The following is a 121,896-nucleotide window of genomic DNA, read 5'->3' on the forward strand; positions in this document are numbered from 1 at the left end:
TCCAGTCCCAGCTGTGCCCCATCCCCACCTTGTCCCCAGCCCAGAGCACCCTGGGATGCTCCAGGGATGGGCACCCCAAACCTCCTGGGCACCTCCTTCCAAAGGCTGAGCACCTTTCCATGCAGGAATTCCTGCTGATGTCCAGCCCTGAGCACCCTTTCCATGCAGGAATTCCTGCTGATGTCCAGCCCTGAGCACCTTTCCATGCAGGAATTCCTGCTGATGTCCAGCCCTGAGCACCTTTCCATGCAGGAATTCCTGCTGATGTCCAGCCCTGAGCACCTTTTCCATGCAGGAATTCCTGCTGATGTCCAGCCCTGAGCACCTTTTCCATGCAGGAATTCCTGCTGATGTCCAGGCTGGATCACATTCTACACAGATTGCACTGTTTTTTCTATTACAGACCATGATAAAGAAACTGATTTTCTTCATTTGCTAAGGAAACCTTTTCAAATCTGAATTTCCAATGCTTCCCTTTGACATAAAACCCCACCATGTTCCACTGGACCTTGACCAATCAATTCTTGTCACATATTTTCCATGTCAACACAGACCTGTACCTATGGATGATGATTTGCACCAATTTTGGAGTCTGGATTTGGTTTCTAGGTGCTGAAGAATTACAGTTTTCTTTCTGCTCATTTAAATAACAGAATATTTAGCTCAGAATGAACAGAACCCTTGTGTTCAACTCCCCGGGTCAGGATTTCCCTCCTGTTATTTATACCTGAGACTTGGGGAATGGCAGTAGGAGTTAAAGTGGAGATTAAATACAAACAAGGAGGATTTTAATTTCATAAGAAAAGCTAAATGTACACAACTCAAAATTCTCAACAGTGCTTAGCTGTGGCAAAGTAAAACATCAGAATAAAGTCTGAAGATACTTTTTTTCAGTAGAATTTGCAATTTGACAGGAAGGCACCAATCCTCTGATAGAAACTCCAGACGCAGCTGGAGCTGTGTGACTTTCATCCCCCATGGCCGCAGCACCCCCCTTCCAAAGGAAGTTATTCCCTTGGGCTCTTACACATATTTAGTAATGGACTTGTGATTTCAGTCAGTTTTGGTGGCTGCTCTGTCAGAACCCGGCAGCACTTTCAAAAATCAGACTGAAAGCACGGAAGTCCCTCGGTGTCACACTGTCCCTGTGTCACCAGGAGCCTCCGGGCACCCCCAGAGGAGGCAGAGCCAGACACAGGGACAGCAGAGAGGCCAAGGAGGAGTCATGGCCACAATTTCAATAGAAGGTTTTGTCCTGGGTGGTCACTTGGACCAGCAGATGCCCCAGGTTCTCCCTGACAGGAACCTGCTCCAGGGCTGGCTTCATTTCCCTGTGCCCAAAGTCCCCTCCCTGTCCCCATCCCCATCCCCATCCCCGTCCCCACCTCCCCTGTGCCCAGCTGCCCTCCCAGCCCACCAGTCCCTGCCTCCCTCTCCTCATCCCTCTGTTCCCTTGTGGAATATCTGAAATTCCCACCCACACCGAGTCTTTGATTGCTCTTCATTCCCTCCACGCTCCCTTCCCTCGAGGGCATTCAGCAGTACCTCCTGTGCTTTGAAGGTAATAAAAATAAAGTTGCATGAAACACTTGACTTGAATCATGTACATTGCCTGAAATTGATACAGTTTGCACCCATTTTTAACTTTTCCTTGTATTTAATTCCAGGCCTTGGTTTACCCTTTGTTTTATCTGCAGCGTTCAACCAGATCCTGAACTCCCAAAGCTTGGTGATTTGCAAAAGAACCCAAGAGAAGCTGCAATTTATCTGAACTTGGTGAACGTTTTCTCCAAACTCAGACCTCATGAACACTTTTGAGATCACTGCTGGCATCAGAAACTTCAGTTGTGTTGCTGACATTCAAATTGGGCAAATAATGTATTTTCCACGTGACCCCAAGTCTTGCCTCTGGTACCAACAAGACTCACATGGCCCAGTGCAAGTCTTCAAGGCCTCGGGGTGACATTAAAACAAAGTCCTGCCAATGTTTTTTTTTAGGAAATGAAAAAGTGTTCAAGCCCAAAGCTTTGCTAACTTCAGACCAAAAGAACTGAACTGGGGGAACAAAACCCAGGAACCTGCTCTGGACCAGGGGATTAGGTTTGGACAGCCCTGCAAGGGGCACACAGTTCATGTCATGAGTTAAACTGGTGTTTTTTATCCCACTGGTCTTTGTCCTGCCACTCCAAGGCAGCCCAGCCATGGTGGAGGGAACTCTGGGATAACAGATTTGGGAAGAGGGGAAAACCCTGCGCTTCACAGTAAAAATCAAATGAGATTTATCTCATGTGTTTTGGAAGGAAAGGCAGAAATGGTGAGAGGAATGGGGAGCACAGGAGAAGGGAAAGGACACAAAGGACACTTTCCACTATTCCAGAGTGCTCCAAACCCCATCCAGCCTGGCCTTGGACCCTTCCAGGGATCCAGGGCCAGCCACAGCTGCTCTGGGCACCCTGTGCCAACCCTGCCCACCCTCACATGGAGGAATTCCTGCCCAGTATCCCATCTAGCACTCTCTGGCAGCTTTCAGTCATTCTCCCTCATCCTGGCACTCCAGGCTCTTTTAATGGGGCCTGACATTCAGAGACACCCAAAAACATCAGCACTGTCCAAGCTCAGTGCACCAAGAGCTAATTTACAGCAGAAAATGACACCTGATCCACTTCCCTCTTCCACTTCTGCAACTCCCTTCGTTGTTTTAATAATCTCATTCAATTATTTTTACCTTCCCTCCAAGAATTTCACAGTGACAGTCTCGGCACTCTCACAGTCTCGGGGGATTTACCAGGGTATTTGATACTGCAAAATTAAAATACTGAGAGTTAAGTTACCTGACTAAAGGATTACAAACACACCATTTGGTTCTGTCATGTGCTCCAGTTACAACCTCAGACCTCTTCTTTTAGGCAAATCACTTTCAAAAGAGGGAAGAAATCCTTTAAAGAATTTCCGTCATCGAGGATGACATTGTGTCTTTTACCTCTGAGTCAGAAATTCACTCCCAGCTTTAATCTGCAGTGGCTGATCTGCCACGGGGAGCTTCATAGAAAGTGGAGTAGTTTCAGGGCACTTTCTGATGGATAAATCCCCATTAGAGACTCAGACCAAGGGTGAGCTCACTGGCAAGGCTACAGCTCACAATTCATCTCAGAATGAACAAGCTCCACAGCAATTCCTTTTAAAAAAATGTACAAGCAGTCATTTTCTCCAGTCTACTTCCTTTTTTGTTGTTGTTGTTTTCTCTGTATTCAGTTCATGTTTTTGGCTGATTCAGAAGCCTCTGGGCAGTTGTGCCCATTCCCAAGGCTCTGCTGGGCATCCACCCAAAGGGCTTCCCGGAGCCAGAGCCCAAACCTCGGCTTTGCCCCTTCTTAGGGGAGCTCAGGGTGGACAGCAGCAGGAATTTCCTCATGGAAAGGGTGCTCAGGGATTGGAACTGCCCAGGGAGCTTTGGATCCCCATCCTTGGAAGTGTCCAAGGAATTCCTGGAGGTGACACTGAGTGCTCTGGGCTTGGGCACAGCCTGGACTCGATGGGCTGGGAGGGCTTTTCCCACCTCAAGGATTCCATGGATTGCTTGAACTCCAAACATGGGAGCAAAACAGGGCCTTAACTCCATTTCTCTGAGAGAAACCAAGGGCACAAACCAAAAGGTTGAGCAAAACCAGCATCTCCTCCTTCTCCCAGAGATTTTCCCCATTAACTGGGGGGCATGAGGGCAGGACCAGACCTTTAATCTCCCTCCAGAGCAGAGGCTTGGGAAGGGGGTGTGGAAAGCAGTTGGGGTCACTGCTTTGGGGGTGCTGAAGGCTCCTCCTGCAGCAGCTCAGCCTCACCCCGGGCAGGTCCAGGATAAAAACCTTCTGGGTTCCATTCCCTGAATCCAAACTGTGTCCAGGGACACAAAATCCACATCTGCTCTGAAAATGCTACATGGGAGAGGTTTCTTGTTGGATCCCAAAAACCTGGGGATTTTTGAGCTTTCTGTGCTGTCAGGCACTGATCCCCTGGAGAAAACTGCTTTTGACTTGAGGCTTTGGAGAAGGCTTCTAAATATGAGTGATGAACTTAAAATCACGAGTGTGTAGTGAAACAGAAGTGTGTGCTTTCACATGGTGATGGGTTTTAAATTTGAAGTTTTTTAGTATGGTAGTAAGTATGGAGACAACATGGAGAATTGTAGGCATTGTCTCTTTCTTTGTTCATTCTTCTTCTTCTTCCTCTTCTTCCCCACAGGTTTCAAGTAGTAGTTTCTGGTTAACCAGTCAGTGTCACACTAAAGGTCGTGAGAATCTAATTATTGGGTCAAAAGTATAAATAATAAAGGTGTTAATTCTCTATTGGACTACTTGACTTAAAAAAACCTTGTAGCAGCTGCATCTTTCACCCTTTTTCCTCACTTCTAGCAGGTAGCTCGAAGTGCTGTCAAGTGTTCTGTACTTTCTAATAAGAAATAATAAACAACCATGCCTGAACATGAGAAAATCCTCTTTTATCATGTTTTGGTTAATCCTAGCTCTAAGTAAAGGCAAATTAAAGTGAGACAAATCACTAATTCATTAGTACAAAACTCCCTTACTGCTCTTACAGGTTCTCCCTTCATCTCTGCCTCCTGTCCATAACTCAGTTATCACTTTGCTTTAAAAAAAATACCCAAAATTAAAGCTGGTCCTGCTTTGCCAATCCCTGTGTCATTGTTGGTTTTCTCATCACCCAGCAGTGCATCCCAAACAAACTCATCCCCAGCTGCCCTCTCCTGTCACCCCGAACCTCATCCTCTCTGTCCCAGGCTCCCTGGAGGTTTCCCTGCTCTGGACAGGAGCTGCATTGTGCACCCCCTTGCTCAGACCCTGTCAGAATTCCTCTCCCCCAGCATTCCCAAAGCACAGTCTCAGTTCTGCAACGCTTGCAGGGGAGGTTTTCAGACTCAGACAGTTTTGACAAAATCAGTGTGGTTTGAGGAAAAAAAAAAAAAAAACCAACGAAACAAACAACCCACACACAACCACAAAGCCATAGAGAGGGCTGAGGAATGGCATCATCTTCCTGGGGTGAACAGAAATTCCAGGTTTGCTTTCAAGTATTTATGAGAAAAAAGCCCTTTTCATTGAAAAAGCTTCTTGTGGAGACTCATTTCAAACAGAGAGAATGAAATAAACTCTCAGCTTCTGAGCCCTCAGAGCTCAGATTTTGTGCCATAAACTTTTCCAGCTTGGAGGTGGCTCTGCCAGGCACAGCATGTCCCGAACCACAGCCTGCACTCTCTGTGGTGCTTTTTTGGTTTTTGGTGCATCCCACAGGCTTCAGACATCCTTTACATCCTCTCTGCCCTAACACCCTTTGATTAGAAGGTATAATAACCAAAAATGGCTTTAAAATACCAAAATAACTTATTTAACAGATTAATTTTTTTAAAAGTTTCATTTTCTTCACATTATTGGCATGACCATCTTGCCATGAAGTGGAGAAGTGAGGCAGGGGAGGACTGATGGGTGAATTTTTTCTTTTAAATCTTCACTTGCTTTTTACTACTTTTAAATCCAGCCAGACTTACCCAGTTTGGAAGAAAAGCCTTGTCCTGGGGTACTTCTCTGGAAGAGAACCAAGGAGAAAGCCCTGTCAGAACGAGGAAATTCTGGATCTTGTCTTATCAGAACAACATTTCTGGGTCTTTGCACACCTGAGAGTCCCATGAACCAAAACTATTCCTCTTCACACTCCCTTTTAACTCCTCCTTTGCCCCCAGGTCTGGGCACCACAGGAATTGTTACCTTCTCCCCCCCCAAAAAGGTGATTTTTAGGAGGGTGGGAACACCTGGGTCCTGTTATCCCTGAGCCCTTGAAAGGGAACAGCAAAGCAGAGTTTTCACACAGAGCAAAGCAAGACAAGCGGGGTAGAACGAGGTTAAAGAGAAATATTTTACTTAAAATGGGGCAAAGCAGGAAAAACTTGAAGTTCCTCCCTTTGGGTGCTGATGCTCGAGGGCTCAGCCACTAGAGGGAAATGTAAGCTAAAGGAAAAGGGAACTGAACCCTCTCCAGCTGGAGCTGTGCCTTCTTTCCGCAGCTTCCGAGATCAGATTTCTGTGATGAAATGTATTCAGTTATTTTGAAAACTGGGTGTTGGGGAGAAGGAAAAAGCTATGGGGAAGGAGCAACAGACAGAGCATTTTATCTTTGAATTCTTCTTTTTAAAGTGGATTTGTATTACATCAACCCTGATGAGACTTCAAATGGTTGCAGAGATGTTCTTACATCTAAAGATGTGAAAGCAAAGCCCTTTGTGTGATAAATTAATTTTCCAGACAGAATTAGGGAATAATCAGCTGAAGAGAACCAGTGAGAGACGGACATTCACTACAGAGGAGAGGGAAAAGTTTTAGTTCTATTTAGGTCTTGCTCACAAGGTAAGAATGAATCAAAAGGGACAAGAAACAAAATTACCTGGGTCTGCTTTAACAAGTACTGAGGATGGCAGGAAAAGTGATCCCTTTGGAATGGCTTTGGAATAAAGATGCCACACGGGATGGGCCTTTCCTGTTCACATGGGAGGGACACCCCCAAATCCCACTCCAAAGGACCTTTCTCCTCACAATATGCAGCTTTTATTACCTTGTTAACATCACTTATTATCACTTAGAGATACACAGGCATTGAAAACGGTATCAAAATGGGCTGTAGCATTAAAGATTGGCTTTTTCTGCATGAAGAAACTGAGTCCTGTCTGCTTATTACTGCAACACAGGGAATTGGATTTCAGGAATGTGCTCAGCAGATCCTGTCCCCCTGTCCCTCCTGTCCCCCTGTGCCCCCTGTCCCCCTGTCCCCTCATCCCCCCTGTCCCCCCGTCCCCCCTGTCCCCCAGGGCACATCTGAGTGCCTCAGTCCAGCCTTTCCTGCCCTTGCTGCACCTGATTTATCCCACAGAATTCCCCTGGAGCAGTGTTTGAGACAGATCCTCCATCCACACAGATTGCAATCAAGTAATTAAAGCTTGCACTGTAATGCAGGAAGATTTCATGTTCAGCAGACAGGAGTACTGCAGGGGTTTGCTTTGACACCTTTATGGATGATCCCAGTGCTTCATTTCCCATCAAATGCACTCAGCCATCAGATGCTGTGGCCCAGGGGTCCTGCAGAGCCCCTCCAGGGCCTCTGTTCCATCCCAGTTCTCATCCCAGCCCTGAGGAGGTTCCTGGGGGATCACTGGTGGCTGCTCCTCCATCTGCTGCCCTTCCACCAGTGACAGCATGGCCCAGTGATTCATCAAATCTGAGTGAGGAGATTGTGAACTTCCTGTTTTAAAAGCCACAAAAATGTTATTTGTACAGGAATTCAGGTTGTTATCTCCTGTATACAACACCTGCCATGGGGAGGATGTTAAATATTCTCCCAGCCGCCCTTACAGAGAAATGGTTTGGTGTAATTGGATTGTAATTTGGAAAACACCAGATTTATGCTGGTCCTGTAGCCCCTGAAAATGCCAGGGCAGGACCTTGCAGGTAATTGTGTTTTCTGTATCCCTGCCACGCTCAAATGCTGGAGCTGGGGACACCCAGGGACATGTGGGGAGCTGCTCCCTGTGACAGCCTCTCCCCAAAGCTGCTTCTCCAGGAGCAAATGCAGTTTAAGTTCTCTCATCCAATTGGTAAAAGTGAAGTTTTGCCGCCTGATTTTGCCCATAAAGTCACATTTTCCTCCAACCAGGTCTCCTCCAGGGCTCCATCAGGAGTGTGTGAGATAAGAACTCATTTCCATATGTGTGCAATCCAGCCTCACAGTGCTGCTGGCAGCAAATCCAGTTTAACAAGCCTAAAAACATCATTTCTTTCCTGAAACAAGTTCAATTGGGAGATGAAATTGGGGCCTGGAACTGAGGGGTGTTTACTTTAAAAGGGCAGTTTGGGGTTTGTGGCATCTCCACAACCCCAGCCTCAAAGCCCTGCCAGGAGTGACATCCCAAAACTGCCCCAAAGCCTCTCTGCCAGCACAGAGCTGGGAGCAGTGTTTGATGTATAATCCTAAAGTTAATTAGGAATTTCTGGACCTCTGGGACAAGCTTCATTACAAGAATTAAAAACTTAAACTTTCAGCAGGAAATTGAAGCTCTGGGAAATGGTCAGTTGGTAAAAATGACTCTATTGGTAAAAAGGAAGCAGGGAATAAATCCTGAGCACATTTCCCCATCTGAGAGCAGAAGAAAAGGAAATATTTGGTGCTAAGCTCGAGGTTCTCCAAGTCTCGAGCCATCACTTTCTCTGCCAGGGCTGCAGCTCCTCTCCTTTGAAGGAAACCTCTAAGGCCCCTTGCTCCACGAGAGCTTCCCCTGTGAAGGAAACTCTTTGGTCAAACTGGGAGTGATCCATGACTGAGGAGGGTGGAATGAATTCCTGGTTTCCTCCTGCTCCCCAGAGAGCCTGGGAGTGAAGCAGCCTCTGCCAAAATGTGCTGGCCATCTGTTCTGTCTGGGGTTTCTGAGCTCCCAGGAGGAGGCTGGGGTGGGACCGTTGGAGACGTGCTCAGTGCTGTCCCTGGGAATGCTGAGGGATCCTCTGCTGCTCCACCTGCCTGGATTTCAGAGGGAATAAATACAACATTCCCGTGGACCCCATAAAAACCTCAGGCTTCATTCACGTAGAACTGGTTATCTCATTTAATGACAGTTCATGGCTTGGCATTGCCCAACAAGTTTTTCAGGAGTGGTTTGTCTCATTTTCCTTTCCATCACTCTCCAGAAAATTAGAAATAAAATTAGAAAATGTTCCTCTGCTGCTGTGCTTCTCCTAAGAAAGAGATGGGAGCAAGGATGTTCCTTCACGTGGCTCCCTGGATAAGACAAAGAGCATTAAAGCTGTTCTAGTAAGGAAAAAGCTGGCCAAGAACAGGTGAAACACAGCCTCAACCCCAGCACAGGAACTCCCTGGGGAGGAAAAACACCCCAGGGAAGCTCTTCTGCGATGAGCAGAAAGTTCTCTTGTGCTGGGGCATCCCCTGGGAGGAATTCCCACCAGCTCAGGCGTCTCACAGAGGGAGTGCAACAAGGGAATCAGAGTTCCAGAGGTTTCCTCATTAGGTGAACACTCCAAGCCAGGAAGGTGATGAGTGAAGGTGCTTTATATCCCTTGTCCTGTGCTGAGTGATCAATTCCTGTGTGATCCCTTGCTCTCAGTGATCAACTCCTGTGTTCTCTTTTGTTCTCAGTGCTCAGAGATCAATTCCTGTGTGTTCTCCCTTGCTCTCAGTGATCAATTCCTGCGTTCTCTCCTTTCCCTGGAAGCACTCCAGCCCTGGAGAAGCAGCTCCCCTGATCCAGGTACTCTCTTCTCCTCTCTGAAAAAGGAACAAGCCCAGAAGTGGCAGCTGCAGGAGAGGAGGGACCTGCAGCAGCAGAGGAGTCGCTCACATGAAGTGAACTCCAGCGAAATTCCCAGCTGGATCAGTCAGATCCAGCAGTTCTATCCCCACAGGGCAGAGCTGCTGAAATGTCTCTCTCCTGCTGGTCCCCTGCCAAACATCAAAAGCACTTTTCCTGCAGAGCAATTCAACAAAACTGACAGTGTGAAGTGAGCAGAGGCCAAAGATGAATGAGAATGGCACAGGATCTAAAACCCACTTGGAGCTGTTGAATTCCCCCCAAGGAAGAAGGGAAAAGCTGATTCTGCTTATTCTGGTTCGTTTCCTTCTGTTCTTCATTTATTTCCTTCAAAATCTGCATTTTACTTTAAGGCAAAGCTGCAGAAATTGGAGGTGGTGATGAGCAATTCCTCTGCTCCCCTTCTCCTTGGGCTCATTTTGTTTATTTTTGTTATCTCCTGAGCTCCTGGCAGCTCAAAAAAGAGCAAAGGCATTCTCAGGTTTTCATTTCCTCACATGGACACTCCTCTTCCAAAACCACAAAAAGCAGCTTGGATTTTAGGGACAGAAATGGCAGAAAGGAGCAGTAGTTATGTTCTGTAATATTCTCCCTCATAATCCCCTCATTCCTCACCAGCTCCTGCAGACTATTTTTCCTCATGCTATTTAATTGGAAAAAATTTCTAAACTATTCCTAGTCACTTGAGAAAATAGCTGTCTGTGTATTTTGGGCATTGATGTAAAAGTGATGGACATTTTCCATCTCTCCATTAACCCTCATCCCAGAGTCACCCAAGGGTTACTGCCTCTGTCCTTTCTTCCTCTGCTCTTTGTAGGACATCCTGAAATTTTTATTTCTGTCAGGAATGCTGGTACCACTCAGAAAGCTCAATTAACACAGGATATTTTTTCCCTTGTGTCCAAGGATTTTTTTTTTCCTTGGAATCTCTGTCCCCTTCAAGCCCTTGTAGTCATGCTTTAGTGACTCTAAACTCTGCACCCAGAAAGTTTTACACACTTTTGCAGAAGGATCATGAAACTGAAACCTGCTGGTTTCAGGAGGGGAGGAGCACAGCACCAAGAAATGGCCCAGACAGAGCCTGGGGGTGATAAGTGGAGTCTTATTTTGTGATTTTAACCTAGAAAGATTCCTTCTTTCTTGAGGGAAGAGAACATTTGAAAAGAACTAATGGAAAGCTGTGGGAAGTGCAGAAAGATCTTTGGAGTCAGGAGGAAATTGTGTTAATACCAATCTTTGAATTCTTCATTAATCCAGGATGAGGTACTGAAAAATCTGAGCATCTCAGTTTGAAAAGACCATGAGCAACCTGCACTTCTCTGTCCCTTTAGACACTGCAGAGCACACTCTGAACTTGGAGCAGGGAATTTGGAGATGCTCAGAGGCTCCTCTTTCCCTCCCTGTCTGGATTTGCACTGCACTGACCCTGTTTGAAGGTCACTTCCCATTCCCTGCTGGCATGGACCAACCAGAGCTATTAAAAATATGCCTGAAATATCATTTCAGAGCATCCTTGTTCCTCCTGCTGTTGTCTCCTGGAATAAAGCTGTAGTTAGTGCTTCCCTCCAGGGACACGAGATGCCAGTGCAGGGAAGGTGATTTAGAGAAAATAGATGAGAAAGGGTGAATAAATGTCTCATTTAGGGCCTGATTGTGCTCTTGTTATTCATGAAGAGTCATTGCTTGCTCTCACCAGGACCTACTCTTGGATTAGCAGCAGAAAAAGCCTTAAAAAGTCATTTTTGGCATGAGAACTCCTCAGCACCAGGGCCCCTCTGCAGTGCAGCAGGGCCAGGATGAGCCTGAGCTGCCACAATTCCCTGAGAGCCCCTGCACAGGCTGGCACCTCCACAAACATCTCCAAAATTCCAGAGGGAAAGGAGAGGAGCTGAGAGTGCTCTTGAGTCATTACTGCAGGTGCTAAAGCATATCTGCCTGCTCCAGAAATGATTGCTCCCATCATCTCTCACCCGAAAATCCCTCACTGCTAGGGATGGGTGTTGGGAATTCAGCTCCTCATTACCCTTAAATGCCTCTGCATTAAGTCTAAAGGGAAACTTTTCTCTTTTTTTCTCTCTGAGCATGAAACCAGGGAAGTTTCTGACGTAGCAAAGGTGGCAGCAGCGCTCACAGAGCCCAGCCAGGCACACACTCCATGGTTTTCCAGGAAAATGCAAAGCTCACCTTGCAGGTTCATGAAGCCCTGGGCTAATTGAGCTCATGGATGTGGAACTCGGAGCCAGGTGGGGATGGGGCTCTGCTCCAGGGAACAGGGACAGGAGGAGAGGGAGCCCAGGCTGGGCCAGGGGAGCTCAGGGTGGACAGCAGCAGGAATTTCTGCATGGAAAGGGTGCCCAGGGATTGGAACTGCCAAGGGAGGATTGGATCTCCATCCCTGGAGGTGTCACCTGGAGGTGGCACCCAGAGCTCTGGACTGGGGACAAGGTGAGGATCGGGCACACCTGGGACTCTTTATCAACCTCAGTGATTCTGGGATTCAGCAAAAACAAAGAGGAGCCTTCAACAAACAAAAATCCCCTGCATGTGGCCAGGAAAATGTGCGTGACCCCTGTGCCATCCCTGGTGCAGGGCACAGAGCCAGCCCTGCCTCACTCTGGGGACACTTGGCTGGGACATGCCAGGTTTGCTGGGAGATCTTTGCTGGGGACAGCCTTTGGTTGCTGCTGTGAAATCCTGGGGAGGAATTTGGAAGAGATTCCCCCAGGACTTTAAACCTCTTTTCTAGAATGGAATCAGCCCTGTGGAGTCTCCCTCACCAGGGATGTTCTGGAGCAGTCTGCTCACAATCCTGTGTGTGTCCTGTGTGTGTCCTGTTCACAATCCTGTGTGTCCTGTTCACAATCCTGTGTGTGTCCTGTTCACAATCCTGTGTGTCCTGTTCACAATCCTGTGTGTGTCCTGTTCACAATCCTGTGTGTCCTGTTCACAATCCTGTGTCTCCTGCTCACAATCCTGTGTGTCCTGTTCACAATCCTGTGTGTCCTGTTCACAATCCTGTGTGTGTCCTGTTCACAATCCTGTGTGTGTCCTGTTCACAATCCTGTGTCTCCTGCTCACAATCCTGTGTGTCCTGATCACAATCCTGTGTGTCCTGTTCACAATCCTGTGTCTCCTGCTCACAATCCTGTGTGTCCTGTTCACAATCCTGTGTGTCCTGATCACAATCCTGTGTGTCCTGTTCACAATCCTGTGTGTTCTGCTCACAATCCTGTGTGTCCTGTTCACAATCCTGTGTCTCCTGCTCACAATCCTGTGTGTCCTGTTCACAATCCTGTGTGTCCTGTTCACAATCCTGTGTGTCCTGTTCACAATCCTGTGTGTTCTGCTCACAATCCTGTGTGTCCTGTTCACAATCCTGTGTGTTCTGCTCACAATCCTGTGTGTCCTGTTCACAATCCTGTGTCTCCTGCTCACAATCCTGTGTGTCCTGTTCACAATCCTGTGTGTCCTGTTCACAATCCTGTGTGTTCTGCTCACAATCCTGTGTGTCCTGTTCACAATCCTGTGTGTGTCCTGTTCACAATCCTGTGTGTGTCCTGTTCACAATCCTGTGTGTTCTGCTCACAATCCTGTGTGTCCTGATCACAATCCTGTGTGTCCTGTTCACAATCCTGTGTGTCCTGATCACAATCCTGTGTCTCCTGCTCACAATCCTGTGTGTCCTGTTCACAATCCTGTGTGTCCTGATCACAATCCTGTGTGTCCTGTTCACAATCCTGTGTGTGTCCTGTTCACAATCCTGTGTGTCCTGTTCACAATCCTGTGTCTCCTGCTCACAATCCTGTGTGTCCTGTTCACAATCCTGTGTGTCCTGATCACAATCCTGTGTGTCCTGTTCACAATCCTGTGTGTGTTCTGCTCACAATCCTGTGTGTCCTGATCACAATCCTGTGTGTCCTGTTCACAATCCTGTGTGTCCTGATCACAATCCTGTGTCTCCTGCTCACAATCCTGTGTGTCCTGTTCACAATCCTGTGTGTCCTGATCACAATCCTGTGTGTCCTGTTCACAATCCTGTGTGTGTCCTGATCACAATCCTGTGTGTCCTGTTCACAATCCTGTGTGTCCTGATCACAATCCTGTGTGTCCTGTTCACAATCCTGTGTGTGTTCTGCTCACAATCCTGTGTGTCCTGATCACAATCCTGTGTGTTCTGCTCACAATCCTGTGTGTCCTGTTCACAATCCTGTGTGTCCTGATCACAATCCTGTGCCCTGAGCTCTGCTGGGACCTGCTGTGCTCCCTCCCATCCTGAGCCATTTTGGGGTTCTGTGAGCAGAGGCAACTACACTAATCTCCAAAATATTTTGGATAGCAGGAAGGGCTCAAGAGAGACTAGGACCAAATTCCTAGTCAGGTGTTGAAAAGCTTTTCAATTTATCTCAGACTTAAAAAAAAATCCAAAACAACAAGGAAGTTTTTATAGTGTGGTTTCTTTGTTTCCTCTGCTGCTGCTCTGCTGTGACTTGAGAAGTTTTTAATTTCATGTGCTCAGTGCTCTCAGAGCCGGGGCTGCTGCCTGGGACAAAACCAGTCCATTCCCATGGAAATTCTCCTGCCTGGAGTGTGGAGTCAGTCCAAGCCTGGCAGGAACAGGGAAGGACTCACAAAGACTCTGAGAGAAACCCTAGGTTATTGGATTTGCTAATTCATTGCACTTTCATTTGCTAATTAACAAGCTCGAGGGAACTAAGAAAAGCCACCAGCAGCTCAGATTCTGACCCCTTGCTGCTCTAAGGGAAAACATTCTTGTTTGCTGATTATTTGATATAATCCCAATTACTCTGTGGTTGCTGAGTTAAATTTTGGAGCTGTGGGTCAAATTCTTTGAGCAGGTCCATTCTGAATTATCCATCCTGCAAAAATCCCTCGTGCCAGGCTGCAAAGCTTCCACAAAAGATGGAATAAAATGTTCCTTTAGTCACACTGCACCAACTGCTGCACATTTCCCTGCCATGAAGCAATTTCTGCTTTCCTGGGAGATGGGATGCTCAAAGAACCTCAGTGGAGGCAGAAGAATACCTGGAATCATTCCTTAGGGAGAAAAAAGGAGCTGATTTGCAGCTCAGAAAGAACACACAGGTCATAATTAAGAATCTTTGTGTATTAATGAGGGAATTTTAGCCCTGTTGGCATTCAGAGCTAACTAGCTCCAAGTGAGCTCTGTTCCTTCTGAGCAGAGCCTTTGCTAAGGTGGGTAAAACAGGCAGGAGGTGCTTGGTTTTTTTTTTTTTTCCCCACCTTTTATCCCCCTTTTATTTTTTTCCTTTTCCCCCCCCACAACAGCTCCGTGCTTTGCTGTGAAACCTGGATTTGTGTTTCCAGACTTCAGAGGAACACTCAGGCAGGATTTGTTTTTCCAAATCCACCAGAGCTCCTCCAAAGGGACAAATGTGCAAGGAGGAAGCTGGACCCTGCTCCCTGGTAAATCCCACCCAAGGACAGGAACTGCTCCTGGAAGGGCAAATCTCCCTCAGTGCTCCCTGCCAACAAAATCAGCTGTGAGTTACTGACTGACTGACTCACTAAGCAGACTGAGGGTTCGAAATTTTTTCCTGTTCTTAGATGGAAAACGCTTTATAAATTCAAAATGTGTTTTACTTAGGTGACAGAATATGTTTTCCTAATACTTGAAATGAAAACTGACAATGGGTTAAAAACAGAAATACAAGATTTTGTTTGAAACTCAGATTGATTTCACTCCTTGAAGTGTTTTGGAAACTGCAAAGCCTGGATTTCCAAAGCCCAGATTCCTTGTAAAATCACCCCAATCCCAAAATTCATGAACAGCTTGCAAGCAGTGCAGCCCATGTTGGAACAGCTGGGATCAGTCCCTGAGCTCCTGAGCATTTTCACTGAAACTGTGTGGGCTTTCAAAAAGGCTCTGAAGGATGGCAATTGTAAATACTTCACAGTCAAATAATAACAGTGCTGAACAAAACTGGCCATTTCTGGAAGGAGCCACCCAGCAATTTTTTGGAGTGGTGAGCATTTCTCTGGCTCTGAAATGGAGCAGTTTGTGACAGGGAAAAGGAGGAGCTTCGAGTCCTGTGTGCAGCCCTGGGTGTGCTAATGCAAAACCAAGAGAGATTTTGGCATGAGTGGATTTATGTGGGAGAAGGTCTGGATCAAATTCTCCAGGAGTTTTCTTGTTTTGTTTTGGTTTGGTTTGGTTTGGGTTTTTTTTGCCTGGGGATGGTTCTGGTTTCACTTCTGGCTGTTACTTGCAAGAAATAAAATCAGGCAAAAAGCAAAATCAGCTGCTCCCAGCATTTTTGTGGGGTTTGGACGCTTTAAAATCCTTCCTGGTAAAATGAGACACATCAAGTGCATCAGCCTTGTGGTCCCAAACTCTTGTGGTGCTGCTGAAATCTTCCTTTCCTTGGCTTCTTCTGGTGCCCTGAGGTTTCCTGGAGATTCCCATGGCATTGGGAAGAGATGCAAACACATCTGGAACAATGCCTTTCCCTGCAGACTCACAGGATTTCCCTGCAGTCTGTAATCATGAGATTTTAGGTCCCTTCCAACCCAAGCCATTCCCTGACTCTGTGATAAGAAACAAGCAACAAGCAAAAAAATGTCTCGTTGAAGGCCACAATGGAAAAAGGATATTTCACTCTTTTCCCCCCAACCCTTCCATTTTAAAATGCTCTTAAAATGTACTTATTTCTTGAGTTCTAAGTCTGTAAAAATGCCTCAACAGATGAAAATTAGACACAGGTTAATGAGATGAGCCAGAGCCAAAGAATTCTAGAGACAATAAAGACAAAAGTGTCTATTTATTCCAGCCAAGAGTCATTTTTCTGTTTCCCTTTGATGGATTGAGAGGTTTTTCCCCTGATCACAATTGAGTATAGAATATGTTAGACTGAAATTAGAATATATTAGCTTGCAGCATCCATCAGTTTATTGTCAGAATGAGATTGTTAACCAATGATTCAGATTGATGGGTTTGCAGCAGGAGAGGCAGAGCGAAAATAAGAAAATATTTTAAAGGGAAATCATTTCCCCTCAGCATCTCAGCAGACAACAGAGAAATTATTTAAACCATTCACTAATTTGGAATTTATATTCCCTTGTAGGGCTATTAAGAAAAAAAATGACAAGAAGGGCTAAATGGATTTAAATCCCTAAAGTTTCCCTTTAGGATGTGCCCTTCCCAAAGCACACGCTCAATATCCATTCATTCATTCAGACAAACACTGCCCTGAGCCTCCTGTGACTGCCAGTCCTGAGATAAACATTGCTCAGAGTCAATTTTGCCAAGTTTTCTTCCAGTGTCCCTCAGCTTTGTGAGTTTGTTTCTCCTCCCAGTAATTTCAACAATTGAAATGTGGCTCTTCCCATTGAAAATGCTGATTTATGTACTTTTAAAATAAAACTTAAACATTTTTGTGAAGTTAGGAAATCTATCCTTGCGTGTCTCGGTGTGGGTTTAAAATCCATTTTCGGATGATTTGGGGTTTAAAAGCCAGGTTAAATCTGTTCCAATGCAAAAGCAGACAGACCTTTGGAACAGAACCAGCTTTGCTTACAGGCAAACGCCACATCAGAGGTTTGTCCATCCAGTTGTTCCCTCTCATCCCACCTCTCCGATCCCAGGAATTCACTCTCTCCTTGTTAATGAACTGCAGGAAGAAGGAAAGATCAGCCTTAGCCAAATAACAAACATCTGGATTGCTCATGGCCTCAGCAATTCTCACTAGAATCAGCCACTAACAGTTCCCAGAAGAATAAGATTTACAATGTTTTTCTCCCTGATGGTTTTTTTCTCTTCCATCTAAAACTTGTGTTAATAGATTAAAGCCTAATAAATTAATTCTCCTGGAGGCGATGATTAATTAGTTATGAGTTACTCAGAGCTCTTGGTTGAGCAACCTTGGCTGAAGGGAAAGGTCCTCAAAATCCTGTGTTTGAGCTGAGCTCTGCTGCAGGACCTGGTACCAGAGAGGCTCCTGTGGCAGAACCCCCTGCAGGTTAAAATTCCAGCTGCAGGAAAGCTGCAGAGTTCAGGGCAGCACAGAATCATGGAATTATCCAGGTGGGAAAAGCCCTCCAGGATCACTGAGCCCAGGCTGTGCCCCAGCCCAGAGCACTGAGTGCCACCTCCAGGAATTCCTCGGGCACCTCCAGGGATGGGGATCCAAACCTCCTGATTTGCTTTACAAGATAAACTCTGAGAATTCCGCTCCTGTTTTCCATTCAGGAGTCAGAGCAGTTCCATATTTTCTGCTTTGAGATGTTTTGCTGTTATACAGCTAAATGTATCCACTGAACACAGGAATTCCTTTGAACAGCAGAAACATTTAATCACTGAAGATGATAAAAATGCAGTTTTCTGTCACTCTCCTCATTGCACAGAGATTAGAGTTGGAAAGAACTTTAAAGCCAAGTAGTTTCTCTCCTTTACAAATGAAGTCTCCTGGCCTTGCAAGACTTTTCCCTGCATTATATTTTCTGCTGTTTTATCCCAAAGGAGATAAAGGTGTCATAAATTACAGAGTCCCAGCACTTAGTCTGGAGGATAATTGGTGAAGTCTCCTGTGTCAGGAAGGTTTTCCCAGCCCTGTCACCAAAATGTCTGTGGGATTACTCATCAATCCTTAATCATTCATCAGCACAGCAAATAGCAGAAATAGAAACACACCAAGCTCTGCTCCTTTTTTCACTCTTTCTGTTGATAATGCAAAGTAATTGACATCAGACTATCAGACAGACACTGATTGTCCCTTGGGGTTGTTATGGATCAGTGTTCCCACTGTTCCCAGATCTAAGGCAAATCCTGGCTCTCTCAGGAAAGACTTCCAGATTATTTGATATAATAATATCAAAACCAGAACATTTTATGGTTCACCTGGGACACCTTTAACTATCCCAGGTTGCTCCAAGCCCCCTCCAACCTAGCCTTGGACACTTCTAGGGATGGAAAATGCTCTTATTCAAATAAACACAAAGCAGTTCTCATTTAGTTTGCAAATCTCAGCCAGGAACAAGCACTCCCCCCACAGCTCCTCCATTTCTATGGATTTGACCTTGGACTTGCCCATTCCATAGGATTTCATCCATCTTTTTCCCCCTTGGGGAGATGGCTGGAAGAATTCTCCAGGAGAAATCCAGCTCTGACTCCAGGCCATCAGTCTGGGGCCGTTCCCAGTTCAGTCCCCAACACTCCCCGTGCTTCCAGTCTGTGCTCCAGGTTTTGGGAATGGGAAAATGTTTCACTTTCACTGTGAATTTTATACATAAATATAAAAAAGGCTCCCACTGTGGGGCTGTGCTCTCCCCCATCATCACAGGAATTTTATCAGTGTCAGGTTTGAGCACTCACAGGTCAAAGCAGTGAAAGGGAGAGACCAGAGCTCCCAGTAAAAGGAGCTGACTGGTCCTATTAGAGGTGCTGAGCTGGGCATTGAAGGTTTGACTGAGCTCCTGGTGCCCACCAGCACTTCCCAGGGAGGGTTATTCCAGCTGGGATGCTGAAAGATTTCCATTGTCAGTTCTCTGGTAATTCTGTGCTCCCAAATTTGCAGAGCACAGGTGAGGCCACCCTCAACAAAGCAGCTGAGAGTTTTATTGGGGCTGGCTGAGCTCTCAGCAGTGACTCCCAAGGAAATGCCAACAAAAGAGCTCAGCTCCAGGATGGAACAGCAATCCAGTGGATCCCGAGAAATTATCTCCTTTAAAGGTTCATATTCCCCCTGTTAATTGAAAAGCAGGCACTGGAAATAAACAGGTAATTGGTTCTGGCTGTAAATGATTTATTGGGCATTGTAACAAGCAGCCCAGCTCTCAGCCCACGGCTTCCCTCACCCAGATGCTCCTGCCAGGATAATTGGCCTTGCTTATAAATCTATTTGCATTGGACAAGATTATCTGTTAATGCTGGGAAATGATATGTCATAAAATGAGAAGTGTTTTTCAGGAACATTTGAAAGTGTTCCAGCTGAAGTGCTGCAGTGGGGCAGCTGTAAACACCAGGGGTTGCCTTGAAGGGAGAGCTTGGAATGTTTTTATTGATGCTAAAACTTCCCCCTGGTTTCAAGTGAAGTGTTATGACTCAGCAAAGGATTTCACCCCAAATCACTTCAGAAAATGGCCAGCCTGTGGTTACCTGGATCAAGGGGAGCCACAGTGCACGCACAAACCTCCAGAAATAGGAATGCTCCCCCAGAACAGCTTCCCATTTTTCAATTGCTGGTTTCAGCTGCACCACTCTGTGCTCTCTGCAGAAATCAGACAGGAGAGATGAAAACGTGTCCTGGCTCCAGAATGCTCTCAGGAACTGTCTTTGCAGCTGAGGAACTGCTGCATTTTCTGCTGCATTTTCTGCTGCATTCAGGGTAGCTCTTCCGAAGAGACACTCGACTTCAGCTCTGGACAAAGGCACACTGATGGAGGAGTGAAATGAAAAAGAAAAGAGTGAAATGTGTTTAGTGGATTATGCAGGGCCTTTTTCACTCCTCTTCCTGTGTGTTTTCATGAGATCCCAGTACAGGACTGGGAACCAGGGCACAGGGTGACAGGAGGGGTCCAGAGGGAGACATCCAAGAGGAGACTGAGAGTCTGCACTGGCCAATATTCCATAAATACCCTCTGCCACAGAAATCCCAGTGCCCAGCCCGACCTGAGGGAGTCTCAGGATGTCTGAACATGTTCTCCCACGTGCTGCCTGCCCACGACTCTCCAGAGCAGCTTTCCAGCTGTGCTGACCCTTTCCTGTTGTGTAACTGCAGCTCAAAGATCAGGAATTGTTGTTAGGAAAAGAGCAGAAAGTCACAGATGCTGTTAGGAATTGGGAATTCTGGGCACAGCACCCACAAGTCCTGACTCTGGTGGAGTTTCTCAGCCCAATAAAGAGTATTTGCAGCTGAATTATTTCATTAATATAAATGGGACACCAGCCAGGGAAGCAGATGGATTTGGTGACAGTCGTACAGCTGGAGAGTCTGTAACCCAACATTTCTGCAGTTGTTTCCAATTATTTATTGAAAACTGCAGGTTTGCACCTGGAAAATCACCAAAGATGAAACACAATTTTATCACCAAACTACTTTCCCCCCTCCTCTCATTTTTAGAATATATTTAAGGATTTGGATCAATCCCAAAGAAACAAAATCCTTCAGTGTCCCCCAAAAGATGGAGCAACAGTTCTCAAGGCACATCTTCACCCCAGGGGAATAAAATGCTTTATTTATCCTGGGGGCTCATGCCCATGGAGCTTCCTTCCTGCCCTGCTGATATTCCCCAAAAAAACAAAAGAACACTAACTGTGGTTATTTTTCATGGGCTGAATCACACAACTCAAATCATCTCTTCTGCCAGCCTGAGAAAAAAACCCTCGAGGCCATCTATCCCTAACCACTGTGATTATAATGCAGTTCCAAATTAGTGCATCAAAAGCCAATAAAAGGACATGAACAAGACAGAACACCAGCCCAGAAAACCATAAATCCATGAAAAATAGCACTGCTCAACAGCTGTCCAGGTTTAATTTTCAAATACACAGGAGAACACGTCACCTCTTGTTCTGCTTAGCATTGATTTAATGCTTGAATATTCATTTAAATTGTTTCATTTCCAGAACTTTTAGGTCCATCAGCTGTTGCCAGAGCTCAGGAAATCCTGGGGCTCAGCTCACCCAGGGGTTGATCTGGGACCACTCTACAACACAGATTAATTGGGGACTATTGATTGATTGATGGATGGATGGATGGATGGATGGATGGATGGATGGATGGATGGATTGGGCTCTGCCTGCTGGTCCTTCTGGACCATTTAAAGCTCATAAGGCTTTCTGCTGACATTCATTGATTTCACAGGGTAATAAAATCCTGACTGGGTGTTCAGCCAAGAGCAGTGATGGAAGGAAGGGGAGATTGAAATCATGGCAGAGTGGGAAGTGAGGAGTTGCAATGCTCTGTTCCTGCTCCCATTGTCCCCAGCTGCCCCTTTCCTTCCCCTGGTAAAATGTGGGAATTGTCTTTAGTTTGTGGCTTTGGCAGCATTTGCATCTTACAAATGACATAAAACATGAAATAACAACCACAAAATAGCAGCCACTCTGTTCTCAGCATCCGACAGGACCTGACACAGTCTGGGTGCTTGGAGAATAAACACCATCCCAACTCAATAACAAACAGGTGAATCTGGAATATCACCCAGCCCCTGGCTGTGGGGAGTTTGGGAAAGCATCCAGCTCTCTCTTCTCTGGAATAATAATAATTTGGAATTATTTTGTCTCAGGGAACCTGAACCAAAGCCTCTCTGGTGCTCAGGCTGGAGCGTCAGGGCTGATTTCAGAGCCTCTTGAGCCTCTGCTCTGCTCCTCAGAGGCTTCCTTGGAAGGTGATTTCTCTCTCCACAACTTCCTGCCCCAAGTCCAGCTTCCCATCCCTCATATTTTTGGAACAACCACTCCAAATTCCACTAAATTACCTCGAAGGAGCTGATAAATGGCCAGGGAGAAAAGCATTTCTGCTCTGAGCTCCAGCCTGGAAAATTTTTTTTTTCCCTGCCATGACTCTGATTTCTACCCCAGCACCTGGCTCCTCATTTTCCTCTCTCTCCATCAGAGTCCAACATTTCCTATTTAGAGGTTGGGTCACGCTGAGGAGTCTCTTCCACAACACTTCTGCTGCTTGGAACTGTTGGAAGTGGAACTTATTACCTGGCACACCCCTGCCTTCCCAAGTGGACAGTCACTGCAACTCCAATCAAACTCTTAATTGATGTCACTGCCCTCAAATTACCAGCTACAAATAAAAAGGGAAAATACAGGAGATTCAGAACTAATAAAAAATAGCAGCAGGTTTTCATTTCTAGCCTGGTGTTTGTATCCTTTCAGGACAACTTTACTACCCTGGCTGAGTGCCCCAAGAATAGATGCCCTGATTTATTTTATTAATGATCCCGTTGTCTTTGTGTGCTCTCAAATTGAGATACTTTCTCAAACAAAGGCTGAACAAGCAAGTATTAACAGGACTCCTGAGTCTGCCTTCGATGCTGCAGCTGGAATTCCTTAAAGCCTGACAAAAAGGAAATGTTTCTCAACCTCTTCCTCTATAAAAACCCTTTTTGAAGGAAAAAAAATGCATCACTTGTCTTGTGCAAGTTAAATTAATTTTCTTTTCTAGTTTATCAGGTTCATTTTTACACATCCTGTTTCTCTACATGCTCAGGGGTGGAGGAAAAACCAAGAACGAGGTGGACAATGGATATGGATCATAAAGGAACGTCCAAGGTGGTGAATACTCCCTTAATTACATATATGTGCTTTTAAATTAAGTTTCTAGAAAATGCTGAAGATAATTCAGCCAATGCACTTCAGCTGGGCCTCGGGGTGTGCACAAATAGCTCAGGATCCTGCTGGGAATGTCCTGGAGAGACTGGAGCAAAGGCAATGCTGTGGTTCCCAGCACAGGGCTGGGGCAAAGCTCTGCTCCCTCCCTTCAGAAGAGGATATTTAATTATAGCTGGGTATTTTAAGTCCAGGAGAGAGGAAGGAGGGGAGAAGCAAAGAGCTTTAAAGATAAAACAATGCCCTTTTGTTTATGTTTTTAAGATGGGAATTCTCCTGCCTTGCTCTGAGTAACTCTAATTTAAGGGGATGTCTGGATGTAAAACAAACAAGCAAAAAGTGAAGCAAACACTGGGAAAATGGAAGAGATGCTGATTAATGAGAGCTTCCCAAGGCACTGTCACAGGCAGGGAGGTTTTCCCAATGGGATATGGGGAAGCTGAGGTGGCACTGCTGATTTATTTAGGGAATTATTTGGAGACCAGTGGGTGAAGAGCAGGAATAGAATTAAACAGGTGCTGGGGGTGAGGGTGATTTGAACAGAGTTTTAAAATTAGAAATTATTTAGAATTAAACATGCATGGGATGGGTGGTCTGGGAAGGACTAAACAAAGGTTTTCCATGGAGGTGTTCCAGGTGTTCCCTGCTCCACAACATCCACCCTGCTCCCAGGGAGGGCACAGAACCCTGCACTGGGGCTGCCATTCCTCTTGGAAGGGACTGGGGCTCAGACTGAACGTTTTAACTTCAAAATCTGTATTAATGGAAATGGTGGATCACAGTATTGGAGTGGGAATTACATAAAAGTTCATGTTGCCTTTCTCTTTTCTAATGAAATTACTGGGGGTAATTGGCTGTACAAGACCTTCCTTAATCATCTCAACCACCCCACAACAGAGGTTACTCTGCTGGAATCCACAAAACCCTCCCTGCCTTTGGATCCTGCTTAAAAAAATTGCAGGAGCTGACAATAAATAAGTTTCAAAGTGGTAAAAATGGACACAAACCTGCAGCACTGGAGAGTCACAGGCTGGGAACACAACACAGACTGTTCCAAAATGGAGTTGATGTTGCAGAATCATAAAATTATTATTAACATTTTATCTGGGAGGCTTTATTCTCCTTTCACCTCTGCTACAAAAGCATCAGAAGCAGATGCAATAAACAGGATGAATATTTATCCCCTTAGTTCCTTTATCAATACTGGGACATCAGCCTTTTCTAATAAAATTACAACACAAATGTGATTGAGTCCCAAGATATGAGATGATGGAGACAGTGATTGCTGTGTGCACAATGCTGGGCCACGTAACAACTTAAGGTTTCAGAACTTTAACCTGAATTTTATCCAGAATTAATTTCCTTTAATCACATTCAAACACATCCTCAGCAACTGCAGCTGGGTTTCTCTGTGGTTGGGAAGCTCTGATAATCAGTTTATAAATCTCTTGTACTGAAAGAGGGAAACGGGCAGCTTCCCATCCTGTCAACAGCAAAGACCTAAAATTATAACCAGGAGCTGATGAATTGCCTTGAAGGGGAGCAGCTCATTTCACAAATGCAACTCCCACTCAGGTGGATGTGCAGACAGGGAGAAGAGAGCACAGCTCAGCTCAGGGCAGTGCACACCTCCCTGGGCTGGGCCATTCCCAGCTGACATTCCACATTTCCCCACGCTCTGGGAGCACAGCCCTCATTTGGGGCTGAAATCATTCACTGCAGGGAGCAGAATTTGTGATCTGGCTCAAGCCAGGCTTTGGCTGGGAGCCCCCAGAGCCCTGGGCCGTTGGGATCAGCTCTCCCCTGCCCTGGAATGTGCAGGTGTCCCTCAGGAGTTCATTGCTCCCACATTATCACATTATTATAATGTGGGTTTATTGTTCCCACCTTATCACATTCCACAGGGATTTTTTTTTCTTTTTCCAGATGAGATGGGACTTCTGGTTGCTCAGAAAGTGTGGTTGGTTTTTCTTACCTTCTACACAAAACCTGAGTTCTTGTTCCTGGCCAGAAGTCACAAGACTTATGGTTACAAGTTCTTTTAAGGATTTATTAACCAATAAAACACTGCCAACAGAGGTATTTATGTTATTAAACCAATACTAAGAAACTTTGTCTAATTTCAGTGTGACCTTTCTCAGCCAATCCTGACACACAGATCTATTCTCAGACTTCTTGTCACCTTTGTAACTACTTTTATTCTTTCTATATCTTAAAACTCTACAGCTAAACTTTTCTCTACTTAACATGTCTCTCCTTTAGACTTTAAATCTACATTCTTGTTCTTTAGCACCTAAGCTTGGAATCTTTTCCCAAGGCCTCAGGTCAGATCCTGTGTTCTTTTCTTGGCTTTCATTTACAGGTCCAATGTTCTGAGAATTCCTTGCATTTGGAATTGCAACACAGGAGGGAAATGAAAGGAGTACCCAGAACCTGCTGGATTTGACAGAGCTCCCAGGTTTAACCTCCTGGGGTTGGCTTTGAGGAAGGGACAGGCAGGGAAGTGAAACCCAAGGAGAGCAAAGTGTCCCTTGGAAAAGCCTCCTGAGAAAGCTCCAACTCCCTGCTCCAGCCCCACTCCTTGTTATTCTATGGAATTTTGCTGCCTAAAATAACCCTAAAAGGGTCAGAGGCCAAGGCAGGGTCCCTCTGAGCACGGCTCACTTGTTCACAAACGTGCTCATCACCCACCAGGCTCTGAAAAGAAAATCCACTTGTCTGACCTCAAAATGAACACGAGATGTTTTGCTGCTTAATTTAACTGCCTCCCTTTTGCATCCTGTAAACACAGATTTAAATTTAGAACAAGGGTGACAGATCAGGCTGGAGAAGAGGGAGGTTCCACATCTCATCTTCAACTTTGCCTCACATAGTTCTGGAATGAGCCAGCTGCTCCTGAGTGTAAATTTGGGATGCAGGGAGCACTAACCCAGAGCAAAGTGAACCTGCAGACACGTGGCCACATCCCTGCACTGAGGAGAGGGATTGAACTGCTCCACAAAGTGCTCACGAAATATTGGATTTCCCTGAGGAGAGCTGGGAAAGCTCAGCTGAAGTCCCAGGGGTGAGTGTGGCACAGCTCTGCCACAGCCTTGGTGTTTGCAACACACTCTTGGCAAAAAAAAAGTAATAAAGGAGGCACAACAAATACTAAAATAATGGATTTTGAAACAATGTGGATGGAAAAGGAGCCTTTTCTCAGGCTGTCTCTTCCAGAAAAGTAATTTTACACCTGCTCAGGGAGGTTGGGCTCGATGCTCTTGGATTTCTCTTCCAGCCTGAAGGATTGTGTGACTGTGCCCGAGAAGCAGCACAGGGACAGGCTCTGGGCACCTTTTATTTCCTCTCACTGCTGGCAAGAGGAAAGGAAGTTTTCCCACAGGGAATTTTTGAGTGGTGACATTTGTTACCTAATCAGGTCTGGAGCAGCACCACCAAAATGAAATCCAAGAATATCAGAGTTCTGAGATGTAAAATTCAGCTCAGGATTTTAGTCAGATTTGAATAGCAAAAAACAGAATGGAAAAAAGTTTTACTTTCTGAAACATTTCTTATATTTATAACACTCATCCCATTGTGATGGGACATTGGCCAAAGCATTTTGCTGTTGCTTCAGAGACAGAAACAGAAAATTGAAGTTAAATCCTCATAATATCCATGGAATTATTTTATTTCTTAGTCCCTTAAAACAATCTTGAACTACTTAACCCTGAAATGTCTCTGAAAATAGCTGGAAAATATGCTTGCATACTTTGACAACGCAATTTGTTTCTATTTTAAATCTGTCATTAATAATTCTCCTAATTGATTAACTGTTAGGTCAAATGAAGGAACTAAATTACTGTTGAGTATTTCAGTTTTGACAACACCAATTAAGAAAAAAATGCACTATTTCTAAGTAGTTCTAAAAATAATTTTGACAACAGTTAATTAATTAGCACAGATTGCTTTCATCAAGTTAAAGCAGGGGTGGGTCAGTCCCAGTGAGTTATTTTAACTTAAATGTCCATCGTGCACAAAATTCCAGCATAAAAGTTATTTCCAGATAACTTTCCCAATATCCAGATTAATACAGAATTTTCCCAGAAACACTTAAAGCATGTAAAGAGAGCAGGACATTGCCTTTATCCAAAATACTTTTTTACTGTTGCTGCAAATACTCAAAGTCACTCTGAGAGTTGGAGGAGGGAATTCTTCCCCTGCTGTAATAAATGGGTGAAAAATGCTCCTGCTCCAGGGCAAAGGAAATGGTTCCCAAATGAAGGGAGCACAAGGCAGGGAGAGCAGGGGGCTTTGGGGTCAGCATTTCCTAGAAAACAGCATCCAGAAATAATTTTGGTGCGTCCAAAGCCACCAAGAGAGCTGGGAAGGGCAGGAAACCCCTGGGGGTTCACAGGCAGAGCTCTGCAAACACAGCCAGGTGGGAATTTGGAGCCAGGGAAGTTTTCCTAAAACGTGGCACAGCTGGCAGTGAATCCAGGACCCTGAAAACCTTGAGGTTTCACAAAACCTTTAGGATACAAAAACCTTTTGGGTACGAGAGCTTTCTACTGAGCACAAATGAGACATTTCAGAGAGTGCCCAGGAGGAATCACGTTGTGTACAGCATCAGCTCAATCCCACGGGAGCCATCCCTGTGCCCAGACACTTCTGGAGGTGCCTCTGCTGGGGAATCCAGCGCTCCTGGGGTTGGGATCAGCTCAGCCCATCCCTCTGAGCAGCCTTGGATTCAGGGCCAGGACAATTCCCAGGGCTCTGCCTGTTCCGGGGGGATTCTCCCTCCTCTCTGGGCAAACGTTTCTGATTTAAAGGCCAGGTTTGGGAGGTTTTGCACATCCCAGGAAAAGGGAAGATCCAGATGTGGAAGAGCAGAGCAGTGCCATGGCTGTAACCATGGACAGGGCCTTACCTGGGACAGAAAGGCTCAGCTTTGTCCAGTCCTTGAACAATCCACGTCCAAGAGTCCTGGAAAAACAAACATCCATCAGCTGAGCAGCAGTTCATGAGTGGGCAGCACCTTTTAATTCATGTAATATTAATTCTCTTAATAGTCTATAATTAATGTCATATCAACAGGAAGAACAGCAACCTGCTTAGCAGAAGGAAATCCAAATAAAGCTTAATGGGCTGGTGCATATAAATGATGTCATAATTTACAGTCTGCCTGGTCCTTGAAAGTTGAAAATTTAAAAGGGGAGAGCTCTGTGCAGTATTCCCAAAGTGAGGGGGGATTCCAGCCCCAGCTATAACAGAACCACTTTTATTTTATGCTCCCCCTGTGCTGAAAATCACCAGGTTCAACCAAAGAACAAAGTTTCACACAGACAAGCCAAATAGACTCTTATCAGAAGAGCAGGTCAAGAAGCAGATTCAATGTCTGGCAAGTTCATTTCAACCCCAGTTATTTATTTTATTTTTTTTTTTCTTCATTAGACAATAGGGAAGCAGAGTAAATGGTGTGTGAATTAAGTACATTTATTTTCAAAAAATTAATTACAAAAATCGCTTTCAAATGGGACTAGAGGTAGGTAGAGGATTATCTGATGGAGACAGAGGAGACAAAAGCACTGCAATAATTAATGAATCCCCTTAGATTTAATTAAATTAAAACTGTGAACAAATATGTCAGGAAGAACGGAGCAATTTTGGCTTTTATCCCGGGAATTTTCCTGGGGGTTTTCCTCTAAGGCCAGATTTGTGCCTCTCCTGTGGTGACTGAACATCTCAAAGTCAAGATTTCTGGTGTCTTTACGTCCCAGCACTTCCTATCAAATAAAGAACAAGCTCATGTGCAGCTGATGAAATTATAAAGATTGGTGATTTTGATTTTTGATTTTGAGTTATGATAAATGATATTTAACAGAAAATAGTGCAGCCATTGGGGGGAGATGAAAGAGGGGGCGATTTTTCTGTGCTCCAGAGTGAAGCCCAGGTTCTGGTGACTCCTTTTCCCTTTATCCCACCCTTCACCTCTCCCAGTGAAACAGCTCCACTGGGGATTGTGCATGAACTCCTTTGGGTACAAATCCCCTCCGAAGTGTTGGAAATAGGGAATATTAATCAGATCAGACCATTAAACACTTCCAGAAGTGTTGGAAATAGGGAATATTACTCAGATCAGAGCACTGGGTTTTATGCCCAGACTGGAGGAATTCAAGGCTAAAGACAAACACCAACTCCTAATTAATGGCCTTTGAGGAAGAAGAAAGCACCAGATCCCTCAGAAGCTGTTTCAGGATCCCATAACTCTCCCTGAGAACATTATTTGCATTTCTTCACTCCTTGATCCTTTATTTATTACACAATTGAGGAGGGAAAAAGCAAAATTTTATATGAGCCAAAGGTCACACGAGTTGTCCTGGACTCCGGGGCAGAGCCTGAGCTCAGATTTCTGCCACACTTGTGCAGAGTGAATCAGTTGGATTTATTTCCCAAAGAAATTTATTTCCACTTTCTGTCTGACAGAGCAACCCAAGGGGTGGGGTGGGAGAGCACTTGGTTCTAAAAATAGGTTTTTAATGAGCCATGAGCTGATAAAACTCTCCTGCTGCAACAGAGAAAGGTGCAAGAAATCTTCACATGAACAACTTTTTTCTTCCCAAGGTAATTTAAACCACAAAGCACAAGGGTCAAATGCTTTTATCAAGCCTGTAGCATTATTTTTTTGTCCGATGATATAATTCTTAATATCAGATGTATTAATATAAATCAAACCTTTGGATGTTGTGGCTGAATGTGCTAAAATTGGGAGGCAGCTCTGGGGCTGTGGGGAATAAAACAACCCATCACATCCCAACCCTTTCCCACGAGAGAACCAGAATAAAGTGTGCCCAATACTCTTCCTTTATCACAAACACTGACACTGGGAGCTTGTTTTTGATGCTGGGTTTAATTCTGAGCCAGATGTGAGCACACAGTGAAGGACAAGAAGGGAAACTCCTGGTGTTCTTTTGATGAGCTCAGCTTTGTGCCTGAGTGGGTGATGCCATCCCAGGGGGAATTAAAGTCCAACATCCTCATCCCAACGTCCCCAGGATGCAGAATTTGCTCCAGAGCAGCTTCTCCTGCTTTTTCTGCCTTGGAAAAGCAGCAGAGCCTCCCCTAGGCTCCCCTAAATGAGAGTCTCTGAGGCTCTGCTGAAACTGAAAAAATTAAAATTTGAAATTTGAATTTAACATTGAATTTCCCTGCAGCTCCTGGGGTTCAGGTTTAACCTGGAAATTTTGGAAGGAGCTACAGCTTCGGATGTGCCAGAAAAGTGTTTGGGGTCTGCACCTTCAGCAGTGACACGTCCATTCCTCCTCAGCAGCCCCCAAAATCCCAGCCAAGGGACCCCAAAAATCTCCTCAGACCTGAGGGAGGCAGGCGGAGCTCCTCTTGGATTGTTTTTTTTTAAATTAGAAACAGCCATAATGAGGTGGCAGAGCTTTCCATGCCACCTTCTGGCACCACTTAGCATCTTTAACAATCAATACAAACCACAACAAATATTTCCAAATGTTCCATTTGCACTGGCATTTCCACGGAAAGGGCTCAGATTTGAGATTTTTGCCCTGCTCTTCTGCAAACAGTTTAAGGTACAATCAGATCAATCAATAAAATTTCTGCAGCTCACTTTGTGCCCACAGAGCAGCTTTTTATTTTAACCTTCAAAATGAGTATTCTTCCCCTCTCATTGATTGTTTTGGGAAAGCAATCTGGAAAATCTGGAATATTCTCAGTGCTGCTTTGCCAATAGGCACAAGTAAAGTTGATTTATTCCTCCACCTTTGATCCACGTGTGCAGATTATTTTTTTATGGGTTTGTTCTGTGCTCCTGATAGGAAAATTCCTGCTTTGGACCTGGAGCACAGGGGGACAGTGACCCCAGGGCAGGACAGAGCATTCCCACTGAGCAAATGTGGATGTTTAAATCTGGTCCATAATGGACCACGGGGGAGGCTGGCAAAGAAAAGAAAAATGGGAAGAATTAGACCAGAATTAATTAGTGCAACACCCCACATTTAAATACAGAATTTTCTCTGATCAGGTTCCTAAATCTGGTGGGGCTGGGGTTTGGAAAATGAGATTGTGATGTGGCAGTTCTTGGTGAATTAAGTTGTAGCTTTATGGAAGTGTTAGGAAGTTGCAGCAATATTTTAATCTGCAATAATTTTCTCTTCCCAGCACCAGGAGCTGCAGCTCAGGCTCAGCTGGCACCTGGGGGTGTTTACCTTGATGGAGTCATTACATTTGGATTGATTTTTTTTTCTCCTTGCAAATTTTCCACCAAAATTGATTTTTAAAAATCTTTTAGAGTACCGTGCATTTTAAACACTTGCATTTTCTGGCCAGCTACATCCCTCAGAGCAGTTATTTCTCAACCAGGCAAATAAAATAAGAACAATTTAATTGCTAATAACTTTATATCTAACACTGCTTCATGTGAAATGTTACTTATATGTCTGTTTCCATATTTATAATCTGCTGGAAAATGGGCATTTTCTTAAATTTTGGAAGTATTTTTCCTGAAAATTGAAAATCCAGAAGATCTCCATTTTTATATCTGTGCTCAGCTTCAAATTCCTGGATTATTACACTTGGTATTTGCCAGGGTTTTCTCAAGTCCTTTGTAGTTCAGGTCCTGGATCAGTCTGAACATTTTGGGAGGTTTCTATTCCTGCTTCCAGGCAGATTCCCAGCACTACAAGGATTTTTTTTCCCCTCATTTATTTCATATCCTGAGAAAAGCCAGGACCTCCAAAGCACAGACAGGAGGAGGCAGGAGGGGAATGGAGGAAACGAATCCCCATTTTGCAAACAATTAATTTGTCAATCATTAACGTGTCTATGCTGTCACTCTGTGCTATTTGAGGGATGAAAATGGAATTCCATATCATAATTAATGGGAGATCATGGGATCATAATTAATGAGGGATCACAGAACTGTGATTAATGGGGGGGGGGTCACAGGTTCATAATTAATGGGGGATCAGGATCATTATTAATGAGGAATCTCAAAATCATGATTAATGAGGATGACAGAATTGGAAATAATGAGGGATCACAGAACTGGGATTAATAAGGGATCACAAAATCAAAATTAATGAGGGATCACAGAACCATCGTTAATGGGGGATCACGTGATTTGGATTATTGAGGGATCACAAAATCACAATTAATGAGGGCTCACAGGACTGGGATTACTGTGAGATCACAGAATCATAATTAATAAGGGATCACAAAATCACAATTAATGAGGGATCACAGAATCATAATTAATAAGGGATCACGAAATCACAATTAATGAGGGATCACAGAATCATAATTAATAAGGGATCACAAAATCACAATTAATGAGGGCTCACAGAACCATCACTAATGGGGATCCCAGAATTTGGATTCATGAGGGCCATTCCTTGCCTGGGAACCCCAACCCAGTCATTCCTCACTAATTCCACAGCTCCTGAAGCCCCCTTGGGTGATCCCACCAGAAACCAGCAGCAGTGGAAAATAAAGTTTCAAGGCCACATTTGTGGTGAAAGGTTTGAAAACACGAGGGGCCTCTCACCCTAAAGCTCAAAGAAATCAAAGGAAAAAAGATCCTTCATTGTTTGGTTGTTTGGGGTTTTTGTTTGTTTTTTTTTTTTTGTTTTGTTGGGGTTTTTTTGTTTGTTTGTTTGTTTGTTTTGTTTAGTGCCTTAATTTAATTTTGTGAATTTTCTGGGTTCTGAACTCATTTTTCAGTGCATTTGGTACTGTTAATGTAAATGCTCAGTAATTAGCACAAAGAGTCCCTGCATTTTGGGACCCAGTTAATCACAGGTTATGAGAAGCATTTCCCCCTGTGAAAATCTTCAGTATTATCACTCTAAATGCTGCATCAGTACTCCCAAATAAGATCAATCTCACAAATTTCCAGTTCAAGGCACGATATTAAAATAATGAAATAAAGCCAGATAATGTTTAAAGATCCATCATGCCAAGAGTTATTTAAATCCCTAGGAACTGCTGCATTGTTGTTGTCCATATTTTGTTGTTATATTGCATTAATAAGGAGAGAAATTGCAGTTCACGTTCCCATGTAATTGGAATTCTGAGATAGGAACTGCTTTTCCTTGCAGACTGAGCTGAAATAATTGAGCTGATTCCACATAGGCTGGGTTTTGCAAGCTGGAAATTCAGGTTTTTTTTACTTTATCTCCTCTGCCTGGTAGGGTGAAAACTGCTGCTCACTGATAGCAAACAAAAGAAACTTCTCCATTTATACCCCACTTTATCTGACATCAACCAGCATTATTCCTTCTGGATCTAATCTGGAAAATGCAAAATAAATCAACGTTTCCAAACTGGCTTTTGTGGGTTTGAGGAAAAAAAGCAAAAAAAAAAAAAAAAAAAAAAACAAAAAACAAACAAACCTCTGTGCATCTTTGGGTCTGGAAGTTTCCATTCGGGGGGCACTGGGAATGCAGAAAATTCCAAATCTGGCTCAGTTTTGTTGGTGTGGATCATTTCAGTTCCTCTGTAGTCGCCGTTCCTGGACAGGGAATTTTGTGTCTGAGCTAGAGCTGATGTTCCTGAGCACTGGCAGGACAGGGAGTCCCTCCAGGGTCTCTGAGCCATTAAAACAGCTGAGTTACATGAAAAAATAATCTTTTAACCTGCTTGAATCCCACATCTCTGCAAGCAGAGAGCACCAAGGAGGTTCAACACAGCTGAGCCCCCAAAAAAGCAACTGATGTGACAACCATGAGGCACTGGATACATTAATTTTATTCATTTTTATTATTGTGAATGAATTTATATTTATAACTAAAAATATCATAAATATTATAAAATATTTTTTAAAATAAAAATATTTTTAAAATTATAAATATTTTTAAATCCATTCACACAGCACCCAGGACAAAAATCCCCCTTCTGAACAGGAACACCCAGATGTTCATCTCCCTGCTAAATTTACAGACATATCCTTGCTGTGTGCTCCTTGAAGAAGCTGTGCCTCTGTCAGCCACCAGTGCCAGGGAATTCCAGGTCAGGAATTGGGATGGAAAAGGAGAAGCTGTCAGGGAGGGTTTTTTTATTTGTTTTGGGTTTGGTTTTTTGTTTTTTTTTTTTTTTTTTTGCACAGTGTGAGGTAACAGCGCTTCCAAAGCAATTTGCATCACTTAAAAAAGCATTTGTGTTGTAAACAGAGCCTTGCAGGAGGTGCCTGGGACTCGGGGGCTCCTGTGAAGTTGCTTCACTGGAAGAACATCTTGTCTCTGCTCCATTCAGAGACACCAAAATATTCCCTCCCTTCTCCCCTGTGTCACCTCCAGCTGTCACCCACTCCCAGTGACACTGCTGCTATTGCAGTTGTCAAGGATTTACAAGAGCAATACCCGAAAAGGGATTTGGGCTGGAAAAAATATGTTGTGTGTTCTTGGAACTGCATATGAGTGGGGACCTCATGACTTTAAATACAGACTCTGAAGGCTCAGGATTTATCTGAAGAAATCAGAGATTTCATACACTTCTGGTGAATCCTTCTCATTTTGAGGGACTTGAGGACATTGCTTGGTTTGTTGTTCTTGTTTTAGGGTTTGTTTCTCTGGAGGAAGCAGCCAAGGGGCAGAGTGGGGCTCTGCCCCAGCCCCAGCTCAGGGCAGCTCTGCCAAGGGGCACCTGCAGCTCCTGACCCCAAACCTCTGCTCCTGATCCCAAACCTCTGCTCCTGATCCCAACCCTGCAGCTCCTGACCCCAAACCTCTGCTCCTGACCCCAAACCTCTGCTCCTGATCCCAAACCTCTGCTCCTGATCCCAACCCTGCAGCTCCTGACCCCAAACCTCTGCTCCTGATCCCAAACCTCTGCTCCTGATCCCAAACCTCTGCTCCTGACCCCAAACCTCTGCTCCTGATCCCAAACCTCTGCTCCTGATCCCAACCCTGCAGCTCCTGACCCCAAACCTCTGCTCCTGATCCCAAACCTCTGCTCCTGATCCCAAACCTCTACTCCTGATCCCAACCCTGCAGCTCCTGACCCCAAACCTCTGCTCCTGACCCCAAACCTCTGCTCCTGATCCCAACCCTGCAGCTCCTGACCCCAAACCTCTGCTCCTGATCCCAAACCTCTGCTCCTGACCCCAAACCTCTGCTCCTGATCCCAAACCTCTGCTCCTGACCCCAAACCTCTGCTCCTGATCCCAAACCTCTGCTCCTGATCCCAACCCTGCAGCTCCTGATCCCAAACCTCTCTCCTGATCCCAAACCTGCAGCACCCCAAACTCATCCCACAGCAGAGGCTTCTGCTCCTGCCAGTGGTCACTGCATGGCTTTACCTGTCAATATTTAACAGCTCCCTGTGGCCCCTGACAGCAATATTCTCTTTTTTTCAGTTTGCATTGTTCAGGAAGTGTAAAATGCTCCTCTAAAATCTCTGGCTGCTCACAGACAATCTGTACACAAACACCTTTCTTTATAATTGCTTGGGCTCTTTGTGTCTTTTGGTCTTGTTGTTTGTTTGTTTGAACTTATAATTTCATTTCCTGCTTCTTGTTGCTTAGGGCTCAGTCCCTGAAGTGTGCTTTGCCTTTTGATGAACATTCCCTCTGGAAAAACCAGTGGGACACCAGGCCAAGAGCCACTGTCCACTAATTCCAGACAGATTCCTGCAGTTGGAAGCAGAGCCACTCTTTGACTGGAATTAACTTTTGTGGCTTAAAAGAATATGCCACTCACTGATCTACAGTGTGCAGCTGGTTATTAAATTCCAAAAAATTCTTCTCACTAAGACATTTTGTTCTGTTTAGTTCTCCTGGGATGGTCACATGGCCATTCAAAAATTGTTGCTTTGCACCATTCTGTCACTAAAAGGAGCAGAGAAAGCTCCTAGTACAGAAACCCAGAGTATTTCTTTTGAAGCAGACATTGTAAAAATAGCTGGGGAGAAAACAGCAGTGTCTTACCAGCCAGAAAAGTCAGATAAACCTAACTGAGAAGCAAAAACAACACATGCCAAAGAAGAATTCAAGCCATCGCCTCAAACAATCCAAAAAACCAATCAAAGAGTGGAAAAAAAATTGCAAAGTGTCATTGGAGACACTTGGGAGGGATGGGGAAGGCAGAAGAGCACAACAACATGAACAGAACAGAGGAATTTCAGTTCAGTGCAGCTCCTCCACTGCAAATCTTTGTTTTGTCTCTGTGCCTCTGAGACTGTCATTTCTTTAACAGAAAAATAAAATCTCCCTAAAGAACCCTCTCAGCCTCCTTCAGCCATGGTAAATTCCTGTGTATACTGGAGATAGAGATTTACAGCACAAAGATACTGAGTTATTATAAATCATCATTCCAGCTGCTGCATTCCCCCTTTCATCTCATTATCAAATCTGGCTTAATGCAATTAAATCCTACAGGATTTTGGAAGCCCTCACCTGCAGCCAAAGGTGTAGAAAATCTTTGTGGAATGCTTGCTTGGAAGGGGGAAAGAGCAGAGAAGCCAACAGAAATATTCTACCCGATGGTAAGAGGGAAAATAAAAGACCTGGTTGCCTTAAAACAAGCAAATAAATTCCCTGCTACCCCAAACCCTGCCTAAACTTCAAAAAATATTCACTTCATCCACGTCAAGAGAGTTATTTATGAAACTGTATCCTTGTCAGCACTGCAGGACATTCCATCCCTTTGCTCAAATACTGTAAATTCATGAATGATGAGAAAAATCTTAATTTGGCCAAAATATCTATATTTATCTGAAAAAGCAAATGATCAGTTTGCTTCAATGCTGAGATGGCCTTTCACTGACTGCAGTGTGCAATTCCAGCACTTCCCCCGTGCCAGGGCTCCAGTTTGGAGCAAACTGTGAGTTCAGTGCAGCATTTCAGTGTGCCTGGAACTGATTTTCTTCCTCAACAGCTTCGAATTTCTCTTCTGGTATTAAATGTCCAGGTTTGTGCTGATGCTTTCTGCTCTGGCTTGTGAACTGTTCATATCCTGCAGGGAGAGCTGGTGCTAAAAGCCCTGTCACCCTGTGAGATGAAGGAAATTTCCTGCCCATAATGGTGGTTTTGCAGTGCACCAGGAGGGTTTGTGCCAAATCTCTGCCTCTCCATGGGTGTGAACAGGCTCCATAAACCCTTCCCTCAAATAAACCATTCCCACAGCTGCTTTCACTGCTCCAGAGCGTGCTCTGTTTCCTCCTCAGAGCTGTAAATCAGGGATTTTATTGTTCAGGGGATGAGCTGAAGCAGGAGGAGTCTCTGTGCTGGGCTGGAGGTCGCATTCCATGATCCAAGTGTGGAGCTGCAGATCTCTGACCACGAGATGTTTACAGAGAGAAAGGGAACAGCATCTCCCGAGGGACAGCTCCAACAGCACCCAGGGAAGGGCTGGAGCTGGGATGGGATGGATTTTGGGAAATCCATCTGGTTTTTTTCTTCTCCCAGAGGGTGCTGGCACTGCCCAGGCTCCCCAGGGAATGCCAGAGCTCCAGGAGAGTTTGGACACCGCTCCAAGGATGCCCAGGCTGGGATTTTGGGGCTGTCCAGGAGCTGCACTGGATGATCCTGGGGGTCCCTTCCCACTCAGGATATTCCAGGATTCTCTGGAACAGCCTGCAGGGATCCCAGCTCTGCAGGGATCAAACAGAAGGGACCACAGGACACCTTGGATGCTGCACCCCAAACTCCTCCTGAGGTGGCAGAACCCAGAGCCCACATCTCCCATTTCAGACACACCACAACTGGGCTCCCGTTTTCTCCATTTTTCCTTTAAACCAGAGCATAAGAACAGCATTTGCTGTCCATAAAATCGGAATTGCAACAAGCTCCAGCATTTCACCCTAAAGGACAGATCCTCCTGGGCCAGACCCATCCCGGGAGAAGCTGAAGGTCCAACATTCCCTGTCCCAGAAAATGGAATCCAAGCAGGAATGGGGAGCTCCTCCCTGAAAACTCTCGTGACCAAGCACTTGAGAATGGAATGGGAAAAGTTGCTATAATTGAGTTTCCATGAATGGAATGTTCACCTCCCTGCTCATCAGGAAGAATGTGGATCATGGCTGTATAAATACATGTCTGTAATTATAATCAGCATGTTTTATAAGAAAGAACAACCATTCTGGCTGGAAATTGGCTGGAAATTTCCATATCAACCTGAAATCCATTTTAAGCAAAGTGCAGAATGTGACTCAACAAGTGTAGAATCAATATTTGCATGCAAGAAATCAGATATAAATTTGGGTAACGTTTTCAAGTAATCATTTACCAGCAATTAATAAAATATTTTAAGTACTAGAGGGGGAAAAAAAGGAACATTTCCCGGGGCTGACCACAATTCCAGCTCATTAAATGCTTCTCTTTTTTTTTTAATGCAATGTTTGTCCTCATTATTTATCTCCACTTCATAACAGAACACTTGTTCTCATGAAAACATAACCTTGTTCTCACACCCTTTCACTGCATGTGCCAAACTCGGTTTCAGACATATTTTGTTGGTATTCCACTAAAACTTGGAAAAACTGGAGACTGCCTGTCTTGAGGGAGCCATAAACTCGAGCACAAGATGCCAGCAAGTTCTCAGTGGGATCTGGTACAGAGTCAGCTGAGCTCCTGAGTGATGGAAAAACAACTGGGGAAACTCTTCAGAGTGAATATTTGCTGTTGTTAGAAAGCCTTCACTGTTAGACAAGGAAAGAAATTCAGATTTAGAAACATTTTCTTGTAGCACAGACCTTACTTTTTTACAAAACCAGGTCTAACTTAGGCCAGGCCTATTTGCAGTCACAATTTGCATCAGCCAGAGAAGCTCTTTGTTCATGGAGCCACCATTAAACACCAAAGTTCTCTGAGAGAGAGGGAATCAAACCTCCCTCATGATTTCCCAAAAGAAAACTGCAGTTCCGCTTATCCCACCCTGCTTCTGGAGGTCAGGATGTAGAGCACCTTTTCCACCATTCCCAAATAAAATCCTAAGGAGGAATCTCAGAGAAGCTCAGTTTTCACTGCCCTTCCCACCGTTGTTCTTTCTTCTTTTTGCAGTTTGACAAATTTAGCCTTTTTTCCCCTTATTTCTGGCTTTTAAGCAACCCAGGCTTCACCCACCCTGGTGCAACACCCAGGAGACAGAACTGAGCCTGGGGACTGAGGTAAGCAAATCTACCCAATGGATCATTCCATTAAAACAGAGCAAATAAAATCCCCCCACACACCAAAACAAACCCCACCAACTTCCAGAGGCTGCCACAGCCTCCCTTTGCCATTTCAGAGCTCTTTGTAAATATATTTTTAGGTAACTTCAAAGCACCAAGAGCCAAGCAGCAAAAGGTACCTCTAGAACTATCCTAAGTGGATTTTTGGACCTGTAAGTACTGAATTCTTTGCTGTGCTGCCCTGATTTTATAACAGAGATGCAGAGCAGTTGTGCAGCTGGAGAAACATCAATTATTGCTTCTATTCACAAATAAACACGGGGGGCCTGAGCCAAGCTCCTCCTGCCAAGTGCTGCTCCAACTTCAGCTCCTCCCTGCCCTGTTCTCTCCCCCTCTTTATCTGAACCCAGAAGATGAATAGGAACTACTCGTTCCCTTCAGTTTAATATGTTTAAAATTCAAGGCTCATTCTTGTGTCTCAGCCCATTTCTAATTAATTTCTGGGTTCCTGTTTTCATGTTTTCCATTTCACTGAGCAAAACAGACTCCTGAGCTGTCCATCTCCTGCTGCAACAGAGATGGAGCTGGAAAACAACATGAACTTCTCATTTCTCCAATCACCTGAAAAATGACGGCTCTGCAACCCAGCTATAAGTTATCACTGAATTTGATTCTGGAACATTTGAATAATAAGAGACATTGAGATTCTTATAACCAGTGAATATTCATTAATGCAAAATCACATAGCAATCCCATGTAATTATATGAAGTGTCCAAAGTACTGACCACTGCTGAAAATTATAATTAAAGTTATTGAAATTAATTAGAAAAGGAGATAGTAATTAAATTCCTGTTGCTGGGACATAAAACTGCTCTGAAATTAGATACAGTGAATGGCTCCTCCAGAAAGGGGGATGTTGGTGGCATTTCTTCCTTTGTGCTAGACAAAATTACAGATAATTTTTATGGTAAGATTTCTTTAGTAAAAGTACTCAAATAAAATTCTTTATGCAGTGACATTCCGCTAAGATTATTTTCTTGCTCAAAACAGAAGGAATTCAGATTTACCCTTCCCCGTGCCCCAAATCCAGCCTGACCACAACCTCAGGTGCCAGACTCTCAGATGGCTCCTCCGGTGGGGTGAATTTGAGGCAAATCTTTCCTAGTCCCACCTGCTGGGCTCTGAGCTGAGCCAGGACGGTTTGCAGCCTTCCAACCTCTCCTTTTCTCTTCCAGGGTTTGCCATCACTTCCTCACCTCCCGCTCTCCTTGTGCTCCATGTGCAAACATTGGCTAAAATCCCCTCCAGGCTGCTCTCCCTTGGTGTGAAGAGCTGCAAGTGCAGGTGGGAATCACAGAGTATGGCTGCCCTGAGCCCTCTCTGATCCCTGGGGAGGTACCTGGAACAGGGTTAAAGGAATAAAGTGGGGATTTATTAAAAGCCTTCAAAGGATTCACCTCGGGCAGTGCTGGAGCCTGCTCGAGGCTACACCCCAGATGGACCCCAAGTCAGGAGTTTTTTATAAGTTTTGGTGCATTTCCACCTTGGGGTTCATTGTCCCATCCCAGCTCCAGGCTCTGCAGTCCCACCCTCCCAGATTCTCTCCTCAATTCTCTGCTCTTTGCACTTTCTGGGGCTGAAGCTGCAGAGGTGTCCTTGGTTGTGGGCTGGAAAAGGATTGTTTTGTGTGACTGAGCTGTGAGCAGAACTTGGAACACTTGGTGTGGAGTTCAGAGTTATATCCTAATGCAGCACAGAGTCTGGGAAATATAAAAGCTAAAACTTGAGGCATCATCTCCTCATGCCCTTGCTCCCTGGAGAGGAGAATCCCACTCCCTGCTGCCCCTCCTGAGCCCTTCTCTGCACTGGAGTGAGCACAGAGCACGAGGAGATTCTCACTCCACACCCATGGCAGGGATGCTGTGGCTGTGAAAATCCTGACATCCACTCAACTGGAGTAAGGAGAAATGTGGGGATTTTTATCACAGCTGCAAACAACTTCACTGGGCTACAGGTTTGCTCCCAGGGCTGACTCCAATTCCTAATTAGTAACCTGGTTTTCCTCAGTTTAACATGCAATATTTGAAAACTGAAAGAGATGAAGGTTTATGCTAAAAGAAAATGTCATTGCTGCCACATAATTATGACAGAGTGAAAACTCCCACAGTGGCTGCTGGAACTGCAGATGAGACACAGATCCATCGCAGGGAAAACTCCTCCCACCTCACCCTCCATCCCTTCTTCCTTGGAACCCCTCCTTTTGTCTGCGTTTATCACCCTGCCAGTATTCTCCTGTTAACTTTAAGTGTCACTTGGAGGAATTTGTGGGGTTTTACTGATAGTAACACAGCCAGACCAGAACTGCTGGGAGGTGGAAATGTGCAAGGGCTTTTCATCCTATTAATGTCAAACCTCGTGTGCAAACTGGGGAGATGGTGGAAAAACCTTTTAAAAATACATCCATCTGCAAGAAAGCTTCTCTAGCCCAGGCTGGAGACACTTGGATGCCAAGCCTGTGCTCAGGAAATAAAATACCCCCTCTCCCCAAACTGCAGTGCTGCATCCCCAATAAACTGAGATGTGGGGCTTTATTTGTGGAATTTTCTGATAGCTTGGGAACTTTTCCACTTGTCTCAGACACTGTCTTGGCACCAGCACAGGATTTCATCGTGCTGAAATTCCACTGATCAACAGCAGAAACCAAATGTTTTTCCTCACAATCATGCACTCATTCTCACTTGCAGAACAAGTATTTAGCACCATATGTGTCCCTCTGGCCTTATGGTGCTGAGAACGAAGATCCTGCTCTAGGAACAGGAAATTTGCCATGAGCCTGAAGCTTTCCTGACCATGGATTTGTAGGCAGTTACTGCTCCACACAGCCACAAAACACTAAGTAAGTTTATTTTAATAAACTATTCATTAAATTGCTATTAGATGTAACCCAGAGCATCCATCCCCCTGTCAAATATGTGCTGTAAGTGTGCTGAGAGCTCCTCTCAGCAAAAACCCATCGTGCCCATTACTCAATCCATAAATGTTGGAATAATAAGTGAGGAGAGCGATGAATCAGAAGCAGAAATCTGCAGGAACAGCAGTGCTCAAGCTGAGAGTTGCAGCCTCAGTCTCCTCATCAAGCATAAATCACAGCAGGGTTAAAGCAGCCAGGACTTGACTGAAGTCATAGGAAGAAACCAGGGGTCACCCAAGCACAGAGTGGGTAAAACAAACACCCAATGAAACAATGTCTGGAGAACTCCAGCCTCAGGGGGGTCATAAAGCTGGACTAAGTTCATTTAGCTGAGTTGGGAGCTTTAGGAAAGGAAGCAAGAGCCAGTTATCAGTGACAAGGACAGAGGGGGAATGGCACCGGCAGTGATGCTGGAGAGGTACCTGGAACAGAGGCTGGACAGAGGTAAAGGAATAAAGCAGGGATTTATTAAAATACTTTCACCTTGGGCAGCACAAGAGCCTGGCCGAGGCTACACCCAAAATGGACCCCAACTCACAAGTTTTCACACTTTTATAAGTTTTGGTGCATTTCCATATTGGGGTAATTGTCCAATGACAAGGGAGGTTTTGGCACCAGCCCATAAATAATCTCAGTTTGTGCTGACTTTCCCTGGCCCCCAGCTCCTGCTCCAGGATCTGGTGAGCCCCTGATGATTTCAGCCCAAGTGCATCTGATTTTGTTGGCTGCCACAGCAGCAGTGAGCTCCAGGCTCCCAGAGAGGCCCAGGACTGGGATCTTTCCCCCGTGGGGTTCAGCCATGGTGTGGGAACGGGCACAGCTCCGAGGTGACACTGCCAGAGGATCACATCCTGATCCATGCAGATGCCAAAGCCTTCTCCATCCCGCTATTCTGTATCAGAACATCTCCCTCTCACAGCTCCGTCAACCAGAAATCCAAAAGCTTTTTTGCAGGGACATCTCCCCAGCAGCACTGGCCAAGCTTGTGAAAATTCTTCTCTTTTTTGGCTGACCTTTCCCTGCAGCTTGAGGGGTCAATCAGCTGCAGCCCCAGCTTAGTAAAACCCTTGGCATGAGGGATGGCTGAACCACCAAACCAGCCCAGAGCAGCCTGTTTTGTATCCTCTGGGTGGACACAGAGGAAAAAGAGCAGCTTGGAGATGTCCAGTTCATAATTTGTTTCTGTCAAGCCAAGTGAGGTCAATGCCATGGCCATAATATTGTTTAAATTCCATAAAATACTTTCTACAATTTCTTCAGTCTAAAAGAAGAAAAAAAAAAAAAAAAGAGAGCCCTCATTTTCATCCCTAAATGTTGAACCATTCCATATCAACTTGTGATTCCAGCATTTATCTGATCCTCCTGCTGGAGGGTGCATCTACAGCTGGGAACCTGCCTGAAAGCATTCACAGGAACAGGCAGGGAAAGGAGAACATGAATGGATGAATCACTTCAAAACCATGGGGAAGGAGTGAAATATGAGGGCATGTGGGTGAGCAGCTGGGTGTTGAGACAGGGGGAAGAGGATCCCAGTGCTGGCCCAGAATTCCAAGGAAGGACTTTGTCACAAGCTGTCTCTGATGGGCATTTACCTTCCTGATTCTAATCACAGCTTCCTTCCTGCCATGGAACAAGAGAAAAGTTGGCAAATTCTCCAGGTTTTCATAAAAAATCACACGTGACAGGAGCTTGTCCCTCCTCCAGCAGCCCTGGAGAAGTCCAGGATCATTTCTCTGGCTGCAGTTACTTATGGTCACAGTCAGGATACAAGGACAGACCTATTACATTAACTCTGATTGTATTCTTGCACCTGGGAACACTTCATGTTCCTGAATATATTCCATATATGAATGTGTTTCATTTTTGGTGATACCACGTCCTGAGGACAGACACAAGGCTGAGATGCAGACCGTGGTAATTCTGAATATTCTCCAGATGTGCAGTTGTTTCTATTCTAGACATCTACTAGAGGCAACCATGAAATGAAACCTTTATTCCAACATATATTCCAAAAAGTCTTTTGGGGCTACACAGAGATAAAACTGAGTAAATCTTTTGCAGATTTACTACCATGATGTGCTCACTTGATTTGTGATGGAAAGAGTCTGTTGGAGTTGTCATTATTCATTACTTCAGCTTCTCCTACACTTCCATTTGTCCTCCTGCAACTCTGTGGAGTTTGCTCAGGCTATAAATAAAGGTCTCCGGGGATGCTGGATATTGCACTCTGAACAAAAATCTCAGTGACTCATTCTCATAGATATTTTCTCCCATTATCTTCATCACAGGAAAATGTTCCTGCTCATTGCAAAGGGTCGGGAGGAGCGGAGCTGGGACTGGATTCTTGGCAGATGTAGGTCAGGAAGCTCTTGCCTCAGATGCCCTTAAAGGTGAGGTCTTTTTTACCCAACTACTGCCCCAGTTTCTGCTTACAACTAAACATCCTCAAGGCCCGGAGCTGGTGGGTGGTTCCTACCCAAAAAGGGCAAATTTCTGATCAAGAAAGTGGTGCCAGGGTGACTGACAAGTGCAATGACTTCATCTGGCACCAGTGCCTTGGGAGCAGTCACTGCCTGCCCGGGCTGCTGCTCCTGATGGGAATGTGTGGTGCTGGAGTCACCAGTGTCACTCTTCATTACAGCAACTACCAACCTAATGGGCTGGGAATGGACAAAATCTGCCTGGTGGGGACACAAATTATCCAAACAACCTCCAGATCTCAGCTCATCCACAGATTATTCCTAAAGGACAATCTCCTGTTTGTTTGAAAACGTGTATTTTATATCATTAAAGAAGGCAGGGAGCAGAAATCATTGGCAATATCTAAAACCAGGAGGGTGCTGCTGAGTGTCCCATCCTTTACAGACAGCAGTGACCCCATCCATTGGTGCACCCAGCTTTTGCAAAGGGAGAAGGACACCATGGATTGTCCCTCAATACTCCCAACAGATCCAGGCACAGCTGCACTCACAGAGCTCTCAGGTATTTGTCTGCCATTTTCCTGGACACAGTTACTCATCATCTAGCTCTCTGCACCCCAGATGAGGAAGATGATGGGATTTCATCCGGGACAGGTATCCTTGGCTGGGCAGGAACAGCTCCTGGACAGATCCTGCAAACGCTCCCTGCAAAGGAAACAATTCCTGACAGATCAGAACTGCTGCCTTTAGCTCACTTTTATTTCTGACTCATGGCCACTTCTGACACTTTCAAGAATATCTCTTGCAGTGTAAAAAAAAAAAAAAAAAAGGTAAATTCCAATACAATCCTGTTCATTATCTCAGTTAGGCAAAGGCCTGGAGCAGCTGGGCTTTGTTCTTGTGGAAAACACTTCCAGAGTGGACACCTGGGAGGTTACAGGAAACCTTTCAGGAAAAGGTTCTGTGGTGTGCCTGGATCCCAGCCCTGTGCTCGCTGTGGGAAATGCCAAATGCAGAGGTGTGTTTGAGCACTCAGAGGTGCTCCTGACCCACACAGCTCCGGGGCCACCTCAGCCCAGACCCCACTGAGCTCCTGAATTCCAGAACCCAAAGGAGCTCCCAGAGCAGCCAAACCTGCAGAGGTGCTCTGCATTCTCTTCCTTCTCTCCTGTGCCATATTCCTGGCTCAGGTGTTTTCCCTGAGGTGATTCCAGACTCTCCTGCCCTGTGCTCCTCCATGGAAAAGCAGCAGCACCTCTCCCCATCCCCTCTGCGAAAGCTCAGGAATGTGGGGAGCAGCAGGGATCAGTTTAGTTCCACCAAATAAAGCTGCTCCCATTGTTCCCCTATACTGCCCTCCACCAGCACACAATGCACTTGGCTTTCCTACCTAATGCACATTTAATCAGAATTAAATAGAATTAGGTCTTTCCCAGTTGCTTAAATAGTTGATATAATTATTCCTAATCTTGACAGGAAAAAGAGAGAAACAGATGTTTTCTCTCACCTAATTTTTTCTCTGGAGAAATAAAGACTGCTTATAGATTTTTATGGCTTCTCACAAGAACAAAATATGGGAAAAATAACAGACTCATGAATATTTAACATTAATTCAAAGAAGATTTCAGTGTTCATTTAACAGAAAATACAAGCCAAATTCTAATTCTTGTCTTCGACGCTTTCACAGTTCCGCCTGTAATTTGTGTTCTGGCTTCTGAGAGTTCAAACAATGCACTGGATAACACTGGAAAATTCATTTAAATTTTGAATTTTAGAGGAAAAAATCCTTAAATTCTCTTACGTTCATCTCTGAAAAGATGGAGTAGCATGTGCTTCTTTAATTTGCTCTGAGGAGTGTGAAACCACTAATGCATAATTTAAAGTGTGGTGAGGTGTTTGTGCATTCAAACTCTGCTGTGAAGGAGTAGAAACAGCAGCACTTCAACCCCTGGCTCACAAGCTGAGTGTTAATAACAAGAAAAGGGAATATTTTGGTTCACTCCTTAACAGGAGGGTCCAGATTCCCTTGGAAGAAAAGACACAAGACACATTTTCTCTCAGCAAGTTCCAGATTTTAGGATTGTGCAAAATTCCCTCTCCAGTTGGATTCAGAGCTTTAAGGACTGGCACATTTGAAGATCTGACAGAAGTCACTGTCCTGGTTCTTTTTGCTTTATTTTCCCAAAAGTTCTTCCTTTCATTCCCTTCCTGTAGAGCAAAGAGCTCCTCTTTGTCCTTCACTTCCTTATTATCCTGATGTTTTCAGCCCTGCACCAAAAGCAGCTTTCTGGCCATTAGCAATCCTTCTCCAAGGAATTCTGCCCTTTAGCATTATTATTTTTACTGCAATGAGTTCAGCAAAGGAATGACTGGGTAATTATTGAGCCAGGGAGGAGGAATACAAATTTCCAGTTTTTCTGGGAGCAGGGAAGCAGCAAGACAGGGAGTTTAGGCTTCTCCTCCTCAGAGATACCCAGATTTTAACAAAACTAATGTCAAAAATGCTTTGAGGTTAGAAAAACTGCTTAATTCCAATAAAGACACCCTGAAATACATCTAAATACAGATTTATTAAAAGGAAAAGATATATTAGATGATAGATTGACATCAATCTCACTGAACAAAGATCTTGCCCCATATTTTAAGGTCCGTATTATCGCAAATATAAAATTCAGTCCCTGCCTCTCCCAGGCATTTTCATCAAGGCAAAACATCAGAATGGGGCTGTACATCACCCCTGGAAGATGAATTTCAGTGTTCATCAGCAGTGAGGCCCAGCCACTCATTGGCAATAAGATATTTATGCTGCAATTACAAGTTCTAAATGTCATAAAGCTGAAATTAAGTACTGTGCACACCATGATCAGAGCTTAGTGATGTGGAGAGAGGTGGAAAATAAGTTGGGTTTTTAAAGGAAATATTGGTCAAATATCCGACCTGGAAAATGAAAGTTGAAATTTAAAAGTCTCAGGACCTTGGGCACCAAATTGCTGTGAGCTCTTAGAGGCAGAATAAACCATGTGGGTATTTAAAAACACAGGGAGGGCTGTTATTGGTACAGAAATTATCCTGGTGCACAACCAGGAGGAGCACCCAGAAGTTTCTAAGATCTTGTGGTGCTTAAGGATGAAGGCGAAAACTCTCAAGACAGCAAAATTCCCACTCAGCCCAGATATTTTGGAAAAAATCCCTTTCCCAGACACATCTCTGTTTTGTTACAAATATTCCTCTGGGCTGGGCACTTCATTCTTAGAGCGAAGAAATTACTGAGAGGGAGGCACGGAAATGAGATTAATTACTTGTGACAGCAGGAGGAGTTTTATCCAGCCTGAATTCACCTCCAGGTTTATTTCCTGAGGTGTGGAGATTTCTGACATTGTGGTCACCTCAGCCAGTTTATCAGGGCTTATTTTATGAGCCACAAAAACCTCTGAGCTGCTCCTAATCATGGTCAGTCCTTGGCACAATGCTGGTTTATGCCAGTGAGTAACAGGAGCTTTGTGTTTTGGTTTAAAATTATTTTCTTTTTTCATCATTTAATTCCTGCCCTTTTAATCTCAGGTTAAATATTTTCAATTAAGTTTAATTTATTTTATGTAAATTATTATACCCAACCTTTAAAAAAAAAGAAAAATACTGGGCAATCTGTATTAATTTGAATTTCTCAGATCTAGAACAGAGAGATTAAAACCTTATTATTCCATTATAATTCTATCCCAAAAGAGGCAAGTTCTGAAACAGCTGAAATGTGAAGCAAAGGAATGGATCCTTGCAGAAGAGCCTGGTGTCCTTTCCACCAGAATTCAATTTTTTTCCCCTCTCCTGGTTCCCTTCAGTTCCCTGAAATTTTCTCCTAACATTGATTTTTCTACCCCTAAATTACTGATAATTTTGGGGAGTTTCCAGCACAGTTCTGACAGAAATGCACAGTGAGAAAAACAAACATGGTTTAGTGTGGGCAAAGGGCCTGCAAAACCTAAGTCTGGGAGGGGATTTAAGAGCCAGTGACAGCACGAGAATAATTGTATTTTACTTAATTTTACCAGAAAATGCACTTGAAATCCTATTTACATAAAAATGACAAGCTCTGAATAACTACAGAAAAAAGATTATTTCACATTGCAAGTGTGTGCAATCCTCTTTTGGCAAGTTCCAGCTAATAACCTTGGCTGCTAATACAAACCTCGGAGATATTTCCCTTACTCTGAAAATAAACCCACAAGGCTTTAAATATCACCACTGGACAACTGCAAATTAGCATTTTAAATGTTTTTGGGGTTTTTTTTCTCCTCTCATCATGGAAATTCCCTTTTCTGGGATTCAGGGTTTGTGTGATCCAAGGAAATGTGTTCCTAGTTAATCACAAAATGTAAGGGAACAATAATCCAGTGTATTTCCAATGTTTGCGGGAAGTTTTTATAATTCTGGATGAGTCAAAGAGGTTTTCCATGAAGGACAAAGTTCTGCCCATCAGAAAGAATGGAAATGAAGGAAATACATTTCGTGGAGGATGCTGTCTGTGATTTTGAGTGATTTCCAGAAGAAAGACTTGGAAAGAGCCTTGTACTAACTCTGCAAAGGTACAGTACCAACATTACCCACTGTAATTAATAAAACAAGCAATAATTAAGTGCAGCTCTGTAGCTAACACTGAAGTTTCTATCAGAAGCAGAGAAATTTCATCTTTTTATCAGTAGAGTTTTAAGGATCTCCCTACAGAGAAGCTGTTTTGAACATAATCTAGAGCCAAACACTCACGTGTTCTCAGAGCTGCAGACACAATTCTTCATCACTGGAATCTAAACACAAATCACACCAAAAACCTTCCCCAAGCCCAGTTCCTCACTCCACTTCTTGGCAATGCTTTAATATCAGAGAAAACAGCAGAGAAGTGAGATGCAAATGCTCAAGGGGGATTATAGAAAATTATATGGAGATATTCTCATTTAAATCCTGGATCAGCTCATCCCCCCATGCCCAATTCAAAGCAGTGTTGCAAAAGTGCTCTGGGAGTGTCTCAGAATCAGATCCAAATGCCAGCACATATTTTAACATCCCTTTGCAAATGAGGAAAAGGAACACAGCCCCTTACAAAGCTGAGCATGATAAAGGGCTCCTCTTTCAGTGAAGGAGCCATTGAAAAATGACTCTGGGAGTATTATTGAAGTATAATTGACTAGAATTCTTAGGCTATTAAATTTGCTTTTTCATTGAAAACTGTGATTCATCTGAGTGAAAGGAGCCCTGCCATGATTCCTATCTGCACTTCTCTGAGCAGGTATCTTTGGCTCCAAACCCCACCTTTAACTTGGCAGAAAAATAAAAGTTCCCCTTTTCTCACAGTGCCTATTCCATCCCTCCTCCCCAGGCAGGTACAGAGTTAATGCTCATGTCTGAGTTCAATACATTTGGGTCTCTTACAGCACCTGCTGCTGGAGATCTCAGAGCAATTTGTGAACATTCATCAGCTCAGGCTCTGATTATGCAGGCAGTTTGTTTTCGCACAGCCTGGTGAGCAGGGCTGTGAGAACACACCCAGCTCCTCCAGGGGCTGGGGGAGATGAGCCACTTTTGTCTTCCTTTGACCCCTGGAGTGGGATTTTTCTGACTGTTCTTTTCTCCAGAGGGCACAGAAAGCTGCACCAGGAAGAGAAGCAGACTGGTCCCAGTACTGAGCAAACGTTTTAGCGCAGCCATGACCAGTCAGGATCATTCCCTTCCCTCTGCTGCGGGCACCGTGTCCTGGAACCAGCCGGCTCCTGGAAGTGCCTGCTCAAAGGCTGAAGAAAGATCTGGTTCCTTGGGACTACAAAGCCTGGTTGGAGTGTGCCCAGGGCCAGGCAGCAGTTTCAGGCCACTCTGTCCCCCTTGGCAGGCTGGGCATGTCCTGCACGGTGCCAGCTGAAAAGCAGAGCAGAGCAGCTCACACCCTCACTGAGCTTTTCTTATCCAGCCTCTCAGCATTCTGCAGTGAGCAAATTTTCTTACATGCCAAAGGCTGCCACAGGGTTATATCTGAACCTAATGGTCTAATCAAACTATTTTTAATCGATGTAGCTCAGCCCCCAGGAGAGGGAGTGTTACAACAGACCTCTCCTTATGGGTAGAAATGAGCCAAGACACAGATTCTCATTCAACAACATGAAAAGGGTCCTGGTTTATTCTTCTTTATTCTCCATCCTGACTTTGACTAAAGCAAGCTCCTGCTGTAGGGTCCAGCTGCAGACTCTGACTGCTGGCTGTTTCCTGCTGGACTCTGACTGCAAGTATTGGTTTGCAGATTCTGAATGCAGCTTTCACCCAGCTCAGCTATGACTGCAGGCCCTGACTCCATCAGACCCACACTGACCTCACAGCAGATCTTTACTGCAGCAACTCTTCCTTGTTTTGTTCTTCCCTGTACCTCTCTGGACTGTTCCTTCTTCCTCAGTGCTCATCCACGCTCTCCTCCTCCAAAAATCCTCCCTGAGCAGCCAACCCACCCCTTCTATCACACTTACCTTTATTAGTCAGAACTCCAACCCATTAAGGGCATGGCTATTCCTCTTCTTTGGTAATTACTACAACTGTGACTTATCAGGGTCGAGGTCACCTGTAATCTCTTGTACACCTACCAGGGAGGATGCAGTGACCCTGTGCTCTCTGTGCCATCACAAGGAGGATGCAGTGACCCTGTGCCCTCTGTGCCATCACAGGGAGATTGCAGTGACCCTGTGCCCTCTGTGCCATCACAGGGAGGATGCAGTGACCCTGTGCCCTCTGTGCCATCACAGGGAGGATGCAGTGACTCTGTGCCCTCTGTGACATCACAGGGAGGATGCAGTGACCCTGTGCCCTCTGTGCCATCACAGGGAGGATGCAGTGACCCTGTGCCCTCTGTGCCATCACAGGGAGGATGCAGTGACCCTGTGCCCTCTGTGCCATCACAGGGAGGATGCAGTGACCCTGTGCCCTCTGTGACATCACAGGGAGGATGCAGTGACCCTGTGCCCTCTGTGACATCACAGGGAGGATGCAGTGACCCTGTGCTCTCTGTGCCATCACAGGGAGGATGCAGTGACCCTGTGCCCTCTGTGCCATCACAGGGAGGATGCAGTGACCCTGTGCCCTCTGTGCCATCACAGGGAGGATGCAGTGACCCTGTGCCCTCTGTGACATCACAGGGAGGATGCAGTGACCCTGTGCCCTCTGTGACATCACAGGGAGGATGCAGTGACCCTGTGCTCTCTGTGCCATCACAGGGAGGATGCAGTGACCCTGTGCCCTCTGTGACATCACAGGGAGGATGTAGTGACCCTGTGCCCTCTGTGCCATCACAGCCACACCGAGGGTGGTACCAGGGCAGAGCTGTGGCCCCAGGACAGAGCCTGAGGAATTCACAGACAAGGCAGAGAAACACAGTCAGAAATTACAAACAGGACTGAGAGTGGAGCCCAGCAGGAGCTGGAAGTGTGAAGGATGAATGCCCCAAGTCCCAGCAGCTGCCTGCCTTCAGCAGCACTGAAAACTCTGCTGTGGAAAGCTGAGGTGAAGCTCATAAATCCAGAGTTTGTTCATCTTCCCTTCAGTGACTCCATGACATTATCCTGTCATTCTTGTCAACATTTCAAAGGGAAGTTTTTGAACAACAAAGCTTTGCCACAGCCCTGCTGCTGGAAAGGGCCACACCAACATCTGCCATGCACTCCCTGACTAAAATTCAACTTTTGTTTACACGGTTTGTCCTCAAAACCAGCAGTCAGCTGCAACTCAGCCATAGTTGCCTTATTAAATATGACGTTTTTATTTCACAGTACATTTTGTATCAGGAAAATCAATATAGAGTAACTCAGAGTACAGCAGACAACAGCTGGGGAACGTAATCTGATGACAGAAAGTTGAGAATAGGATTTTGGCAGTTTTATGTTCTCAAATCTCTCACTTGTTGTTTTTCATGGCACTGAGTTCTAAAGATCTGAGATTTCTCCCCAAAGCTTCACAAGATGAAGAAACCAAGAAACCACTGCTTCGGACATTGAAGGCTATTAGCTACAAAATAAATCAGTTGTTACTTATATTTTGCTTTATGGGCTACTGTAAGAGCATGACTCTTCCCAGAGCTACGATGAGTTATCAACATCAGTGGCCTCAGAGCCCGGAGCAAAGACTCAGAAAGATACTTCAGCATCAAGAGTACTAAAGGTGAAGTATTTCCTAAAGCAAATCCTTGTCTCTGCCTTCCCCTGGGCTGGGAATGGGGGTGTTCAGCTCTGCTCAGGGCTGGAACTCACAATAAACTCTGCTTGCAAAAGTTACAGAGGTGGAAAAGAGAAGATGAAGCCACAGATGTGCTCAGTACAGGAGTACAGAACAGCATCAAGATTTTGCTGATCTGTCACAATTTTATTTTATTATCAGATTCTTAATTAGAAACAAACTTTATGCCATCACTGAATATTGAATAGTAATACTGAATAATGAATAGTACAAATAAACCAGGGATTTTTGGGACCACGCTATTTGTCCTTAGGAGCTTATTAGCTCTCTAAAATGAAATGTGACTCACAAAATAAACTCCAATATATTTCCTTAACGGGCAAAAGGGTAACAGATCATTTTGTCCCCAAGATGCTTTTCTCACCATGTCGCACCAAGGATATTTTTTCCCAGCTGGTTTTTTACAGGTTGGCACTGCAGGTTCCTGTGGCAAACGCCGAGTTAAGACAGTGACGTTCCCCCGGTGTCACCTGGCCAGCATTGCCCACTAGTGCTGTCCCCACTGCTGTCCCCACTGCTGTCCCCACTGCTGTCCCCGCACCGCCACCGCAGGGCCACCGCAGGGTCACCGCACTGTCCCCGCACTGTCACAGCACAGCCCCTGACAGACATCACACAGACACCTCGCAGTCCCTGCACAGCCGCCGCACTGTCCCCGCACCCCCACTGTCCCCGCACCCCCACTGTCCCCGCACCCCCACTGTCCCCGCACCCGGAGCCGCCCACCGCCCCCGGCCGCGCAGGGACCCGGGGACATCCTTCTGTCCTGTCCTTCTGTCCTTCTGTACTTCTGTCCCCGTGTCCCCCTGTCCCTCGGTCCCCCTGTCCCTCTGTCCCCCTGTTCCTCTGTCCCCCTGTCCCTCTATCTCTCTGTCCCTCTGTCCCCTATCCCCCTGTCCCCCTGTCCCCCTGTCCCTCTGTCCCCCTGTCCCCCTGTCCCTCTATCTCTCTGTCCCCTGTCACCCTGTCCCTCTGTCCCCCTGTCCCTCGGTCCCTCCGCCTCCGGCGCGGCCGCTCCGGGGCCAGCTCTGAGCCCGCCCCGTGTCAGGCACGGCCGCAGCGCAGCTCCCCCGGCTCCGGGCAGGGTTGAGGATTGAGGATTGAGGATTGAGGATTGAGGACTGTGCTGCTGCTGCTGCTGCTGCTGCTTCCAGCGGCTCCGCATGGGAAATGCAGGGGCCCGGAGCCGAGCGCGGGTGACTCCGGCTGCCCCGGGCTGCCCGGGACCGGCCGGGCTCTCCGTGCCGGGAGAGCTCCGTGCGGCTCTGCGGGACCATGAATTCCCCTGCTCGCGCTGCCCCCGGCTCTGCAGGCACACGGCGGGTCCAGACGTGACTTTGAGCTGACTCGCCGAGGGACACAACCCCAGCTTGCTATGGAGGATGATTTTTAAGATGAATACCTACCTTGGTGATAAATCCAATACATCAGTACCGGGATATTTCAAAGGCTCTGCGCTAAATGATGGCAGTTTTTCTGCGAACAACTCCAACGAGACAGGAAGCAACCTGGATTCACCTGCCTTGGCCACCAGCAGGGCGATCATTGTGGGGCTGATCCTCGGTGCCTTTATTCTCTTTGCTATCATAGGTAATATCCTGGTAATCCTCTCAGTGGCTTGCAACAGACATTTAAGAATCCCTACGAACTATTTCATCGTTAACCTGGCCATAGCAGACCTGCTGCTGAGTTTCACTGTGCTGCCGTTCTCTGCCACGCTGGAAGTGCTTGGCTACTGGGTTTTGGGGAGGATATTCTGTGACATCTGGGCAGCGGTGGATGTGCTGTGCTGCACAGCCTCCATTCTGAGCCTGTGTGCCATTTCCATCGACAGATACATCGGGGTCCGCTATTCCCTGCAGTACCCCACGCTGGTCACCAGGAGAAGGGCGATTTTAGCTCTCCTGGCAGTTTGGGTCCTGTCCATGGTGATTTCCATCGGACCTCTGCTGGGCTGGAAGGAGCCGGCCCCGCAGGACGACAGGGAGTGCCGGATCACCGAGGAGCCCTTCTATGCTCTCTTCTCCTCCCTGGGCTCCTTTTACATCCCTTTAATCGTCATCCTCGTCATGTACTGCCGGGTCTACATCGTGGCCAAAAGGACTACCAGGAACCTGGAAGCTGGGGTGATGAAGGAAATGTCCAACTCCAAGGAGCTGACCTTACGGATTCATTACAAGCACGAGGACACCTTAAACAACGCCAGATCCAAGGGTCACAATCCCAGGAACTCCTTAGCTTTCAGGCTTTTAAAATTCTCCAGAGAAAAGAAGGCGGCCAAGACGTTGGGAATTGTGGTGGGCATGTTTATCCTGTGCTGGCTCCCCTTCTTCATCGTCCTGCCACTGGGTGAGTTGGGAACCAGGGACTGCAAGGGCAGGGGTCGGGGTGGGTTTGTTGGATCCTACAGAAATACCGTGGAGAGGAATCAGCTGGATGAGAAGGAGATACTGTGGGGAGACCTGCAGTGAGCACATGAAAGGAAGGGAATGGAAGGAAGGGAATTCCTGATGCACAAAGAACTGGAACTTTGGGAAGTGTGCAGCTGCACAAAGCTGCTCACCTGGAGTCCTCAGGGCCCGTGTCACCCCAGGGCACAATATCTCCAGGGTTTATGTCTTAAATCCCTCCTCATGTTGTTCTTTTGAATTGAATTAGGTATCAGAAATGTTACTGAATGCTTTATCCCAAATCCTAGATAAGACCAGAGAGCTGCAGCACTGCAGTGTTGGGGGTTCGGGGTTTGGGATATAACACAGCAGGATTTTGGCATTTTAAAGTGCCCTAACATGGAAATGAACTTAGTTAATTGTGAGGGGCAAAACTCCCCTGAGCTTTGGGAAACAGAAGAGTTCTAGATGTGAGCTCAAACATTACTGATCAAATCCCAAACTAAAGGAGATCCCACAAAGGAAGGTGCTCATTGGTGTCACAATTCGTTCAGATGTTTTGGACACAGCCATGAGAGCTTTTGGCAGCCACTTTGTTCACTTTCAACTTTAAAATATTGTTCAAGCACTGACATAGCCTTAACACATTGTTCAGTATCCCCAAAGATGTGTGGAATGTGCTCGTATTTTTTTTTAATATTAGCACTACCTCTGCAGAGGAGGATCTCAAGATATTCAATTACTGAGCGCTCAGAAATATCTGTCCAAAATTCATTTCTCTGAGGCAATCTGGCAGCTGAATTATGGAAAGAGGTGGATAAAGAAAAGGGAGAAAAAGACTTTATTAATGTTTTTATGTTTACTTAGTTACCCAAACAAAACATTTCTGATTGAATAGTAAGCAAATATTTTTAGAGATAGTTGTAGAAAACTAAACTGAGTTCAGCAGCCTGGTCCTGGTGAAGTATGATAAAACTATAATTTCTGTGTAGTAACATTTAGGATCTTTACTGCTTCAGCTACTGCAACTTTGTCATCTCTAGCTTATTATAGTGAATTTTAAAATTTTTATGACTCAAGACTTGCTTAAAGGTCATGTTAAGGATGGGAAAGAATCCAAACAGAAGGAAAACCATGAGTAAAGTTCTCTTTGGCTACTGAAGTCGGTTGTGCTGGCCCTTAAAGGAAGTTTATGACATAAAATAAGCAAAAATACCCATCTGTGGATAGAAATGTATTTCCACCATATGTAGCAGTACTAGATTTGTAGCCAGTAGGTCATGATCTCCTGATAAAGCAGATTCCCTTTTTGATTTTGAATTCTTGAAGGAAAAGCAGCTGTGAACACAGCAGCTCGTGTGTAGGGGTGGCAGGAGGCAGGACTGACACCCCTCACCCAGCTCAGATGTGGAGCAGCCCAGCAAAAACACAGGGCAAGAGCAAAGGGAGACACCAACCAGTTTCCATAAAAGTGTCACTTTTCCCTTGGAGAAGTTATTTTCGATTCCCCTGGGCTCTCTGGGAGGTTCAGTGAGTGCCTGTGAAACTACCTGAGGGAGAATTTCTTGCTTGCCAGGGTACGATTTTAGCTCCTGTATAAATTGTGCCAAGGCAGCAGTGGGTGACAGGCTGGAGCCTCCAGCACAGCACTGGGGCTGGGGGAAAAGCCAGTGTTGGGGACAAACCAGAGCTGGGGGACAAACCAGAGCTGGGGGACAAATCCAGTACTGGGGACAAAGCAAGAGCTGGGGGACAAATCCAGTGCTGGAGACAAATCAGTGCTGGGCACAGACCAGTGCTGGGGAGCTGACCTATAAAACTGCTGGAATCCCATTTCTTTTTCATCAGAATCCCTCTGGCTAAAAAAGGGGGGGGGGGCAGAGGGTTTCCATAACCCCCCATACAGGATCCATTTCCACAGAAGGTATTTTCCCTGCTAGGAACAGGCTGGGTTTATTCCTTGTCCCTGATTTTTCTTTTTAAATTTATGATCCAGTGCTGTCCAAGTCCCTATATTTTTATCTCTGTGTATCAGTGCAGAGTCAATTAAGGATGTCAGGCATGACTCAAGCATTGCTCACTAGGACAGGTGGGAAAAGTTCTTTTCCTGACAATGCAGCTGCTCTCAACTGCAGCAGAGGGGAAAGCAATGGGGAAAGAATTCCTGAAGAGCTGTGAGCTGCACTCTTCATAGCAGGAGTCTTTTATTTTGCAACTTGAAGACACAAAATTCAGTGAAAAGCTATTAAAAACCTAAAAGAGCACCCAGTGGTATGAAATCAATTCCTGGGTTATGCAAACTGTAGAATCCAGAAGGTGCTGAGGTTTTCCAAGCTCCCCACTGGTTCCTGGGCTGTCCAGCTGAAACACGTCCCCTCCCTGCAAGGACAGGCTTCTTCCTCAGCTTCTCCTTCTCACACCTTCTGTTTGCCCCAGTAACCCAAATCACACCCTCACATCTGCATCGTTGCTATTTCCATTCCTCTGCTCCCTCAGCAGTTCCATGACTCTGCAGGAGGGTGTTGGCAAAACAGCTCTGGATTTCTGTGGATCCAACCACAAAACATTTGCCAAGCTGGTAAATGTTATTTCTGCAGCACTGCAGCCCCAAATAAAATCTGAACAGATCTAATTGGATGTAGAAGAGTTTCCTTGGCATTCTCAGCAGCTCCATGAGTTTCCCAGACAAAATTATTCTTCTTCCAGTCTGGCATTTCAATTTATTCCACAGCTCTCTGTTTGATATTCCAGCCCAGAGTTATTCCATCAGGTGGGAGCTATGCCCTGGGAACAGCTGTGGTGCTGAAAGCAGGCAGATTGCTTGGAAAAATGAAAAGAAATTATAGCAATGCTTCCAGAGAGATTTTTCAAGCAAAAATCCCAGGGAAAGCTCTGCAGGTTGGAATTGCAGCCTTGACACCAGGGGTGCTGAGCAGCATTAAATCTCAGCACTGAATTACCCCCAGTCAGTTCTGGAGCACTGAGCTGTTCTGTCTTCAGCACCTGGGGATGCAGAACTGGGATCAGAGAGATTTGTGTCAGAAATTTGGGTTATTCCTGTATTGGATATTCTTTCCAGACTGCAATAGAGCTACAGAACATCCTGGCTGCACATTTATAAAAGCTGTGCAGTCACCCTGCCATTCAAAATTATTTGTGATTCAAATGAAAAATAAACTAAAGACATTTGTGTCTTTGAGACAACTTCTTGGGCCATCAATTCAGTGACTCAGCTTTGAGGAGTAAATATCTTGTTTTTATAAAATAAATGGGTTTTTTCATCCCTTTCATACAAATTCTTCCTTAGGCAGCAGGACTACATTAAATATTCATTGCTGATAAATGATGAGTAAAAGAGATTCTTTTTGTTTAAAGGCTAGAGCCCTGCAGAACTCAGGTAACACTCATTAAAACTCCTTCCTTTAAACAATGGAACGTCCAATTTTATGACAATAAAATTTTAAAAATGAATACAAAATGAAGGATCGTGTAAGGAGAGGTTTAGTATCACTCCTGTAAATTGAGATATCACAGAAGACTTCCCAGTCTTCTCCCAGACATTCCCAGAGGGAAAACTCACCAGGCACTCAACCAGGGCACTTCCCCAGCCTGCTGCAGAACTCCAGTGCAGATCAGAGGAGGATCCACTGCCCAGTTCAGAGCCTAAATCCCCCCACTCCCACAAATCCTGGGGTCCATCCACTGAAGAAAAACTAAACTTTTGGAGCTTAACCAGCAGTGGGAGAAAGTCCCAAGAGCCCCAGGACGAAGATACACCTGGTGGATCTATCACTATGGATCAAGATTTTGTAATCTCTCTATAAGTAATAAAAATAATATTAAATATTCTGCACTTTGTAGGTTAGCCAACACAAAATTATTCTTGAAATAAAATGTCACTTAAGTACAGAATGTAGATTTATATTACATCAGGCCAACCTCTGGGAATACCAAAAAATACCATGAGAAACCCTTTCAGGCTTTAGGTCTGGTGCTGTCAGTGCCACTGGGCTCTGTTCTGCAGGGCTTTAGGCCTGGCTTATCTTCATCTCATTTACCCCTTCTTCCCCTTCCTGACCAGTCCAGCTCTCTCGAATTGATGACCCCGAGTTAATAGTTACAGAATTCAAATAAATTAATGAGATGTGGCAATCTGGCAGGTCAATGCTTGTGCAAAGTTCAGTTGACAGGAGACAGCAGGAGCTGGACAGTTAAACATCCTGAGGGCATTCACTGAGCAGCACGGAGTGTTTTGGCACTTAGGGAGCCCCAGATTATTTGGGGATGATTAATTTTCCTACTGAAATAGCCTCCCTTAAGCCCTGGTTTAAGCCTTTGCTTTGCAAAGGATATAAATTACCAGTCACAAATGTCTGGGGTTTAGGACAGAGTTGTTATCAAAGTAGGGGAAACTGCACAAATTCCTGGGTAATTCCTCTGTAGGCTTTGGATTTGTTTGTCAGAGGAACGAAGGGAAATCCTACAGTGGTCAGTGGCACGGAAATAAATACACAAAGCAATGCAGAAAAAGATACACAGAAATCAGTGGTGACTCTTCAGCCCCAGGGATGGCAGCAGCTCCTGTGTCAGGTAGAGAGATCCAAGGAAAAGAATTCAGGACTGAGCCACTGGGCAGTGAGAGGAAATCTCACAGCTCTTGAAATCAAAGGCAGGAGGGAAGGAAGAGTCTCAGAGGAAATGTTGCTTTTGGCAGGGCAGTTGGACAGGAGGTCCAAATTCCCCAGAGGGGTTTGCAAACACCTGAGAAAGAACACTGAGTGAACACAGGAACAGCACTGAGAGAAGTGACACAAATCCAGGTGGTTCTGTGGTGGTCCTCAGGCACCTGAGGCCAGAGCTCAGAGTCTCGGGTGCTTCAGGTGAAATACTGCCAGAACAAAAGAGCCAAGAGTTTTTTCACATCTTCACTAAAACAAACCCACTGCAGCATTTGGAGTTGTTCTGCTGGGCTTCCAGGTGAGCCTTAGGTACCGGAAAGCAAGAACTGTCCACCTCTGAGGGATAAGAGAGAAAACCTGCACTGGAAATTCATCCAGCACCTCTGGAACAGTGTTCAGTTCCATGCTGGAGATATTTCCTACCAGCCACAGCCAAGACAGATTGGGTCAGCTGTCAGGCAGAAGCGAGGAGAGAAAAGACCAGAGCATGTTCAGTAACTGCAGATGTAGAAGTGCAATAAATGAAATGTCAGCAGACTCAGATTAGCTTTTCTGGAGTCCCTTAATCAGCTAATCCTTTGTAAAACAAGGATAATCTTGGCTCGTGTGCTGTCTAGTCAGGAGCTGCTGGAGTCTGTAACTCTTTTGGACTAAACAATAACAACAATAATGCTGTGTTTGTATCCCTGTACACTGTCAGCTTTAGAGACTGAACGAGATTCCAACCAAAACTGAGCTCGTTTTTATCATATTTGTCTGAGGGCAGCACAGTTTGAACACAGGTGAGTTCTCTCTGTGGTGTAAGTCACAAAGCTGGTCTGGGCTGAGAGCTGGAGCCCAGGGCAGTAATTCTGTGTTAAAACATCGTCCCTTCAGAAATCAAATGTAGCTGCTGTGCCTTGCAACTGCTTGTAATGCAAGGAGGTGTAGCAGCTCTGGGGTTTAGGAAAAGATCTCATGCCTATCTCTACTCCTTGAAGTTCTGGTTTTATCTTGGCCACTCCAGATAAGTTTCTATTTTTGGAGCCTTTCAAAAGCTCTCAAATTTGAATCCTTGTGAATGAAGTTCATGCTGTTCTCATTGCAGTGATTTGTTCATCTGAAATAGGAGGTGCCTGCTACAGGTTGTCAGTGCTAGGACATAAATTCCTCACAACCAGGACACTTTGGAGCTCTGAGCAACCTGGGATGGTGGAAGGTGTCCCTGCCCATGGCAGGGGTGGGACTGGATGAGCTTTAGGGTCCCTTTAAACAAAATATTCCGTGATTCCGGGATATTCCTAATGTACCTGTCACTCCACTGGAGAATGACAGCTGCCAGGCTTGGAACCCCTTCAGATTTGTATGCTACTCATGGTTACTTATCATTTATCCAGATTTCCTTTTACTTTCCTTATTGAATTTGATTCTGCTTATTTTGGATGCTCTCCCTGTTTCTGAAGATTATTTTTCGGTGTTTTCCAGCTGTTTTCCCTGTTATCCTAATCCTCTTCTCCAGCAGCCTGCAGTGCCTCCCAGCTTGACCAACCCTTAGTTTTATAACCGTCCTCTCCACTTCATCATCTACTGTTTGTAAACATCTACTGTTCAGGGTTTTTTTCTTACATTAAATAAGTCCAGGGGAATGTACACAAACACTGGATGCTGGAAGGGAAGAAATCAGGAGCTTTAGAAATCCAATTAGCTCCAAAACCTTGGCACGTTGGCTTGGCTAAGCCCGTGGTGAGAAGGGCTGCAGAAAGCCTAAACAAAAGGCAACCACATCCTTTCAGCACATTCTAAACTCACAACAGCTCTGCTCAGGGGCCGATGATTGCTCCTGCAGGGAGGATTTTCCTGGCTGTGCACACAGTGGATGTAACTCAGCCATCAGCAGCTTCCAGGAGCTGTGGCTCCTGCAGGAATCACAGAAGGAACATGGAGCTTCCCAGCCTGGAAAGTCTCGTGTTGGTCACAGCACAGATCTGATCAATCACTTTTCCCAGGGAAAAGTTCCATCATAGAGCAGATTCCTTGCACAGCAAGGCTCATTTCTGCACAAGTTCACTCCTGAGGGACAGATGGAGATGAGGGTTCATGTTGGTGAAGTTTCCTGTTTTCCCTGTCTCAGAACTCAGCTGTTATCATTTGGTGTTTTGCAACCCTTTCCCTCACCAGAGCAATTTCTAAAGCCTTGGAATTGTCTCTTGGAAAGCTCAGATTGAACTCCAGTCAGAAGGGCTCCAATCTGCACCAAAATGGAATCTCTGAAAGAAGACTGGTCCTTGGATTGCCTTCCCAGGGTACCTTTACCTGACTCTCAACTTCCAATCCCTAATTACCAATTCTTTCTATTTTATGGTGTGCAAACAAAAAGGTTTTGAAACACTTCCTTTTCAACCTGTTATCAATAGAGAGGAGGAGTTTCACGTTTTGTGGCTCTTTTATCTTCCAACAATGACAAAGGCATGCAGTGGATCTCCAGTTTCCCAGCTGGAAATATTTCCAGTTTTCCAGCTGGAATATCCAGTGACACACAGCAAAGCCCTTACATGACTCTGTTGTACCACTGTATTGCAATAAATCCAGATGTTGGATTCGTTCCAGAAAACTGCAAAGAAACTCCACACACTCCCCCCTAGGTGTGTTTTCATCTCAGCAAAACTGGATTTAGAAGATTTTGAAATGCAATTCCTTTGTAGGGCACAGAAAACAGCACTTGACAGCCCCAAATTCATCCCTAGTGATTTGTCCTTGAATCCAGGGAATTCACAGTATTCCTCCCCAATTATTATCTAATCTAAGTATCAAATCCTGAGCAGAACTGATCGCTCTATGAGTAATTTATTATACTTAATTAATATCAAACCCACAATGCATTAAAAATGAATGTTTAATTAAAACCTCCTTCAGTGAAGAGTTTTCCTTAATTAAGAGTACAACAATTAAGCCAGTCCAGAAGATTTTTCTGCTGCCCACCCTGATATTTTAAGGACACTTCCCAGGTCCAGTAAAGTCTTCATGAGCCTTTTCAACAGGTTTCAAGGACTTCACTGACTCCAGTGGACTCTGAATTTTAATGTCTCAGTGATGCCCTGCCTCCATATTATGCAGAATATGTGAAGAGAATTAATATTGCAAATTGTTTCCCACAGTGTTCCCTAATTTCATTGAGGAGATTTGACTGACTTTCTCTGTAATAAAGCATTCATTATAAAGAACCAGTCAGAGCCTAAATGAAATTAGCTCTTCCTAAATAAAATACTTCTTAATTCCTTTTTTATGATTCTTGCTCAGTGTATCTCCAAGCTCAACAGCTCCATCAAGCCCGAGAACTGTGGGCAAAAAACCTGATCCCTCCAAACTGATCCAGCTGATTTTCTGAAATATTTCCTGTTCTCCACTTGTGCTTTGCAAAAATCTTGTCAGTGGTGCAGTGCGAGGGAGATTGTGGTGCTGTGATTAATAAATCACAGGGTTAGTGCTGAGAAATAAAAGTGAGCAGCAAATACACATCCCTTGGAGTGCGGCTGTTAAACATGGAACAGGAGAGCAGTCACTTGGAGTAGGGAAATCCCTCTGGCCACCCCACCAGGAATAAATCACTGAGGACAGAACCACATGAAAATTTTGCAGGCATTTTAAAGAGCAATTTAAATCAGAACAGGGTAATATTTAATGTCTTTATCAGGCTGCAGTGGGGAAGTGACTGGAGATTAGAGCAAGAAATATCAGTCTGGTGTTTGAGTGCGTCCAGCAGGTTTTGCTTTAGCATTTTATCAAGGTATCAAAACAGCCCACACTTGTTTGCTCCTGATAGGTTAATGCAGCTAAGTAAAAGGTATTGTAGTTAATTTAAAAAAATAAATAAAGATCAGCATTTAGCTGGAGCCACAGGCAGGTAGTGCAGCCCAGCCCTGGCATCATTCCCCATCTCTGCCAGGAGAAAATCTGGGATCTGGAGCCACAGGACCCTCAGTGCAGGGAGTGCAGCCCAGCCCTGGCCCCACACACGCTGTGCTGGCTGTGCTGGCACCCCAGAGCTGTTGCCCAGGAGCAGAGGAAGTGCTCTTGCATAGTTTGGAGGCCCCAGGCACGACCTCAGTGTTGCAGTGAGATGGGAACGGTGCCCAGAATCACATCCCGCCCCTCCCCTGGCATCCTGACAGCCACCACTGACTCAGCTGCTCTCACAGCCCAGCAAATGCAAAACCACTCCAGAGGAAAAGGTTCTTTCCCAGCCAGGCTGGGGTGTCACCTTCCATTCAAAACGCACTGCAGATCTAACTCCAGCTCTTGACAGAGGAATTCTCTCCTGGATCCCCACTCCTTGGTTCACTTGAGCTGAACACAGAGGTGTTTTCCCGCATGGATAACAGATCTAGCTCTGCTTGCCATAAAAATCTCATACATTCTTTTCTCCAGCCCCATGTCCTAAATTTAGCTGATCAATTACCACTACAAGTAGAGGAAGTGGATTCCCCAGTGTGAGCTTTTTTGGGCAGCCTCATTAGGGAAATTGTTTGGTTGTGAAGGGAAGGAGAAGTATTCACAGAATAACTTCTTGGTTTGGGTTACACCATTTTTATGAATGCCTAACATATGGGAAGTTCCCCAATTAACTTCAGGTTTCAGGATGTTTGTATTCTCACAATAATCTGAAGAAATGGAGGGGTGTTCAGGAGCTGCCAGAGGAAGTTATAAGGTTTGTCTGGAAATGCTCTTTTTGAGGAACCTGGGAACACCTTTCTTTAAAAATTTCCTTTGAAAGCTCTTCGAAGAAGGCACAGACTGGACAAGGGGTGTTTCATCTGTCCCTAGGATCAGGAGATGTTCCTGCATCAGGTGTGGACCTATAAACACAAAAACTGCTTCTTATTTTTTAATCCTTCATCAGTGATGTGCTCCTTTAGCTTTCAGATGGGAAACATTTCCTTATTATCTTTTAAAATAACATGTTAGTACCAGGAGACCAAGGCTGAAAGCAACCTGCATGAAAGAGTTTTAAAGCACAGTGATCTGATGAACATGTTCCCTTCCTAAAGGCAGACAACCCCTTATCTCAGATATTCTCTGCTTGTTTCCCCTGACAGGATCCCTGTTCTCAGCTCTGAAGCCCCCTGAAACGATCTTCAAGGTGATTTTTTGGCTTGGCTACTTCAACAGCTGCTTGAATCCCATCATCTACCCCTGCTCCAGCAAGGAGTTCAAGAGGGCTTTTATCCAGATCCTGAGGTGCCAGTGCCACCGGCGCAAGCAGCTGGGCTGGTGGCCCTACAGCTACAGAAACTGGAACCGCTGCTCCTTGGAGCACGCCAGGAGAGATTCCCTGGAAGACAGCGGCAGCTTCCTGAGCGGCAGCCAGAGGACTTTGTCCTCAGCATCCCCCAGCCCCGGCTACGTGAGCAGGATCAGCCACCCGCAGCTGGAGCTGTGCACGCTGCAGGAGTGCAGGAACTGCAGCTCCCTGCTCAGCCCGGCCCGCCAGGCCAGCGGGCAGCAGGGCCACTGCCAGTTCTTCACCTTCCAGCTCCTGCCCGAGCACAACGGGCACGGCCCCGCTGCCAGCCAGGGCTCTGGGAGCGAGCCCACGGGCACACCCTGAACGGCAGCACTGCCTGGAGGGCAGCTCCCCGCTGGAACGAGCCATCCCGAGCGCTCCGTGCCCGCTGGACGCTGCCCGGCTCACGGGAAGCAATGCAGCCGTGCTCGGGTCCTCAGGAGAGCTCGGGAAGGGAGCAGGGAGGGACTGGAGGCTTCATGTCACCGCAGTGGCCACAGCAGGGACTGCCCACATTCCCAAATAATTCCCAGAGAAACTACTGAAGCGTTAGCAGAGGGCAGGGAGGGTGCTGGACACGGCCAGGGAAGGGCACAGGGGATTGCTCAGGTGTCCTGGCAGAGCTGAACAGCCACACATACCTGTATGGGGTGGGCAGGGGGTGCCCAGCTGTGCCAGGGTGGGGAGGGAGGGAGGGATGATGCATGGATGGATGGATGGATGGATGGATGGATGGATGGATGGATGATGGATGATGGATGGATGGATGGATGGATGATGGATGGATGGATGGATGATGGATGGATGGATGGATGGATGGATGGATGGATGGATGGATGGATGGATGGATGGATGATGGATGATGGATGGATGGATGATGGATGGATTGATGGATGGATGGATGATGGATGGATGATGGATGGATGGATGGATGATGGATGATGGATGGATGATGGATGGATGGATGGATGGATGATGGATGATGGATGGATGGATGGATGGATGGATGGATGATGGATGATGGATGGATGATGGATGGATGGATGGATGGATGATGGATGGATGGATGGATGATGGATGGATGATGGATGGATGGATGATGGATGGATGGATGGATGGATGGATGGATGGATGGATGGATGATGGATGATGGATGGATGATGGATGGATGGATGGATGGATGGATGGATGGATGGATGGATGGATGGATGATGGATGGATGGATGGATGGATGATGGATGATGGATGGATGGATGATGGATGGATGATGGATGGATGGATGGATGATGGATGATGGATGGATGATGGATGGATGGATGGATGGATGATGGATGGATGGATGGATGATGGATGGATGATGGATGGATGGATGATGGATGGATGGATGGATGGATGGATGGATGGATGGATGGATGGATGATGGATGATGGATGGATGATGGATGGATGGATGGATGGATGGATGGATGATGGATGGATGGATGGATGATGGATGGATGGATGGATGGATGATGGATGATGGATGGATGGATGATGGATGGATGGATGGATGATGGATGGATGGATGGATGGATGATGGATGATGGATGGATGATGGATGGATGGATGGATGATGGATGATGGATGGATGATGGATGGATGGATGATGGATGGATGATGGATGATGGATGGATGGATGGATGGATGATGGATTGATGATGGATGGATGGATGGATGATGGATAGATGGATGATGGATGATGGATAGATGGATGATGGATGATGGATAGATGGATGATGGATAGATGGATGATAGATGGATGAAGCAATGAGGAATGCACTGAGGTCATTCCTCTCCAGGTTGTCCCTGGCTCTGCCATAATTCCGGATTGTTCCGTACATCGCTGTACACTCGCACTTTAGAGATGGCAAACAATGATTAAAGTCATTTCTCAACAATTGAAACACTTGCTCCTGTTACTGTAGGGCTGGAATTCAGCCAAGATCCCTCATCAGGATTGTCACTACAAAATAAAACACCCATGGCCACTGCATTTGCCATGGTGGCCCCTGGGATGCAGTTGCTTCCCTCATCACCAACACACAGAACTCTTCCATCAGGAGTTAGTTAAAGGAGTTCCTTCACCAGCTCTTTGAAAGTTTGAAAACTCCAGCAGTGGTGAGAGCTCAGAATCTCAATTTCAGCTCTCCACTGAGTGTCCTGCAGACATCCAGGCTACCAGAAGATCTGATTTCTAAAAGCACCACTCCTAAATCCTTCCAAATACCTCCCCAAAAAAGCAGTGACCACTGAATAGCCAAACCCCAGGCCTGGTTTCTTGAGCACTCCTTGGAAAGAGCTCTGCATGTTTAGAGGCTTTTCCTTTGCCTCTCAGATGAGCAGAGTCTAACACCACCAGCTTCACTTCCACTCACATCCTCAGCACAGGTACAGGCAATAAAAATTCTATAGAATGGGAGAAAACTCCACATGGATCTGAAGGAGGGACTACAGAGATTAGAGAGGAGAAAGTCTGATATGCCATTTTAAAATCTGACTTGTTCAGATGAGATCTATTCTGAATATCTTCATTTTTCCCACTGGAATCTTTTACAATCTCCACCAGGCAAAGCCAGCCCAAACAGAGGTTGCAGAAATCACCCTCTTCCTTTTCCTAGTCCTTTATTTGATGCAATGTTTTCCTTTAAAGGAAAAACTATTTGGGCCAGGGCACAATCATAAAGCCTTGTGGGACAAGCCCATTTTTTGATGCAGCCAAAATGAATTTGCCAAGCAGAACATGCAGTGGCACATGGTGGGATCTTTTTTATGCTCATGACAGACTTCCTGATGAACTCACTCTGTGGGCAAACAGATTGGCCTCTCCAAATGAATTGCTGCCATTTAGCACCGAAGGTGTTCACAAAACACTGAATTTCCCCAGCTTGAGCTGCTGTGTAGAGCTTCATCCCTGAGGAGGGGCTGGTGCAGAGCCACTCAGTGGAGAGGCACAGCTGGAATGGCTCAGGGAGCTTTGTCACAGCCCAGCTGTACAGAAATTAAACCCATTAGGCTTCAGTGCACTCAGCTGTCACAAAAGTGCTGCTTATTTGTGAGAAAAGTTACGGTAAAATCAATCCAGCTGAATGAGGCTGAAGCTGAAGAGCATTCCGCATCCTTTGCTCTTTGGAAACGCAGCTTCCCATTATCTTTACAAATGTGATGGGGAGAGGGGAGGACATTAGTATTACAAAGTACAGTTCCAGTCTGGAAAATGTCAGAATAGCAACTTTCTATTCAGCAGCTGAGCTCTGTGCTCTCACTTTGTGTGCTTGACTTTCACCTCAGACAAACGAACAGAAAATTGCCCGGCACAGGAGATAATCCCAGCAGTTATGGGATGGAATTATGGGTGTGCTCACACCCAGTGTTCCTTATCCCACACACAAACCTGCTCCCCACAGGAATGTGCTGGATTCTGCTTTAATTCACTCTACAAGAGAGCTGCTCACCTTCCTCCCAGCTCCTCTCTGGCTCCCACATTCCAGAGGGCAGGACATGGAGCACGGGGCTGGTGCATCACACAAACACCACCTGCACCTGGAGAGGTCACAAAGAAGAACTTCAGAACGTGGACACACCCCACGCTGCGTTTATGTCAAAGGAACCCAAAAATGTTTCCACCCACTGATTTTCTGGGGACCAAAAGGTTGCAATTCCATCATCAGATTTAAGGATCCCAGGATAACCTGTTTGTCTGCTTGGGTTGGAGCTAAACTGAGGGGATAAACCAAGTGTCCCTGGGGAGAAAAGCAGGGCTATGGTGTCAGTTAATGTCACTGTGACAGGGACAGGTCCCCCTGTACCCCTCTGCTCTCCTGACTGGGTGAAAGCAGAAAATTACATTACATTTTTACTTAGTTGTAATCTATGGCCTGGCTTTTTCTCAGAATAGCCAAAATTCCACTTCTACATAAGTGGAAGGAGACAGGGAAAGGAAATCCGGGGCTGTTACTGGGAATTTCTGATGACAAAATACAAATTTCTTATGACAAAATACAAAATTACAAAATATGTGAAGAACATGCTCCCTTTCTAGCAATTTCCATAATCTTTGTAGCACTCCAGCCAAGACATAGAGAAAAAGAGAATGGATATTAAAAATTAATAAGAATCCATCACTGTTTCTCTAATAAGTCAGCCTAAAAAGTGGATGTAGTAAAACTTGAATTTATAGCAGTGATTAAAAAGCCTTTAATTGCCTGTTTCACAATTTCCTTTCAAAATGTACATTGGGAAGCAAAATCATTTGATTCCACTGAGACTTGTGTGCAAATGTTTTATTCTGGTGAAGAACCTGAACTTTCTGTGACCTCCAGAAAACGGTAATTATTTTTCCTTTGCTTGATTTGTTGAGCTTTAGTTTCTTCACTGCGAAGATCAAAAAAGCCGTCCCGATAAGTAAATTTAACACACGGCCTGGAGCCTGAGGTAGTTGTGCAACATTTGTGCCTCTCCTGTTCTGCTGGAAGGCGGGGGAGCTCCAGCCCCGCTTTCACTAAAACCGGTTTCACACCGAAAGGATCGGGAGGTGGCTTGGAAAATCCAACATCGCCACCTATGGGATTTCTGTGGCGGGGGAGAGTCACAAATCCTTCAATCCACTGCAGTCCCTGGGTTTTTACACGACACAAATGCGGCCTTTTAAGGAAGACTTTCCCTTAGGGCAGCGGGAGGACTTGGATATCCTGCGTTCAATAATTAGAATAAATAACTGAGAAGGTGTTTTCCAGATTGCTGGGCTTTATCAACACACATTGTGGCCTGGGATCGTGTTGGATCTTCTGCTGTAAGCAGCAGTACTTAGGAATTTCTAAAGAACAGTTCAAGTGCAAAACCTCCCAAGTCTCTGGTTGTTTGAGTCCAAGGGTGTTGTTCCATCCCCTAGCACAATTCGAGCCTCCTTTAGGGCTCAGATTGGAAATACCTTAACACCTCTGATGTTGTATGAAACCAAGATGGGCTGCGAGGCTGAACAAGAGGAGGATCAGCCCAAAGTTCCAGAGAAAACCCACATATTCCTGAGCTGTAGAAACATGAAATGTTCATCAGGGAGAAACAGGTCCTGGAAATCTCATGGGGTTTGACAGAGCCAAGAGCTGGTACTGCACCTGGATCAGGGAAAATTCCTGGGATCAGTCCAGGCTGGGGGTGCACAGATGGAGTGGGATTTCGGGTGAGAGCTGGGCATGGAAAAACGAACCCCCACGCCCTGGGCTGATCCCTCAGCGTGGGCAGCAGGAAAGGGGCTGGGACTGTGTGCCTCAGGTGAGAGCCCACCTGCACAGCTGTCCCAGCCCCGGGAGCAGCACAGCAAGGACCTGCAGCTGCTGGAGCCAGGCCAGGATGGGCAGAGGGTCGGGACAGCTCTGCTGGCAGAGCTGGCATTGTTCACCTGGAGAGGAGAAGCTTTGGGATGACCTCAGTGTGGGCTTGCAGGGCCTGAACGAGCCAACATGGAGAGAGATGATTTATGCCATGGGGAGAAAGAGGCCAGGGGCAGGACGAGGCACCTGGCCTCCCCTGTTCTCTGGTTTGAACGGTTCTCAGCTGCCTTCCTCTGCCCTCCCTCACCTGCGCTCCCGGACCTCACACCACGGAACTACAATCCCCGAAATGCCCCTCGCGCGCCCCTCGCCCATTGGCTGCCTATACCGGAAGTGTCCCCCTCGTGCAGGGGGTGTGGCGGAAGCCGGAAGCCGGAAGCGCGGCTGGTGCAGGTGAGTGCGGGCCCGGGGTTCGGGGTGTCCGGGCCGGGCCCGGGCGGACCCGGCGGCGATGCCCCCCGGTCTGGACCATCCGCTCAGCTTCGGACAGCGTGGGGCGGGCCCTGCGTGCCGGGCACGGCGGCCCTGGGGTCGCGGTGGGGCTGGAGGGGCCGCGCTGGGCGAGCCGTGCCGGGGGTGGTGTTTGGGGTCGGTCCCGCCGGGCTCTGCCGGGAGGGTCCCGGGGATCTGAGCTCGGCAGTTCCCGTACTCACGGGTGCCCTGGCCCGACTCCGTCTCTCTGCACGGGGTATGGAATCAGGGGAAGTTACCCCAGCGCCGAGAGATGCGAGTTTCCCTTAGGGATGTCAAGAGCACTTTAAAGATTTGTAAATGTTGATGAGAGGAATTAAATAATTGAGTACATTTAGATGTGTATAAATATGTAAGGGGAGGGGGAGAGCAGGGCCCAGGCTCTGCCCCGGGGCCCAGCAGTGGCACCCGAGGAACGGGAAGGGACTGAGCCCAGCGATTCCCTCTGTACAGGAGGCACAAATTCTGCCCTGGGCACTGTCCAGCCCTGAGCAGAGCCCAGAGAGGGGCTGCAGTCTCCTCCCTGGGGGTGTTCCAGAGCTGTCTGGGACAATCCTGTGCCCTGTGTTTGGGAGTGCAGGAGGTGGCACCAGTGACCCCCTGTGGTCCCTTCCAGCCTCACCCACCCTGGGATGCTGGGATTTGTTTGCTGACAAGTCTTCAAAATTAAAATTATTGAGTTCTCCTCCTTTCTCACTTCCACAACCCCCTCCCAGGAGTCCAGCATGGAAGAATTTAAAGATGCAAGTCCACCTGAGGAGCTGCTGAATCACCTGAAGCTGTCAGATCAGAAGTCTCCAGAGCCTGGCCCCAGAGATGCCCAGCACCCCCAGAGCTTTGGCAGTGGCTGTGCCCCATCCCCAGGCCAGGATCCCACAGAGGAGTGTTTCCATGACTGTCAAGACTCCTTTGAGGCCAAAGGAGCTGTGCTGGATGATGAAGGGAATGTTCAGGATGACGGGAGTAGCTCAAAGAAGCAGACAGAACTAGATGAAGAATACTTGCTAGAACTAGAGAAAGATATGCCAGAGGAGGAGAAGCAGGTAAAGCAAAGCACCAGTGGTGGGTGTGAAACGATCTGTGATTGCTCTCAGTGTTTGCAGTGGGCTGGGGCTGACACAAAGGCAGCTCTAAAGCCCTCGTGTGTCTGGTCCTACTGTTCTAAATTCCTTCTTTTAGGTAACAAATGTTTGTGGCTTTCCTTGCTGCTCTTAATCCTCACATTCCAGGGCAGATTTTGTGTGCCTTGAGCAGTGAGTGGGGTGGCTGTGACTCAGAGATTACACACAACAAAACTCTCCCTGTTCCCTGTTGTTTGCTGTCTGTGCATGTATTGCTTTCCCCTGAGTGCCTGCAAGGTGCTTCTCCAAAACACAGCAGATTTCAGGACAGTTTTCCTGACTCCCTGGTTTAGGGAATCCAGGGAGTTGAGATTCAATTTGAATAGATCCCTGTGGATTATTTGGGCTTTAATCAAACAAAAACACATTAAATGTGTGGGACTGTTTGCTTTCAGTGCTGTCACATTGGGCGAATTCATCCTGCAGCAGGGAAGAGAAAAACGCAGTTTTTCATCTGTAGAACTGATCTTTGTTTTAATATAGAAGTTCCTTGGGTGGAAAAACAATAGTGGGGAAGGACAACATGGGATGGAGTCTGCTTGAAGCAGGAGTGAGGCTAAAAGTAATTCTGGTCCCTGGTGGGAATCCCTTTGGAGCTCTGTGTCTCAGTTTGGGCTCTAAATGGGCAGAATGATGCTGCCAGTTGTAATTTAATAATGAAGAGTAGAGGGGTGGGAATGTCAGAAGCTGTTCTGGTGCATCCTTTGGAGGATTTTACCCAGAGCCAGGGAGATCTTTGGCACAGCCCCTCTGGCTCCCTGTGCTGCTGTTTTAACTATCCTGGAAGCTTTTGTCCTATGTTTAATTAGAATTTCCTTTATTGCAAAGCCCTGAGCATCTCAGGGGCTTGCCCTGGACTCCCTCTGGGAAGTCAGTGTCTTCTTGTTGCTGTTTTAGGAGGGAGTTTGTTTGATTTTGGGGGTTTTACCATTTGGCACTTTCCAAATGCATCTCTCAGGTGCTGAGCAGAGGGCAAAAATCACCTTCCTTGACCTCCTCACACACAAAAGTAATTTCATTCCCCTTGGGTTTTTTCCAGTCTGAGTGAACAGTCCCTTTTTTCTCCTTGTGTTTATTCCTGTCCAATAAGGAGCACTGTCATCATGAGTCACACTGGGGCTGCAGCACCAGCCTGGGACTTAAGAGCTTCAGGGAAAAACTGCTACAAACTGGGGGGAAATTGTTCTAGAACTAAACTCTAAAAAGAGCAGCAAGCCTGGCAATTGGCTGTGTTAATTTTCCTGCTGTTCTTGGTTTGGGTGTATTTTTAGATAATCATCTCATTTTGCACATGGATCTTTGCCTGCTGTCAAATGACCAAAATAATTGGGAATGTTAAATCTTGGCACTCAGCTTTGTGGAACTCCACTGAAAGGAGGAGTGCGAAACAACAACTTCAAACTAGGAAGATTTCCTCAGAGAAAGGCTGGAGGCAGCTGCAGCTCTCATCTTTCTGCAGGTTTATTTCCAGAGGTGTTGAGCAATTCTGCCCTTCAGAGTGGTTTGTGATTTCAGCTATCCAAACTGAGGGATTCTGTCTCTCACAGCACCACAAGTACTGATCAGCAGGTTTTTATGTTTCATTCTGAATGTTACAGGTTTTCAAATGTAGTTTGTTTTTTTTTTCTCTAGCAAAATATTGCTGGTATCTCATACAAGCACAGCTGCAGAACTGTGAATGCAGAGCAGAATTAGGAGTTCAGACAGTTGTTACAGCCACGGGAGTGGCCCCTTCCATGATGTCCCCCTGGATAAGTCACTCCTCAATTGCTGCTCCAACTCTCCTCCTTGTACCTGCTGCTGATGGCCATGGATTTATTTTTAAAAGTGAAACATTCTGTATATTCTGATTATAAAAGATTCTGTTAATGCTACAGCTTTTAGGAATAAGTCCTGCAGTCCCAAATACGAAAATCATGCTGAACATTCATTTACTCAGAGCTTTTTAAGCCTCCTTCCAGTGACTCAAAAGGGCTGGATTGGTTTTAGTGTTTTTTTGTTTGTTGTTTTTTCGGGTTTTTTTTTTTTGAGAAGGGCAATGTGATTTTTAAATTTATTTTTATTGCAGCTGCAGCAAGCGAGACAGAAATAGTCAGAAGTGGGTTTTGGCTGCTGAGGTGGGGAGCAGCCTCTCAGCAGTCCTTGCTGGGCTTTTGTGAGCTGTGCTGGCACACCTCAGGGTGAGTGGAGCACTCAGGGTGGTGATTCACAGGGAAATCAAGCTGTACTTTCAGATCCAGGGCAGTGCTGGTGAAAGCAGACATCAAATGGCAGCCTAAGGAGATGGATTTGATTTGGCTGCTTGTCTAAATAACAAAAACTCCCCAGGAACTGGTGCTGCAGCACCAGCCATAAACTGTGGGCTCAGGGCACAAGGGGAGCTGGATGTGAGCCCTGCTCCAGTCAAATTTATGGAGCTTCACCTTCACAGGTTGGGTTTTTGTAACCAAAGCCTGTTGTTGTGTTCAGCAGCTGCAGTAAAAGGGCTCTGCAGTGATGTTCTCCAGTAATGGGCTGTAGGAAAGGCTCTCATTTATTGTGGAGATGCAAAGACAGATTGTAGTCCTGGCTCTGAGTATTTCTGTGCAGGTTCCAGCAGCTCAGATAGAAGCACTCACCTGTGCAGAGGCTGCTGCAGAGCTCAGAGGGAAGCAGCCACTGAGTGACTGTGTGTTTTCTCTAACTACATTTCAAGAGCCCCATACAGTGAGATTTCTAATGTTAAGCAGCAGGAATTCTTCCAGGGAAACAGCAGGGATACCCTAAGACATCTTCTCTACACAGAGAAGCAAAATGAGAAGTTGCAGGGGTATTAAGACACAAATCTGTGAGAAGTGTTCTTAAAAACAGAGCCTGGCTCCTTGGCTGGGTTTTCACCTCTGAGCTTTGTAAGGATTGAAATTCACCTTTGCAGGGTTGGGTTGTTGTTCCACAAGGCTGCTGCTGCTGCCTCAGCAGAGGCACTGAGCAGTAAATTGCTTCTGATGCATTCCAAGCAGATTTTCTGGCTGCTTGTCAGTGATGGTGATGGCTTTGACGTGGGGCTGCTCTGCAGAATTAATCCCAGGACACCCAGCAGCTGTTGCAGGGTCATTGTTCAGCCTGCCCCAGTCCTGCTCTGAGGGACACCCTTTGATGAGGAGTTCATCCAGTGCAGGACTCCCGGTCCCTCTGCTCCTCCATCGTGGCAGATGCTGTCCTGTTCTGTGGCAAGGACTCCAGCACCTGGCCTGGGAAGCTCTAATTTTGGATATTGAACCCTGTGTTGTGTAGCCAATATTCCAATAAATACCAAATAATTCCGATTAAAACCCAGTATTCCTCCTGAGCAGTTCCTTCTCTGGCCTTTCCATGTGCCCTGGACCTCCAGCTGGCTGGAATGACAATTCCTCTTCTGAGAGCAGGAATTGTGTCAGCAAGACAAGCAAGAGGAGATTTGTGAGGAATGCCTTGTGAGCAGCTCTGTAAGAATGGGGTAGAACTGATTTTCAGAAATAGGATTTTTGAGTGATACCTGATATTCTTGCTGGGCTAAACAGTAAAATTTCCTTTTTTTACCCCCTGGTTCTCTGCAGGTTCTAGGATATGTTAGAGAATATTGCTTTAGTGAAGACGTTTCCTTTAAGTTGCCCCCTCCTCACCCTTCCATTCCTCCCTGTGCGTTTGGGTTGATCCCATTGTTTTCCATAAAGGGAAGCTTCTGTATAGAATAAAACATCCTGTTACATTTTCTGAGTTAAAGCCTGGAGAAGAACGTTTGAGCAGTAAATCTGTGTCTGCTGGAATCATTAATTGCAAGAGCTGGTGAGAAGAATTTGAATAAAACTGGAATTATAATCTCACTGCGTGATTTATAATTCTTTGAGTTTTAAACAAACAAAACTCTTTTGCTGAGTGGCAGTTTAATAGGAAGAGGGGAAAAAATCTCCCTTCATGTCCCTTTGAGTGCTGCTGTCTGATTTGAGTTTTGTGTTGAGCTGTGCATTTCTGTGGCAGAGGCTGCTCCTGTCACATCGAGGCCTGATCTGCTGATGGATTTCTGGGCAGCTCCACTGTCCCTGCCCCAGGCTGTTCCTCTGAGCAGGAGGGATGATGGCACTGCTGTCACTCAGGAACAGGCACATTTAGGTTGGGCTTCATTGGAGCTGGCAGGCAGGGCTGTGACCTCCTTCCCTGTCTGGCACTGTTGCTTCCAATTTGGTGATTTGGTAGGAGAAAGAGAAAAGTTCTTTTCCATGGAATCCCAGGGAGCAGGGGCAGGCCAGGTTTATCCCTGCCCTTGCCCTGGAACCTCCCAAGTGCAGCTTTGGGTGTTCTCAAGATTTAAAAAAGGGGATTTTGGGGTGACTCCAACCTTAAACTGAAATCCAAACCCTTGGATGAAGGATAGAGCAGTAGCTTCCCAAAACTGCAGGGGGAAGCAAACAGCTGCTAATGAATGAGAAGTAGCACTGGAAGGTGAGAAATGCATTGCTGTTTAAAATTCCTGTTCTGTTTAATTTTAATGTTTAAATTTAATTTAAAATTCCTGTTCCTTTTTAAAATTCCTGTTTCTGTGCCTCCTCTGAACTGCAGGAGTTTGGATTTCCCTGGTTTTGGTGACCTTCCCAAGGGATTGTGAGGGGCAGGTTCACTGTGAGTGTCCCCAGAACTGGAGCCAGGAGCAGTTCCCAGCAAAGGGAAATCAAGGGAACAGTCCAAGCTCAGGAACTGCCAGAGGGAAAGTTGAGGGCAGTGTCACAAACCCTGTTCAAGGATTTCACTACCAGCACTTGTATTGCATTGCTGACTTCCCAAGGGAACAGGGGGAATATGTAGGTTGCTGTTTTCTCCAATAGCAGACTAATGCTTTCATTATTATAAAAATTACATTTAATATCCAAATAAGATTTCATTCTAATTCTATAGTTATAAAGAAATTCCATAAATTTCTATTTTATATTGGGCTTTTCTTGTTAACCCTGAGGTGCAGGGGCTGTGTGTGGTTTAGGTTTGTATTTTATTGTCATGAGGCCAAGCTGTCCCTTGTCATGATTTGAGATCTCCTCCAGCAGCCCTGGCTTTGCCAGGCAGGTTTAGAATAAATACTGACTTTCTCCGAGTATGGGACTGCAATTCAGTATGCAAATTTAAACATTTCTAACCAGATCCTGTCAGAATCAGCAACAGTTACATTCAAAAAATACATTAAAAAATTTACATTAAAAAAATACTTAATCCACATCACAATCAGTGCCTGCCATGGAATTTGTCATCTTTGCATTACTAATATTTGCAAAAAAAAAAAAAAAAAAAAAAACCCAAACCTTCACATTTTGCTGCCATTGAAGAGCAGCAAACCCTAACCTGAGGAGTTGTGGCTGCCTCCAGTGCTGTGTGTGAGCAGCCCCAGGGCAGGATGGCTTTTCCTGGGCACAGCATCCCAGGATTCAGGCTGACCTAATTCCCTGGGAGGGACGGAGGGAGGGAGGAAAGGAAAAACTCTCTGGCTGTTCTGGGCCAGCTTGGTGTTGGTGGGGACATTGTACAAATCCCTTCGAGTGTCACTTCGATTTTTCCCTGAGAGCTGCTGGGAATTCTCCATCACTCAGTGCTGCAGTGCTTTGGGGCTTTTCCCTGGATTTGAGCAGCTTCTCCCAACCTTGTGTTGTGTTAAAGGAATGTCTGGATGGAGGAATAAATAATGGATTAATTTCACACCCAGCCTGCTTTGCAGGGCAGTGCCTTTAGCATGTGAGGGGCTCATCCATTTTTCATGCTTTTACATTTGGTGGAAAAGTCAGAGGAACTGGCTTTCAAATGTTTCTTCTTGGTCAGTCATACCTGAAATGCAAATGCACTGATGTGCAGGAGGTACCCTACAGACTTCACCTTTTTAAAAATACTTCGGACACTCAGTTTGGAAGTGAAACTCATAAACCAGGGATGTGTTGAAAATGTTGGTCAGGCTCTCACAGCAATGCAAGTTCTGAACCATTGGCAGGGAGCTGAATAAATTACAAAATCATACACAGAGCTCTTCAAAGTGCTGCTTTGTTGCTTTGCTGTTTTTCCTTTTACTCCTTTTTTAATATAAATCTTATTCTTCTGAAGTTTTCTTGCTGCAAATCATTTTATATTAGCATTTAATGCATAACTAGGGTAAACATGTAATATTTGTTAATAATTTGGATAAAATGAAACAAAATATTGCTAATACAGGTGAAACTTTTCATCCAGCATCCCTCGATTCCAGGGTTTCTGCCTCAGGACTGGTGTGAGCATGCAGTAGTTGTGTTGATCATAAAAATCCTTTCATCCTTGTGGAGCTGTAACTGAACCCTGTGCAGCAGAGAGTGCTCATGGCACTGAAAGGCCACTTTAAATAGGTCATGAGCAATGAAGTCAGTGGGGTTTGTGTTTCAGGCAGCCCTTCCCCTCACTGAGGGTTTTCTGTGGACATCTTTCCTGCAGGATCCTCATCTCAGGCCTGCCCTGTGCTCAGATGGGGCTGCTTTGTTCAGTGCCACCAAATGTTGGGATCATTTTCACCCTTTTTTCACCTTTCAGAATATTTAAAAATGCCTTTTTGTGGGGTGCAGGCAGGAATTTCTGTCTGCTCCCTTGAAAATTGAGGCGTAGCAGTTCCACATTCCCTGTGCTGAACAGCAGAGTTCTGCATTTCACGGAGAATTTGGGATTTTCGTGCAGCCTGAAGGGTGGAATTTGTATGTTCATGAGTAGAAAGCACCAAGTGTGTCCCTTGGGGTGTTGTGGAAGGACCTGGGGGAGTTTGTCAGCCCTGCCTGAGCAAAGGCACTTCCTGAATAATTGTGCATTGTTTGTCTGCCCTGTGTTCTGTGGGGTTTCTTTAAAATGTGAGCAGTTATGGGTCTTGGAAAAGCTATTTAATAGGCAATAGGGACAAATGTGATGGTCTGGGCATGTCTCAAAGGGGTCAGATGAGATTTTGCTGTGGAATTTTGTGTCATGACTAAGTGTCCTTCCACTGAGGCTGATCTGTTCTTGAGGTGGTGCCAGTGGTCAGGTGAATTAATTCCCAAACCAATAAAAGCAGGAGGAAGAAGCTGGGATTTGGAGCTGTTTGTCAGCTCCCTGCCATAGCTGGGAGCTGGTGCAGTGCTCCACACTCTGTACTATATTTAGCTGTTTCCAAGGAGATGTTCTGTGTGATATTGATAATTGCATTAATCCTTGATTCACACAATCTGCAGGAAAGGAAACTGCTCCTTTTCCTACTGTTGGCTTTTAATTGCTCAGTGATCTGTCATTTACAGACACCTCCATTGAAGTCCTTTGTGTGCTGGGAGAAAAATCAGTGCTCCAAGGATGGCTTTTGTAGCACAGAATGTCTCCTGAGCTCTGTGACGTTCCTGCCTTTCCCTGCTTTGTTTCAGGAATGTCTGCACTGCCAGGAGGTTGAAGGGATGGCTCGGTGACATCCTGAGTTTTCTGTGTCACAGGCTGAGAGCCTGAGCGTGGCCTCCCCTTGTGCCAAGATGTTCATGGTTGAAAACACAGCTCTGCTCACATGTGCAGTTCTCACTGGACAAAGAACCAGCTCATGGGGGTTCACTTACTTCTCCTAAGAAATCTTTCAGGGTAGAAATCTTTCTCAGCTTGGACCTTTTCCTTGTGCATCTCTGAAAATAACTGGAATTGCTGAGGTGGAATTATTTCAAGCAAAACTTTTGAGACTTTTACATTTCAGATATATTCTGCACAGCTGACCTGCAGTGAGTGAATTAAATGGAGTTGGAAAGGAGGAGAAGCAAACAGCCAGCTAAAAGCTCTTGTGTTGGTTTACAGCATGGAATTCTCCATGGATGCTCTCCTTGCTTCCTAGTGGCTGTGAAGTGGAGCTTTTTAATTGCTTTGCTGTTACACTCCAGTGTTTCATGGATATATAAAGAATTTCATGTCACAGGGTCTACAAGAAGATCTTGGCACAGTTAAAACTCTTCAGGTTATGTTTTACTCTGCTTCCCTTCCGTACTTTATTTGGAACTGCAGCTGACCTAGTTGTTCATTTCAGTGAAATACTCTGAGACATTGTCTTTTCTTTTGTAGAAAAGAAGAAAGGAGAGCACGGGGCTGAAGGAGAAAGGAAATGAGCACTTCAAGAAAGGAGGTGGGTCGATCATCTCTCAGCACCCTGTGGATGTTTCTCTCACATTAGTACTGAGCCATCGTGGTGGTGCTGCAGAAAACCCCGAGGAAGATCTCATACTGTCCTTGTTGAATTTTATCACCTCTTTCATTTTTCATCCAGCTCTAGAGAAGAAACAGAGATACCAGACCTCCTGTAGAGTTGTTTAAATCCCAAAGATTTGGGTATTAAAGCAGGATTCCCATGAAATCTGAGTGTTATTTACGTACAAAACCATGGATTTTGGACTGCCATCGAAGAGCCAGGGTTTCCCTTTCTTTTACTGATCAAAAAAGGCTTCTCCGGGGCTCTGAGTTGGGCTGATGGTCTTGCTTAGAACTGATGAAAGATCTGGGGCTCTGTAGCTGTCTCATACCTTTATACATTGATTTGAATGAACAAACAGAAGTGGTTCTGACACCTGCCTTTGATTTAATCTGCCGGTGAGTGCAGGATTCCTGAGAAAGCTGAAAATGCAGGTTCCTGCTTCCCTCAGTCAGCAGGACACAGGAAAGGAACCTGTGTGCCCCGAGGAGCCTCACTGTGTCCTAAGGGACACAATCATGGAATGATCTCCAGCTCTGCAACTGCTGAGCCCAGGAGAGCCCCAGGCCTGGAGTATTGCTGGAGTCTCACCCCTGGCCTCTCCTTTACAATCCCTCTGATGTTTAAGACAAGTGGAGATGATGAGGCCATAAAAGCTCCCTGCAGCTGTGTCACTGCACAGAGCTTTCAGCTCTTCTTCCCTTCACTTCTTCCAAAGGGATTCTACCTCTGCTCAAAGAGGAAAGCATTTCAGGGATGAGAATTACATCCACATCCTGCTGCACTTGTTGCATTCAGCTCATATTCCTGCTTTTATAAGCAGAATTAAGTCAATTTTAAAATAATTGATTGTATTTATGTACTTAGTGATGTTCTTTGAGAGCAGCTACTGATTCTGGTGTGTATCACCAGATATTGAGAGTTGTTTCCAAAGGAGTCTCAGCCATGGGGTTCAGTGATTGGAAATAAATAGTTTGCTTTGGGTTTTTCCTGTTGCTCTGCAGACTATGGAGAGGCAGAAGAGTCCTACACCAAAGCTCTGCAGATCTGCCCAGCCTGCTTCCAGAAGGACAGGGCTGTTCTGTTCTCAAACAGAGCTGCTGCAAAAATGAAACAGGTGAGTGCTGGTTGTATTCTGTGTTACACTGGATTGAGTCTGGCACAAATGCAATTAGGAAGTGATCAGAGCCCCCCAGGACCATGGAGTCCGAGCTGTGCCCCGGCCCAGAGCCCTGAGTGCCACCTCCAGGGATGGGGGCATGAAGAAATATGACTTCAATCTAACAAAACTGTTCTGTGTTCTAGGACAAGACAGAGGCTGCCCTGAGTGACTGCACCAAAGGTACTTTTTTCTCTCTGTGCTGCTCTTGTACCAGATTTTAAATTGTGTCATTTAGTGCCTTCACTGTAGAGCTGTAATTTTGAGCATAAGAGTCTTTAAAGAATTGAACAGAAAACATCTGATTTGTATTACTTGTTTTGTAAAATGTCTGTCAAACCTCTCCTATCTGCAGTAATTTACTTTCTGTTCTCTTTTACCATAAAGCTGCAGTTTGTACTTGTTTTTAATAGGAAAGTCTTTCCTGTGGAAACTGTTTCCCACACTTGTGATTTCAAACCCACTCCACCTGCCCTCCTCCCCAAATCCTGGTTTAATCCCAGATTCCAAAGAACTCTGAGGCTTTATAGAGTTAAAAGCATTATCAAGTCCCTTTCCTGCACAGCTTTTGCTTTGTCACCAGGGCTTATGTTCCTGTGTTCCTGCCCTGCAGAGTTCTCTCTCTGCACCTTCTGGTGGAATCAGTTCAGCTGTGCTTTGCTTTATTGCTTCCACCCACTCACCCACCCTCGAGTGTTTGTTAAACTCCCTGTGACAGCTGGGGAAAAAAATCCAAATTACCAATCAGAGAACTAATCCAGTGGCTGTGTGCCAGCACTGCCTGCACAGAAATGGGAGCTGTGCTTGCTGAAAGGGCTCCTGAAGGCACCAAATCCTTCCTGGCCTCTCTCACTGGGGCTTTGGTGCTGCTGCTTTCTGAAAAATGCCTTGAATTTTGCAGTGGCTCAGAGGGAATCAATGTGCTTTGAGCAGGGAGACTTCAGCTGCCAGGACCTGACACTCCCCAAGGACTGGAGCACAGCAGAGCAGTTCAGGCACCTGCAGCTTGCTGACTGTGCCACTGCCTTTGTCCTTCCAAAGGAAATAAACTGGAATATTTACCTGGATAATCTGAGATTTAATTGTCCCCAGAACCAATTTAATGGGCTGAAAATTATAAAATGGACAAACCTCTTTCTGTGATGAAAAATCCTTTATATTCCCTGTTTCTGAGGTGAAAAATGGATGAAGGAATTCTTGAGGAATTACCATGTGGAGGTTATGCTGAGTTTAGCATTCAGTCTGAACTGCCACTGCAAACAGCCCTGGCTGCCAAGGGAGTGAGGGGAGGAAAAGCTGAGGTTCAGTCAGGATGCCCCTCTGCAGCTCACAGAGCTGAAATCACTCTTTGTGCATTCCCAACACAGTCTGCACTGTTTAATATTAAATTCAGAAGAGCTCCAGAAATTCTCCTGGAGTTTGTCTCCACTTGAACTGAGATAAGCGTGGCAAGGCTGATTTTCCCTGCTGTGTGTGTCTGGAGGGATATTTAACTTTAGCTGCAATCTAATAATAGCCACTTGCTAAACACACAAAAACTGAAATATCTTGCAGGTCCTTAACATTTCTGTAGCATCACTTAGAATCCCTGCATGGATAGGATTGCACATTTAAGGCTTTGTGATCATAAATCACTTCCATCTGTGAGAGATTGTGGACATTAAGTGAAATATGATCATGAGACTGTCCCAGGCAGCTGTTTCTGAATTCTGACTTGGCTTTAAGTTGTGCCTCTTCTTGATCCTGACTTACATTCTGAGGACAACTTACAAATGTAATACACTCTTCAGTATTCATTTGAGGGGTGGAGAAATGTTTTGAGTACAATCCTGGGTTTTGCTTTTGTTTTCCAGCTGTGGAATTAGACCCTCACTATATCAGAGCTTTGCTGAGGAGAGCAGAACTCTATGAAAAAACAGAAAAATTAGATGAAGCTCTGGAAGATTATAAGGCAGTCCTAGAAAAAGACCCATCAGTTCATCAAGCCAGAGAAGCTTGCATGGTAAGCTTAAGCCTTTCAGTGAGCTTTGGCCTAACTTATTTATCATTATTTTAGTTCAGCTTCACACCAGTGAACTTTCAATGGATTCTGCCTCAGAAGGAAAAAAAAGCTCATGTGCATCACCTGCAAATTTCTCTCTAAACCTTGAATATGTTGTTACAAAAATCTTTTTGAAAGGTTTAATTGTTTTAAGTCTCCATTTGGGAAAATAAATCATTAGCAGTGATTCTGCCCCCCTTTTCCCCACACTGTGGTGTTGTAAGTGACAGATTAGGAACAGCTTTTATGGCATATTAGGCAAGAAACCTTGCCTGGAATGATTTCCTGGGGGACTGGATCAGTTGCACTGATGGCAGATAATATTCTGCTTAACTGTGTGAGTGCTGCTGATGGTGAGGGGTGATCCCATAAAACAGCTGAGCTCCCATAAAGGACCTGCTGCCTCTGGAGCTGGGCTGGGGCTTCCCCTGGGCCAGGAACAGCTCCCCAGGGAATGGGCACAGCCCTGAGGCTGCCAGGGGGGTTTGGACTCTGCTCTCAGGGATGCACTGGGGGTCTGTGCAGGAGGGCCAGGAGCTGGACTGGATCATCCTGGTGGTCTCTTCCCACTCAGGATAATCCAGTATTCTGAGTCAGACCCTCAGGGGTGGCTGGTTCTGTTCAGGCTGTTGGGAACCCCTGCAAAAGCAGGATTTTATCTCAGTGACTGTGCCCTGATAGTCCCACAGGAGAGCCCTTGCCCAGCCCCAGAAGGGACAGTTCAGTTCAGGCCCAGTTCAGAGTGATCAGTGTTTATTCCTGATTTCTGTGCCTGGGCAGTGCAGAGGGTGGGGGTTCCACCCCCTCCTGCTCCCTGACCTCCCTTGGCCAGGCACAGCTTTGGCTGCAGAACCCTTTGGAGAAAATGCCCTCAAATTACCCTGCACTGGCATTTGGTCTGTTCTGCCTTCAGCTGGTCCTTGTCAGATTTGAGGGGAGAAGCCAACTATTGAGACTGAAGCTTAAAACTCCCTTTTTGAAAACCTGTTAAGGAAATCCTGACAGCTATAATTTTACACCTTTCAAATATTCATCATCAATCTCTACATTTTATAATAAAACCCCCCAAGTTTCAGCTGTTGACTCCACATACCTGGTTAAATCTCTAACCTGAAGGAGGTTGAGAAGCTTTGCTCTGTTCTAAGGTAAAAGTGTCTCTGCTTTGCAGGAATATCACAGGATCTTTTCCCCCTCACTGGCAATGAAAATGATGCCTCAAGAAAATCTGCAGATTGGCTTCATTCACAGTTAGAGCAAATCTTCCTCCTCCCTGCCCACAGGAATGATCTCACACTGCTCTAGGGAATGTCATGACCCTGTTAAATGACAGATTAAAATATGAAATGCACAATAGTTCTTTGATTTTTTATTTGGTTTGTATTTCAGGAGTGCAGAGCTGGCGTTCTGATTTCAATCCTCAGTTATTTTTGACTTTTTCAGTGCTAGACTAAACAGTTTGGAATTATCATGGTTTGTGGTCAAATCACCCCTATTGCTGCTTTCCCAGAAAGTTTGATGATATGGAAGCAATGGTTAGGTTTGGTTTTCACAGGTGTGTAACTGTTGGGAGAAATTCAGCTTCCACACAGGTTTTGAGGGATTTGGGGGCAGATGAAATGATTTCCCATAAGCAGCTCTACTTTGGGATAAGTATCACAGACACCAGATAAAAATGGGTGTCCATAAGGGCCTTCCTGGAGTGGGAAATGCTGAGTCTCTGGATTAGCAGTGTTCAGAGTCTGGAGCAGGAACTGCACATCAGGATTTGTGTCTCTGCCACTGCTGATGTCCAAAATGGGAGCATTACTAAAAGCAGGGATCTGATTCCAGTTTTTCTCTCTCTCCACAGAGATTACCACAGCAAATTGAGGAGAGGAATGAAAAATTAAAGAAAGAAATGTTGGGTGAGTAGCATGTACTTCCATAAAAACCTTCATAATCTACTAGAAAAAAAATGCATTAATAGAATGTCTTGTATAAAATTTAAAGGAGGTAAATCTGAAAGGAAATATTTATTCAGTGTTAAAACTCCTGATTTCTTTGTAGTTCTCAGTTGCTTGGTTTCACCTACAGTAAATTGAAGACAAGGAATTCTCCTGTGCAGAAAAAGCCATGAGTTCAGTTTAAAAAAAAAGAAAATTTAAAACCTTTTAAAACAATTTCATATCGATGTATGTAAGAACTGGGGAAAATGGTGTGACCCAACCCAACTGCTCAGCCCTTTCTCCCTGCAAATAAACCCTCAAAGCAAACATTCCCCTGAAGGGGATAAACCAGGGCTTTCACTAAACCTGTACCTAAAGGAACTCCCCCAGCTGGAATAACTGGGGATGTTTGATCTGGGGGCTGAAGAAATAAATGTGATTCTTTCTGTAGCACTTCCAACCCAGAGACCTCCAGGTGTTCATGTTTGCCTTGATTTATTCAGCATTTCATTGCTGTTTGGTTGGAGGCTGAATTGGACCTAGCCAGGGTTAGCACCGGGAGTGGAATTACAATTCCTAAGGCAGTGTTTGGCTGTTCTGCAGAAAATCAGGTTAAACAAACTCAGCCTGACTTTCACACTGATTCTATATTTGGGAAAAAGAGATTGTTTCATCTTATGATGATGTTTTCCTGTAATTTCTTTTCTGCAGCCTCTGATTTGCTCTGGCTTTGTTCTGCTCTGACCTAGCAAAGTGTCAGTGAGGCTTTGGAGAGCTTTACAGGACCAGAGTCTGCTTCCCCCATTGTGCTGACAGCAAGCCCCAAATAAAGCAGGTTAAGGGTGATGGGGCTATAAATAAATGACAAATGCAGAAAATCTCCAGAAGGATCAGGCCCATTGGTAGGACATGGGATGGGTTTCAGCACAAAGTAGTAGTAAAATAATTCCTGATCTTTGCTGAACTCTGAAGGGCCTCACTAATCACAAGGGATTTGACTGGAATAGTAAATCCAACCCCAGTTCTGCACTGCTGGTTTTTTCCTAGATGTCAGACTACGTGGGATCTCTTTTAACAGTGTTAATACTTTAAAAGTGAACTGGGCTTTTGGGAACCACTTCAGACTGTTTCTGTTGGGATTCTGGAGCAAGAAATCCCTTCTCAGAGATGTCACACAAGGAGTTCAAACATCTGGAGAGGCAGACTGAGAGCAGGGTAGGGCAGCACAGAACCTGTGTTCACCCCCAGGCTGCAGGGTGTCACAGGATTGTCACAGCTCTGGTTAAATGACAGGGATGGTGGCAGGGGGGTTGAGCTCAGCACTGCCTGAGCTCACTGCTGCCACACAAACTGAGGGATTTCTATAAAATATTCTCTTGAAATGAAGTCTGGAGTGTGGGCAGCTCCTTCTCCTGAGTGTTCCAAGATTCCCTGTGTGCTGTTGTTAAGGGAGGCAGTGGTGATGCTATGGAGGAAGGAAACACTTCCCAAGGTTTGCAAACTGCTGCAGCTCTGTCTGAGGTCAGGGAAGAAACCTGGAGGGGGCTTAGATGGGAGTTCTGGAAGGAGTGGGAGAAGAGAAACTCGACGGAATGTGGTGGTTCACAGCTTCTTTTGGAATGTTTTGTTGTACAATGAATTTGTTTGAGGCTGTTCCCATGTTTCCACCCTTTCTGATGGCATTTCCCACTGCCAGGATGGACCTGGCTCGTGGCACTGTGGCTGGAGCTGGGTGACTGGGCTTGGACAGTGCCAGGGGGACATTCCTGCCTCCCCACAGAGCAGCTCAGGTGCCTGGGTTGTATTCCAGACTTTAGGGCTCCAGGACAGCAAATCTGAGGCATCCTGCTAGTTCCAGCCAGGCCTGGAACTCCTTCCTCCAGGAGCACTGACACTAAACTGAAATTAGGAGCAATGTCCCAGTTTGTGCTTTGCCTCCCTGGGATATTGAACTGATCCTCAATCAGTGAATTGGCCTGTCCTGGTTTTGCTGAGCTTTTATTATTTCAACTCAAACAAGCCCTGGGTTGCCCAACCACCTCCTAGTGCCATGAAACTGGAACTGTGTACAAACAAACCCAGATAAATGGGTTTCCTTCCCAAGTGTGTTTCCTGTTTCCCAGGGCTGCAGCTCGTTTCTGTCAGAGGCTTACCCCCTTGTGCACTGCTTGTGTGTAAATAACCCAGAGCACCCATTCCTGGCTGGATTTTCCTTGTGGCCCATGTGATTGCTGGAGGTTGATGTCACCAGAAGAATCCTTTTTTGTGGCCAAGCCAAGCCCACTGTGATCCTTTGATCAGCTCAGGATGAAGTGACCCCTGAGTTCACATCAGGCTTGGAGCAGCCTTGGGAAGGAGCTTTCAGATCCAGGTGGCTTTTCCCTCTGTACTTCCATGGGCATCCTCTGCCTCAGTGACTGAGGATGTGAACATCTGGGGGGTTTTGTATTTCTCTCCTTAAAGCCAATGATTTCCAGTCTTGTGCAGAGACTTTTAATCTGGGACCACTCCTTTGGGGAGAAGGTATGAGGAGAGGGGAGCTTTGGAATGGTTTTAGCAGTTTGGGGGCACCTCACCTGGGCCTTCCTGCCAAAAAGAGATCTTCCCAGCTACCCAAGATCAGCAAAGATATTTATTAGGCTTTGTGCCTAAAGAATTATGGGGTTTCTCTAGGGTCTTTTTTTATATTGACAGTTATGTTGTGTTTGCAGCTGAGCTGCTGAACCACAACCCTGCACAAGGTGATTTTAAGTTAAACCAGAACCAAATTAGAGTTACAGTTCAGTCCTCATTTACCATTTGGGAAGGGAGAAGTATTTGCCCTTGCTCTTCCAATTGCTTAAAAATGTTGGTAATACAAGAAGTTACACAAAGAGGAGACCTCATCAGGAAATTTGTCTTTTCTCCAAAAGAATTCTTTACACAAGCAAGATGGAGCTTTTCAACTTCCAAACCCCACATTAACACCAGCAACCAAGCCAGAATTATTGCCAGAGAGACTGAATAGCAATTAATTTTGGCTGTTACATCTTAATGTAAATTGTGAGTAATCTTTTCCTGCATCTGCCTCTTTCAATAGGGTGTTGAATTGCAGTTTAGGTGAGTAATGAATCACAGACTTCTGAGCCCTAAATTGATTTTTACAGTTCTGTTTTCTTGTTAACCTCTGAATCTTTGCTTTGGTGAAGAACCTGAATGTGCTGGAGTTGCAGGTGGAAAATAAACAGGGTGTGTTTGAAAGAAAAAGAGCAAAATGTGTGAGAATAAGGGCAGAGGGAGGAGAGGGTGACCCTGCTTGGGGACAGGGAGTGTTGGAGGCTGGGCAGCCTCTGCAGCTGAGTCCCAGCCCCACGTGGTGCCTTTTCCTTCCTCCCAGCACAGGCTCTGAGGGAGCTTTTCTTTAGGAGAGGGTTGCAGTTCACTACAGCCCTTAATTTAGGGCTGAAAGGAGCTGTGGGAGGAGGAGACAGAGCTTCCCTACAATGCTGGGTCTGTGTGTGCCAGGACAGCAGCAGCAGCTCCGGGCTGGAGTGCCCGGAAAAGCCAAGGCTTTCTTCTGCCTCATTAACAATTAATTCAGTGTGGCTGCCCCGGAGCCTGCCTGGGGAGGGGGAGAGCAGGAAGGTGAGCTGGGATGTGCTGGTGGAATTCTCACAAAGCCCCAGATCGTTGCTGTGCTGGGGAGCTGCTGCAGCTGCAGGGTGGATCCTCAGGCAGTCAGGGGGTGCTCATGGGCTCTGGGAAAAAAACATCCAGCTCCCTGCAATTGGAAAAGATCTTTCCCAGTGTCCTGCCAGGCAAACTCAGTGCAGGTGGGAGCTTTTGGAAAGGTGGGGGAGGCAACTCTTGAGAAGGCTTCAACTTGTCCAAACTTCTGCTTTTCCTTTGGGAAAGCTACAATTTTGCCTTGAAACCAGGAGGAAAAGAATGATTTTCTTTGAAAACTGGCCCTCTTCTTCTTTTGTGTTGTCATACACAAAAGGGGGTTGTGTTCAGCCAGCAGTGAAGTTGTTACCTCTGCTTCCTGTTTCACTTTATATATTCTGTAATTTCTATATAGGATTTTTTTAAAAGCATGTCCTTTTGTTGTCCTTTCTCTTTTACAACTGTGGCAAGATTCATTTTCCAGAGTCAGGAATCACGTGTGATCCATATACTGACAGGACTTTATTAACTCACATACTCTGTGGATATTTAACAGTGATTTTTAATTCCTGCTAAGAGCCTAAATGTTAACAAGATGCAGAGATTTCGTCAGCATTTACCTGTGATGGATAAATCAGCAGGGCTGGGCTGTGTAGTTGGGTGTCATTCCATGGAGTTTTCCCTCTGCTCAGCTCTCACTGTGTTCTCTTGGAATGTCATTGCAGGCAAACTGAAGGATCTGGGCAATTTGGTCCTGCGCCCCTTTGGCCTGTCAACAGAGAACTTCCAGATCAAACAGGATTCATCTACTGGCTCCTACTCCATCAACTTTGTTCAAAACCCCAACAACAACAGATAACGTGGATTCAGTGGGGCTCTGCACATCCCATGCCAGGATCCAGCAAACCAACACCCTCCACCCCCAGGGGAAGAGGAGACTCAGCAAACTCATTTCCCAGCTTGTGAAATTATTTGCATTGTGGATGTAAAGTAACTCATTCAACTTCTCATAATGCTGTGTCCAGTGTGTGATTTGTTTTTGGTTTGTTTTTCTTTTTAATATATCTTTTTCCCCTTCCCTTGTGGTGTTGGGCTTTTCCAAGAGGCAGTTCCTTGGTTTGGCCCACTCAGTGCTGGCAGCAGCAATTCAGGGAATTCCAGAGGCTGGAACAAAGTCTGGTGGTGTCCTGGGAATGGGGAAATCCAGCAGCAGCACTGCCCCACCCTCAGCTGGGTGGGACTGGCAGCCCTGGACACAGCTCTGCCCTGGAATCATGGATCTTCTAATAAAGGCTTGGTACTTCTGCTCTTTGGGTTGTGAGGTTCTTGCCTGGGCTGAGCCCTCCCCAAGGTGTGGCTTTGTTGTTAAAGGTCCCACCACTAACACCTTGCAGGACATTCATGGGAAGCACTGGATTTTTTGGCCTTGCTTGCAGCAGTGTTGTCATTTAACTTCATGCCACCCTTCCAGCACTTTGTTTACTGGGTAGTAATTTTTTTGAAGGCAACAGTGACATTTTGTGCCTCCCTCTCTATCTGCACACCTTGTAAAGGTACCTTCAAATGAAATGTGCTTGTCTGAGATCCATTCATGTTTCAGGGATCCACAGGAATTGATTGCAGAAGGTCTCCACAGTTACTGGACCTTGAGGACTTGGAAGTGTTTCTAGAATGAGATGATCTCTGAGGTCCCTTCCAGCCCAAACCAGGCCATTATATAAATATATGTGTATATGTATATATTTATATGTTCTGTTGTGGTAGTTCGTTCAGGTTTTGGAGAAGGTGCCTTTTGTAATTCCTGCTTTCCTGGGTTTTATCAGTGCTGAAGTGTTTAATTGGAGGAAGATTCTGCAGTTGTCTCCATGCAGATTTCAGTACATGATTTAATTAAATAATTAGCAGTGGCTGCCTTGGCTATTGGGTGTCATCTCCAATTCATTTCAGCAAGTCTCTGCCTGAAATTCAGGAGCTGCAGCTTTTCACTGAAAGGAAAAGCCTTTCCAGGCACAGCAGGTTTGGTGTTTTAATGTCATTTTTGTCTCTGCAGCTGTGCAGGGTTTTTTTAAGTGTTCAACTCTGTCCTGCTGCATTTTTAGTTTAGTTTTAGCTTAGAGCTGGGCCTGGGGTTGGTTGAGCTGTGAAACCTCTGCTGCCTGAGCTGAGCTCTGCAGGGAAGGCTCAGTGGCTTGGGATTAATAGAAATGTTAACAATCTTCCCTAAAACCTGCAGAGCAAAGGTGTCCAAGCTGCTGCAGGAGCCCTGGGCTGGGTTCAGCTGGCCCTGGTTCCACTCACCTGCACCATCCCAGCACACCCCTGGCATGGACAAAACCACTTTGGAACTACCCTGGATGCTTTAAATTTTAAATTTTTCAAATTATTTAAAATTCCCTTGCTCTGTCCAGTGGGTTTCTGTCCCTGCCCACAGTGTGTGCAGTGTCACTCACCCCTGGGTGGCTCTTGTGCCCAGTTACACCAGTGGCCTTTTCCAGCCTGCTGCTTCAGGGGTTCAGGGACAGGAATTCTGTTCCTTCCACTCTGTTCCTGTTTCACCCTTTGAAGGCCTGGAGAGCTGCAAATATTCCTTCTCAGCTGGAGATGGGGAATTTCTGAGAAACAGAAACACAACAAAGCTTTTGAATTTCCTACCTGCTGTGCAAACACATCATCAAATCATTGTGCAACTCCCCTGCAGGATGCCTGATGTGCACCTGGAGTTTTCCAATGAAGGGAAAGGCAAAGGAAGCAGGACTGCAGCTGATTAGTGTCTGTAATTTAATTGGATTGTGTGAAAGTCACTGGGAATTGGGCTCCAGGTCATCCTTCTCTCCTCAGTGCCACTCTCCAGCTGGACCAGAAACCTCTGGCAGGTGTTATCTGCCACCACAGCAAGTTCTCCTCTAGGCAAAATTCCAGTTAATTAACTTTTGCATTGTCCAAATCCTGAACAAGTGCATGTACCTTGCTTTTTGATTTTTAAGGTTTTTTTTATGTCTAAACTAGTCCTCACAGCTGCCACCAGTAAAATAACTGGTGCCTCCTCCTGGTGCCACGGCCACAACTCGGGGAGTGCCAGGGAGTTTTGAGTCACACTTCTTGGATTTACAACCTCTAATAGGAAAAAACTCTTTTATGAAACACAATCTTTTAAATACAAGTGCTCTTAAACCCAACAGTTCCAACAGTTACTCACCCTCCTGGTGTGCCTCTTTTCCAGCTGCAGTTGTCCATCCTCAGCTCCCACCTTCATTCCTCCTTCCTTTGCCTGCCAAACACAAAACTTTTCAGTACCTGGCCTTTCCCCTGAGGTGTTTGCACAGAAATAAATGGAATGTTGCTCTTGTCCATGAGCTGGGCTAAGCCTCTCCCTGAAAAGAACTTTCTCCAGGATTTCCATAACACTTGTGGCTCAGACATTCCAATTTTTGACACCTGAACTGATACTGGGATTTGTCTCTGGTTTATGCAGAAGTTCTCACTTGTCTGTCCCCTGAAACACTTTCATCCTTCTAGCTGCAGATGGACTGAGGTTTAGAATCATGGATTGCCAGGAAGGGACATTAAAGCTCATCAGTCTCACTCCCTGCCATGGGAGACCAGAGACACCTTCCACAGACCAGAGACACCTTCCACAGACCAGGGACACCTTCCAGAGACCAGGAACACCTTCCACAGACCAGAGACACCTTCCACAGACCAGAGACACCTTCCACAGACCAGGAACACCTTCCACAGACCAGAGACACCTTCCACAGACCAGAGACACCTTCCACAGACCAGGAACACCTTCCACAGACCAGAGACACCTTCCACAGACCAGAGACACCTTCCACAGACCAGGGACACCTTCCACAGACCAGAGACACCTTCCACAGACCAGAGACACCTTCCACAGACCAGAGACACCTTCCACAGACCAGGAACACCTTCCACAGACCAGAGACACCTTCCACAGACCAGGAACACCTTCCACAGACCAGAGACACCTTCCACAGACCAGGAACACCTTCCACAGACCAGAGACACCTTCCACAGACCAGGGACACCTTCCACAGACCAGGGACACCTTCCAGAGACCAGGGACACCTTCCAGAGACCAGGAACACCTTCCACAGACCAGAGACACCTTCCACAGACCAGGGACACCTTCCACAGACCAGAGACACCTTCCACAGACCAGGAACACCTTCCACAGACCAGAGACACCTTCCACAGACCAGGAACACCTTCCACAGACCAGAGACACCTTCCACAGACCAGAGACACCTTCCACAGACCAGGGACACCTTCCACAGACCAGAGACACCTTCCACAGACCAGAGACACCTTCCACAGACCAGGAACACCTTCCACAGACCAGGAACACCTTCCACAGACCAGGGACACCTTCCACAGACCAGAGACACCTTCCACAGACCAGGGACATCTTCCAGAGATGAGTTTGCTCCAAGCCTCATCCAACCTGGCCTCATTCCAGATCCTGCTCATGAGTCCCAAGGCCTGGCCCTCAGAGGAGCTGAACACCTGCAGTTCCCTCCATCCCACCAAAGATTTGGAGCATTTAACCGCTCTTAAAACATAAAAAAGCAGCTCCCCTGTTCACATCTTCAGCTCTCTCTCCCAAAACCCCAGCCCCAAGGCAGGCAGCCAGAGGCCACACTCCAGGGAAGAGTCAGTGGGACTGACACAGGCCCAGCACAGCCAATCCCTCCTGCCCAGCAGGATCCAAAATCCCCCTCAGCTCATCCCTTGGGATATTCAGAATTTGACAAAGCCCTGAGCTTTGAAGCCCAATCCTTCCCTCCTTGATTAGCACAAAACTTCCTGGGATCTACCTTCCCCTGATTAGCACGGCCCCAGCCAGGGAGAGAGGAGAAGCTGCTGGTCACCAGTTCCTAGGCTTTAATTAGCTGTGTTATTCCCAAGGGATTACTGCTGCAGCCAAGAACCAATTATATCCCAATGCCTCCTCTCCAGCATGGGCAAAGATGCGCTGGGGCACATTTAATGTGCAGCATTCATACATTGCTCATTCACAAGCTTCCCCTGTTTGGATGGATCCCAACATTTTCTTGCTCAGCAACTTCATTTTTCCCACCCTGGGCAGGGCTGGGACTGCTGGGGAGTCGCTGCTGGGGGGTCTCTGGGCAGCCCTTGGCACAGGAATTGTGGCACTAAGCCAGAGGCATCACTGCCTACCCTGACAAAGATTAAAGGTTCTAAATCAACTGAAAATTAAAATAAACCCTTTTTTTTTTTCCTGATTCTGCACATTCAGTGGGACTCTCCCAACTGGAAACCATCTGCAGCTGCAGCCTGGAGTCCCCAGAACTGCACATTTCTCCTCTGTTGTTTCTCAAGGAGACAATTTACAAATCCTGCACTCCCTAAATGGATGCAGCAGGATTAGGTTTGCCTTTGCTGGCCTGGCTGGGCTCAGTGCTCTGCTCCTGGCTCCCAGGACTCCCTGCCTGATGTCCATGGGCTCCAGGAGCAGCTGCTGGCCAGGACTGACCCTCTGGCAGACACAGAGCCAGGAAGGATCTGGGAGGGAGCCGTGCCTGCTCTGGGATAGGCACACACTGCTCAGTGGGGTTTTGTTCCTGCCCCTGGTGAGTGAACTGCAGCCCAACTCCCTGCAGGGAACAGGGATGGCAGGAACAGGGATGGCAGGAAGAAGGGGAAATGCTGTTATCTCGTCTGGGCGGTGGCTGCTGGAAGAACTTCCTAAGTGTATTCCTGAGTGGTGCTGGCAAGTGCCCAGCAGGTCCCGGGAGAGGCAGCAGGGCCAGGGCTTTTCTAATTGCATTTTTCCTATTTCCATGAGCTCCTTTGGCTGTCACCCTCCATCCTGGGGCACTTCTCTGTCTGAGGGAGGAAGAACTGCACTATTTGGGAACTTAGGGAAAGGAGAAGGCTGGGAGCTCACAGATTTCCTGCCCATGGCTCCAGCCCTGAGCTACCCTTGAAGCGACAGCTCTCCCTGTGCCCCAGCACGTGTTTGTCCCTGCTCCCAGCTGGAATGCAGCTGAGGCCTTGGAACCTGGAGCCAGCAGCAGGTTTTCCAAGGCAAGATGCAGCTGATGGCTCCTGACAGGATCCTGCAGTGTTAATGCAGAGAGGTGTGAAGTCCAACCCCCCCATTCTGCTCTCACAGCTCATGCCCAATGCTGCCTTTTTAAAATCAACCACAGCCAAGTGAGTGAATCACAGAAGCATCATCCACATCCATCTGAGCAGTGTCAGTGTTCCTGGGTTCTTATCCCCGAGCATGGTTCAGTATCCACCCCGAACACTCTGGAGTCCCCAGCCCCTTCCCCTGACAGCTCAGAGCCTTCTCTCAGTGTTTGGATGAACCCTCCAGCAGGAACAGCCTCACTTAATATTTAATGACCAAGACAACCACAGTCAGAAATTCCAGTCCCCAAGCTCTTAAGATGCAGAGCTCAGCTGAAAATCTGGATTTCAAAATTAGAACTACCCCTCCTGGGCTTGGAATATTTACCCCAAATACAGAACATGCCAAAAACCTTTGCAGGGGTGTCCAGTCTGCCGAGCCTGGAGCACCCATGGCTTGTGCTGCAAACCCAGCAAGGAAGGCAAAACAAAGAGCACAGAGACACTCACGGGAAAAGCAGGAGCAGAACCATAAAAGCCGGATATGGAATGTGAATAAACCCTGCAGTATGACCCAGCAAACAACAGGAGCCTTTTCCTGGCTCCCTGCTCTGCTTGTGGAACACGACAGAGAGAACAAATCCCAAAACAACTGGAGCAAGGGCAAGGGAGGAGGACACAAAGCCAGGGCAGGAGGAGGAGGAGGAGGAGGAGGAGGAGGAGGAGGAGGAGGAGGAGGAGGAGGAGGAGGAGGGTTTGGTTCTGCCAGAGGGGCTCAGCCTGGGCACTGCTGCCCTTGGGGCAGAGCCACGGGCCCTGCCCAGAGTGCCTGGGGGCCCAAAAACTCCTCAGCTCCAGCAGTCCTCCCAGCCCGGGCCATTCCCAGCTTTGCACAAAGTCCTCAAGCACACAGGGTCTGTCCATGCAGAAATCACACCCTCCATGAGGCAGATGAGCCCAGGGAGCCCTCAGGATTCCGGAGCCCCTCGAGCCCAGCCAGGCCTGAGGCAGGGCCCAAAATGCTCCCAAATACCCAGAGTGTGACACCGTGAATTCAGTCACTGTCACCGAGCCACCGTTCCCTTCAGCAATGTCCTGTTGGTCTCACCCTGCAAGATCTGAACTCTGATCCCTCACACTTTGGATGGGATCTCTCCAAAGCCCTCGTGCCAGAGCTGCACTTCTGCCCCCGTTAAGCATCGCCCTTTTGACGCTGGGGGCAGCAGCAAACACCATTAGAGGGGCTTTGTGTGGGCCTTGGGTCACCTTTGTCCTTTTGCCATCCACCGGAGTGAGGATTAATCCATGGAGTAATTGCAGAGCTCTGAAATCTGCCCGGCCGACCTCTCCCATGGCCGCTCCCCACAGGCCGCTGCCAAGTCGGTGTCACAAAGGAAAAGCCATTAGCGGGCAATTACATTGCAGCAGGATTTCCCAGCCTAATGAGGATCGCCAGTTCCAGAGGAGCTGCTGCAAGGCTGAAGGAATAATGAGAGAAAGGGGATGGGAGTTTCTGTAATCCCGACAGAATGAGAAACAACCATGAAGGAAAAGGAAACCATCTGCTGGAGCTGTGCTCGGGCCACAGCCAGATGTGGGCGTTTGTCACAGCAGGGCCAACAGCAGCACTTCACATTGAACTCCATTTTGGGGAAAAACTCCTCTTTTTCGACAGCAGGTCACTGCAACAAACCCCTTCCCAGCAGGGTTAGTACCTTGGGTGACCCACGAGCTCCTGGCATCCTCCGTGCCATAAAAACACCCTGTGCCATAAAAACACCCTGCGCCACAAAACCACCCAATGCTTCCCGGAAATCAGAACTTCCTAGAAATCCAGTTTACTCCATTTTAGTTTAGACCAGGAGCTCAATTTAGGAAATGTTTCTTTACAGTACCAAAAATGCAAGTGGAAAAAACGTGTATAAATGCTGCCTTCCATTTGATGGCAAAGTGCAGTTCCAGAGTCTGCCATTCCATAAAATCATGGAACCAGTAAGGCTGAAAAAGAACCTTTCAGATCATCAAGTCCAAGCACCAACCCAACACCACCAGATATATTGGAAAAATACTTGCTGGCCTGGCCCTCCTTTGAGCGCAGTGGGATGGAGCTCTGAACAGAAATTGCCTCCCCAGCACCACCTGATCCCTGCTCCAGGGCAAGGAAACCCAGCTCAGGACAAGGATGGAGAAATTCCCCCATACACTTACCTGCGAGGGCAAGACTTGTCTGAAACTGTGAGAACTCCATAAAAACCAGCCCAAGGACAGCTTGTGCCCTTCCCACGGCATCCCCTCTTCCTCCTCCTCCTCCTCCTGGGCACTGTGGCACCACCACCAGGGCTTTCTTGGATCTGTCTCTACCACACCATCTTTTCTTGCTAATTACAATTTTTTTTCTACTGCTTTGGGAAGCATCCAGCTGGCTGAGCATGGCTTGGGATCTTTCAGGCACTGTGGTGAAAGGTGAGGTTAGGTAGAGACTTGTCCACGTAATGGAATTCCAGCAGTGGACCAGCAACCTCAGTTTAATCTTTGTTTAACCCAGAAAAAACACTTCTGACATAAAGCAAAGGCTTTGGGGTCAAGGACTAACAAAGCAAGAAAGTTAAAGACAGCAAAACATTATTTCCCTTTAAAAGAGCACTGAAAAAAATCAAGGCTTTATTTGAATAAATGTTACACAACATTCTTTATCATTTTTACTTCTCAGCAAACCTTAAAGGGTGAATCAGATTTTCCTCATTCAAGTCTACAAAATGAAAGAGGCATAGTGACCATTCAATATACAGACAAGAAGGTAGCACGGAGCAAAGCTTAAATATTAAGCAACTAAAGCAAAAAAGTGAAAAGCAATACATTACTGTCACTCTCTCTCATTAGAATATCCCTGACAATTTCATTTCCAAATGAAAACGTGATTTCCAACGCAATGCTGGGAAAAGCAAGGCAGACATGAGCTCCCTTGGATGTATTTGCTCTATACCCATATTCTCCAGTGCACACCTGCATCCCTTGGGTTAATCCCTCCTGGTTCAGCTGCTGTGCTCAGGGAGGGAGGGGAGGAGAGCCCTGGGGGATCCGGGGGCACAGCCAGGCACTACCGGCTTCCAAAACAACAGCAGGCACTCCTCAATCCCATGTGCAACAACCCTGCCACCACAGTCCCGGGCCTTTTTCCTGAGCAGAAACTGGTTTGTGCCATGTGGTTTGGTGGCTTTTCTGTTTGGTTTTTAGGGGGGTGGGGGGAAATGTACCTGATTAGGCCGAGCCCCCATCCATTGTCAATCCAAGCGGAGGTGAAAGGCTGGCACGGACCCGGCACCAAGTCACCCCTTTCCTCATTCACAGCTCTCAATCTTTCAGTTCTAGTCACATCCCAGGCCTTGAGCAGGACCAGACTGCTGGGCCTCTTCCACTGGTGAAAAGGAAAAGCACTGTAGAACAAATATTCATCCAAATTTTTAAAGAAATTTGTACTTTATGAAATCGTTATGGCCAACGGTACAATTGGAATGCACTGCACAGCATGGTACAGCCTGTTTTTAAAAAGTAGGTAGTGAATATTCAGTTTCTGCCATTTACAACTAAAGAATTTAGCTCTGAAAAGCAGACACTGAACCAGCACAAAGCACGAGCTGCCACACACTCAGTGTGTGAATCCCTGATGGGCCTGGCTGGGGTTTGGGGGCCTGTCCCAGCCTGTCACTTCCCCCTCTCCAGTTGTTTAACAAGTATAAACCTGTTGCCAATAACAGAGTTGTCCTAACTTCAGATTTTATGTGGTTCATTCAGGCTCCAGACACGAAGAAATTGTCTTTGTGCTGACCCAGAGGCCCCTTGGAAAAGTCCCTCTGGTTTTAAACGATCCAGACAAAGACATTCTATTTTCTCCAATTGAATCAGGATATCAGTAAGGAGGAAAAGAGTTTCCTACAAGTCCTTTCATCTCTATAGAAACAGAAATTTGACTTTTAGTAGATTATGTGCACATTTTCATCTCTTCAAAACTAATACTTATTTTCCCGGGTTACACAATAAATCCCCTGCTAAGAACTTTAAAGAAATGGTTCTGCCGAGACAGTGTGCACACAATGGAAATAATTAGTGACAAATAAATTAATATTTAATAACTCAAGATTTCAGCAGCGTGTCCAGCATTCCCATGCTCCACTGAAGTCAGTCTTACCCAAGACCTTTGTGGGAGGGGAATTAAATGGATAAAACCCAGTGGGTTTCTTTTTTTTTGATTTACAGCTTTTCAAAGAAGTCAACGCAACTCAGATCAACAGCCATCAGAAACGCTAATAAAACCTTTGCTCTCTACTAGTTACCTATCTGAAAAATATTTATGTCAAAAGGAAAAAATAACCCATGATTTGAAATAGAAATGCCATCCCATTGAATCACTCTCCATTCATGAATCCCATCCTGTTATAGGATTAGAAGCAAAACGCTGCTCTCTGCCTTGTAGCCCCTCTCAAGCTTATTTCACAACCCTCAATTCCCTAAGTGTTACAACAGCATAAATAAAATGCAACCATATTCACACAGAAGGAGCTTTCCCATAAAACAGAGATCCATGGAGTTTGTGGTCACTGTCCTTTCCATCACCTCTATGGGAAATGTTGGTCTCAATAGCAGGACTGTTCATATTTCACAATACAACTGGGTTTGGACATGCTTTGATCACAGATCACAGCTCTGCTAACACCTGCACTAAATACTAACTAAGCCTCAGAGAATGGAAAATTGCAATGCTAAAGTCAAGAATTAAAAGAAAAGTTTGAAAGTTACAGTCAACTTCCCAGGCAAATCGGCTCCGTCACTGGCACCTCTCAAAACATACAAACGTGACTGTCACATTACAAAAACCCCAGTTATCTGCAGTGAGTCTTCATCCTAATAATTCAAGTGGTTCCTTGCATGTAAGTGTCATAGAGTCTTTCGTAATTTCATGCGTCATTTATTGCAAAAAAGTTTTATAAAATATTTCCTAACATCTTTTGAAATTTTAAGGAAAATGTACATTAGGTACAGGCGCCCTAATGGTGCGAGGGGGAGCTTTAACATCTTTTACCCCCTTTCCCCTTCAAAAAAATGTTTACTACTTGGTGAAGATTTCAGAGGAAAAATAGGACAAGTCAGTCTCAGATTTCTCTCAGTCCTGATGAGCTGGTGCTCTTCGTGGCAGTGTAGTGAGGTTCCATAAAAACAGCGGGTCATTAGTGTCTCTGAGCTGAAAAGGGGAGAGAAAGGGAACATGGTTAAATGTCTTCCAGTACATATTGCAAAAGTAGGTAAAGCAAAAGCCGAGGTGGCCAGAAAAGCTACTGGCTCACCTGCTTTGTGCATCGTGTGCAGAAGACAAAAAATAGATTGACATTATCACAAGACAGACACAAGTGAGCAAACTCCTCCAGGGGCTGGGGTTTGAGGAGGAGCCACAGAACCAATCTGTTACTTCTCACCCCATTTCAGCATCCAGAGAGAATTCCAATTGTAAAGACATTAAAAGGCAGCTCAGGAAGCAGGGAGATTAATTCACAAAATCTATACATTGATGGCAGCTCACATCACAAAGCTACATCTGACCCTGCAGTGCCCTCCCACTCACTGAGGGAGCGCTGAACTCTAAAGCTGCTAATGGTGCTTCTTTCCCATTCACTCCACAGAACAGGAATAAATGATGATAAAGCAGACAGGAGCAGCCCAAATACCGGGCCCTGCATGAACCATCACCAGTCAGCCACCAGTTCTTACTGGGAGGAGGGGGAGGCACAGATAAGCTATCACTGCCCCAAGGCCAGGTTGGACAGGACCCAGGGCAACCTGGGCTAGTGGAAGGTGTCCCTGCCCATGGCAGGGGTGACACTGGATGAGCCGTAAGGTCCCTCCCAACCCAATCCAGTCTGGGATTCTGGGGTTCTACGGAGGTTGTGCTCCTCAGATACAGTGAGTGAAAAGCTCAGGGTCAGCTCAGTGTCTGTGCCGCTGGCCCCCGAGGTTCCTGAGTGCACCCACTGCCTGTTTATCACATCCCATGGGGTCACTCACTCCATGGGGGATCTGTGGGACGGCCACAGCTCAGCCTGGCTGAGGGCACGGCTCTCCTGGGATCTGCAGTGAGCTCTCAGGCTGGAGCAGCTCCATCCAACTGCTGGAGGCAGAATCCCACGGAACACCAGGATCACACAGATCCCAGACTGGGAAAGCCCTTCCAGATCACTGAGTCCCAGCTGTGCCTGATCCCCACCTTGTCCCCAGCCCAGAGCGCTCAGTGCCACCTCCAGGAACTCCTTGGGTGCTCCAGGGATGGGGATCCAAAGCTCCCTGGGCAGTTCCAATCCCTGAGCACCCTTTCCATGCAGAAATTCCTGCTGCTGTCCACCCTGAGCTCCCCTGGCCCAGCCTGAGGCCGTTCCCTCTGCTCCTGTCCCTGTTCCCTGGAGCAGATCCCAAATCCCCCCGGCTGTCCCCTCCTGTCAGGGAGTTGTGCAGAGCCACAGGGTCCCCCCTGATCCCCCTTTTCTCCAGGCTGAGCCCCTTCCCAGCTCCCTCAGCCTCTCCTGGGGCTCCAGCCCCTTCCCTATGGAGCCATCCTGAGGGACTGCCCCAGGAAGGAGGTAAAAATGTGTGTCAGGACAGGCACTGACACCACTCAGGCCTTTCCTGCCTGTCCCACTGAACTCAGCTCACACAGCCTTTTCCTGGCAGCCAGCACTGCCTTGGGGATTCTGATTTTTCAGTGTGAACATTTTCTCAATCCCTTTATTCACTGCTGTCCAAAGAGAAGCACTGCCTTTGAAAGTCCTGGCTTTTATCTCCAAAGAAAAAGCAGAAGGACACCAGGCAGCCATGGAGGGGGAGAAAAGGCACCCGAGAAGGACAAGGGAAGCAAAAATAGCAGCACAGCCCTTCAGGGATTAAACCTCAAGGCCAGGAGCCCAAATTTAAATAGTTACAGTAACATTTATGCACCTTCCTGGGGGATAATGCTGGGTCTGTGTAAAACTATGGAACAGAAGACACAAAACTCCTCTCTTCCTGCTACAGATTCCATTTGTAGCCAGTGGAGAAGAGGGAAAGCAGGCTGCTCTTCCAGATGATGAACTAAAAGCAAGACCTGTTTCCTTCTTTTACAGCCTCCAGCAGCAGGACCTCAGCCACCAGGAAAACAAAGAGCAGCAACACATTCTTCCCTCTGTGTGCCTAATTCCCTGAAATACATGATACAGTATCAAGAATTCCTAAAATGTGGTAAAACCCTGATTTTTCCAAATCAATGTATCAGAAGCGATTATTCCTAAACCCTCAACACTTGAAATACCTCAAAGACAGACCTTTTTTTGTTTTGTTTTTCATTAAGTAAACTGACTACAATTATTTTAAAAAATTGTGGCTTTAGTTCCTTTTCACCAGAGCTACTAAGTGCCAAACTGGCACCACGTGCTATGAAATCCTGAAGCGCCGCAGAGGTGCAATTAAATTCCAGCATTTCCTAAATCCAAACAAAAATCCTACTAATGTTACTAAATTAAAAGTGATGCTAAATTAGCATTTAGGCAAATATTTGCTTGGAATTGTATCTGCTTATTGTTTATTTTACTGACAAAGCAAGATCCCGTCTCCCCCTTTGTGCAACTGTTCAAGGACAGCAGGGACAATTCTGCCACCTGAATTTGCTGTGATTCTGTTACAGAACCTCAGTGCTGGCAACAAGCACTTGCCTCCCAAAGCACAGATTCCCAGCATATGCCTGGCATGTAGAATATTCCTTATTCATGTTGCATATTTGTCATCCAAAACATCTGCAAACAAACATGAAAACTGGCCTAGATCTGTTTTACTTTTTCTAAAGAACCTGATTTCAAGGTGCTGTTCCACAGATGGCATCAGCCAAGCAGGAGGCTGTACACAGGCCCCTGGTAGACAGGACAGTGCAGGTTTCCTCAGATGAAACTTGGATTACTCCAAGTGTGATTCCTGCAGGATGCGACCAGGAGACAGAGGGCAGGATCCTTTGTTGCAGACATTATTTTTACAATGATTTTGTTTTTCTAAAATCAGTCTTGCTAACGACAAAGTGACAGGACAGATCCATCATCTGTCCTCTCCCACTCCCAGCTGCACTGAGCCCAGGAGCTCAGCCTGATCCATTGTTTTTCAAACCCTGCCATTACACAAACAGCTCCCAGGGTTTCACTATCACAAATGCAATCAATATTCCAGTGCTTGATTTCAACTCCCTGCCTCAGTTTCAGTATTATTTCCTGTCCCAGCTGCAACTCAACAGAGCTGTGCTTCCCCTGTGCCTCTGTCCCTGTGCCACAGGGATTCACACACCTGGAATATCCCCAGTTCTCACAGCCCTCTCTTCCTCCTCTGCACCGAGGGATGGAATCACTGGCATGAAAACAGAATTATAGCTGTTCAAAATGTGCCTGGTCCTGATTTGGGAAGTAACTTGTCAAACACAGCCCAAATAAACCCCACAGATCCATCTCTCCTCACACTGAAGGAGCAAAGCCAAGATTTAAACTTGCTCCAGGGGATCCTGATTTGTTCCCTGAGCCCATTCCTACCTGCAGGCTGCTGCTGAGTTCTCCCCTCAGGCCATGGGCAGGCAGGAAGAGGAGATCAAAGATGAGATCAAAGATGCCACATCCCAGGCACAAGCACAGGGTGACACCTTTTTCAGGTTATCCCATCTTCTTTTTTTTTTTTTTTCCTTTTGCTCCCATGTGTTTCCCTGTTGGATGTTCAAGGTGGATCAGATTTTCTGAAGCCTGAAAGCACTGGTCTGTCAGCACCTCCTGCCAAGAACATCAATGGTTTTTTTTTGCCATGGATGTGAGCACTAAGGTGCTGTTCCAGGGGCTTATCCCAAACTGGAAAAAGCAGGATGGCAAAACAATCACCAGCTCCCTGGCACCACAGCCCTGCCTGGGAACTGCTGCTCTGCCTTGTGTTCACACAAGGGCACTTGTGTCACTGTTAAATTTAAGAAAAAAAAAATCATAAATTAATTTAAATGACAGTCTGGATTGCATCCAGACTCCCAGGTAACACAGATTGAAATGTGTGAGTACATCATAGGGAATCATAAGCTGCTATTAGGATCCAACAATTAAACCCCACTAATTAGAGGCATTTCTGACCTGCTGCTGTTTGGTAAAACCCATCCAGATGACCACAAACAATTCTTACCATGGAGGTCGGAGGTAGACAGGGTCAGACTCGACCAGGTGCCTAAAAATGCCAGGAGGGTGAGCAGGGAAGAGAAGGGAAAAGCCACCATACAAGGGGATGTTATTTACCTAAACAGGCACCCTATGAACACACTGCCAGGTTTTTAACTAAAATCCAAAGGTGTCACAGAGAGCTGGGGGTTCCGTGCTGGCTGGGAGCTGCCATCACTGCAGGACAGGGATCACAACAGGTTCTTCCCATCAGGGATTAAGGAGAATTTGATGCTGGATACTCCCATCCCCACCTCTCAAACCTGATCTCAGCCAGCTACACAAGTTTTCAGCGTTAAATGTGGGTGACCCTTGATCACTGCATGGTCAGAAGCTTTGTAAATTATGGAAAAATTCCCTTTTTAAACAATCCTGGTCATTTTACCCAATGGATTATGCCACCACAGACTGCCATCCATCCCTTTAGACTTGAGCTCAGTCTTTAGCTGCAGACCAGTGAGGGACCCCCTGCACTGCCTGAATTTGCTATTCCTGCAGGCATTCATTGGAACACAATTACAAAGCAAAAGATGGACCAAAATAACCTCTCCCTGATTATCAGCGTGCTCCTTTGCACAGCTCCTCAGCCAAGAAAGCTGCTCTGTTTTCTCACTGGACTTCACGGAGCAGGCAGAAGGACAGATGATGATGATGCTGAGAATGAGCTAGTGACATTTATTTTCCAAAATTCACATTCCTATTCTACTCTGACAGCAAACATGAAAGAAAATCAGGACTTCAGAGAGTTAAATAGAACCAGACCTAAGGGCTAGCAAAAAAGCAAAAAGCAGCTCTTACACTTCTTCACCTGAGCTACTCTTAATCACAGTTAGAAACTATGTTTAAAAACCCCAAAAAAAGTCTTTTCAGCCTTGCACAGACCTAAATCACCCCACAAACCCCACCCCAGGTTACTTCTGTAGGTTCCAAACTAAACACAGCAATGTCTGAAAGAGAAACCAAACCATCAGAGATGATTATCTCACTGAAGTGTTGACACAAAGTTACAACTCTAATTAGAACACTAAGGAACATCAATTTCCTGCAGGACTGCACTTCAGACACACACAAGCATTTCCCATTGCTTCCAGCTTTGCTCCCGAAGCCTCACACCTTCAAACACCTTTGGGGAAGAGCTCCAAGTTTTGCAATAACTGCTCTCTCTCCCCAGGTATTTTAATTGAAGCTGAAGATCTTCAGAGGAACTGAACACTGTACTAGAAACTCATATCATGCCCTGTCCCATCCTCCCCTAAACTGAGGCCATAAATATCCAACAACCACACCTTCATTATCTAAAAAAAAGGCATCGTTTGCAATTTATCCCATTGAACTGATTGGAAAATCACAGTCACCCTCTCTGGTGCTGTCCTGAAGGCAGAGTCACTGAAGGATTCAGGCTGGAAAAGACCTCCAAGAGCACCAAGTCCATTCTGTGCCAATCCCCACCTTGTTCCCAGCCCAGAGCTCTGAGTGCCACCTCCAGGAACTCCTTGGGCAGCTCCAGGGATGGGGATCCAAACGTCCCTGGGCACTTCCAATGCCCAACCATCCTTTCCAGGAAGAAATTCTTCCTGATTCCCCAGCTGGCTGTCCCCTGGCACAGCCTGGGGCTGTTTGTACCCAGCCCCGGCACAGGGGTGCTCCTGGTGGCAGCAATGGATAAATGATGGATGAGTGATGGGAAGTGCCACTGCCCCGGAGCTGTGACACTGTTGGGGACCACAGGTACAGCAAAGTGGGGTTTTAGTTTAGCTAAACCAGCCCCAAGGCTCATCCCAGCCTTCAAGGCTCTTCTTGCCCTGTGCCTGCCTGAGCCAGGCTCAGCCCAGCCCAGCCTCTGGGAACTGCTGCATCCACAGCAGCTCCTTTGGAATTAAAGGAAAATCAGGGATGGGAATGAAGAGATTTTCAACCTATTGTAACATGGTGTTGTAAAAAAATAATTTAACAGAACAAATTACTTGTTTTGAGCCCTGCTCAGTCTGCAGAACACAGCATGTTCAACAGGAAACTGAGAAAAGACTTAAAACTCATCAGCTACAACTCAAAACTGACTTTAAATGCCTTCCATAAACAGTTCTTTTGAACATAAAACCACACAAAAAAGCCCTCCCATACCTGTTGCTCCCCCAGCAAAACATCTGAGCAAACTCTGCCTATGTAAGATGTAGTGCTATTCTAATTTTATATAAATTAAGAGAACAAAGCTTCCAGATCTTCTAAAGAAAAAATAACAATGTTAATATTGATTTTGCCACTGCTTGTCTTAGAACAACTAACTTAAAACCAGTTCACTTGAGCTTCTAAACCTCAAGGAAGTGGTATAGACACCTGACCCACCTCACATGGGTTCCTGACTCCAAAAAGCAGTTTGCTTTAATAACAAAATACAGCTTATTTACTTAAAGAAACTGTTTCTGTTTGCAGGAGAGAATATAGAGAAGTGAAACAGATTTTTTTTCCTTTTTTTTTTTAACAGAATTTATTGTGTGTTTATCACACTCAAAAAGCATTGACCAGTGGGACTTTTTGGGAACTGTTAAGCTGGTATATTTGGAAGCTTAATGAGCAATTAATGACTGTCAGCTTGAGGAAAATTTGAACAGCCATGGGTTTGACACTTTACACTTCCAATAGTTCTGTGGGCACAACAGAATAATTAAAAAAGGTAAAAAGAAACTGAATGCTTTGGCAAGACCAGACAGTATCATGAATGGATGAAATTAATTCTTAAAATAAAAATATTTTTAGGCTTTGATGATTAAATCCTTGCCCCCATTTCCATGTCTGTTTAATTTCAGTCTGAACTTAAATTTTTACATCTGTCACGATTGCCTACGTGGGCAATTCTGGAAAAAACAGGATGAAAACTGCTTTGGGATGAGCACCAGGAAACTTCACAAGGCATTGCAAGGCTGAAACAGGAATGGGTTGGAGGACACAGGAATTCACATGGTCAGGTAAGGACCAAAAGGCACAGCAAAAAAAAAAAAAAAAAAAAAAAAAAAAAGTCAAGTGCATTGCATGAAAATGCCCCAATAGTGAGCAAAAACCATGCAAGAAAAGCTGGAATGGCAGTGGAGAGCAGCTCTTACTGGCTCTCAGATAGAAACTGAAAACTTTCCCCACTGTACAGGTGACATTATCCACAGTCTCTACTCAAATATATGGCTCAAAAGCTAATTTAGGGAGAAATTTAATCAACTTTCCAGAAAGCCCTCTACAGAGCTGGCTCTGAAACAAAAGGGACAGATAAATAATAATCTCCAAATTAAGAAGTATACCAATAGTATTTACATCAAGCACTTCATCTTTAAGAATGCATGAAAAAGGACAATTTACTTTTAAGGGTGTCCTCTAAATCCGGCATACAGATAAAATACTCTGACATCCTGGATTTGTTTCAAAGCTTTTTGAGAAACACACACAAATAATTCAGATTTAGTCAATTTTATTTACAGTTTGTTTTTTTACATTTCAGAGCATTACACAATTACATATCTCATTTTTCTGACCTGCAAACAGATACCTTAAACGGAAATATTAAAAAAAAAAAAAAAAGAAAGGAAAAAAAAAAGTTAGATACATCCAAAATGCAACAATTACACATCTGACAATTCACAAAGTGTAATTTACTGGGACGTATCCTAAGAATTTAGGAACAACCAGTCAGGAGAAAATCTGACCAATTTCAGCAATTGATTATTTACACATTCAAAACAAAGCCTCTCTTAAGCTAAACCTCCAGGCAAATGGCCTGAAAGATTTCTTCAGGAAGAAAGACCAGAATGATTCACACCTATGCAGCATTAACAGCCCTTGATCCCAAACACTGAGGCCTCCTCAGCTTTGTCTTAGAGCTACAGGCATCCCTCGACTTCTCCAACCCTGAAGTGATTTAGTTGTGCCCCCATGTGCATAGAAAGGTTGAGTGTTTAAGTGGTCACTACGATAAAACCCCATTTAACCTGGTCTTTAAGTCATTCAAATTCTTCTTCCTTTTCCAACTTGGAGCACTCTCCATTTAACCCGGCCTGCGAGAGCAGAGCCTGAACCCACCCCCCCCCCCCGGGCCTGGCCACACTAAATCCATTGGAGACTGCTTCAAAAATCATCTTTAAAGACCATTTAGACAAGGCTTACATTTCTACACGTCCCTGATGGGCCACCTAATAAAACAAAAAAAGTCACAGCTACTACTTTCATCCCTCGTGTCAACCCTTGGCCACACAGAACTAGTTATATACTGGGTAGAAACTACTAAAAAAATTCCCTGCAAATCAGCTGCCCTCCAGCTGAGGCTATGGCTCCTATGCATCGGGTGGTTGAGGAGGTTTGGTTTGTTTTTCTTTTTTTTTTTTTTTGTTTTTTTTTTTTCTTTCTCTCTTAAAAACAAAAAAATCTCACTTGAAAAATCCCACAGTCCTCACTTTTAGGTTAATTTTGATTGGTTTAGAACCGTCACGACCCGCTACGCACGGCACGAGTCTCGTGTAAAAAGAGCAGTCAAGAGAGTGCAACTTCTGCCTGTGCCACGTCCTTTCCTGGCAGTTCTCTCTAACCTGGCTAAGGATTTGGTGGAGCCTCCAGGTTTTCTTGCCTACCTTACTCTCCACGTTCACGTCTCAAACTGCGTCAGCAGGGCCCGCACCTCGGGCGTGAGCTGCTTGGCAGCCTTGGCTGCCTCAGTGACGGCCTTGCGGTACAGACCCTTTCTCTTCTTATTAAAGCGCAACTGGAAGCTTTCTAAAAAAGGGGAGAGCTGTGCAAGAGCAAGGAAAGACGTGGTGGTGGAGCCAAACCATGAGATACGAGCCTCCTGGCGCACCAGCAGCCCGGTATCCTTGCGGCTCACAGTTATGGTAAGGATACGGGCCGGCCACCAAGGGAAGCCATAAATCTTGGCCCAAACAATGTCCCCTACACATACGGTCCTGCCATCTGGCGTGACACATTTAGAGACGTTTTTGGAAAAGACTTCTGTTTTCAAGGAATTACTGAGCTTTTTCTCTTCCTTCGAAGAGGAGGAGGAGGAGGAGGAAGAGGAGGAGGAAGGTGCATGCATGCTGCCTGGAGGAAAATCAAAGCTTTCAGTAGAGCTACACTCAGAGTTGGTGGATTTCAAATCATCTGTGCTATCACTACTACAAACTGATGCACTGGAAGAGTCAGATTTCTTTTGATTAAGGGTCATGTAAACCGTTATATTGCTTTTGCTGCCTCTCTTGCCCAGTGTCTGCTGTTCATCCTGATCAACAGTTACATGCACTTCACTCGTGTCCTGAACCTCACTGCTGGCCTCTTCGGGGCCTTCTGAGGGGCTCTGGGTTTCTGAAGGGGCCTCACCTGCTGAGCGGGTGGAGGAGCAGCGAGACTGGGGCTTAGTTGCCATCTTGCCACTCCGTATTTTCTCAAGTCCTGTCTTGAGGGAAGAGTCATTTTCTTCGTTGCGGTACCGCTGGGGCTTTAGGCGCAATCGGGGCGGGAGGGACCCTGAGCTGGTGTTCTGGAGACGCCGCGTGAAGTGGACCTTTGAATGTGCATTTTTGGAAGAGGAGGTTGCACTCTGCTTCTTTTGTGCCTTTTCTTTGGCCATTTTCAAGACTTCCCGAGCTTTTGCATGATCCATGTTTTTGCTCTGGAGAACTTTTTTTGTGTTTAACTGCGCTTTTGAAGTATTTGCTTGTGCGGAAACTTTAACTACTCTGCTTCTGCCGTGAGCAATGTTTGAAACCTTGACCACAGCGTTCCTTTTCTGGCTTTCGTTTTGGCTTTTTCCATCCACCTTATGGTCAGTCTTAAGTTTTTTATTCACAGTAGTCACGCTCTCGTTTCTTCGCTTTTTACTATCCTCGTATTTGGAAGAGTCACTTGCATTGCCACCTTTCTTGATCTCCTTTTTCTCTGCCACCACGCTGTTTTTGCACTTGTCACACAGGACCTGCCGGGGCCGTAGTTTGATGGCGTTCATGATGGAAGTGGGTTCCTCCCTGTACATTTTCCGCTTGGGCCGCTTGATTTTCCGGGGTGGAGGCTGAGGTATTGACTGGTTATAGGTGTCCCTGATAAACAAAGGAGGAGGGTACGGTGCTCCCTCGTGAAAGAGAGGAGGTGGTTTAGAAGTCCAAAGGCTTTTAGCTATGCTGGGCTCTGATGGCTGCGTGAGAGAGGAGTCATCAGGGACTGCAGCGTCGGCCTCGCACTTCACCTGCGCCTCCTCTTGGAATGGTTTGCTTTGGAGCTGCATGGCTTCAGGTTTGTCCTTGTACTCCCTTTTAGGAAATATGGTCACAGGGATTCCATGGGGGCCAAACCTTAAAAAAGAAAGGAAAAAAAAATAATTCAGTGTTTTGAGGGAATTATTGCAGCGTTTCTCACAAAGTGTTTGAAAACTTGTCTGCACTGGGTAGCCAGCATTTGAAATCCGTGAATCCCAGAGAAATTAAAGCTTCACATCCGGCCTTGTGGGAAGCTTTGAAAATGCAAGACACCAAAACAGAGAACAAAAAACACACAACTTCACTTAGTATCAGTTTCTCTTGTATCAACAAGGCACCCTGAGAATGAAACAAAAATATCCCCAAGACAGCAGCAAAAGAATTAACTTTATGCTTCTGGAAAGCGCTTATAAACATCCAAACTCACCCCAGCAACTCCCAATCTACCCAAGCTCATTTTCCATACTAAGTCAACTTCATGCAAAGGCATCTTTAGGAACTTTTCTTCCATTTTTAGCACAGCAGAAAAGGATGACTTGTCCAGATTTAACAGAGACAAACTTGGGCTGCCTAAATCCTGGCAGTGAACGGGGAGTGCCACCACCCTCCATCCACACAAACTCAGCACCTGATGCTTTATAGCCCAAAACTCCCCAGCCCAGTCTGAATCTCTGCCAGCAAAACTCCCCTTATTTCAACTAAGTACAAGCTATTCCTCACTGTCCCACGAGCAGACAAGATTTTAAACCTTTCACTCCTTTTCTCCAGACTGGAACTGCTCTAGATCAGCACAAGGAAGCAACTCCCCAAAATATGTCCTCAGGTTTGTGTTGCACTGCAGCTGCTCAACAGCAACATCCCCTCAGCTGATTAAACTGAAGCTTCCTTACTTTTTCTAAGTGCCTACATGTTACCTTTATTTCCTCGAATTTGGATTTGAAAAAAGTCATCATGTGTTAGAAGGTTCTTTACAGCGTCCCCAGCAAAAGCCATGGCTTGTTTGTCCTTTTGCTTATCACAAGCTTCTTTCCACATCCAGAGTTGTAACTGAAGCAAACGACCCACCCAAGGTTAAATTATCCACCCAGTCTATATTTCAGCAGCTTGTACAGACATTTTTCCAGCCTATGGTCTGGCATTAATCCACCAAGGACTCGCTCATAACCAAGTTTTACATTCCCTAAAGTCCCACAGGTCCATCAAGGGTAAAGAAGTTGCTTTTCCACAAATGCTTTTCCCTCCACAAAGGATTGCAAGCAAGTCACTCAGTTCCAAGCAGGGCTTTAAAAGAAGCTATCAGCTGACAGTAATTAAATTAGCAATATTTCCAGTGCTTTTTGCACCAAGACCTTCAGCTTCTAAAAGAAAATAAGATCCAGATCCTATCATTCACCACCTGATAAAGATTAGAGGATTTGGTAAAAAGTTCATCTATGTTAAGAGCTGAAAACAAGACAGGGCAAGAGCTCTGCTGGGCAAATTCCAATCCCAAGGAGCACAAGAACAGAACTAGACAGGAGGGGAATTTCAAACCCCACACACAAACACCCCCTACACCTGCTCTCAGTGCCTCAGGATCTGCATTTCCAGCCCTCACAGGCCATTCCCACAAACAAGCCCTTCTCCCAGAGGGCATTTCTATGACTCTGTGACAGGAAATTAGGCATAATTAGCCGTCACTAGGAAGAGGTGGATGAGGAGGACTGCACGGGTTTCCAGAAGGATCCCATTCAAGTATTTCATCTCTCTTTTCCCAGGTTTTCATTCTACTGCTTCACCAGCAAAGTGTGCACCATCTGCACTCCAAAGGAACAAAGAAGCTGACGGAAAGCTTAGCACAAGAAATTGAAGATTCATCCTGCACCTTCCACTCTCCCTTCCTTCAAGCACAAAACACAGGCCAGAACTGAAGAACAGGAAGCCACAAAAGGTAATTTTTATCCAAGATGCAAACCTGCTTTAATAAGACACAAAACCAATCCAAAGTGAAACCCTGAAGTCAGAGAATCCCTCAAAAAAGGTACTGCTTAAAAAATAAACCAGGCTCTCCCACCCCTGTCCACCTACAAATTAATGAACTGGTGAAGAAAAGAACATTCATGGATATTGTGCCAGTTATGTACAGCACTATTCCTGTAAATGATGTGTTAATACAAAACACACAATTAGTCAGGACAATCCACCTGCAAGACAAAATATCCCTGGTAAGCCAAGAGACTGATCATTATTTCCAAGAGCTCAGTGCATTGTGTCTTCTCTTGGCCTCACCCAACAGCAGGCTGGATCTATAAACAGTTTTTGATTATCTCTGTTTCCTCCCTGCCTAATCAAGTTCTCCAGCAACCTGGAAGAAGGACATGAAAACAAAGAGAAAACAACGGTGGAAAAGCTTGTAAATGAAACAGGAAAGGTTCAGTAAAGAACAAAGACAAAGAACAAGGTAAGAAAAGAGGGATTTATTTTTCCTAACAGAAGCAGCAGAATGAACACATGAGCTTAAACCTCTTCAGGACAAGGCATGACACAGCACCTAATTAGCTCTGCAGCAAGCACAGGGGTTTATTGCATGTACCACAATTTCAAATCCTATTTTCACACACCAGGTTGGTGAACCTTGAAGAGAAATACTTCTCATACAAGCACAGTCATTTTTTGTCACACCAGCTGCAAGGCTCAACTGGTTACTCGTGTTTGCAGTCAGACAGAAAAGCTGCAAAAGCATTTGGTTCATCTGCCACGGACACGAAGGAGGACTAAAAGGCATCTATAGAAAACAAAATTTAACAACTCCAAGGTACACAGCTCAGTTGTACCATGACATTTACTGGTCTCCCATTCAGTCACTGGCTGGCACTGGATCAGCTCTGAAGAGAAACCATTTCACTTTCCCCACAGTGAGACTCCCAACACGCTCCTTTTGTCACACATTGCATGTTGAAGTTCTACAAGGAACTGTCTTTATTCCAACAACAAAATATTTTGTTTTAGTATACTGATCCCAAATATCACCTTACCCCACAAGATTTCAAGAACAGGCTTTTCTGGATGAAAGTAAAGATATACTGCAATTACTGTTTGCTTAAAATAAAAATCCCCTGGTGCCCAAGTTTTCCAGCTGCTCCCTGCCCAGCCCACTCCTGACTTGTGTAACATTTCTACCTTTCCACCCCAAGGAATGGCAAGATTCACTGACAGGGGATCTGAAAGTGAAGTGTTAGAAAAAGCAAACTCAGAAATAGTTATTTCACCTTCAATCCAAGGCAGTGCTGGGAAGCAGAGCCCTGCTGCTTCCCACCTATGGAAATCACAGCCAGTTTTTCATGGTGCTGCAAAGGTGTCCCAGCCCTTATTTGCCTTGAAAATACACCTGTCAGAGAGGATGGGTGCCACGCTGTATAAAACTCATTTCTCAGAGGTTCTTATTCAAGTAACCAGGGCAAACAGCAGGATCTGACTGCACTTCTGCTGGAGCTGCCACTGCAGTGCTCATTTTCACTGGAGACACAAACAGCCACAGGATATCAGGACCTATAGTGCACCAAGGGCCTGATCAATTCTGGCTCTGCAATGATAGTCACACTGAGAGGAGCTTTCAATAGACCAGGGTGTGCAGAGACACAAAAAGGGTAAAAACAGGGAGGCTTCATCTGCAGATTGCCAGCTGCAAGTTAATTAATAGGCAGCCATGGTATCCAAAAACCAGTCTGGGTACCAAACCTAAAACTCTGTCATTTAAAGCCTGAGGGTTTTTTATATTACAGACATATAAACTCAAGCAAAGTAAAACCACTTTTTTTCAAATCTAAATCCTGCAGCAGAATTACTACAATGAATGCATATTACTGTTCAATTTACATGCAAAACAGAACAGTTAAAGAGTATTTCTTCAGATATAACCATGAGAGATAAGGAACAAATCCCATTTTAACTCATGACTGTATGTACATAAACAAAGTACATAAACAACATGCCCTGGGGCAAAGTGTTTTACATTAGTACCTAAAGGTTTGAGTTCTCATCTTTAACCTCCAATGTCTGACTTCTCTGCTAAAAGGGAGAGAAATGAAAAGCCCCTTGTTCTGCCAAAGGAGTGAAGCCACTGAGCAGCTTCAGAAGTATTTCCCATTTGTCTTTGAACACACTGAACTGACACCAACAAAGCAAAGAAACTTGTGTTCAAAGTGCTAAGTCTGTGGTAAATGACTGATCAAAACCCATCTTCACCACAGAGGCAGTGCAGAAATCTCCTGTCACCGTTTCTGCTCTTGTACCCAAAATCATCCTTGGTGTTCTGCAAAAGCCAGGACAAGAAACAACTGAGGCCATTTTTATTGCAGGGATGGAACTTCCAGGAGTATAATAATATGCTGACGGAACTATGGATATGTATTTCATGCATAAACTGAGGGTTTAAATTATAACATTCCATGTAATATACAGTTAGATCATAGCTATTTGAACACAAAGTTTTGCAGAACTCCTCAAAATAACCTGCATTGAAAACACAGATTATGCAACAACCTATTTTTAATGAAGGATTTACTTGGTGTGATAAAGCACAATATGGAATATATTACTTTAAGTGCAGGCACCTTCCTGAAAAAAGCATTCCCAGAAGCCAAACAATCAGCTCCATGGTTTATTCACCTCCTGAGCAATGTAACACCAGGCTAAATAGCCCAGAACATGCACATTTTACTGAGAGCTCTGAAGGCATGGCAAAGGACTGCAGTGTGACTCCTTGGAACAGCTTTGGAACATTAAGATGCTTTGAGTTCAGGCTTTCCATTAACTACCATAATTTTACTGGCACATCTATAAAGCTGAAGGTCTGTTTAAACTGAAGTATCTTTTAATTTTTATACCTGCTGCCATTATTAGCTGTCAGGTGCATTCTGAAGTAGAGACTTTGCTGATACATTTGCTGTGATCTATTTTGAAGGATTATACCTTGAATATACTCTTCAAGATCATCCACATGCCAGACCCAGGACATATGGAAGAGAATTATGCCATTCAATAATGGATGAATGGAAGTATCAGGATGGCCAAGATTCATCAGTACTATAACAAACTGAATAAAATAAACTGAATGCAGACTGAAAATTTCACCCTGCCCTGCCTCAAAACCTTGAGCCAAGTCTTGGAAAGGCAGGACAAGCCATGCTGCTGGAATACAGAGAATTCCATAAGGGAGGACAGATCAACCATCATCTGTCACATCCCAGGGCAATAAAGAACAGCTGAACAGCACAGATTCCTTGAGGAAAGGAGAGTTTGATGCCCAATCCAGACCCCAGTTCTAACCCTACCCTCCAAGTGAGGCTGCATTTGACACCTCCAATAAAACCAGGAATTACTCTCTTAACCACACTCTCACCACACCTGAGCTTCCCACCTTCTGGATAATAAAAACAAATGTCAAAGAAGTGCTGGGGCTGCTGCTTAAATGCCAGAATTTCACCAAGCTCCTCCTGAAACTCCGAAGAGGGCAGGTGCTGAGGTACAGGGACACCTTGGGAACTGAGTGCAAGTTTTAAAATAAAATAAACCAAATTAAAACACAACCCTGAGTCACAGACACTTCTTTACTGTTGAGAACCTGCATCACAGAACGTGAGGCCTCCTACAAAACCCAGCCCTTCCCCAGACAAGGATGAACACATGCTGTCCCTGCCTATTAAATGAAGGAGCAGGGAGAAATGTAACACATTTTTTTCAAGTGAGGCTTCTGCTGCTTTCTTCTCACATCTTTCTTTTGCAGTAGAAGCTGAATTAACAAACTGGGAAAAGCACAGTATTCAAGAGTCAGTGCTGTACCTGAAATCTGCTTCTGGGATTGTAAGAATTGCAAATTGCCTATAAAAGTTTATTTTCATCACACAGCTCATGCACACCTTGCAGGACGTCCTTCCTTATCTTCCATAACAAAAGCCCAATAAAGACATAATTTCAGACATATGGCTACTAGGAACACAATGGACATCTTCTGGATATCCAACTAAGGCACTTATGTCACAAAACAACTTTTTGCTCTTTCTCTCTCCCTCAAGAACTATTATGAACACACCCAAGTCAGAAGGGAAGTGGTTTAGAGAAGAAGACACACATCCTTCACATTTGCAGGATTAGAAGAAAAATTTCAGTTAAATGATAAAGCACCAAAAAGGCCAAGTCTTGACTGTTGGCAGAACATAAATTTAATCCTCCCTCCTCCCCTAATCTTTGGGAAGGAAATAAAACCCGCACACAGAAATAATTATCCTTTCTCCAGAAGAACAAAATTACTTCATAATCCTCTATTTTAGAATTTACAAATGCTACATTTCTCAGGTATTTCCCTCCCACCCACTTCCTCCAGGTGCAGAGCAGGATTTACCCTGAGCCAGTAGCTGGGATGGACATCTCCTGCCCCTCAGCAAACTGGGAATGAGCAGTGCCAGCTACAGGCAGCTCACAGGGTCCTTAAAGCCCACAGAACCAGGATGGGCTGGATGGAAGGGAGCTAGAATCCCACCCAGTGCCACCCCTGCCATGGCAGGGACACCTCCCACTGTCCCAGGCTGCTCCAACCTCAGTGTCCAACCTGGCCTTGGGCACTGCCAGGGATCCAGAGGATCCACAGCTGCTCTGGGCACCCAGGGGAAGAATTCCTTCCCAAAATCCCATCCCTCCCTGCCCTCTGGCAGTGGGAGGACATTCCCTGTGTCCCACTCCAGTTCTCTCTCCAGCCCCTTCAGATCCTGGAAGGTGCTCTGAGGTCTCCACACAACCTTGTCCTCTCCAGAATGAGCATTCCCAGCTCTCCCAGCCCATCTCCACAGGGAGGCTGCTCCTTCCAGTCCCCTCAGTAACTCGGTGCCTCCTCTGGACCAGCTCCAGGTCCTTGCTGAGCTGGGCCCCAGGGCTGCGGCAGCTCTGGGAAGGATCCCCCCCTTTCCTGTGGATATGCTGAGTTTTTCCCCAAGCACTTTTCCTCCCTGTGCGAAGCATTCCCTGTCTGTCCCCTCAGGACTCCAGCAGGCACATCCACCCCGAGATGTGAACCCCCACAGAACCCCACCCTTGCAGCAGCAGAGCACTTAAAAGGGAATTTCAGCAGCACCCATGGAGTTTAACAGTAGGAACACATCCTTAATATGTGCAATGAGCTTTCAGAGCAACCAAAGTGGGGACATGCTCCTCTCCAAATGAGGATTTACTGCACATCAGATGGGTTTGGCACTCAGCACGTGTGGGTTCCTATTTTCTGCTGATTTTCAGAACTGCCTGGGCAGCAGGTACAGGAGACTGCCATTGGTACAGGCAGGGAAGTGCTTCCTCACCTCAAGTAAATGCAGGAATAAAAGGGTTTGTGGTGTAAACTCCTCAAGGGATATCCCCATTACAGGGGGTGGGAGAGGGAATCAGGCCCTTCACACAAATATCACTGACTTCATATCAAAGTCACCACGAAAAAAATGCAAAATTAGGGCATCATCTCAACAATGGAAAAAGTGGTAAGATAAAACAGCCAAAAAAACCTTTAAAACCACAAACATATGAGGATATTTTTTCTTTTCTTGTGAAGTTCAACTAATTCAGAACATGACTTGAGAAGACAAAAAAAGAACACAGTGACCAGGTTTTTAAAAAGGTCACTTAAACTTACTCTTCTTAATACTGTATGGAAATAGCACCTTCAGTGCTCTGGAGGGTGCAGAAACGAAAAAGAAATTAAGATCCAGAAAGGAATAGGAATTACATCCCTCTGATCATACAACGAACATTAGCATGTGCAGTGAACACAGCCACTTTTGGAAGCTACTGAATGAGTAAATTTTAATACAAATTGCCACTCTTACTCAGTAAGAACTGTCAGTCTTAAAACATTGATCCCTCTGGCATTAGGAAAGTTGTGAGATTATTCTCACGCATTTGAATGAGACAGGTTTCAGCAACCACCCATCTCCCATGCTGGAAATCCCAGTGTTGTCATGTAAATGCATGGAATTTAGGTGGTTTTCATTTAACCCTGCCCTTCTTTTTTCTTTTTGGTCCAGTGGAAAAACTTATGACAAGAGTTCCAGGGCCTGCCACAAATACAGAAGGAAGTTCATGAAAGATATTCATGTTCTGCAAGTCCAGGTGCTGCAACACCAAACAAAAATAAGCAGATATAAGGAAAAGCTGACAGCTAGACAATACCACCTGTTAGTCACCAGAGAAGTGGTAAAATGGAACTGCTGGATATACAGGCAACACTTTTTTAAATAATGCTTCCATTTCTTAGAGGTAGGAAGTTCTTGAACTATTTCTAGAACTTGTTTTCCACTGCATTTCCTTCTCTGAGACATCTAATAAGAGACTCCTGTTATCTACCAAAGTTTTGTTGTCACCAGCCAAATATTACAGACCTTATGTCTCAAAACTCAGTTCTTCTTGTCCTGACCCTCTGTACAGCTTGGCCTTGAGAATTTAAATTTCCCCTCCTGGATTCCCATGTAAAAGCACCTCTGCAGGAATAAATGGCTCCACTGCCAAGAGAGCCTAGGAGGGACAGCTCCACCTCTCCCCTTGTGTGGCTTTTCCACAGTTCCCACTGCAAAGCTTTGTCCCAGGAGCTCGGCTTGGACCCAGGGAGGATGGAGATGCCTCCACCAAGGCACAGCAGCAGCAGCCAGCCTGCAAAGTGACTTTTACTGCAAAGGGCTGCAGATCTGCAGCATGCCAGAACCTCCTCAGTGCACAAGAACCTGGGAAAACACGGGATGTTTCTGGCCAGGGTGTGTTTAGGAGGACAGGACCCCTTTCAGGAGAAAAGGAGAAGTCGGTATCTCCCTGCACTCTTGGAAGCAGAGGCTTTGTCACCCTCCTGCCCAGGGCAACCATGGCATACTGCTGGGACAACTTCAAACCTACAAAAGAAGTCCTGTTACCCAGGATTACATTTGGTTCTGTCACCTCCTGCCCTGCTCTCAGATGCTGTTTCACCCTACAAGCAGCAGTTCTGCTCAGCATTTCACACCTCATCCAGCGACAGACTGAAAACGTCATTCCATGGCATTACCCAAAACTTGGGTTCGGACAAGGCCTTTTGTGTCAAACCCCAACCACGCAGTGAGGCCAAAGCCAGAAGTGCTGGTTCCCACAATTTTCATTTTAGGAGCCACTGACAATATTCATACTCCAGGAAGTTGCTGAACATCTACTAACAACACAAAAGGAGTGTAAAGGACTTATGTCCATACACATCTTAAATCTGGGGGGGGGGGGAGAAATGCTGCATATTTTGCATACCGATTATTTTAAATAATAACCTTGCTTGAATTTCACTTTTCTCTCATGAACTTGCAGAGTCCTTACAGGTGTAGAAAAAACCCACTAAAATGAAGAAGTATTTTCACCTGCTGATACAACCTAGATTGCTTGTAAGACACTGGTCTCCCATGAGCTTCTCACTCTTGAAAGGCAGTGAAAAAAAGCAAACCCCAAACGCTGTTGTCTGATAAGTTGTGCAGAGATACATAAAAATACCCCCGACCACAAGGATATTTAAGAACCACAAAACTTGACCCCATCATTGCACAGAAGGAGCAATCGGTACTAATTAATAACTGCAACAACCTAGCTGGAAAACCATTACTCTGGAAAAGAGTATGTACTGAAAAAGGTTACCTAGGCAATGCAAGCCCGAACGAACAGGGCAGTCAGATCTCTGGGGCCGCTCTGTACAAAGCCAGGCTCTGTGCTCTGGTGCTGCTGCCGGCACACGGGGATGCTGGGCAGGCCTGGGAACCCCGGCCAAGCCCAAAGGCTGTGCCCATGTGCTCGCCCCTCTCCCGGCTCTCCCGTCTTCCCATTTTCATTTCCCAACCCCGGCTGAAGGGTCGAGGAGGAGGAAGAGGAGCAAGAGGATGCTGGGGAGCTGCTGCTGCTCCGCTCCTCGGGGAGGACGCGGGGGCAGGAGCTGCTTGGTCGGGGGTGGGCTGGGGCCAAGGAGGACTGGGATGGGATGGGGCCAAGGAGGACTGGGATGGGATGGGATGGGATGGGATGGAAACCGCAGAGCCCACGAGGGTCCCGGCGGGGCCGCCCCCATCCCGGCCCCGGGAGCGCTCCCGGGCTCGGTGCTGGGTAGGGGCTCGGGCTCGGCTCCCCCCGAGCTCTCACCTTTTCGAGAGGTCCATGAGGACCCCGGAAAAAAGCTTCTCTCCCAGCCGGAACGAGACCACCAGGGCGTCCTCGATGATGTGGTCCAGGGTGACCCGCACCTCGGAGCCGGGCAGCAGCGCCGGCGCCTCCGCCTCCCCTCCGCCCGGGGCCGCGGGCACCGCCGGCTCGGGCTCCACCGCGGCGGCGGCGGCGGCAGCATCCGGCTCCTCCTCCTCCGGCCGGGGCGGCTCCTCCCCGGGCCCCGCGGAGCCCCCGGCAGCCGGCGGGCAGGGCTGCGGCGGCTCCCGGGCCGGCTCTGGCGGCGGGCAGGGTTGCGGCGGCTCCGAGCACCCCGGGCTGGGCGCTGCGCGGGGCTCGGCCCGCGGCGATTCCACCCCCGGGCTGCGCGGCGGCGGCAGCGGCTCCTCCGTCCTTCCCGCGTCCGGCTCGCGAGTCCCGCCGGGGCTCCGGGCGCGCTGCACCGGCGGCGGCTCCTCGGCCTTGCCGCCGTCGGCCTCCTCGCCATCCGGCACCGCCGACTCCACGGCCTCGCTGACGGCGGGTAGAGGGTCCGCTCCGGCCTCGCTGCCCGGGATCGGCTCCATCTCGGGCTCGGCCTCACCGGCCCCGCCGTCCCCCGGCACCGCCGCAGTCGCCGCCGCCTCCGCAGCCATGGCCGCCATTTTCTCCGCCGCCTCCCTCCAGCAGCGGGAGCGACGGCCACGGCCCGCGGGGAGGGAGGGCCCGCCCGCCGCGCCAGAAGACGGCGCCGTATTGGCGCGCGAGCCGGAATGCTGCGCTCCTACTGGGCGACATAACTGTCCATCCTGCCCCGCGGGAACTTCTCATTGGCCGGCGAGGGCTTCATTCAGTGCAGAGCAGGGAAGGGGAAGAGGGGGCGTGGTTTAAACCTTTATAGGCCGCCGGGGTGGGGCTGGTGGGACCGCTCCGCCATCTGATTGGTGGAGGCAGGCGTCGTTGCCGAGGGAGGCCGGTGATTGGAGGAGCCAAGTGCCCGTCGCGGGGCGGGAAGCGGGGCAGGAGCGCGCGGGGGAAGATGGCGAGGGCGGGAGGGCGGCCGGGCGGCCATGGAGGGTCGGGTCGGGTCGGGTCGCGTCGCCCCTCTGAGGGATCACGTACCTCCTCAGCATGGTCAGGTCGGCCCTGTGGGATCACCCTGGAGCGGCTCCTCCGCGGGGCACAGCCCGGCGTTGTACAGTGCGGGCAGAGGAGCTGCAGGTCCCCGTGCTGCTGTGGAGTTCCTGAGCGCTGAGGGTGTTCCTGAGCTGGCAGGGACCCACAGGATGATCCAGTTCAACCCCTGGCCCTGCACAGACCCCCCAACAACCCCAGGCTGGGCATCTCTGGAGCGGTGTCCAAACTGCCCTGGAGCTGTGGCATTCCCTGGGGGAGAACCTTTCCTGAAATCCGGCCTGAGCGTCCCTGAGGCAGCTCCAGCCCTTCCCTGGGTGCTGTCCCTGGT

The 121,896-nt window shown here is 46.1% G+C and overlaps 3 protein-coding genes and 1 long non-coding RNA gene across 5 annotated transcripts; 2 read left to right on the top strand and 2 right to left on the bottom strand.

Moving 5' to 3' along the window:
- Window positions 1-53,831: 53,831 nt before the first annotated feature.
- On the top strand, window positions 53,832-65,102 carry ADRA1B (adrenoceptor alpha 1B). Its single transcript, XM_062502182.1, has 2 exons — window positions 53,832-54,798; window positions 64,591-65,102. The coding sequence occupies exons 1-2, from the start codon at window positions 53,832-53,834 to the stop codon at window positions 65,100-65,102; spliced, it is 1,479 nt and encodes a 492-aa protein (XP_062358166.1).
- A 5,412-nt stretch (window positions 65,103-70,514) lies between these two features.
- On the top strand, window positions 70,515-90,005 carry TTC1 (tetratricopeptide repeat domain 1). The gene is made up of 8 exons (XM_062501940.1): window positions 70,515-70,536; window positions 71,331-71,657; window positions 79,806-79,866; window positions 80,934-81,046; window positions 81,235-81,271; window positions 82,942-83,090; window positions 84,979-85,033; window positions 89,425-90,005. The coding sequence occupies exons 2-8, from the start codon at window positions 71,340-71,342 to the stop codon at window positions 89,556-89,558; spliced, it is 867 nt and encodes a 288-aa protein (XP_062357924.1). The 5' UTR covers window positions 70,515-70,536; window positions 71,331-71,339; the 3' UTR covers window positions 89,559-90,005.
- On the bottom strand, window positions 89,360-91,996 carry LOC134049710 (uncharacterized). Its single transcript, XR_009933628.1, has 3 exons — window positions 91,896-91,996; window positions 91,150-91,311; window positions 89,360-89,468 (listed from the first exon to the last, which is right to left on the bottom strand). It is a non-coding gene; the product is annotated as an uncharacterized LOC134049710 (long non-coding RNA).
- A 5,486-nt stretch (window positions 91,997-97,482) lies between these two features.
- Window positions 97,483-121,096, bottom strand: PWWP2A (PWWP domain containing 2A). Of its 2 annotated transcripts, XM_062502273.1 has the most exons (3): window positions 120,432-121,096; window positions 109,408-110,375; window positions 97,483-100,055 (listed from the first exon to the last, which is right to left on the bottom strand). In XM_062502273.1, exons 1-3 carry the CDS (start codon window positions 121,094-121,096, stop codon window positions 100,042-100,044), a joined length of 1,647 nt encoding a protein of 548 aa, XP_062358257.1. In that variant the 3' UTR covers window positions 97,483-100,041. The 2 variants fall into 2 exon arrangements, with proteins under 2 accessions (XP_062358257.1, XP_062358256.1); XM_062502272.1 differs by lacking the exon at window positions 97,483-100,055 and having other exon boundaries at window positions 108,405-110,375.
- Between the last annotated feature and the right edge of the window lie 800 nt (window positions 121,097-121,896).

This window comes from Cinclus cinclus, chromosome 14 (genome assembly GCF_963662255.1).
Source record: "Cinclus cinclus chromosome 14, bCinCin1.1, whole genome shotgun sequence".
Classification (NCBI taxonomy): domain Eukaryota; kingdom Metazoa; phylum Chordata; class Aves; order Passeriformes; family Cinclidae; genus Cinclus; species Cinclus cinclus.

Excerpts from the sequence above, each read along its gene's own strand:
- ADRA1B (XM_062502182.1), top strand. The coding sequence starts at position 53,832 with ATGATTTTTAAGATGAATACCTACCTTGGTGATAAATCCAATACATCA. Across the intron at positions 54,799-64,590 it reads CTTCATCGTCCTGCCACTGG|GATCCCTGTTCTCAGCTCTG; the intron begins GTGAGTTGGGAA and ends TTCCCCTGACAG.
- TTC1 (XM_062501940.1), top strand. The coding sequence starts at position 71,340 with ATGGAAGAATTTAAAGATGCAAGTCCACCTGAGGAGCTGCTGAATCAC. Across the intron at positions 71,658-79,805 it reads TGCCAGAGGAGGAGAAGCAG|AAAAGAAGAAAGGAGAGCAC; the intron begins GTAAAGCAAAGC and ends TTTCTTTTGTAG. Across the intron at positions 79,867-80,933 it reads TGAGCACTTCAAGAAAGGAG|ACTATGGAGAGGCAGAAGAG; the intron begins GTGGGTCGATCA and ends GTTGCTCTGCAG.
- PWWP2A (XM_062502272.1), bottom strand. The coding sequence starts at position 121,096 with ATGGCGGCCATGGCTGCGGAGGCGGCGGCGACTGCGGCGGTGCCGGGG. Across the intron at positions 110,376-120,431 it reads CTCATGGACCTCTCGAAAAG|GTTTGGCCCCCATGGAATCC; the intron begins GTGAGAGCTCGG and ends TTCTTTTTTAAG.